Raw genomic sequence first — 144,179 nt, 5'->3', positions numbered from 1 at the left:
GGACATTTTGAATACAACATCATGCCTTTTGGACTTACAAATGCACCAACAACTTTTCAACATCTAATGAATGATGTTTTTCGAGAGTTTTTGGACGATTTTGTGATATGTTATCTAGACGACATCTTGATCTATTCTAAGAATCCAAAAGAACATGAACTTCATGTTCGTCGTGTGTTACAAAAATTAAGAGATGCAGGGACTCTATGCCAAGATAGAAAAGTGTGTATTCCACACTACTCAAGTCGATTTCTTAGGTTATATCATTTCAAATGATGGACTTATGATGGATCCTAAGAAAGTTCAAACTATTATAGACTGGAAGATCCCAAAAAAAATAAGAGATGTCCAATGTTTTTTGGGATTTGCCAACTACTATCGGAACTTCATCAAAGACTTCTCTCGAGTTGCAGCTCTACTTATACATTTGACTTGTAAAGACAAACTCCAATGGAATCAAGAAGCGGAAGTTGCTTTTGAATCTTTGAAGACATCGTTTGTTTCTGCACCAATCTTGTATCGTGTTGATTTTTTCAAAGCATTCTTTATGGAAATAGATGCATCGAACTTTGCTCTAGGTGTGGTTTTATCACAAATGGGAACAGATGATAAACTTCATCCAATAGCCTTTCATTAAAGAAAATTCTCAGCAACAGAAATCAATTATGAGATCCACGACAAAGAACTTCTTGCAATTGTGGATTCTTTTCAAGAATGGCATCATTATCTAGAAGGCACTTCTACTCCAGTCACCGTGTATACGGATCATAAGAACCTCGAATATTTTATATCAGCATGAGTATTAAATCATCGCTAAGCTCGTTGGAGCATGTCTTTATCAAGATTCGAGTTCATCATCACTTATCGGCTAGAAAAATAACAAGGTTTATCTGATGCCTTGTCTAGACGTTCTTATCTTGCACCAAAAGAAGGAGATGCAGCTTTTGAGCAATAAAGAACGGTTCTCTTGAAGCCACAACAATTTCATCTTCGAGCAATAAAATCAACATTGACTGTTGATTTAACTTTTTTTAAGCAAGTCCAGTTAAGTATGTCTTTAGACCCTCTTGTTCATGATATCAAGAATAATTCTTCTAAATCTCATGTTCCATCTAAATTTGAATTCAAGAACAACCTACTCTATTTCAAAGGACGTCTATATATTCCAAAAGGAGAAGCACGTTTACGTGTTCTTCAAGCTCGTCACGACTTCCCAGCAGCAGGACATTTTGGATATAATAAAACTTTGGAGCTGATATCTAGGGATTTTTGGTGGCCTCAAATATGAAAGGCAGTTAAAGATTTTGTACAATCATGTGATGTTTGCTCAAGATCAAAAACTCCTCGTCATCGACCTTTTGGACTTCTTCAGCCATTACCCATTCATGAACAACCATGGTCTTCTGTTTCTATGGACTTCATCACGGATCTTCCAATCTCAAGTTCTTATGACTCTATATTTATGATAGTAGATTGTTTTACCAAGATGGCACATTTTGTACCATGTACAAAATCTATCACAGGTGAAGAAATAGCTAAGCTCTTTCTTGACAATATCTATTGCTATCATGGATTACTTAAGGATATTATATCAGATAGGGGAACTCAATTTGTATCAAGTTTTTGGCGGACTCTTTTCAAAATTCTTAAAGTAGATATAAAACTATCTTCGGCATTCCATCCTCAAACTGATGGACAAACGGAGCATGTTAATCAAGTTTTGGAGCAATATTTAAGATGTACCATTAATTACCAACAAGATGATTGGACAACTCTTTTGCCATTGGCAAAGTTTGCTTACAATAACACGGTACACTCTTCTACAAAATAAACACCTTTCTTTGCTAATTATGGTTATCATCCACGACTTGATATTTTTGATTTTTCAAAAGTTGATAATCCTACTGTGAAAGATTTGGCAATTCATTTATCAAAGCTACATGCAACGATGAAGGCGCAGTTAAAAGAGGCTCAAGAACAACAAAAGGCCAATGCGGATGTCTATCGAAAGGAACAACCATCATTCGTCTTGGGTGATAAGGTATGGCTACTTTGTCGCAATATCAAGATCACTTGTCTATGTGACAAGTTGGACTATCGAAGGCTGGAACCATTTTCTATTTCTGCACAAATCAATCCAGTTGCATATCGTTTACATCTACTCGAGTCAATGAAAATCTATCCAGTATTCCACGTATCTCTTCTTGAACCATACATGATAGTAAACATACCAAGAAGACGACAAGCTCCACCTCTTCCTATAGAAGTAGACAATAATGAAGAGTTTGAAGTAGAAGAAGTCTTAGATTCAAGGCGATGCCAAAATAAATTAGAATATGTTGTCCATTGGCACAGATATGGTATTAGTGAACGCACATGGAAGCCAATAAAGAATCTTGCAAATGCAGCAAAGGCGATGGAGGCTTTTCATCGACGACATCCATCAAAATCAAGATGAAAATCTTCTTTATAAAAGAAACAACATCTAGGCAAGATAACATTCTACTTTCAATTCTTGTTCGTAGCTTCTTTGTAGTAGTGACGCTCAGGAGATGGAGAACCAACAACTAGCAGATTCGATTCAAGAGCCTTCATTTGCGTACATGTTGGACGAGACATTACGATTGTCACAACCTTTAAGACGATGCAATCAAGATGAAGATCTTCAAGAACGACATGTTATTCCTCGAATAGATGGCGAGATACAATGCGTTTGGTATCATGATTTGAGAAGGGACTCCCGATGTTTGGTAATTATACTAGAGGTAGGAACAACTCCCGATGGTGTTCCAAATATTCTATTTGAAGGAAGTTATGAAGGCCTCAAAAATGATCAAATAACTGGGTGGTCTTCCTGCCCTAGTATGGGACACTACCGATGGTTGAGAGGCCCTACCAATCATCTTCGAAGAGAACAAAGATTAGAATATGTGGCGAATATAATTTGTCGTATCATAGATTTCTTCAACATATGATGACCGCTCTTCGTAGAACTCGTCCCTAGAAGGGGGGGTAATATCACGGCCATAATCATGTAAGCTAATAATTACATATAGAAATAGGTAGAAGTAAGTAAAATTAGTTAAAAGTAAGTTAGTTCTATAATATTTAATATGGAAGCTTCTTAGAAACTTCCTGGATGTTGTTTTGACTTCATAGGTATCTTTAATTGAATTTTTGGATTAGAAACGTGGTCAACAAGTTGGCCATGTGCCATACATGTTGTTAGCTTGAAGATCAAGCTAACTATGTGGCCCACACGTAGAAATAATTGCCTTGTAAGTCAAGGCATGTGTCCTATTAAGTCAACACATATTGGAGGTCCTATAGAACGTCGCCACGTAGCTCCTAATTAGAGAGTATATATAGAGACAAGAGTGAAGGCTTCTTCACTCTTGTCAACTCCTTTCTTGCTTCTAGTCTAGTTTCAAGGATCCCTAGTTTTTTTGTCTTTTGGCAATAGCCATTCCAGTTTCTCTTTCAATATATATACTTATTTATATATATTTTGTTACCTCTCTTTGAGTGAAGGCTCACTTGTCTGAATTGTTTTTTCATCGAGTTCTTGTCCTTGACATTCACATCTGTATTGGTTACTTAATACCAATTTCTCTTGTCCCAATAAGTGGGCCTTTTTTCGTTCTATTACCAAATGATCCTACGCTTTTTGCAGTTCCAAAATTGAATTATTGCGAGCCCGAAATAGTTCTTGCCTGTGGGTCTCCTCTATACGTTCTCTTTCTTTGTTCCAAGCTTCCTTTTGTTTCCCAATATTTACTCCATTAACAGCTTGGATTCTGCATTCGCTTGGATGATCTGTTCTTGCTCTTCAATTCTTTGGGTCTGCTCTGATATCACTTTTTTGCTTGCCTCTAATTCCTGTTTACCACTGCCCTCTACATCCAATGCTCATATTATGCAATGTATTTGCGAAATGTACTTCAATAGAGCATTTTTAAGATGTATGCCTTTCGATAGTCGGCCTTGTGGAAACGCTAACTGATTGATATCTTACAACATCGGGACTTCATTCTCCTCCTCCACCACTGAACGAATCGGATCCATTTTTGGTGCCACTAGACGACTAGATTCTCCAATTTTATGTATTACCTCCGTTGTATTGACTTTCAGTGCCAACGAATTCCGTTTTGCTGCAAAGGCACTGGCACTGGCTCAGAACTTTCCTCTACTAGCGATGTTTGCCGCAATGTGTACGCGATCATAGCATACACATAATTGAAACATAGCAACGCTGTAAACTTCCCTATTTTGTGCTTGGCTCCCATTTCCACATGAATACGGGTTGCTACATAAGTTGTTCAATTGAACACCATCCCTTCAAATGTCCCTACCGCTGCAAACATTAATCATCTTGACATATATGTATTGTGTCGATACAACCCTAGACGCCTCAGCACGAAGCGCAACCATTCCATGAGCTCTGGTGTAATTACCTCAGCCGCCTGCCAACCTTGGTTCTTCTCAAACGATGACATGCCACTTTTGAAATAACTTCCTAATTGGAGGTCATTGGACTCCTCAATACCCACCACAATCTCTCCGACTAGAAGAAACAGTACTTTTTTGAGGATCTTCTCATTAATATCGATAACGCGTCCTTATATTACGCTCGATCCATCATGTGGGTCATAATTCGCGATGTATTCTTCCACTAATGCCATATTAGTAGAAGACAAACTATCTAATCTTTGTAAAAATTGAAACATTTGCGTGTTTCAAAAATCTCGTATTCTCCTTGGCGTCCAGCAAATCTCCAACTTCATAGGCTCCATATTCGTAACCATTACTACAGATGGTGGTCCTAAATTGCATTTAGCTTTCACATTTCAGCCACTTTCCTCTCTATCTATAGCTCACTTTGTACTCTCAATTGCCATGACGTACACTCTTTCAAGCTCTAACCATCAATACTACGCTCCAATACTCTGAAACACCCAAAATTGTAACACCAAAAAGAAACAATAATAGAATGCGACACCTGAGAATGATCGTAAATGGGTGCCTCACTCCTATTCTTTTACCTAGTGGTGATAACGACGACATGTTACCCCTACTGTCCGTTTCTCACCTCTGTCCCATCTAACATATTAGTAATTACTAACTATCATTTCAGCCGCCTCTACACCCTAACGCACTTAATTAGGTCTATCTTAAGTACATTTGACGTGATCTCCTCCAAAAATTGAAAACCCGTCTCGGATTTTATGTATGATATAACCGTAATTGATTCTCCTTAATGTGGGTACTAAAACGATGACCCATGAAATCCTCCAATTGAATAGACCCATTGAAAAATCCTTCAATCACACGATATGGCCCATGCCAGCGAACTTGAAATTTGCCCGAAAAATGATTAAACCTGCTATCATACAACAATACCAAATCATTGGGCATGAAACTCTTCGAACGCAGTTTACTATCATAGTAACTCTTCTGCCATTTTTGAGTTGCTTCCATGTTGAAGAGAGATGTAGCCCGTATTTCATCCAATTTATCCAACTCTGCCAACCGATATTGGAGTGATTCCTTATCTCCAAGACATTCATCCAACACAATGCATAAACTCTGAACTTTCAATTCAATTGGTAATATTGCTTCTTGCTTGTATACCAATTGGAATGGTATGGAATTGATAGTCACTTTATATGCAGTACGATATGCCCACAATGCTCCAAATAATTTAGTATCCCAATTTGTTCCTACGCCTGAAATTATTTTGGTTAAAATCTTACATAGAATACCATTGGTCTTTTTTGTCTACCCATTGGCCCGAGGATGATATGGTGTTGTTTTCCTATGCTTGATTTTGTATGTGTTCGTCAAGGCTGCTATGGTAGCATTTATGAAATGGGTACCGCAATTGCTAACCAATTCCTTCAAACACCCAAATCGAGTAATAATATTCTCGTATAGAAAAGTGGCCACCGTACTGGCATTATCATTACGGGTAGCAATAGCCTCCGCCCATTTGGTTACATAGTTTGTGGCGACTATAATATACCACTTTTGTCCATGTCTCGATGCTGGTGCAATGGATCCAACAAAATCAATTCCCTATTTTTTAAATGGTGTCTGTGCCAAGATTGGTACTAACGACATTGCTGAAGTACCTATGGGTCGATGAATTCATTGACAGGGATCACAACGACAAACAAATTGGTGCACATCAGAAAACATTATGGGCCACCGATATCCGGCCATTAAAGCCTTGCGAGCAGTACTATCTCCCGCAAAATATCCACCACAACTATCCAAATGACATCCCTCTAGTATCGATTATACTTCACTGGGAAAGATGCAATGTCGTAGAATTCCATCCCGGCCTTGCTTATATAAGGCATCTCCCATCATCGTATACGGTACACTTTTTAAAATCAATCGTTTCTTGAGTTTCTCACTATATGTAGGTAGAAATGTCTGAAATGTCAGATATTGAATGAATTTACTATAGTCAGTTGTAATCACTTCAACGGCAAATAACTATGCGTCAGGAAGTGCATCACTATTAGGCTCATTACCCAAGATATTGGACAATCAAGATAAGTGATCCGCATTGGCATGTTTCTTTCCTGGTCGTATATTGATAGTAAAATTAAATTCTTGAAGTAATAACACCCATCGAACAATGCATCCACTCAATTGAGGCTTATTAATCATGTATTTGAGGGCATCATGATCCACATAAAAGACAAATGGATATCCAAGCAAATAGTGCCAAAATTTCTGAACCGAGTATATCATACTCAATGCTTCTCGTTCAGTAGTAGTGTAATTACGTTCGGCAGCCACCAATTGTCGACTAGCATAATAGATAGGATGATCTAGACCCTGGTCATCTTTCTGACTTAGCATCGATCCAATAGCCACATTGGATGCATCAACATACACATGAAAGGGCTCGGTCCAACGAGGGGCCACCAATATTGGAGCAGAGACCAATTTTGACTTCAATGCTTCAAAGGCCATGGTACACTCCATGGTCCAGATGGGACTAGTCCCATCTAACGAAGGTTTCTTTAATAAGTTCATTAAAGGTTGATAAATAACTGCAAACGACCGAATAAATTGTCGATAATAACTGACATGACCGACAAACCCTCGAACATCGGAGACCATCTCTAGTCTGGACAAGTTCATTATATGTGTCACTTTGTCCGGATCCATAGCGATACCACGGCTAGAGACGATATGTCTCAATAATTTTCCTAACGGAACACTGAATTGATACTTATCCAAGTTCAATGATATCCCAAACTTAGCGCACTGAGCCAAGCATTTGCCAAGACAATTAAGATGATCTTGTTTTGTACTGAATGCACAGAAGTCATCTAAAAAGATCTCCATAAATAGCCAAAGATAGTCTTGGAAGGCCTGAGTCATCACTCTCTGAAACGTGGTTGGGGTGTTACATAATCCAAAAGGCATCACACGATAAGCAAATGTGCCCCAATCCGTAGTAAAGGTTGTCTTGAGCTGGTCTTCCGTTACAATTTGAACGTGATTATAAGCAGAAAATCCATCTAGGAACGAATAACATTCATGACCTGCTACAGCGTCCAATATACTATCCGTGAAGGGCAATGGGAAGTAATCTTTCTTGGTGGCCGCATTAAGTTTCCAAAAATCCTGAGAAATTTGGATTTTTCTATTTTTTTTCGGCACCATCATGATTGAAAAAATCCACTCACTATTTGGTACTGGATAAATAAAACCAATCGCAAGAAGCTTGTCCAATTCCTCCTTCACCATGAGAGAATATTTAGGATTTAAGCGATGTTGCCTCTGTCGTATCGGTTTAGCGTTCTCCTCTAAAATGATACAATGCTCACAAACTTCAGCGGAAATACCTTTTAAATCATCATAAGTCCAAGCAAAAGTGGATTTATGATGCAAGAAAAATTTGGTCTAGCAAGTCAACTCTTGTTCCTTAATACCTTTGTAGACCTTAATTGTCCGAGGTTCTGCTAAAGTCGCCAAGTTGATAGTTTGACATAAAGGTGCAACGGTGATATTCTATTTCAACCCCCACGCTCATTTAAAGTCAGTCGGTAAGTTCGACATGTACGAAGTACTGAATCCTGTGTCCAGGGCACTAACATGGTGCACATCATACTTGATCATCCAATCAGTACTAATATAATCCGAATTTTCCGAGTCCGTCGGGTATATCAAGTACTCCCCCGGACCTCCACATTGGTACATCACTCTAAGATGTAGTGCTGCCTCCACGGGCACCTCCATAATTGGTGCTACTTTATCGTCATCGGAGCTAAGCTCATCGTCCGACGTTAATTCAGATGCTGATAATTGAGACTCCCCGTGATAGTATACTGGGTACATTTATAACACCATTTTGTCTCCGCCCTTGCCAATTGTCAAAGTACCCCGACCCCAATCATTCTTGGCCTTTGCTTGATAAAGCCAGGGTCGTCCCAATAAAATTGGATATAATAAAGTCAAACATTATAACCGAAAGATGATATAGTCGATTTTATATGTAATATCGATAATCATAGTTTGAACACTCCGTAAGATACCCATTGATTTAATCCGGCTATAATCTGCCATCTGTAATACCAATGTCGTGGGTACTAAGTATTCCAAATCTAAAGCATCCATTGTATCAGCGTTTATTAAATTGATGATGGAACCACCATCTACCTCAGCACCCGAGATCATAACACCGTCAATCAAAACATTGATGGTTGGTGCACCTAGATCAGGGTTCAAACTGACTTCACAAACTTCTTTATTACAGTGCCTATGCCATGTTAATGATGAATTCAATGTAGAACGGTACTCTAGTGCGATCACTAGAAGTTGCTTCATAGAAATAGAAGGCCAAATAGTGTCCAGATCCTTCAAAATATCATAGGATTCCATATTTAGGGTAATTTCCAATACCCTCTTTCTTTTCATTGGTTTGAGTTTAACTCCGTGAGGTAAGATATTCTTCCGCCCTGGACTCGGAATTTGAACAACAGCTAGGGCTTCCTTGGAATTCTTGCCCCCGAGAGGATCTTTCAATAGATAGGATGTTTCTCCAAATTACGTAGAGATCAAAACTGCTTGAAACGCAACCAAAGCCTTCATAATTGGGACCTCATTGGATTGTGCCACTGAGTCAGGTCTCATACTGAGTACGAAGCCCATAACAGGACCTGGATTGGATAGTCCCCTAATTGGATCAAATTGGTCTTTTGCATCGGGATTACCCAAATGTTGAATTGGTCCTTTTTCCTTTTGCTAACTCTGGATAAGAACGGCTTGGACACATTCCACTCGATTTACCAGAGAAACTTGAGGACCTCGATTTATCTCCTCAAATTTTCTTTGGATTTGGATCTACTGATCTCGATTATTAACATTGAATGGAGCATTACATTATTGATACGTATGCCCGGACTGCTTGTAATTCCCACAAACTGATGCATAATCATCACTGGCTCTGGAATTGGGACATTCATTAGCATAATGACTAATCTGTCTGCAATGGAAACAACAAAGTGGTCTTTTTGTATCCCCATCAGGCATATAGGGTGCCTCCACCGGTATATACATACTAGGCTTGTTCCATGTAGGGTTAGAAAATGGTCCTGGTTGTCCCGTTCATACTGAGAGAACTTGATTTGATGACGTCAGTGGAGCATATTACTGATACCTCTGCTGCTCCTTACCGTAGTTCTGGGGGTTCGATGCAGACCCCTGATTAAAATTGGAACTTTGAAAGTTATTGAATGCTCGATTTTGTTGATTAAATTGATTTCTATTCCATCCAAATGTATTTCCCGTTTGTACTTGATTGACGTCCCACTAGGTTGGTGGGATCATGGTCTGATTATTAAATTGTTGTTGTTGTCTTTGCCAATTCCAACAATTTGTTGTTAGGTGCTTTCCTCCGCAAAATGTACATTGACCCATTATTTGTGACGATGAGGGGCATTCTGTTACAAAATGACCATGGCCCTTACAATTACTGTACCATACATTGGTCCTAGTATTGGTAGGCTTTTGTCTCTTCTCCTTATCTTTGACCATATTGACGGCTATTTCTTCCATTTTCTTCATCAAATTCAATAACAAGGTTTCATTGGAATCTTTTAGAGCTGGCATTATTGGTATCTCTACCATAGTTAATACTTGTTGTTGATACAGAAAATATGGAGTATACGTTGTTGTCACGTTCAGTAGTATAGCTTGCAATGAGGTGACATTAACTGGCCCCTGAATATTGGTATTAGAATTGGCCACTATTTTTAACATCCGTGGATAACTACACACTGATTCGTTCTAAGTTGGATTTTGATATCTACCTTGAACTGAAATCATCGTGGCTCCCGCAGTTAAAAACTGATCATAATGGCATTCCTTCCAAACCTTGGCTCTATTAAGGGATGCAGCCACCGTAACAGGTTGAGCTTCCTTTACAAACATTTTTAGCTCTGGTGGATGTAAATCATTGATTAATATGGATAAGATAAATGCCTCCGATATTTGGTGATTCGGCCACTTACTGAGTATATGAGCCACTCGACCATAGTACGATTCCACCACCTCTCCTAGGATCATTTTGTTGTTCATTAACCTTTCTCGAAGGCGGTCCTCAAAACCAATTGGCCAAAAATGAGATAAAAATGTATTCTTCAATGCTTCCCAATTCGGAAATTGATCCACTGGTTGGCGGTTGTACCATTCAAATGCCAAATCTTTTAAGGTTGCTGGCAGCCATCGCAACCAAATATCTTCAGTTCTGCCATTATTAGCTACACATGCTGTAAGAAACTAAGACAAATGTTGATCGAGATCCGCACCCGAAAATCTCCAAAAAGTAGGTATTGGTGCGATACTAGTCATACGATCGCCTACTGCACCCATTTGTACTGCAATCGAAATGGTTGGTCCTCCTGACGCCATTGAATTTCTTGTTCCACTAAACTCTTTTTTAAAATAATCTCTGCTTTCCCTTATTCTAATTTCCGAGTTCTCAGTGCTCCTCGATTTATTGTTATTTTTTGCAATTAGTTTTATTAGTTGAATTGCAAGTGAAAATGTTAAATTTTGAAATACAATATAGTTATCTCTATTGGCGACCAATTTGTACCAATCTGAAGAGCCACTATTGTTCATTTCAGCGGTACCCCTTACTGAAAAAATACCCAATAGAGTACCAAATTCTTCTATACCTCCTTCTCTTTCAATTAACGACCTTAAGATTTCCACTGGAATGTTAACAAAAATTTTCGCAAGTGTTCTTGGCAGTTTTTCTAACGGTACATATGACTGCAAAATTAACAGTTTATCCGGTTCTTGATATGTTCGGATGCGCCGACAAGCTTGCAACCATGGTTTAATCCAATTCTGTCGATGCTTGCTTTTAAGATTACATTCTTGCTCCTCTCTAAGCAAGTTCTTTTCTTGTGCTCTTTCCTGTCTTTCTCTCAATTAATTTATTTTCCTCGATACAATGCTCTCGTTCTTATTAACTATAATCTTGCTTCAAACACTACTGAAATCGTCTTCCATTACCAATTTTTTGACACGTTTGATAATTAATTCCTAACATTCAAAGCTATTATCACTCCCAGGCAGCGGTGCCAAAATGTGATTGCTCGTTTTACTTATTTTGGAAGAAACCTCCCAAAATAAATCCATGTAGGGGGATTCGAACACGGAGAATGATTAGTTGCTTAAGCGTTCACGTTAGGATCACATAATCAATTACCTCCTGAATGTATCGTCTCTATTTCCAATATCTGAACACACAAAGAAACTATAATCTCCTCCTTCACCTTATCGATCTCTTCCTTACAGTAATTCAGTCATACCAATAACTGCTATTTCCACCAATATATTCACCCTCATAATCTCCAATTGTAAAACTGCGCCCTCACAACTTTCAGCACACAATTACCCTCGTTCCAATTATTGGAATTCTTCACACAGAACTGCCATTCACATTACATTGTTTCACACAAACACAGACTTATTCTCTCTGCTGAACTACAATCAGATTTCAACATTCAATCTTTCTTCTTTTCAAATAATACCAATCACATTTCCATTCCATAATTCACTTTACAATATTCAGAAACTCTCAATCCTCTTATTCAAAGAAAATAACAAACAAAAGAAAAGAGGTAGCACTAAGCTTACCCGCGCTCACACTATCACAGCGATGGCACCTTAATTAACTTCTACAACTCCTATATACTTTCCCCTGATTCTCCGGATTTTAACCATAATTCTGTAATCAACGACTTTTAATAACTAAATCACTCATCTGTCTTCTTGAATTTCCTATTATATGGACTATTAATATATTTTACCAATATCTTTCAAAAACGAATTAATATCTATTCTACAAAACTCTTGACATAGATTGATCTTATTTCATTGATATGAGAGCAAGTGTTAGACTATTTTTTGGTAGTATGTTGATAGTTATCATCTAGTTCGAGGATCAATGGCACTAGAAAAATAACAAATATTAGTATAAAAAAGATTATATTTTTATTGTTGGAAGCGAGGCCATTAGACTAGAGGTTGTCTAAAACATCAAAATTCAAGCACCAATAAAAGAAGGAAAATTCATAGTCTCAAGACTTATCAAGTTGATAATGAGACAAAGTAGGAAAATAAGGCTCTTTAGTAAAGGCACCAATGGCGAATACTAGAGATAGCTATTATCTTTCAAAGATAAATGGCATGGCCTCAAACAACTATAAAAAGAGTCAGTTGGTGCATCCTATAGAACTATTAAGAGGATAGCTATGTCAAGTACTTGTGGATTATGGCTCTATAGAAAATTGCATCTTGATTAAAATTGACAATCGACTTAAGATTAAAACTAAAGCAATCAAAAGATGGAGTATATGCCTTATAAATGACTGAGAGAACATATTGAGTGAGACATGTGAAGAAGAAATCTTGAGGTTGACTGACACATATATCATAAGAGAGAAGTTCAAGAAAACAAAGCTAAGATATGATGTTATCTTTGGTATGCTATAGCTAGAGGTGGTAAATAAGCAAGTTGATTACGTAGCAAGGATGATTTCTTTCAAAGAGGATAGATGCAACGCGACTCTTTGTACCTCCACATCAAATAAAGAAAAAAACAATCTGTAATTAAAGACTTACTCGTAGAGATGATCTTTATAAAGAGGCAAATATAACATAAGCAATTGGTATATATAGTGGTTCCAAATCTTGCATCAGTGGTAGCAAAGACAACCAAAGGAGTAGAATTGGCAAAACAATTCATATGAGAATATCAAGATGTCTTCTCAATTGACCTACCTAATGGCATGCCTCTTCATATAGGTGCCTCCTTTTAAATAGAACTATTGCTTAGAGCTTTACTAACAAGTCGGCCAATTTATCACCTAGCATTAAATCAACTTGAAGAACTATGAAAGATATTAGATGAACTCTTGAAAAAGAACCTCATTCAAGAGAGTATATCATTATGGAGAGTACCTATATTCTTTGCATCCAAGAAAGATGGTGGACTTTGGCTTTGCATTGACTATCAAGGCCTCAATGAGTACATAGTTGAGAATGCATATCTATTTCTATGTGTGGATGATCTTCTTCATCAACTTCAAGGATTAATTATAATTAGAAAATTGGATCTTTGGAGTGGCTATTGGTAGAATTTTATTGCAAAAGAAGATATAAAAAAGACTGTATTTTGGATGTACTATGGACATTTGGAATGGCTAGTTTTATCTTTTGGCTTCATCAATGCTCTCCCTCTTTTCATGAGTTACATGAATAGATTGTTTTGGGATCTTTTGAACAAGTATATAGTTGTCTTCATTGATGATATTTTTATATGTAGTATAATTTCCAAGGAGCATAAACAACATCTATGAGAAGTGCTACAACGACTATAAGATAGTCGCTTCTATTGTAAGCAATCAAAATGTGAACTTTGGAAGCTAGAAGTCACTTTTTTGGAGTATGTGGTGTCCTCTGAAGGCATGCACATAGAGCAAGATATGATAAAAGCAGTCAAGGATTAGCCAACCTTTAAAGATGCCTATAAAGTTTGTTCATTTTTAAGCCTTGCTGGATATTAATGCCATTTTATTTAGCAATTTCTATACATTGTTGCCTCATTGACAAACCCATTGGAGAAAAATACTCCATTTGAATGTAAGTTGAAGCAACAAAGTACCTTTCATAGGTAGAAGGAGGCACTCATTACTACTCTAATATTACAACCGTATAATCTCAACCTTCTTTATATGCCTGATATTGACACTTTCAACTTTGTTATTAGAGAGGCTATTCAATATGACTTTGGTAGAGACCTTCAACTTAATACATATGAATCATGCAAGCATAGAAGGATAAAGCACAATTATTCTATATATGATCAAGAGCAATTAGTAATTATACACACCATAAAGATGTGGAGACACTATTTGTTGGAGAAGCCAGTAGTTATTTGGATTGACCATCAATCCTTACTACATGATTTGTATTTAGAAAATATGAAATCACAACATCCTTATTGAGAAGAATAATTGTAGCTTTTTGATATTCAATTTGAGTACAAGAAAAAGCAAAATTATACTATACTAGATAGTTTATTACAAAGACTAGATTTGAAGGCCAAATTAGAAGATAAGGTGAAAGTTGCTACTATTAGTAGTGCCATTGAAGATAGGTGATATATAGTATGAAGATTATAATTTTAGTGATGGCTTGCTTTATTTCAAGAAGTGGATTTATGTACATGATAATGCTATATTCTAGACACCCATACTTCAAGAAAGACATGACATCTCAATATTTGGACATCTAAGGCAAGAAAAGATTCTAAAATAGATCTCAAAGATATGATTTTAGGCAAGTTTGAATTGTAATATTCAAACTTTTGTGTGTTCCTATAAAACATGTCAATGTAATAAAACACATAACACAATGTCTTCTGAATTATTATAGCCAATTCTATTATCTATGACACATTAACAATATGTGACTATAGATCTCATTACATTTTTATCACAAATACCTCATAATTATACCATGGTTGTCGTCTTTGTAGATTGATTCTTGAAGCAACTTCACTTAACCATGGTGCACTTGGATATTGATGCCTTAACACTTGTACGTATCTTCTTTGATGTTATCTTTTATCACCATGGATTACCTTGTGTCATTATTTCAAATTGAGATCTAAGCTTCATAGGAAGATTTTAACAAACCTTGTTCAAGCTACTAAGTACACAACTTGCTATATATATAGCCTTTCATTCCTAAACAGATGGACAAATATAGCAAGCAATTCAGACTTTGGAAGATATGTTGCGGGCATTTATCGTAGTTCATTATAATGACTAAGATGAATATTTGATGCCCTTGGATTTTATTTATAATAATAGTATTCAAGTAAGTATCGATCATTTATCATTTTTCTTTAACACTGATTAACATCTTATTATACTAGTAATTCTCAATTGTTCTATCAATACCAACAATTTGAAAATGGAAGAGTCTATACAATGACTTAGAATAGCCTTATAAGAAGCATGGTACTACCTCCTTATCACACAAAATTGACAAAAGCAGTATGCAGATAACCATCGATAATACAAGACCTTTCAAGAGAGTGATTAGGTATTATTTTCCAATACTAATTTGTAACTTAGAATATCAATCTAAATCTATAAACTAGTACCTCGATAGCTTGGACCTTTTCATATTTGTGCAGTGATTTTTGATGTTGCATACTATCTCAAGCTTTCACCACATATTTGGTTCCATCTAGTCTTCTATATTTTACAACTGAAAAAATTTCATACCGAGCCAAAGTACTTTTTGAATCGACATCAGCCACCACCACCACCACCATTTGTATATAAGGCCTCACTCTTGTCTCTATATATACTACTTAACTAAGAATTATGTGGTGACATGCTATAAGACCTCTAATATGCATCCAACTTCGAAGACACATGTCTAATATGCAAGACAAGTTTTCTAGGTGTACGCCATATGTCCAACTTTTACTACAAGTAGTCAACATGTCGACACATAGCCTCTTTATTGGCCAAGTTTTCAACCTATCAATCACCTATAGACATATATAAAGGCAAAGCAGTATCTATAAAGCTTCTAGGAAGCTTTTTACAAGATATTATCATATTTATCTACTTTGATTTACTTCTATCTATTCTTATTATTTAGATAATTATCAAGGTAAATATATATATCTGTGATATTATTCCTCCTTCTAGGGATGAGTTCCATGAAGAGCAGTAATTACATGTTGATAAAGTCCAAGATGCATCAAACTGTATTTGCCACATACTCTAATCTTTGTTCCCTTCAAAGATAGTTGATAGGTCCCTTCAACCATTAATAATATTCTATACCAGGATAAGAAGACTTCCATGATATTTGATTATTATTGAGGCCTTCATAACTTCCTTCAAACAAAATATTAATAATACCATCAAGAGTGGTTCTTAATTCCAAAAGTATCACTAAACATCGGGAGTCCCTTCCAAGGTCATGGTACCAAATGCATTATATCTTACCATCTATTCAAGGAAAAATATGTCATTCTTGAAGATCTTCATCTTGATTTTATCATCTTAAAGGTTATAATATTCGCAATGACTTGTTTGATAGCTCGGCAAATGATAGCTCTTGAGTTGAATCTGCTGGTTGTTGGTTCTCCATCTCATAAGCACCAAAAAAAATAAAGAAATAATGATACAAGATAGAATGAAATCTCCATTGGACTTGCTTTGCTTTATAGCAAAGAATTTCTTGACTCTTCATCTTAGTTTTGATGGATGTCATTGATGAAAAGCTTTAATTTTAGCTGATGCATTTGTTAGATTCTTGGATGGCTCATATGTACATTCATGAATGTCATATCCAAGCCAATGTATTAGATAATTTAACCTATTTTGGCATTGCCTTGAATCTAAGACTTCTTATACTTCAAATTCTTCATTATTATTTACTTCTATATGAGGTGGTAGCATTTGTCTTTTTTTATATATATCCATTGTCTTGTATGGCTCAAGTAAAGATACATTGAATACATGATGGATTTTCATAGACTTTGGTAGGTGTAATCCATAAGCAAGTAGATTTATCTATTCACAAATGGAAAATAGTCTAAGTATATGATAATCCACCTTGTCACAAGGATGAATAGTTTTGATATTATGATGAAGTAACCACATTTTATCTCTCACATAGAATTGAGGTTGTTTCTTGTGATAGACATCTGCCTTGGCTTTTTGTTGTTCTTAAGTTTTTTTGAATTGTCCTTTCATTGTTACATGTAGCTTTGACAATCAATTTGCCACATCTTTTGTTATAAGATTATCAACTTTTGAAAAGTCAAAAGTGTCAAATCATAGATGATAATCGTAATTGGAAAAGAAAGATGTTTCTTGAGGAGAAGAATGTATCAAATTATTATAAGCAAACTTTATCAATGACAAAATAATTGTCCAATTGTCTTGTTGATACACCTCAAATATTGCTTTAAAACTTGATTTACTCGTTCTATTTATCGATCAGTTTGAGGATGAAAAGCCAAAGATAGTTTTATATCCACCTTCAATATCTTCAAAAGAGTTATCTAAAATCTTGATAAAAATTATTTTCCTCTATCTAATATAATATACCTTGGTAATCCATGACAGCCATAGATGTTGTCAATGAAGAATTTAGCTATTCTTTCATATATGATAGATTTTGTACATGATACAAAATGCACCATCTTAGTGAAACAATCTACAATCACAAATATGGAATCATATGAACTTGAAATTGAAAGATCCATGATAAAATCCATAGAGACAGAAAACCATGATTGTTTTGATATAAGTAATGGTTAGAGGAGTCCATAAGTTCTATAATGAGGATTTTTTGATCTTGAACAAATTTCACATGTTTAAATAAATTTTCTAACAATCTTCTATATTTGAGGCTACTAAAAATATTTGGATATAAGCTCCAGAGTCTTATTATATCCAAAATGCCTTAGTACAGGGAAATTATGACGAGCTTTAAGAGCACATAATTATGTTTCTTTTTTTAGAACATATAAGCATCTTTTGAAATAGAATAGGTTCTCTTTAAATTCAAACTTAGAAGTATTTTGAGACTTAGAATAATTATTTTTAATATCATGAATAAGAAGGTCTGAGGACAATCTTGCTTGGATCTACTTGAAAAAAGTCAAATCAACAATCAATGTTGATTTCATTGCTCGGAGATGAAATTGTTCTAGCTTTAATAAATTTTCTTTTGTTGATCAAAAGCTGCTTCTCCTTCTTTTGGTATAAGATAAGAACATCTAAAAAAGACATCAGACAAACTTTGTTGTTTTCTTAGCCAATAAGTGATATTGAACTCGAATCTTATCAAAGACATGTTCCAACAAGCTTGGCGATAATTTAAAACAGGTATTGACATGAAATATTTGAGGTTCTTATAATCTATATACACAATGATTGGACTTGAAGCACCTTCTAAATAATGATGCCTTTCTTAAAAAGAATTTATGATTGAAAGAAGTTCCTTATCATGGATCTCATAATTAATCTCGGTTGTTGAAATTTTTCTTCAATGAAAAGCTATTGGATGAAGTTTGTCATATACTCCTATTTTTGACAAGACTACACTCAAGGCAAAGTCAAATGCATCTATTTCCATAAAAAGTGTTTTAAAAAAGTCAACGCAATGCAAGATTGGTGTAGATATAAAAACTTTCTTCAAAGCTTCAAATGATGCTTCTACTTCTTTACTCTACTCAAGCTTGTCTTTATAAGTTAAGCATGTAAGTGGCACTACAACTTAAGAAAAGTTTTTGATGAAGATCTGATAGTAATTGGCAAATTTCAAAAAGCATTGTACATCTCTTATTGTTTTTTGAATCTTCTAATCCATGATTGTGTGAATTTTTTTAGGATCCATTATTAGATCATTGTTTGAAATGATGTATCTTACGAAGTCAACTTAAGTAGTGTAGAATATACACTTTTTCATCTTGGCATATAATCTTACATCTCTAAGTTTTTGTAACATACAATGAATATGGACTTCATATTGTAATATTAATTGATAATTTTAAAAAATAAATATAAGTAAATAAACAATTACACAAAATACTAAGTTTTTTACAAAAATTAATAGTCAATAACTTGATTTATTAAAATATTTATTATTTTCTAAAACTTTTCAAATAATAAAGACTTTTTTTAAAATCTAAAAAAATTGTTTGTATTCAAAAACGAATTGGAACTTTAATCATTTTTGAAGAAACACATCTCTTATAAAGAATTTTAAATTCTATAAATATGGAAAGAATTGCAAAGAACTTTGGATGAAGTAATTTTAATACTTATCTAACAATTAGACTACTTTGAAAATGATAAATCAATTTTTTTAACAAATTGAATCAGAACAAAATGACAACTTATTAATTTATAAATACGACTAAAAAAACCTTGCTGTCATAAGAATAGAAACAAAGAAAAGAAAATGATGAATACATATTTTATAATCTTAATATAAAAAAATAAAATACACCTATTATAAGAAACTACAAATTTGAAAACATAACAAATAGAATCTAATACAAAAGAACATGACAGACTTCAAGTACATAATAATGTGAGCATATTTGTTTTGTTTATCTTTTAATACTTCCATAGTTACAGTGCACATTCATTTGTGCTCAAAGAAAATTGAAAATGCACTGTCTGCTCTAATCATTTCAAACATTACTTAAGAGTTATTCTTTTTCACAACATTATGAAACTGGTTGCAAGTTAGTATACCTGTCGTCATTTGTGGAATGAAAAGATGGAAACATACAGTGGAATCATACTGTTCTCTTTTGATGCATTTCTCCGTTTGTTGATCGTAATGTTTCCCCTTCATGTTGGAGATTCAATTCTATACAAAGGGCAATCAATCCGTGCCCCTCGGCTTTTTATACAAGAGTTTCATCAAGTTGACCAGACTCTAAATAGTTTTTCTAAGGTTCCGGTTCATTCTAAGACCTCAGTGTCAACAACTAAAGGCGGTGAAATCGAACTGATCATCTGGAAGTAGATACAGTAAAGTCAATATGGCCAGAGGATCACGCACCTTAACATTCTACACTGAATAGTTTGCCCTACCCATTTTGTTACTTTCGTGTGCGCACTATCATAAAACTAAAAACAATGTAAAAAAAATAGTTCCTTAGTGTTCTTCATGTGATGAGTCTGGACGAAGGGATGAATCGGCCATCGAGGTAATCACTGGAATGTGGTAGAGCAACCCCGCTTTGGTTCACTCCACTGTGTAAGACTAACTCGTCCTCCACTCCCAGCATAGCGAGGGCCAGATGGGTCTGAATATCAGTGGTGCATTCATCGAAAGTGGAAGATTCTACAATGTTGAAATCACCTTCCTCGAGCTCTTCCTCAAGTTCCATGAGCAAGCTGTCCTCCCTCTCATCAGGCCTTAAGTGCATGTTTTGAAGCCTACCATAGCTACTGCAGAGTATTTGCAACACCTGCGAGCAATACATTATGCAGTATCAGACTGAGGAGACGACTCGAAGATTGTGATGTCCATTCACTAGCTAACATTCTGAACAGCATCCTTCATTTCAGTAGTTTATCTGCACCCAATGAAGCAGATGTACGATTATCAATGGGTTTTAGCAGTGGCTTGGTATAGATAGTGAATGAGAGACATACCTGACTCATTTGTGGTCTGCGCTGAGGAGATAGCTGTACACAAAGAGACGCAGCAAGTATCATTCTGTTCATCTGCTCCACGTCATAAACACCCTCCAGCCTCGGATCTACAATTTTGTCATGGTTGTTCTCGTGCAACAAAGGCCTTACCTAAACAAAGAAGTATGGTTACTTTGAGAGTTTTTCAACATGTACGATTCAATCATAAATTCTGACTGAAGAACATATGGAAAAATGGCTCCTCACCCAGTTGACAAGATTTTCTTGGCCTTTAGGGCTGGTATTATCGATTGGCATTCGGCCAGTGATAAGCTCCAGCAGTACAACGCCCAAGGCATAGACATCAGTCTTGTTGTTCACTCTTCCATACATGAAGTACTCAGGTGCAAGATATCTGCAACCAAAAACTCGTTAAGAATCCAGAAAATTGCGCACATCGATGGAGACTGAACTACAAAAGGTTCAAGTGAAATGAAGGTTTGTTGAAAGTACCCAAATGTCCCAAGAACGTCGTCGCACAGAATATGTGAAGCCTTTTTGGGAGCCCACTTGGCGAGCCCGAAATCCGACAACTGTGCAAGATAAAATGTCTTTCAGTGAATGGTGAGGAGAGGGAACAAAAACTTCAGATTCAAGAATATAACAAATTTCCAATGCCAAACTATCCCTGAAGTTGCCCGTTAAAGATACTGTTCTGTAGGACCACGTTTTTAGTGAAGTTGTCGTCTGACAACAGAGCAAGACCACATGCAACCAAACTTGAAACAATTAAGCAGGAAGTTTAGCCTAAGAGAAAACCTGAGGTTCAAAGTCGGCAGTGAGAAGAATGTTAGCAGTCTTCACGTCTCTGTGAATTACAGGACGGGAGGTGCCATTATGAAGGCAATCCAATGCTTTGGCTATGCCTACTGCTACTTTGAACCGCACAAGCCACGGTAAAGTGGGCGCATTCGTTCTAGCTACAGAGCCACAAAGTTTGGTCAATATTGCGAATAGCATCTGTAAGTCCGTCAGCAAGATTGTGGCAGGGAGGTGAAATTCTAAGTGGAATTGACTGCCGACCATCAATTTACGTAAAGAGAGTGTCATGGACTCACCATCTTTGACTGACGACCTTTCACTGGGTTTCAATTACATGCCAGAATTCGCTTAAGTGATGATTACAAAACCACGAAAGAATCGACGAGTAGACCGCTTACCGTGAAGACGACTTTCAACACTTCCTTCTGAAAGATATTCGTATACAAGAATCAAATGTGATGAATCAACGCAATAACCAAGCAGTCGCACAATGTGGGGATGTGCAGAGAGAGACGTATTGATGTCGACATCGTTCAGAAGCTCTTCTTCTGATTTTGGACCACGGTTCAAGCGTTTCACCGCCGCCACTTTTCCATCAGGCATCTTCCATTTGTATACCTCACTTCCGCCCCCACGACCCACCATATTACCTGCAGAGGGTAAACCCTTTCAATTACAGATAGGTACTTTGATAACTAGATTGCATTCTCCACTAGTCCTCATCCATGTAGGTTAAAAGTAAAAGGAGTGTCTGAAGAAAACTTACTTGCAGAAAAATTGCATGTCCCAGCTTCAATCTCCTCACGTGAAAATGATGAACACTTCCTATCTAAGCACAAGACTTTCATCCTCTGAGCTAGAGACGTATTTCTCCCAATTATATCGGGCACACTAAATTCCTTAGCGTTGAGAGAGATTGGTACACAAACAAAAGCATCTCTCGCAATCTCTTGCAATATTTTCGCGTAGATCTCTTCAGTCATTACCAACGTTGGTGACTTTGAGAGCTCCTTATTTCGATTTGGTAAGTGTAAAGTCCAATCCACGCTTGACGCACGACGATCTATTCGATTAAAAACACTTCTTGTCTTGTCTGAGAGTATCCGATGGAGAGGACTTCGAGGTGGCTTCACCTTGCCTGATACACATTTTTGTAGTAAGATTGGAGTAGACTTTTCTGAGGGAAGACTTTGCCGTGGACTTGGAGGAGACTCCTCCTCTGGAGGAATACATTTTGATGAATCCAGACCTGATGGTAGTTTGCCTGGACAAGGGCGGACTGGCGGTGCCATCAAAGAATTTTCTTCACCGAAACCTATTGAGTTGTACATGAGGGGCCATCCTGGTGTAACAACTTCTGAATCTACTGCTGCCTCTAAGATTCTTGGAGTCTCCAAATCACTGAAAGAAAAGCTGAAATCAGAAGTGTGACCAGACTCGGGATTAGATGGTGTACTTGGATGTGTATCATTCTGGTCTTGAAAGGTGAATTCAGAAGAGCATTCTGTTTTGGCTGGAAAATCCATAAGCTTTCTCGGATTACGTCCAAATTCCTGAGACAAAGACGTATCAGAGAGATAGCATGTCTCGAGTTCAGCGCTGTGGTATATTTGTTCATAATCTTGTTCATCACGACGTATCGCCTTGCAGACGAAGCTTAATGCAACATCACTAGGTCTCGGCCGGTCATCAAGATCACCACCACATTCATCAAGGGACGTCTTCTTGGTCCTTCCGAAACTCCTGAAGCTCCTCCGCAACTTCTTTATCATCTTTGTACCTGCAGCACGCAAAGGCCAATATATACGCAACTGCTGAATTTCCACTCGAGCGACCAAAAGAATTGATTGTGTCGAGAAGAAAACGTCACGACTCTTGTATTGGTATATATCTTCTACTCTGAATTGATGAGATGTGAGAAGAGTATTTACTTGTCGGGTCTGCACGGAGACCTCCCTTTTTTCGTGGAGAATAATTCTGACAGTGCTCTAGGACGATAACTGTGCATGTGAAGGGTAGCAGTCTTGAACAGTATCTGACAAGCGAATTGTTTTCCATGCAGAATTGAATGCAAATCCAAGAACAAATCATCACGCAAGTATCCAGTAAACTGGGTTCGGAGCAATTAAACAGGTACATAATAGAACCACCGAGCGATGAAGAGAATTTGAACTGCACGTTACAGGAGCCATTGCCTGCTTTCTGTGACAATCGTGAGCATGTATGAAGCATAGGGACTAGAAGGGATACCAAACAGCCAAGTGATTTATTAAGCTCAAAATGAGGGTGTGAGTCTCTTGGCTCCTTTGCAAGAATCTTTTTCACTTGAGCTCTCCAAAGGGTCCAAACCTCCAAATGTATCTATGGTTCGGAGATAATCATACGCTAAGGAAAATGATGCAGATTCTGCTGTGAAAGAAAGATCAACAGTGCGGGTCCACGATGATGAAACAGGTTCAGAAACAGCTTTTTGTATTGCAACCGAATGAAATAGTAATCAGACAAAGACAAGCTGAACAACTTCGAGTACGAAAAATAAATGAAGTGCGATTAAAATCGGTGTAAGACGCGCCACAGAAGGTAGTAGAGGCCAACCTGTAGAAAATTGCAGAGCTCCTCATAGATCTTAACAACTCCTTCAAGGTTTGCAGCAAGTAGCCGAAATTGTTTCTCGTGCATCGTGAGTGAAGTCACTGTGAGCACACACTATGCCCTATGAGATATCCGATTCGCACGCGCTCGCTTGGTTTTAGTTTGGAGGTCCACCTAGATGACACATTGTAGACTTCAGCTAGTAACAACTGACATTACATTCGAATATCAAGGAACTCTACATGTTCGATATGCTTATTGAGAAATAAGTTGGACGAAAACATGAAGGTCCAGAAGGAAGGCACCCGTACTAGCAAATTACTTAAGTACGATGGCATAAATTCCCTTTCTCAGATGAATATCAAGAGCACCGATAACTGAAGAAGAGTGACACACCTATACAGTCTATTGACGGGCAGAAAAATCGCCGACAGAGTCAGAGATGGTCAGTGCAGACCTTGCAGAGGAATTGCTGGAAAAATAAAAACACAAATACTAATCCTACATGATGTCATATATGACCACTATTGATGAGGAATTGTTCAGCAGACCTTGTAGCAAGTAACATGACATTTGCATGAGGACAAGACTGAGAATGAGAGAAACGCTGAGAAACCTCACGTGAATAACACTTTCCTTGCTCACGAAATAAAACTGAAATGCATTTTCTCCTCCTAGTCCACTACAGATGGGCAGTTCCGGCCAAAGTTCTACTAACGATGGAGCAAGCCTTTCAACGTTGACGTTTCTACGGTGAAAAGAAAACTCCATGAGAAGGTCGTGTCCATCCATGAAAAGGAATTGCTACAGGAAAAGGATGTCGCTTCGTTACCCGACGAGACTTTATGACGCACAACTTCTTGTGTTTGCGAACTCGGCGTGTCTTCTGTCATGCTGGCCAGCTCGTGGCCATTACAGTACTAGAATTCTCAGCTGAAAGAGCGCACTTAATCCTGTGAGCGGACCGAAGAATGGCATCTTCTGCCGAATTAGAATGTCAACCTTGCTGTACGGTTGCCTATATAGAGGTCCGGTGTATTCCAGTGCCGATGTCTGGGAGGAATCCACCTTGCTTATAAATCAACCGAGAGGAATCCCAAAGCACCTTTGTAAATTTAACACGTCAACAAAAGGAACGCAGTGCAAAATAAAGAAAGTCTATTTCAAGTATTAACACCGTAAAAAGCCGAAACAAAATGGCAAAGGACCATTCACCTATGGAAACGAGGGGAGGTTCTGGGCCGATCCTCTTTAACGCGTAACCGGGAATACTGTTGTTAGACTCGTAATGGTATCAGCAGCAGTGCTCGTTTGTCACGTGCATCACTGGGTTGTAAGAAAATCAAGGATTTGGTAAGTGGGCTTCCAGCGACCAAGGCAGAATGCATAGGTCGATCTTGTCGCCATAAGCCCATGTGGCAATGTCAGTTGGACCACACGTTGTCATATTCTGTTGCCCTCCCAACAATCATTGTATTTCAAGATGGGAAAGAAAAACAACTTTAGGGCTGGGTTGGGCAGAGCACATTTCGTGGCTAAACGAACACAGAAGAAAAGTCTTGATCCTAAAACCAACGAGAACTACTCGAGAAGAGTCGTTGTCAGAAACTCTAATAACAGTATTCAGATGGGGAGAATGACTGAGTCTGGAGAATGTAGCATTGTATGGGTGTGATTACCGAGCATTGTCTGTTGAGCAGCAGTTCACGGTGGCATTTCTACCTGGCTAGACGTTGAGCTTCATTTCCGAAAAGAAGCATTAGTCTACCAAATGATTGATTGTTGCTGGCTGAGCGTTGCTTTCTCCTGCCAGCAGTAACTCTTCCCTCCATTTGTTGCAGTACCGGGTTTGGCACCATCCTTGCGCAGTTTGAAACCCTGCTCGATTCACCCCAAGTTGTGCGGTGCAAGGATCGTCGAGCATTCATATTCAAATTCCAGCTTCATCTTCAAGTTGCAGAATGCGCAACATCCAACACCTTCGAAGACTGCGAAGCGTGTTCCTTCGAGTGTTATGCGGAGCATCGACGATTCCATGAGTCCCTTCGTTGTCGTCGTCGTCGAGGAGAAGGGGACTCTCCCAAAATGAGTTTTGATGTTGGTAATGGGAGAGTACGTTGTTGCTATATTTGTAACATTTTCTTTTTTTCTTTTTTTTATATATATGTTTCTCATTGCATAATAGAATGTGTTTGTATAAATCGGTTTGATCTTAGCAATAGTATTATTATTGAAGGATTTGATATAAATGATTAACAAATCATATTGAATTCCATTTCACAACCAACATGTGAATGAGACTTCCTAATTTGTATGGACTTATATTTGAGGTTGAAACAATACTTGCTGAAGAAAATAAATACTTTTGTAAGAAAATATTTGATGCTAAAATAATGAGACATTTAAATATCACATAAATATTATAATTTTTAAATATATATACATATACATATATATATATATTCTTGAAAGAGATATCATTTTTTTCATTTGTCATACAGACTACAAAATTAAAGATTAGAATGAATAGAGGCAACTTTGAATTAAAATGAAAAAGCACTTCTAACTTCTATGGTATGGACTTTTCAATTATAAGAAATTAATAAATAATAATATTACTTTCATTATTGACTTAATAAAAACAAATTGCTATTGTTATTATTGACTTTGTAATGACTCAATTACTTTGTGCTGCTTTACAAAGGTAGTGCATGTATTTGTTGTTGCAATTATTGTATTCCTTTGTGACTCATGTGATAAAAAAGAACAAAAATGATTAAAAAAATTTGGTTGTTTCTATATTTCTTATTTAGATGTATTTATTAGAAACAATTAGGTGTTCAAACATTCTTTAGAGTCATCTCTTTTGATGAAATTCTTTTTTTGTCTTGTCACAAGATGGTCAATGATGGCAGAGGAAGATGGGCAAAAATTGAATGCTTATAGGAAAAAGTTCTTATTACAAGCCACATGAAAGTTGTGAATGACAGCGAATAGACACCGTTTAGCCCAAGCCTTCCTGAAAAGGGTGGGATCCAAAAAAAGACGCCAACCCATGTGTGATATGAGGAACAAATTATATTCTCAGGTCCCAGAATGAGTTTGTCTTTTAAGTATTTGCAGAAAAGTTGCTCCATCTAAAGCCAACATGGTGTCCTAAGGTTGCATGTTAAGATCATGATGCACGAAGCAGAGCAAACAATTTCTCACTGCCTTCTCCATTCCATCATTTACTGACACTTTTCTCTGAATTTCAAACGAAGGTGGAATTGCGGAACCTCCATTTTTGATAACCTTGCCAGGAGGGATCTGTGGAAGAACTTTGTGCAACAGATGGTCTCCCTGGAAGATACGCAAATTGGTTATCATGTAATCTAAACTGAACAACTCAACAGCAACAAGACCTCTCCCAATTTTTATGCTGAAACATAAGGATTTACTGGGACTCTGCCCTTGAAATGAAGCTGGAAGCAAAGATGGTGGACTTCTACTCCTTTGTAATGTGAGTGCTCCAGGTGTTACTTATCCTACGTTCCATGGAAACTATACAGCAGAAAGTGAACAAATCTGAGTGAACAATCAGTAGCTTACTCATCATCCTCATGACTGTATCCCTATCAGGCAGAGCTGGAATTGCTCCTCGCTCAGTTGTGGTAATAGCTCCACACACGTTAGCAAATTTCAGAGCTTCTCTCAACCGCTGTTCATCCTGAAATTACAGATGCCTATTAGAAACTATTAGGGATGATCAGTTACCAAGTGGAATTTCGTCATCATCAGATGAAATGGCATTTCGAGATGAGGTCCGCATCCTGAAGTATCGTTTCAAAAGTTCAAATACCCAAAGAAGCAAGATGATTCCTAGAATGTGGAGTTGATAGTCAGTTTTCTTGTGAGAAAAGAGAACGTTGATAAAACTACAAGAAATTGTTAACGCAGATAAGATTTAAAAAATAACTAAAAAATGGTCGGCTTTATCTGAAAACCATGTACTAACATCAATGAGGCCTGGATCCTTCACAAGATTGCTTAATAGGCCAGCACAAAATGCGTCACCGGCCCCAGTTGTGTCAACAACCTGTACTTTAATACCGCCCACTTTTCCCCGGAATTTCTGCATGCTCAGATTACACTCAAAGGATTAGTGCTGCAACCAATCGATCATCAACATGGTCAGAATGCTTATCACAAAGAAAAGGACCAAATCAGCAAATACGCGACACAATATTGGTACACAGTTGAGCAGTCACAAAAGATAATGTAGAACCCTTTCCTCACTGTACAGCAATTTAGGAGATTATTTGTCAGCAAATCTGAGTGAAGTATACATTGGAGTGTTTAGAAGAAAACGCATTGCGATTTAAGGCAAGACTACATCAGTAGCTCGTACTACAGAACATTCTCCTTGAAAAGAAAACCTGCTTTGAGAAACGCGTTCATACCGGAGTGTAATACCGGCATCCTTCCCCACCCTCGGTAACAAGCATCAATTTGCATTTAGGATGAAACATTCTCATGTTATTCTCGTCCTTCGTGGGATCCCCACCGGTAAGGAATACCACTTCCTCGTCACTAACCTTCAGTCATTTCACATAAACGCACACCTCCCATATCAGACATTTCAATCCATGTAGTGCGTTATGAAGTCTGCTAATATTTGTGACGCACAAGAGTTTTTTTTGGATAGCAAACTACCTTTATAATATCAGCTTCATCCCAAATGCTCTTAATACCCTCTTTAGCAGCCTCTGGTGAAGGCCATAATGGCAGTCGAAGATTTGGGTCATAAGACAACAAGCACCCAGCTTCTCTGGCAACTTTCATGGCTTCCATGTGCGTTGAACGTGAGGGCTCCGTGATCAAGCTGATGGATCCGAAATGCAGTATAGCGGCCTGTAAATGACATTGTATAATATGATCATGATATTTACTCATTGAAATTGACAAACTGTGCGACTTGTCATGAGCATTTTATAGAAAATCTCATTTAACAACAGAACTGGAATTCACACCAACCCACCAACGTCAAGCAATTGTTCAAGTATGAAGGCTCCGTGAAGCAGGAAAATCAGAGAAATGATGCATGAGTACCGCTTTGAGAATATCAGTATCAAGCTCCTTCGTCTCAAATAACATATCTGCACTAGGGTTACGATAGAACATGAATTCACGCTCCCCATCAGCTCGCAATGTTACAAACGCAAGTGCAGTCCTGGCATTTGGATCAAAGCGACAAGCTTTTGTTTCCACTCTGTTCTCTTTCAACACCTCCACCAACATGTACCCAAATTCATCATCTCCAACCTAACGCCATCAAACAAGCTTCAGTGAGTCTTTTGTTTCTTCATGGAAAAATGGGAGGTTAAGGCATAAGGCATGCAATTAGCCTGCAAGGAAGCAACGATGATGTTCTATCAACACAGTTGGATAGCACTCCTAATAAAAACAATTATCAAGATGTTGAAGACGGGCGAATGTGATGGATCCAGTACATCTACTCCGCAACTACTTTGATAATCCATGTAATAGTCATGTCCTAATTTCCACAGCCTCCACAGTTGGTAAGGCAATTTAGTAGTACCTTGCCAACAAAGGCAGCATTTCCCCCAAGCCTTGCAATCCCGACGGCAACGTTCGCGGGTGCACCACCAGGCGCTTTCTTAAACGCTGGGGCGTCAGCCAGCGAAAGTCCTCCCACAGTGGGGACAAAGTCAATGAGCAACTCCCCAAAGCACACCACCAATTCATTATTGCTCTTAGCTGTTCGGACAATACAAATGCCAAACAACCGAACATGCCTCAAACCATCTCCAGAACAACCGTATTAAAATCAACAAGATGAAATTGAACACTACACGCTCATAAAAGAAAAGTATATGCACGCGTAGAAAATCCAGGAGAGGCTAGAACATTAACCTTGATCAGGAGTTTGGGACCTGCTGCCAGGGGAGGAATAGAGATCAAGATTCCTGTCAGGAGAGTCACATCGTGAGTGACTCCCACCACTGCTGCAGTGGTGTAAGTGAATATGGTGCCTTCCTTTGCTACCACGACGAGTAGGGAGAATCGGACTCATAGTATAAACACACGACGATTAGAGGGATGCAGCAGGTCGTCTTACATGTTTACAAAATTGTTGAAACCCAGTCAAGTCAGAGGACGTCGTGACAGAGTGACGTGAAATGCGTTCATGCATGGATTCGAAGAGACGCCCTAACGCACACGCACATCATCGCACCTTCTGTCTTCCTTCGTTCTCGATCCCTATTGTTCCTATTCTTTTACGATACTCTTTCCATGCGTTGATCCAGCCCCTCTCTCGCTCCCTCGCCCTATCTCACTGGCATTTCTTGACCGTCATACTCCCGCTCACCATCGCTCAGTTCAAATAACGTAGTAACAACCGACTCTTGCCGCTTGTCCCAATTTACCATCGACACTTCACTTTGTGACTCACCCCATATCCCGAGATGTGCCGCAATGACATGAAACCACACACATGCAGCATCTCCGGACACCCAAGGTTCATCTCCGTGCTGACACTCCAATGCATTCACCGCGAGGAATAATCCTAACTGAAAGCTCGCGACGTCCAACCCACCAGCAATGATTCTCTGTTTCTCATCCGTAAGTAATTACTTTACTTCCTTCCTAATACTTCACACACTATGTTCGCCCACAAAATTGGCAGAGACGGTTACGGGGGCGCATGAGACAGATTGGCAGGCTCATGCGAATGACGTAAGAACAAAAGAGACTGGAAAACAGCTGCTACGTCAAAGGCTGTAATGTAGGACTGAAACTCCGTTCCAGAGGAGGGAAGGAAGGAAGGAGACGCAGCTGAATGGATTCGTGTAGGAAGTGGACGATTTCGTGAAGAATGGCGTGGTTTCTCGCCACTTCGGTACACGTATCATTGGGATGTTCAACGGTTGACATTCAAGCTAAAATCATGTAGAAATAAAAGCCATAATTCAACTGACTAATATTGTCTGTCTTTCAAGCTTTTGGGTGTTTTAAGATTAGTGGAGGTCGTGGGCGAAATCAACCCATCTATCCATCCGCTGAAAAAAGTCTCTTCTTTAATTTGTGAAGATCTAATATAGTGTTAAGTTGCTAAAGTCACATACGAAAGTCAAGTCTTGAATACCGAGACTTTATTCAGCAGAAGAGTAAGTTGAAAGAATGAAATTTATGTTATCTATCTACGCTAAGGGCTTTTAGTCTACTACCGCAATCTTGCTGCAGACTGTGAGCCTTCTGTATGCACGGGCGCCCATGTAAAGTTGAATCCCGACCTAAACCTGAGACGTCACCCTCCACATTCCTGTAGTGATGGAAAAAAATAAATAAATAAGACAAATGCTTTAAATCATTGCCACGGAGTAGCCATTCGGATGCTGTTTGCGCCATCTCCATGCATCGGATAGACTACTTTCCAAGTCAAGATGTTGAGCAACCCAGTTCAGTTCGCGTCGAATCTTGGATGGGTCGCTGTAAACTTCGGCATAGTCGCCTGGTCGTCGATCGAGGATCGTAACAGTAACGTTCACACCTGTTGCAAATTTGCAAGCCTCCACGAATTCTTTCACAGAACTCCCTGCCATTCATAGGGGTATGCACAAAACGTTTCCTTCTTGATTCAAAAAATACTCTCTGGAATTCTTCACTTGAAGATGATACAAACTAAACACAGTCCAGAACAGAAAATGTGAGCGAGGATTGTACCTTTGCCAGTGCCGACGTTGTAGACAGAAACCTCAGCCCTCTTCGCTTTCTCTAGAGCCTTGACGTGGGCATCCACCAGGTCAGTAACATGAATATAATCACGAATGCAGGTGCCGTCTGTCGTATTGTAGTCACTTCCCCTTACCTAAAGAGCAAGCAGACTTACGGCTCAGAATATTCCTCACACCTCTATCGATTACGCAAAAAAGAAGTTTGAAAAAAATGTTTGTAAATGACATATTTTTGTAAGAAAACAAACGCAATTCATCACTGCAAGCAAATGATTTCACTAAACCGCTTATGAATTCTTTACAAATTCGCAAGGTACAAACCTGTATTCCAGGGATAATCCCCATCGCAGCGTCAAAACATGCTCCCGAAATGCGAGCATGCTTTCGGAGCTCGGGTCGTGGAGCTTCGCCAAGCCTGCCCTTTGGATCTGAACCAATGACATTGAAATATCTCAGGATCATCACAGAAAAGTCAGAATTTTTTGCGAAGTCCTGGATGAGATCTTCCGACATTTTCTTCGCCTTCCCGTAGGGGTTGATCGGCACCTGTTGAAGGAAAACCAGGAGGACAATCACACAATAAGGCTAACTCTGATCTGGACTATAAGTTTCATAGTGAAAAGATGTAGGAGTGGGTGTGTGTGCGTGTGTATATATTTATATACTAGAAACATAGCTAGAAACAAGCAATTACAAACTGCAGTTCAACGTAAATACCTGAGGGGTGGTTTCGGTGATGGGCATCATTTCAGGCTCACCATATGTTGCACAAGTGCTTGAGTAGATGAGCTTCTTCACACCATATGTCTTCATGGCCTCCAAGACTGTCAACGTGTTGAATGTGATGTTGTGGTAATACCGCAAAGGATCGACCATGCTTTCGCTCACATATGCAATGGCCGCAAAATGCATCACAGCATCTATGGCATTCTCCTTAAAAATCTCGTTGACGCGTTTGCTGTCACCGAGATCGCAGTAAATGAACTGCAACCTGCCCGGTTCTGGAAACAAGGCTTGCAATTGCTCCACCGCTCCCATGTTACCACGGGACAGATTATCCTGTATGCCCCGTACACATTAGATCAGTCGTGTGAATGGGGAGCACTCCTGCACCTCAATACCATTATTTAATGCAATATTTCCCGTTCATCTCTTCTACAGCATCTCTGGTTGATAATCGCTGATTGAAGAGAGTTGAGTGGCATACAACAATAGTCACACGGTGTCCATCTTCCAGCAGGCGCAATGCGGCATGCGAACCAATGAATCCGGCCCCTCCTGTCACCAGCACATGAGTCACTCCTCTCTCATGCGTCGCAAACTACAAAAAATTGTCCAGTGCACATGCAAGCCAAAATCTTTAGTCACTGGAAATTCATCAAATACGCCTTCAATGCAAGCAATAGCTTACCAGTAGATGGAAGAAATGAGAAGCGTAACTAAAGAATTCAGTTAAACTAGCACTCCAGGATTGCATACAAAATAGAATCGTTCATGTGAATAGGTTATTGGCATGCAAAAGGTGTAGCAGAACTTGGGATTATCACCTTGCTCAGACCAGTGAAAGAAGGAGACTGGCGTAAGGCACGCATGCAAATGGCAGTCAGCAACACTACCAGAAGCACCTTGCTAACAAAGAACAACCGAGGCTGCATACTTGCCCAATCAACACCTGCCCAAAGACCCCCCACAAAAGTTTAGTATCCACTTGAATATCTCCTCCAAGAGTAGTGGAAATCCCTCGGAGGAAGCTCACGTAAGAAGTGAAGTACTAATTAATAGTTTTTTGTACTGTGATTTTTAGTACTCCTTCATATTGGAGCAATCAAGGGTGTCCAAAAGCCGTGTGCAGCTCGCGGAGACTCGATTTTTGTTTCAGGGGATTAACGTGCCACAAGTTGTCGAAAGGTCTAGACCAGCAAGAATGAGGCTCAGTGTCTAAATTGATGAGTGTAAGAGGGCATGCGCCTTATTGGGTCACTCCAAAGGGAAAATTTGAGATGCAAAATCACGACAAAAGAAACACTTTCGTTACCATGCACGCACGTGACTATTCCTATCACACTGTTTACAGCGTCCGCAAAACTTTCAGTAGAGACGATCGGAAATTCGCTACCACTGACACTGCTTCCAGAAACATAACATTGAAATGGGAAATCCCAAATCACATTGTACTTCTGGCATCACAGAAAAAATGAAACAACTAAACAAGAAAGCTAACAGAATTTGCAAAAGATACTGCAGTCCTCTGCCAACCTGAAGAAAAATTGCTCCGTAAAACAACAGACAAACGAAGAATACTGTTCTTGTGAACCTCGATTCAGTGTATTCGTCCCAGAGACTCAAAGGTGGTGCTTGCCGCGCATGTTGACAACGAACTCGTGCAAGTTCGGAGGAAGAAAATGTAGGACAAGAAAATACCTCCAAAATTATTCATCCGGTATGGTCTTGGGCTTCGGCGTCGGAAAACAGGCGAAGTGGGACCAACAGGCAGAGCCAATCCCAGGCTACCCATTGATGCTCACTCCACAAGCTCAGCTCTCTGAATCCTTTTCTTTTTTCTTTTTTGTGAGCCGTTCAAAACTATGTCAAAGATGCACTAAGACAGCCGAAATCAAACTATTGTAGAATGCATAGAGTCACCAGTCAACATCGGTGGCGACGTTGAAAAGGAAAAGAAATTAAATATGACGCTCGTTTTGAGGGCCAGACGCGACTTTTCCCCTTCAAATATCTTTTCTCCCTTGCTCATCCGGCATCTTCCCCTCAAGTCCCAAGTGAGCCCCACTTTGAAAGTGAAGTATTAATAAAAATAAATAAAAAATAAAAAATAAAAAAATGAAATTTTGAAAAGGGAAAATTACATGTAGACGAAGCTTCGCGCCGCTAAAGCAACGGGGAGCGAAATGTCAACAACAACGTAGAACCGAGAGAACAGCGTCACTCTCAGTCCTTGCCTTGCTCCAACGTCGACCTCCTCTTATCAACCACCTCTCATAGACAAGCTTCTGCATCCGCCTGGAACGAACAACTCCCACACTGCGATCTCTCCAACCCAAATAAAGAAGACACAAAAAAACCGAGCGAACAACGAATGCATCCCAATGCAGCCACAGCTCCAAAAGACCAGCCACAACAACCACTGTCTCCGAGAAACGCGACGTCAAAGCGACGAGAAACTGATACGCGAGCTAAAAATAGCAAGTCGCGGGAGGGCTCTTATTGGGCCAAGGCAAACACAACACTAGTTATTCGTAATAAGGTGCTGTAGCTCTCAAGTGGAGCACGTCGCACTCACGTCGGATAGTTCCGTGGGCTGTCTTGCAGGTGGTACCCGCAACAAAATCCCTGAGGGCACAACAACACTGTCACGAGCAGCGCACAAAGGCCAAGTGGCGCCCCCCCTTCCTCAGGATCCCCTCCTCGTGCACTCCCCGATATCGATTTCTCCCCCACACGAGCGCGTCACCACCGATTCAATACGGAATCAGCAAGCAGTGCATTCGAAATCGCTTCGTTGCAGGGCAAACATGCAAGCAAACGAGTAAGCAAAAGTGGGCAAGTCAGTACGTAAGTCGCGGAGGCTACGTCACGAATTTCGGGGGCTCGTCTTCCAGCGACCTGTCTGTGGACTGGACTGGACGAACGAGCGGACGAACGGGCGGACGGGCGGATGGACAGACACATGGATGAACGAACGGGTGGGGCTGTTTGATGGGTGGATGAGAGTGTGATGGATGAATGTCGTTCGTAGATGAGTGGATGGGTGGAGGAGTGGGAGAGATTATTTTGGTGTACAATTTTTTGTTTTGGGAATGCTTAGAAAGTTCTTTATATATGCAACTGCAACTTTGGGAATTACAGCATCTGATTTGGACCTTGTCGTTTCAATCAAATTGAGATATTAATCTACTTTCATTTCAATTAAATTATAATTGAAATAAGTTTTCATTAATGTATCAAGTGTATGCAATAAATTGCAAGCTTAAATCACTTTTGGAATGTTTATTAATTATAATCGTTAGTCGTTAGAATCTTTTGGAGTCTTCTGTTATCTTTTGAAAATTTTCAAGTACAATTTATAATATTCTTGAAGTTTTTCATAGGTTATCATAGTTTTCTAAAAGTTTTGACAAAAGATTCTTTGAGTTTTTAGAATGTTAAATAATTCTGAGAACATTCTCTTAGAAAAAAGATAAAGAACTTGGATACTATGGTAAAAATAAACATACGAGACAAGGATTCTTATTGATTTATTTTTTTGTAAACTTAGTACCTGTATCAATTTATAAAAATCTAAGACAAGTGATATTTGAAAGAGGGAAAAAAAAAAAAAAAAAAAAAAAAACTACTTTAACACTTGACTGTGTGTTTTTATACTACACCAAGACTACTAACCTCTACTATGCATATAGAACCTAAAAAATAAAAATAAAAAAAGTAAAAAAATAGTATAAAACTCAATAAAACAATTCACAGTTAGAATCTTTTCACAATATTTTCTTAAAGAAGTTTATTATAAACTAATGGTGTGTGTATGTATGTGTGTATATATATATATATATATATATATCCTCACAATTAAAAATATTGTAGAAGTGTTAGAATTTTAAATTAAAAACAAGCCAAATATAGTATTTATTAATCTTAACTTGACCTTGTAAATACACATGTTTTTGGCAAATTCTAAGAAAAATAGATTTTCTTTTTCTTTTTCTTAAATATAGTTTTTAGTATTTAGAATAGAGAATCAGTAATAGACTTAGAACAAGAAATATTTCTAAGTCCAAAATAATATCAATGCCTAACTTCAGAACACAAATATGAAAAACAAAAACATTTGAATGGTCTTAAATTTGTTGAAAAGTCAAAGAAAACAATCTCTTAGCTAACAAATGATGATTATATATGCAAAGAAAAATTGTTATATTTTGGGAATATTTTTGGTCTCTTCAAAACTTTGCATGTCTTTGTACTTATTTTTAAACACATTACAACATATTTATTAAAATTGGTGTAAAGAATTTTAATTTATCTTATGACCTGGAATGCACAAGAGTTAAAGTTTCAATGTATCAATAATAAGGTTTGGTATGATCACTTCCTATTTCTAATAGATTATGGTTATTTTAATTAGCATATTTTATTAAAAAACTTGAAGTTTTTCAAAATATGATTTTAACTTAAGATGTTTAGATTATTTGTCTAAGATAACTATTCAATTTTTTTTTAATAAGTATTTTAAATCTTAAACCTATGATTACTTTTTTCATTACAAACTATCTAAACTAATAATTTAGTATTTTTATTAGGAAATCCTATTTAAAATAATTAAATGATAATACACATCTATTTAGTATTTCTTCTTCTTATTATTATTTCTTAAAAATTATATTAAAACTTTTTTAATTTAATTATAAATAAATAAAATATGTTTTTAAAATACTATATTTAGTTAAAATAAAATTATTTTATACATTTACAAGAGTGAAACATTAAATTCAAAACCATACAAGATATTAACATAGTTATACAATATATTTATAAAGATTTTCTTAGTTTTATACAAGATATTAACATAGTTAAACAATAGTTTGATATACCAAAATCAATTCATACTTAGAAAGTTAAAGATTATATTATATAGATGACATCACTAAAAGAATCTCACAAAATATAAATACCAAGATATGTATGAAAACGTGGGAATAAGTAAATTAGAAGACATTAAGAACTATTTTAATTTTAATTTTTTCCTAGTCAAGGTTATTAAGTCATATCTTCATAAATTCAATATGTTAAATTGAAAGATTATGTTATCATGAAATATCAAGACTTTAAACATGAGTATTTTTTGTCACAATTACTAGATAAATTGCACTACTTTTCATAGCTTTCACAATCTGATAAACAAATAGAAATAAAATAAGACCCTCTAAAATTCATGTATAAACTTGCAATGAGAAATTGTACACTACATTGAAATTTGAGATAAATTTTTTTTAATCAAAACTTAAACCTTAGTTAAACTACTACATGCCATTGAACCTAGTAGCCCATAATTCATCTTCCGAGGATGTTTTTGAAAGCCTAAATTAAAGACCAACCTATTGAAATATGACAAAAAAACATACATACTCTTTGTGGTAAATTACTTTACAATCATACCAACCATAATTTATTGGTTAAAACTTCAATTCCTCTCTGTAACATAATAACTAACAAGTCTGAAAGAAAAGGAGAAAAACAAATAAATAAATAAATAAATCCTGAAAAAACGTAAAGAGTTGTTGGTGTAGCATTGAACTGGAAAACCACCATTCACCTAACTCACGTGCCAGCTTACCTGCATTCAATTAGCTTGAATGCGTCACTGGGATTGGCTCCCATCTCTGAGGCACCTGGCTGACGTGGACATACCGAGGTAAGATCGCGCCACTTGTCATGATTCTGGCCTGGAGATCACGTGGGTCCCTTTTCCAAGACGCTTACAAGTGGCAGCCACTGGGCGGTAGACAGGATGAAGATATTCTGCAATGAGGGATGAATTTTGGACAGGTGGATGAATGCTCTTGGTGAAAATGGATGAGGAATCCTGGTTTCAAGAAGGGCTGACTGGCCAGCTGACTGACTCGGGTCAGCTTTGGCACGTACCCCCAAAAAACAAAAAAAACAAAAAAAATGAAGACAGTCAAATGAACTTAAACAAGGAAACGTAAATGACAGGAAAACGAGTGGAAGTTGTGGAAAGTGTCCAAGAACTCTGTTGAATTGTCTAAAGAAAATAGAAAACTGTCGTCCTGTAAGTAATTAACTTCCAACATAGGATCTCATTACCTTGTTTGGAAATTCAAACATCAAGACTCTGTAGATCAATGCACCTTGACCAAGTGTGAAATCACTGTAATATCAACCTACACCAGAAAAAACCCCAAGTTCGTACATTTTAAAGATTTTCCTTTTATTGCACTTTTTAATCATTTTTTTAATTTAAATATTACCAACCTCGAATTGCGATTCATGTTTGTTCGAGAATAAAACGGAACCCCAGACATTCTTGCATACAGCTTCATTTCATGTTGAGATTGGTTTAAGAGCCAGTCTAAGTGTACACCTGTGAACCTAACAACCTGAGCTCAATCACAAGCATACGAAAGACACTGAAACAAGAATATGGGTCCACTTCATATACAGCAAACATCAAGTACAAGCTGAGAAGGGAAAAGGAGCAAAAACTTTAATACAAGACAGAAGACCAAGCTGGTCCTTTGATGCAGTTCACATGACTCAAAAATGGTCCTCAACGATCAAGCATGATGTACCAGAAGCCATGTCCGAAGCAGCAGTCATAACCGAAAGACAACTGGAAGATCTCTGCAAGAGAGTATCTCTGGTTCTATACACACTTCTATGTGTCTTGAAAACCCTGTGCCGAGCTCCTTCCGAAGATCAAACAAAGACTTTGAGAATGAACTCCAAGCTCCACAACTGAACCTTTGTCTGCCGAGTTAGAATCTCGGTGGAAGAGCTACAAGATGATGAACATTGCCCCCGTCAAACCTTACCCAGCTGTAGAACCCATCCCAACGCATCTCTAAATGTGCTTCATGTGGCGATTTGCTGAGGAAGTCGGAGTTATGGCAAAACCAACACCAGGTTCTTGTGGGATCTACAATAAGAAATAGATAGGCAGTCGTAGGTGAACAAATCATCCTGGAAGTGCGATGAGAATCATTACTAACAAATAAGAGGAGACCTGACTTTAGGAACAACCCATACTAAATGCAAGACTTTTAGCTTACGATCACTCAGTGATGACAATCACTACGACCCAACCAGGATCATCATCATATTTTGCTGGTGGTTGGTCATGGCTGCCTGCAAATCAATCATTTCTCGGAAAGCTACCCAAGCTCCGAGAAATTATCAACGGGCAAAAGAATATACAACTAAGTAGTCGTATAACTGGAAGTATACAAGCTGGCTGTTCAGAAAGAAAGCCCATTAAGAATCACTTGGTCGAGTGATCACATCTTTAAGAGCAGGTTGAGTGGCGTGCTGTTGAACCGTTGTGAAAACCCTCGAATAACTAGCACAATTACGTCCCGGATATGGCGAGATTGCACCATAAGGTCGACTTCATTCTCCGAGTCCATGACGATCTTCAACCGATGCTGGTCATTGCGGAAAACTTCCACATGGAAAGGAGGTGTGTACGTGCCACGCAGCTCATTGGACGCGAAGTGAGTCTTGGATCCTGGCTTCACCACCTTCACTCGTTTTTTATTTACATCTAGCACCCGTCGCTCCAAGCTTCCAAGCCCTTGCTGGTTCTGTGACTTCATAGGCGACCGGTCACGATCACGCAAAGCTTCGAATTTCACCACACCGAGCTCCAGCTTCTGTTTCACCTCTTTTGAGACCTCCGGATCAACAATGATGGGATCAGTTGAGGCGGACACGGGACCACCTGCTACGCCATCGTCTCTCACTGGGGTGTACACAGCAACAAGCCGGTAACCGACATCGTCAACATTCGCTTCATACATGCGTCCCACTTCGCCAGATATTGGGATCAGGTCGGGACTTCCTGCCATTGCTCGGAACCACTGAAGCAAGCTTTTCCCCTCCTTGCCACCGCTGTAAATCCCCCGCACAGCATACAGACTGGTATGGTAACCACGTCCCTCAATCTCCAAATTCTCCACCCTGGGAAACCCCGAGGCAACGGGAGGAGTAATGATGGATGCGGGCTCAGCTGATCTGCCGAAGACGTCAGTGATAATACCTTCGCATCGCAAACAGTGACCGACATCTTCAAGCCTCACTTTGTATGTGCAGGAGCGTTGCGCTGGAAGGGGCTCGAAATGATCGGTGGATTCGGGCTGCCATGAGCGTGACCACTGATACTTAATGTCCCTCTTGAACTTCTCCCATGACTTCTGCTGGATATCTCCCTTGGGAATAACTTCCAAGGCAGTGAGGACCTCCCCTTCAATTGGCTTTCCTGAAATTACCAACTTCTGGATCCTCGGGATCTCAGGGTAGATGAGAGGACTAGGTTCCGATAGCACCAGCTCCCCAGCAACACCGTCATTGCGAACTGGGGTGTAACCAAACACAAGCGAGCATGTGTAGTCGTCGTCTACAACTGTGTAGGACTTGGAGTGTGCATCCGCGATGAGGGTACGAAGGCCACCAGTGGTCTGCCGGTACCAACTCATCACACTGTCACCTTCTCGCCCACCATAGTATTCTCCTTCTCCTTCAAACACACCATATGAGACTTCTTTCACGCTTACGCTGCGCACAACAGGAAGTGCAGGCGCCACAGGTATATTGCTGTGGGCAACAACAGGCGACCCTCGCTTACCGTCGGCTCGCACTGGTATCCAATGCAGACACAAATACGATGCTACGTCATCTAATTTAGGAGTGTACACCTCTTTGTCGCTGAGGAGGCTCGCATCCTCTGGCAGCTGTCCATCTTTCGGCTTTTGGCCGGCTCTATACCATTTGTACTCTCCCGGTCCTTCTTTGCCACCAAAATACGACTTGCGAGGCACGACCTCAACATCTTCAAAACACTGGGGTATCATAAGCTCCATCCCTTCAGGATCCCCATCCACAACTACGTCCGTAAACGAAGACCGAGAGTTTCCCACTACGCCATCTTTCCGGACTGGTGTGAAGACGAGCTCAATTCTGCTGCCGACATCCTCTGACGTGAGGTCCAGAATCTCGTCGGTACTCAACAAGACTTCACTCCCATCAGGGTTATGACGCACCCACTCATACATGCAGGTGCCCTTTTCCCCGCCCTTATAAGCGGCACTGAAGCTAAGGCATCCTCCTTCGACAGGCAACCCGAAAACCTCCAATGAGGTACATGTCGGAGGCGATGGAGCCACAGGACCCACGCTCGACGAGACAGTAATAGGGCCCGTCACACCATCACTCCGGACCGGCTGACACGAAACACATATCAGTCCCTCGATGTCTTCGCTCTGCACCGTGTAGGACTCATGCACAGCGGCTTTGATTTCACGCTGCGTTCCATCGTGTCGAGTTAGGAACCACTGCACCTTGCAAATGCCCTCTTCCCCGCCCCAATACTCCTTCCCCACCTGGAGCTCGTATCCTTCCATGGGCTCTCCGATAATGTGCAAGGACAGCAGCTTCGGAGAACCAGCGCGGATACGCTCTGATCCATAACTTCTCTTCCAGTCACCCATGATACCATCATCGCGCATAGGACGGCACTGGAACGAAACAAGCTTGTTCACAGTCTGCCTTGTCACCCGGTACTGAAGCCGCCCTTCTGCTTCCGGAATCACAGAACCAGGATCATTCTCGGTGTCGTGCCAATACCAGCTATACAGACTAGTCCCTTCATGGCCTCCTACATACCCATATTGAGCTGTCAACGTTTCCCCCTCTACAAACTCCCCGACAATATTCAAAAACGTTAAACTCGGGAACAACATCTCTACAACGGTTTCTGATATGGCATACACAGATTCGCCAGCCTCCCCATCCAACCTCACAGGGGTGTACTTCGCAACCAAATGATGTCCCACAGCGCTCAGAGGGATTCGGAACGCCTTGGCAACTTTGGCACTGCATAGGGGCTCCAGAGAGGAATAATCTGCCGGCAGCGGGAAGGAGATGCTCTTGAACCATTGCACTTTGCTGGCGCCTTCTACGCCACCAGTGAAGACGGCACTCACAGCAACCTTGCTACCTTCCTTGAGATCCCCTACAATACGCAAGTTCTCAACCTTGGGAGGGGCAAGCAAGACAGTGGTACTAATGGCGGTCACAGGATCGCCAATCTTGCCCTCCGCGTTGACAGGTGTGTACATAAACATCATCCGCCGACCCACATCTTCAGCTGTCAGGGTGTAGTCGAGCTCCCCTCGTGAGACGAGCTTGAATTCACCCGATTCCAGATTCTCGCGAAGCCACTCTAACTTGCTCGCTCCCTCCTTACCTCCGAAGTAATGGCCGCGCCCGTGGAGCACATTACCGTCCACTGCTTCCCCTATGATCTGCACTGCATCCACACTAGGCGGCGCAGCTTGGATAATAGAGGTTGCAGCATAATGAGGTTCACCACGCACTCCATCTTCCGTCATTGGGGTGTACATGTATATGAGGCTGTGCCCCACATCATCGAGAGTGAGCCGATGGTCTGGCTCCTCAGCTCCCATGATGGCAACGGGGCTCGTGAGCTCACCACGCCGCAGCCAGCTTGAGACAGACTTACCAGGAGTACCGCCACACCATGCTACAACAGCTGAGCCTTTGAGAATCAGGCCTTCCACAGTGTCGCCATCCACTTCTATCTCCAGCACTCGAGGACACTTGCTGCCGGGAGCAACCGGAGCGGATATTGCGAAGACAGGAGGATACTCTGTTTCTCCTAGCACCATGCTGCACTCCACTTTGAGGCAATTACCAATGTCTTCCTGCTTTGGCCAGTAGCTGTCAGTAACGCATCCCTCTATAGGGGTGAAGTTGGCTGGAGTTTTGTCTCCCACGAACCACTGATACTTCAAGCGAAGCTGAGAGTCCTCAAAGGCACCCTCGAGTTTGTCAAAAGCGAACTCGCAACTGCAGGGATCCTCCTCCGCGGGCTGGTCCACCCAGGCTTTCTTCACAGTGTAGCCTGGAGGGAGGTTTGGACTCCACTGAGAGATGAGGAACTGCAGTGTTGATTCCATAGCCTCCTCGGGGTCGCAAAGCTCCCAGCCTTCACGAATACATAGCGGGGTGCTTGGTGGGTACATTCTTGCAAACTCAAGCTCTTGAATAGAAAGATCGCGGTCATTAAACTTCTTCAGGCTCGGCCCCACAAGCAGGATGGACTGTGCTTCAACATGGAAGCTTTCAAGCATGGGATTCTCTTCAAGTCGCAGATGCTCAAGCGCAGGAAGGTGTGGGAAGTCCTTGAAGGTAGAGATTTTGTTCTTGCTGGCAGCGAGGACTTGCAGCCTTGGCTGGGAAGCCATGCACAGAGACTTGATTTTGTTCTGCGCAACGGACAGAAACTCCAAATTCGGAAGCTGTGGCAAATCGCTCAGAGAAGCGATTTGATTACCCGCAAGATACAATTGCTGCAGAGCCCTGCACGATGCCAGCGGCTCAAGCCCGGCACCCTTGAATTCATTAAAACTTAGGTCCAGCACCTTCACACGGCGAAGTATCTCAATACCGTTCAGTGTAGCCAATTTATTGCCTCGAAGATAAACAAATTCCATTTTGGGCGTCAAGCTCACAAGATTCCCGTCCAAAGTTCGCACTTTTTGCCCTCGAAGGTCAATCCTGACATCCTCCACGGCCTTCACTTCTACAGGCGGGAGCGCACTAATCTTGGCATCTCGAGTATCTGGTGTCAAAGGTTTCTTCCGGGTCAGCATGCTAGGGCCGCGATCAGCAGTCACTGCACTGGGCGATTGTTTCGACGGCATTGGCGAAACAGATTTTTCTTTTGCACTTGCAGCACCGTTGATGGATGCCGAAGGTGACGGCGTTAGTCTTGAGCTGGCGGGTCTTTCCGCGGGAGAAGCAGCAGATCCAGGTGATGGTTTGCCGACTTTGGCAGAAGACACAGCCTTTTTGGAAGGAGAAGATTTGGACACTCCTCTACTTTGACTACTTGGACTTTTTTCAGTCGGGTGCTGCTTTGGGGTGCTGAGGCTCAGACGTCTCTCTGATAGAGAAGACTTCGTGGTATTCGAGCTCGTATTTAAGGAACGGTCTGACGAGGACGAAGGGGAAGGCTTCCCAACTGGCTCTGCAAAGCTCGAAGTCCCTCTGGCGCCAAGAGACGGAGATGGACTGAGCTTTCTCCTTACCGTGGAGCTCGTGGATTCTCTTGTTGCAATTCGGTTGGAAACCCCATTCTCCGTGACTGGTGGTGACCTGTAGCTGGGGGAAGAAGGGACTGAACTGCTGCGGGGCATAGATGAAGTGGAATTTGTCAACGAACTACGAGACTTTGCAGGAGACGGCGAAGTTTTCGACAGAGACTTCCTAGAATCGCTTGGAAATTTTTGGTCAGAGACAGAGGAACTCGTCCTCTTTAGATAACTTGCAGGCACCACTGAAGAAGACGCAGCCGAAGAATTCACTCTGCGTCCAGAAGCTTTCAATGCTGGGGTCGAAGTAGCCCACTGCTTGAGGTCTGATACAGATGGAAGTTCAACAGACCGCGACAGAGCAGTCACTTCGGAGAGTGAGTTTCGGCGAGAAGCACCCGTTGAGCTGGCAGGCAACGTCGTTAGAGAGGATCTACGGGGATCAGCAGTTTGGGAAGGCTTGCGAAGGCCGTTGATGGCACCAGAGCCAGCGGAAGATCGGACTGCAGTTGTCCTTGAGCATGCAGCTGCATTCAAAGAACTCGTGCTCGACCTCAAAGTATTTGTCCTCGAGCTCAAGGAACTGGTGCTAGACCTCACAGGATTTGTGCTACCCCTCAAGGTGTTTGTGCTGGACCTCACACTGCTCATACTGCTGGGCACCTCGCGGGGCATTCCCCGACTCCTTATGACTGGGGGAGCTGAGATGATTGGCGGTCCGAGCTTTCGAACACCGTTGCTGCTCACAGTGCCAGCATTGCTGTTGTCAGCATTGCTTTGAGCTCGACGAGCAGCTGCCAGGGATGAGGAAGACCTGAGAAACGGTTTTGGTGAAGGTGGAGCTTGAGTTCGGGCTGCAACAGACGCGCTCCGCCGCAAAGAATTCAGAGTAGCCTCTGTGAGTTTGCTCGCACTGTTACCCTTCTTCGGAGCTGCAGCAATGGACGTTCTCCTCGACGCAATGCTCGCATTTTCATGGTCAGGCTCGTGAAGAGGCCCGTTATCATTCAGGGCAAAATCAGCCTCGTCTGAAAGTTCTGGGGCAGCTGAGAGGATGGACTCCACTTCGGCGTCCACCACAAGGTCCACATCATTACCTTGCTCGTCCAAATTCTGACTACACTCGTTCCCATCCGCCACTTCAGAGGAACCCTCGTGCCCATTCTCCGATGTCATATTTGACACAGGATCATCATCTTCGAACTTCGAGAGGTACACGACATCGCGCCAGGGATCAGCAGCTTCCACCTTCTCCATCGCCAGGACTTTCTGGTTCATAAACTGTGATTACTCCTTCAAGTTTTCACTCATAATCTTTCTCGACACAAAGATAGCCGTGGACATAAAAAAATGCCGCGCAAAGGGCAGCATCTCGAAACACAGAAGAAAACAGAAGCAAGAGAAGCACTAGATGTACAGGAACAACAATGTACCAGAATTGAAGAGCCAGAGGATCAACGTGACAATCCGAACGCGTTCAAAGCGACATCCTGCAAGATGACTGCAAGCTAGGTCGCGGGATCACACGTTGGGATACCCATTCCCTGCAAGAGGAAGGAACAAGGCATTTAGGGATTCTTCGAGCATGAATCAGAAAATTGATGGGTTTGAAGGACAAACCGAGGCGTCGAGTCAATGCAGAGGCTACCATGTGAAAAAAATAAGAGGAAAAAAGCGCTCACGAAAGCCTCCACACACGATTCGATAAGCTGGCATGACGACAGGCATCGGAGTGAAATCTCACAAAGGCGACAAACACAATCACGGCAATATGGGATGTGACGCAGTCAGAACTAGATTTACAGCCGCCAGCAGCTTTGGCTCATTTAATTGAGGGGAAGGTGGGAATGCAACGATTTATAACGATCTAGGCACCGCTGAAGAAGCTTCTACTCTACAAATACACGACACAAACATATACATGTCAGGTGGCTCTGACAGAACGATTTGCAGCGTCCTAATTGTATCTGACGCACTTCATACTTGAAACTAATGTCTTGTGAAGGAGACAAGGCACACTCGTACAATGTCTTCGGTAAGGAGGCGTAGAATGTGAGTCAAAAGAAGATGAACAAAAATGAACTCATTTCTATACTAAGGTGGAGCAAGATCGCTGCTCCTGACCGGATTCTGCGCAGGCTTGCAATAATGTAGTAAAAAGAGCTGCTACGAAGATCGGGCGGGAGACATTCTGTCCACACCTCATCGCTTCGAGGGTTACAAAACTCGAATACACGAAAAGATCGTAACTGTTTGGTGTGCAATCTAGGAGGTAATCCAACTGAGACAAGAAAAGATCCACATCTGCTGCTTCCAATCTAACACACTTGCAGAGACAAAGCTACAAGGAAGAAGAACATGCGCGTGCCGCAAATGGAGGTAGAGGCAGTCCTTGGGCTAGCTAATGCTACCAAAACCCACACAAAGAGAGAGCGTCTGTCAAAGCTTCTCTGCGACAGAATAGTGCATACACACAGATCAAACTAAAAACAAACACACGCGCGCGATCGGTGGTACCATTACATTTCTGAGCAAGCTACAAGCCAGCCATCACCCGACACGACGCAAAGAAACAAAAATCGAACATCGCCCACCCAGCTCCCTCCTAGGTGACGCAGCTGGCAAGCCTCCAAAACGCGCAACTCGCGCTCTCCACCAAAACCTCACCATCAGCTCCAGTCCCTTGAAAGAGACTAAAATTCTGAGTTCAAGGGAGGAGGCAGAGCTCACCACCCTTGCGACGGGCAAAATCCAACTCACTGGTGCGACATTGAAGAGCACCATCACCTCAGCTGCGACGCCAAGGTAGATGAAGGCAGAAGAAAGAGGATTTCCCGCTGTAGAACTGAGTAATAAGTAAAATTAGCACACGAGGTGGCGTAATTCAGTATTTTTGGCGCGACAAGGTGGGCTTCAACCTCATGATGAAAGCTTCACCCCCGCCAGAGCTTGACGGTGATCCGTCGACAGAGGCTCGTCCATTCTCCCCACAACGCTCTTCCAAGGTTTGAAAACTACAACGCTCTTTTCTCCCTTTCAAGCTTGTCACCACACGCCACAACCTCCATTCAAACAGAATTATTTAAAAAACAAGCCTCATTGCTTTCGCGTAAGAAATGGATCCAGGAAAATGAGCAGCAGTGAACATGAAAAAAAAAACATACTTTGACCATATCAGGTGATGGAAGAAACAGTAACGAATCGCAGTAATATGTGTTTTTTCCGTCGCTGTTATTTTCCTCATCACTGTGCCCTACTGATGGGACAACAGTGAGAAGGCTGCCTTCAAATCAGAGCAACTCATCAGTGAGCATGGATGTGAGCGTTTAACTGACACCCACCTGCTGCTACTTCTTCCTCTTCTTCTTCAACGAGGAGTTACTCGACGTAGTTATTATACACAAGTGGCATGAAGTGGAGGGAGTATACAACACACCCGAAGCTTTTACTGCTCCTCTCTCCTATTTCTATCATTTCCTTTATTGCACTATTATTGTTATTTCTTTTAAGTATAATTATTCTGATGTCACCACCTCAAAGGCATATGTTTTTTCCGAGGGGGGTCCGAGCAGCCAGCTGAGCCTGGCATTGCCAATCTCTTCTTGTTCAGCGTGATCCACATTCCTGCCCCCTAGCACTGAGAAAGGGCTGAGAATGTTCCCAATTCTGCTGGGCAGGCAATGGCGGTGTAAATCCATGCATCTTGGCCCTGTAAAAGCACATTGGAGCTGCATCCAATGCAAATGCTCCATACTGCCCGGGGCAGAGGGAAAACACAATGAGGGTAAATACAAAGAGTACTCTGTCCCTTTGCTGTATTTGTCCCACGCTGGAAACAGAACCCTACACGGCTCGTAAGTTACGCTTCACATTTATTTATTTATTTATTTATTTATTTTTCTAGTCTGGAAATTGGGCCATAGCTTTAAAAACCTCCCTCCAGTTGTATCCCACCCCGCTCCAAAGTCCAATCTCCGAGCTCTGAAAATATCTCGGGGACTACGCCCAAACTAAATGAGGGTTCATGATTCCCAAGCATGGGGTCAAAACTAGCCTTAATGAACATCACCCCCCCCCCCAACCCACAAACTTAGAATCCACACTTCGAGGCTTCTCCCAACAAGCTACTTCAGAGAAAGCCAGTTTTATAGGGGGGAGAAACAAGGGACCCATGGTTATAGGTGCGCTTGGGACGCCATCTGTCCCATGTTCAATAGAAGAATAGGGTTTTGGACGAGCCAAATAAGAAGGGGCTGTTCTGATTTAGCTGGAACTACTCCAATCCTGGGAGAAGAAACGAATTCCAAGTGATGTGGGTCATTTCAACTATTCTCTTTCCTTTGTGTCTTCGTTCTGTTGAAGAAGTTGCTGAATAAGCGGTAAATGGATGTTAGACATTTTTCTCTGTGGCGTTGTTTCAGTTGGTACAGTTGAAATGCTGTTGTTGTTCAGCCACATTGTCCACAGTTCCGGCTCTTCTACATCAAGGCAGCTGTGGGCCTGTGATGATATAGAGGGCACATTGCCAGACCTCATTAGAATGAAAGTAATAGACATTCTCTTTTTCCAGAATTGCTTGTTGGATGATTTGTTACGAGTTGAGAACCATTTTGTTGGGTGATTTCTAACCAGTTGAACACACAAACTAAACAATAAAACATCTAGTATGCATTCTAGTTAATGTAATCTTTCAGTTGAGCACGATTTTTCCATTCTTCTGTGTATTATTATCTTTGTGTTTATTGTTATTAGTTTGAAATTGTTGAGTTTTTCTTTTTTCTTTTTTCTAGTCGTTACACAGCCATTATCAATATTGTTTGATTTTTATTTTTATTTTTATTTTTTGCATGCTATTTCATTTGAATAATCACATGTTTTTAGCCTTGCTTGGAGTTTTCTATCAATAAATATGGTTCTTTGTTAATTTTGTACTCACAATAAAATAAATGTTTGTAAAATTTGTTTCATTGCAACTATTTTTTTTTCCCTTACAATTACCTGCGTCAATTTAGACATGCAATCCACATATTGTATTAATATCAAACCAGTTTATACATTCTTTTTTATAATTTTTAGGAACTGTTTATAATGTAATCAACTCTCTTAACTCTAGAAGTAAACTATCACATTGTCATTGAAACTAATTTATCTTCAGCTTACCCATCTTTCACAAAGTCTTCATCAAAAACCATGAAAGTAATCTCTACTGAATTATTTTCTTTCTTTTCTTTCTTCTTAGAATACACTTCAAGAATAGTTGGGATTTTCAAGTGCATATACCCAAAAAAGATAAAAAGAAAAGAATCTCACAAAATTAAATGTAGGTTGTTACAAAGTTATCTAGAACTCTAGAATAAAATCTTATGCAGAGTTACAGAAGATTTATTTATTTTATTTATTTTCCTGTAAAATTTTAAACGCTTAAGTATTTGTCAAGTTCCCAATTAATTAATCAACAAGCACTCTCTTTTAGACGTGATTGTATCACTTCAGGAATGCAAAAACTCCCAAGCTGTGTGCCATGGTATAAAGCTATATTATAGATCTCTTAGGATGATTTTGTGGTACTAATCCATGCAATATCATTTCGATATATAATAAATATTGGAAACTAGATCTAAATACATTTTTTAATTCCAATAAATTGCAATTAATAAAAGACATCATAATATTCATATAGCAAAACAATAATGAAATTTCCAAGTATTTTAGTATCATATGAATATGAATACAAAAAAAATCTTAGTAGAATTTGGGTTCCATGGAATCTCCTTTCCCTACTTTTATTTTTATTTTATTCTTCGGTTTCTTTAAAAGAGTTTTTAATACCCAAATCATCAACTAGAAATTTCAACCACAATTCAAATTAAATACTAAATATCAAATAATTGGCCTGTGATAATTCCTTAAAAATCTTATTTGCAAGTTAAAAATACTTGGACCATGTTAGAAGTATCCAATAACGAATAAATAATAAGGCAAAATAAAACAAAACCTATGCTGTGAAACAACAAAAATCCTTGATAGCATGTCATGAAAACAAGACAACATTTATGTAGCTCACTCAGTTTGCAAAACTCTTCTATATCAGTTAAGAAATATTTTAAGCATATTATTTTTTGGCTAGCAGATCTTTATTTATTTTTACACAGCTCCATTAAATCATACATTCCCACACACAGATACAGACCCTTTAGAAACCCCACCCACAAGACTCAACCCAGGGAGTGGGATGCAGGCCGAGCCTGCAACCCCATAACCGTGGACGCGGGCAAGGGTGGCGTGGAGATGGGGAAGGCCATGGAGGTGAGAGCCAGGAGACCGCGAGCGAGGCCCATCACCGCCAAAGCTTGTCCTGCTTGCAAGTCTCGGAGGGCTGCGTTGTGTTGCTCACACACTGTGAGAGCCAGCCCTCTGAGTTCTCCACCTCGTCCTGCAAAGCTTCTCCACTGGCCGCCGACTTCTCCCTTCTCACATCACCTCGCCCTCTGCAATCTCGACGTTGTCTCATTCATGCATTCCTTTATGTGTGTATGTACTTGTCTGTGTCAATCTGTCTGTCTATCTGTCTCTCTGTGTGTGTGTGTGTTTGTGTGTGGGTATGTACGAGGAAGAGGAGGTGGATTTGAGGAGCTTGAGTGGTTTCTGTCGTACTGAGGAAAAGTGTCGTTCAGAGGAGAAGGCATGAAGTATCGAGTCATGTCAAGGATGCTGTCACTGCCAGCTCCAGTGCTTCTGCTGCTGCACTGCTGAAGAGGCCCCAAAAGGAGGAGGAGGAGGAGGAGGAGGATAACCATGGATGGGTGCCTAACTGGCTGGCTGACAAACACGCTGGCACAGACATCCTCATTCCCTCGCAGGCCCTCTGTCAGGCGCATCTGCGTAGTTGCGCATCATATACTCCGTCGCCCTCTGCGCACCCGGGACCAGGATTTGGAGTGGAAGACGCGACAGCAGGAAACTGCGGACCTGCAGCTTCTCATGTTCCGGTGCCTGCACTGCGTCGTTCACAAGTTACTCGCCGTGGCCATTTCCGCTCAGGTGTGAGGGGATGCAGGGCTGGGTTTCTTATCCTCGCTTCTCCCATGGTCTCTTCATTCCTTAGTTTGTGCGTCAGTGATCCAGCACTAAAATCACCTTGAACTGCTTGAGGCCGTAGATTTCCATATTTTTCTACTTTTTTCTTTGAGAACAAGAGTTTTTTGATCGCACAATCACATTTGAAACTTGATCTTTTTCAATATAAAATGCAGAATGATGGGCAGCAAGGACCACAAATCGAAACATTGGAAGTTAGTGTACAACGATGTATTTTTGAAGTGGTGATAAAAGCTCGTATTGTGAAATGTTGTTATCTGTGATGTATTTGAGCTTTGAATATATCTCCCCCCCTCCCCCCCTCTGCTGCTTTTTCATCACCAGAGGATCACTGCACTTAAAAAAATCGTCGACACACATAACGCATTTTGGGACAAGTAAAAATCTCCATGTTTAGTTTAGTTTTTTTTTTTTAACGAAATTCTGGGTGTGAAAGACTAGATAGATGTGTGCTTATTACAAAACACCTCTTCCAGGGAAATTACAGAAGCCTGAGTCTAGAGTCTGAGCTGCACCATCGCATTGAACACTTGAAATCTGTGCTACCACGTCGGTAGATTAACTGAAATGAGTGGATTTACTGCCTTAAAGATGCCGTTTTCTCAGATCTCCACTGTTCAGTGTTGAAGAGAAAGCCGACTCTGACATAAAGCAGTTGTTGCTTCACTCTCGAGGTTAAAAACCGGGTGAGCATCTCCACCGGGAATTCTCAAAAGACTCGAACCAAAATTGGCGTGGCAAGTTGTCCCACTCGTTGCCCGCCACATTCAGGACTGGACACAGCAGATTTAGCGGGAAGGGTGAAGCCACGCCAAATTACATCCTCCTATCATCATTCCTGTCCCACCGTTATTAATCACTAAACAGATAGGCCAGCGATTTCAGTTTGTCAGTAGGCAGAATCCCACGCCTTCGGGTCTGTGTACCGTGTGCTCCACCACGCTCCACCACTCCAAGCCCAATGGCGCGTTCATTTTAAAGGTTATGGGTGGAGATGCCTTAAGTCTCTCATTTGGGACTCAAGAGTAGTCACAGATTTAAGGGAAGTTTTCTGGGAGGGCTCTGTGTGGGGGTCCATCACAATCTGGAAGGCACGGTCATTCATTCGTGTAGCATGCAGTTGATCAAGCAAGGATTGTCGTTCGGGCTAGGTTTACGATCGATGCAATTTTTTGGTGCCCGACGGTTGAAGAAGTATATTTTCAGACAGGGCTTCTATCACTCGTCATACCTAACCAACAATGGTTAGAAACTGCGAGCTCGTCTAATGTGTGACCAGTTGACATTAACCGAGGAAATTCTGCACATGCTCAGGATAGATTGGACTATACACAAGGAGAAGGCTTCGAGGATATTTCAGCAGGACAGGAGGGGAGCTCAGAGGGTAGGAGATATGCGGGTGCACATGGTCATGGCAGTGGGGCTTGCCTGCTCGGGAATTGCCGTGTCAGCCTGCCACTGCAGTCGTCTGTATGGTTGATCGCAGGAATGGCACAGACCGCATGCTTGATCATACACCTCGTGCCCATACGCCTTTGAGTAATCATCCGATCTCTGCGATTTGCGATTAATTCATGCCTTCCCGTCACGAAAGCCCGAAAATAAAGACAGTCATCGTCGACGTGACCTCACAAAAGTGAAGCAAGCTCAACAACCTCGACTACAAATATTCAGGGACAAAAACAATTCTACCAATACGTCTCATACATGCCTAAAATTTTCGATACGCGTGCAGCTAATGTGACGAACTACGAAGCTAAAGAAGCCAGGCATGCGGCCTTCTAAGCTCCATACAATCGATCGATCTCGAGAATCGTGCACTTGGATGACTTCACGTGAGAAGAAAAAACACCACAAACGAATTGTCAGCGTTTAATCTCAATATCGAACAGTTTTACTACGCGAAAGTGGGAGAATCAATACTCTGAAATGCTAATTCATTGCTATCATAATTGGAAATCTAGTTGTCAGTTCTTCAATCACCAAGATTCATTGTGCTGATCTCTGTTTCGATGCGTTGCGCTTCCTAACAAGCGCAGTTACTCTCAAGTCCATGAAACCACGAAGAATCAACAGTCAAGAGGGTGTGAATCACAGTCTTGGAATGCACTCGCTAAGCTCACCAGCAACCCTAAAAAACAAACCATGTAGAAATTGCCAGACTGCGATGGTGGAACAAACCACCAATTAGATTCGAAGTTTGAGGGGAGCTACATTCATCCAGTAGATGAATGAATAAACTCCTAAAACCCTGTCGACTATGTCTCAAGTGTGCAGTTTATTCATTTAACCAACATTCCCCTTCTTCATGATTGCTTTGAATTGCAATACCAAAGGTGAATGTCTATTAAGTTGGCATTCTCTTTCTTCACTTTGCAAATGATTTGTAGTAAACTTCACTTGCCTTATTATTACCAATGTCAATGTTCATTTTATCTTTTTATTTTTATTTTTATTATTGTTGCATCACTTTGTTTTGGTAGTTACACTTGGTTTTTAATGATGATATGTTTTATAAAATAGTTGGTTTTTAGACTCTACTATTTTGAGTTTTGATTGTGAGGTTTTTTTATATTTATTTTAATCTTTTCTATAATTAAAATTTATTAAGTTTTAAGAAAATAATTAATATAGTGTTTAAATTATACTTTTTCTTATAAATATATTGGATTTTTTAAAAATATCGAATAATATTTTAATTACTTTATTTATAATATTAGCATTAAAATCCAATGGTTTGCTTCAAGGCTAATATGTTAACAAATTATCATATTTGGTATTAACATCGTTTATTTTATTTATAAAATAATAAGCATAAATTTAGAGTCAAAAGTGGAACCTTAAATTTGGTAGTAGAATGTATTGAATATTTTGTATATTAATAATATTAACACATTTCTTCAAATAAAGATAAGAGCATTAAGTCTAGTTATTTTTAAGAAAAGAAGATACAAATACAATGATAGGATGCTTTATAATATAGCTTAATAGAGAAAATTACAATATCATTATAAAGATGATTACATTGAATTTTAAGAAGTCAAATTGATAACTAAGGTGGAGTCACAAACATACATATTAATACTAGTATTCATTTAGATAAGAAGAATTAGGTAGAAGTTGGTAAATTTAATAATATCTTGTAGATAAGCTTCATAAGTATATTAGAAGCTGTAGATTATGGACTTCTAAATTGATATTATTCTTAGATTTATTTATTTTTTCGTGAGTCTTTTCTTCAACTTGTTCTAAGTGATATTAGATATATTTTTTAAATTTTTTATAAGGGTGCAATAGCACAAATGTAATAGCAAATGAGAGAATTAATACTTGCAATGCTTCTTTTTAATTTACCACTATAATAAATAAGAATATTAGTTGGAAGTGAAGATATAAAGATGATTTGAATTGCTTCATCATCTATAATAAATCATATTATTTTTCTTATAGCAGAACATTATTCAAGCATTAGTGAATCAATAATTGCCTTGCCTACAAAGTTTATCGATATAAGATCAAAATTTTGAAGAATCATCAATTAAGTAAAATCATAAAAAATAAAAAATTTAATTTGAAAGTTATTCAACTTTAAGTGCACAAGTTAGGTTTATTAAAATACTGCTTTCAAGTTCAGCTCTATTATAGCTTTTATCTTTTTTTAAATGACATGATCTAATATTGGATAATTAGGAGGCTGAAATTTGATCTATGGATTGAAAATATGATGCAACTTATGTTACAATCAAGAAGATTTGTATTTTGAATTAAGACAACTGTTTAGTATTACTATATGCTTTATAATTTTGACAACTTGTTACTAATATAAGTGCATGATGATGCACTTATTAACCAATTTTTCTATAAATTTTAATATAATGTAAAAAATTGATATCGAAATTTCATGATCTTCAAATATTAAGTTAGATTATTGACTTTGGAAGAAAGTGCAACAATTGAAATTTTAAATTTTGATTTGAGAGCCATATAAGTGAGCCTTAATATTTGTACAATTTAATATCAATATTATTATCTTTTCAATATAAATATTTAAAAGTAGAAGACATGTAAATTAACTTAATACATTTTTTAATCTCTTATTGAGTATAAAAAGACTTAACATTGTTAAAAAAATAATATTTTTATATTACAAGAAATCTAAGCATATTATCCAATGTTGTCTAAAAAAACAACATAAATATAAAATAAAGATTATGTCTATTAAAGAAGATAATATTTTGGAAAAACAAGTTTGTCTAATAATAATAGAAATTATAAAGTGCTGAGAAGTTTGTTATTGGTCCTAAAAAGCACAAAGCTTCTTGTTGTAGAGATCTCTATTACTTGTGTATGTCTTAGTTAGTTTCTATCTTCTCCTTTGCACTTGTTTGTACTAAATTATCACTCAAATCCTTCACTTTCACCTAATCTAATCTACCTCAATTTGTACTTGTATAATTCAATGTTAAATCAATGAAATTATTTGAAATCTTTTGCAATCAATCACATATTTTATTTCTTCATATAATAATTTTAAAAATAATTTATAATTTAAATCATTTATAGAAAACAAATCTCCTAAGGTAATTTTTTGGTCATTACTTTTTCTTCACAATCCTATACCTAATTATCTTTTTGTAGGCATATTTTAAATTAAATGTCATAATATCTTAAAACTTTGTGACTATATTTTTTACTTAATAAAACAACTACACCTCATGTCTTATAACCATAATTCTTATAGATACCAAGTTCTAATTCTTCAAAGTTGTTGCTTATAACTTGCAAACTTATTAGATCCCCTTCAATTTAGCACTTTGTTTCTTTTTAACTTGATTAGTTTTGCATTTAAAATTTATACACAAGCTGATACATTGTTGAAATTTGGTGCAACATCTTGTAAAGATCATATTTTTTTTCCAAAATCCTTTCATTATTTTATAATAGATGTTTATTTTTAATTTTAGAATTAAAAAGCCTCTACTTTGTTAGATTTAAGAGCCTCAATATGTTCTTTAGATGAAGAATTTACTAAAAGACATAGATTATCTTTATTAAAGAAAACTAAGCCTATACATGTAAGTTTTATAGATGGTTGTTTTTTGTCTTCTTGAGATATTATTCATAGAACTATTACTATAGATATATAAAAAAATAATTATAACATCTTAGTGTTATTTAATATTATTAGGACTTTCTTTAAATAAATTATTTTAGATTTATTGTAGTTAAAAAAATATAATTTTTAAATAATTAAGTTTTATAATTTTTATAATTTTTTATAATATAAATTTTATTAATCAATTAAGAGTTATAAATCTAGTGCAACTAAACTCTTATTTTTAGATACAAGAGTTTTTAAGCATGTAACAAAAAAAAGAATCATCTTTTGTTAATTATGTTACATCCATTTTTAATGATGAAAAGATTTCAAGTGATATTTTAATCCAATATAAATATTATTAAGATATATTTGAGAAAAAAGATGCAAATATTATTTTAAATTATTATCTTTATGATTTCTCAACCACCATTTGGATCAATCTATAGATTATTACAAAATGAATTGACAAAAATCAAAGAACACATAGATAAAAACTTGGCCAAAAACTTCATGAATAATTAAAAAATTTTAGCAAGAAGACTTATCTTTTTTGTAAAGAAAAAAAATAAATTACTACAGATATATGTAGAATAGAAAAGATAAATAAAAAAAATATTTTAAATTAAGTATAGATATTATAAATATAAATTCATATCTTTTAAAATTTAAAATATGAAATCAAATATATAAGTAAAGCTAAATTTTGAAAAAATTTCTTGATAAAAAACTTATAATTATTAAAAAATCTTTAAAAAAAATAATTTTCTATTATTTTTTTAAAAATATTTTAATTTTAGATAGTTTGAAATTTCTTAGAATCTATTATAAAGCCATTATTTGAGATGTTATTTTCTAAGAAACAACTTAAGTTATATAAATCATATACTTTTTTATTTTGGCATAAATTCTCAAATAACATCATTTATGAGATATTAAAAATTAATTAGTGATCAAGTTTTTAAGTAATAAAAATATTTTAATCAAATTTTTCTTTATATATATATTTATAATTAATTGATTGGTTAAAAACTTGACAATGAAGTTGGTCATGTATTGTATATGTAGGCAACTTGTGGCATGAATTGGCTATTTGGCACATACATAGGAAACTTATTTTGAAAGTTTGACATATGTCTTGTGAATTGGACATATGTCAGAGGTCTTATAGAACATTGCTACATAGCTCCAAGTAAGATAATATATATAGAAGCAAGTACGAAGCCTTCTTAACTCTTATCAATGCCTTTTTTGTTTTTAGTCTTATTTCAAGAGATTCTAGTTTTCTTATCTTTAGCAATAATCATTCTAATTTTAATACAATACTATTTTTGAGTAAATATCTATTTTTTTTGATAACACAAGAGTATATTAAAACTTTTATTATTTATATTTTATATCCTTGATATTAAGATTAACTATAGCTATTATATATTTTTTACTCACTCCAATTTAAACCATGACAATCATGCCATCTTTTAATATATTTGGTAAGAAAATCAAATCTATGCTTAAAGTTCTTTAAGTATATAAGATATATCTATTGATAGAAAATAATATAGATTTTAATCAATATTCTTTGTATTTATCTAAAAACACCTCAAGCAATCAATTTTAAGCTTAATTATGTGAATTCAATCACAACAACATCTAGAATTATAAGTAGACCTCTCTAATCTTTAATTTAATAAATTTTCATCCCAATTTGTAGATAATATAAACTCAGCTATATTAATATTTGTATTCTCTCTAGTATTCTATTATAAGATTTAAAAATCTAGTATCATGAATATATACATTTACTTCAATAATTACTTAAATGAATATGTAAAAGTAAGTAAATATAAATTAATTTTTTAAAGTCTTTTAGTATAGCTTCTTAAAAGCTTTATAGACGCAATTTTGACTTTAGATGTACTTGTAGGTTAGAAACTTGGTCAACAAGTTAATCACGTGTTGGTAGCTTGTAGAACAAATTAACTCCGCATAGTAGCTTGTGAAACAACTAACCATGTGGTGCATACATAGATAACTTGCCTTGTAAGTTAAGACAAGTGGCTAGTAATATCAACATTCTTTAGAAGTCCTATAGGACATTGCCACATAGCTCCTAAATAAGAGTATATATGGAGGCAAGAGTGAAGCCTTCTTCACTCTTGTCAACGTGTCAAGGACAAGAACTCGATGAAGAAACAATTCAGACAAGTGAGCCTTCATTCAAAGAGAGGTAATAAAATATATATAAACAAGTATGTATATTGAAAGAGAACTAGAATGGCTATTGCCAAAAGACAAGAAAACTAGAGACCCTTGCAACTAGACTAGAAGCACGAGAGGAGTTGACAAGAGTGAAGAAGCCTTCACTCTTGTCTCTATATAAACTATCTAACTAAGGGCTATGTGGCGACGTTCTATAGGACCTCCAATATGTGTTGACTTTGTAGGACACATGCCTTGACTTACAAGGCAAGTATTTCTATGTGTGGGCCACATAGTTAGCTTGATCTTCAAGCTAACAACATGTGTGGCACATGGCCAACTTCTTGACTACGCTTCTAATCCAAAAAGTCAATTAAAGACACCTATGAAGTCAAAGCAGCATCTATAAAGCTTCTAAGAAGCTTTCATATTAAATACTATAGAATTAATTTACTTTTACCTATTTTTACTTACTTCTACCTATTTGTATATGTAATTACTAGCTTATATCACTATGTCCGTGACATTACCCTCCTTTCTAGGGACGAGTTCCACGAGGAGCGATCATCATATGTTGACAAAATCTATGATGCGACGAATTGTATTCGCTACATACTCTGATCTTTGTTCTCTTCGAAGATGATTGATAGGGCCTCTCAACCATCGGTAGTGTCCTATACCAGGGCGGGACGACCATCCAGTTATTTGATCATTGTTAAGGCCTTCATAACTTCCTTCGAATAGAATATTTGGAACACCATCAGGAGTTGATCCTACCTCTAGCATAATCACCAAACATTGGGAGTCCCTTCCCAAATCGTGATACCAAACGCGTTGTATCTCGCCATCTATTCGAGGAAGAACATGTCGTTCTTGAAGATCTTCATCTCGATTGCATCGTCTTGAAGGTTGTGACAATCGTAATATCTCGTCCGACAGGTCAGCAAATGAAGGCTCTTGAGTCAAATCCACTGGTTGTTGGTTCTCCATCTCCTGAGCATCACTACTACAAAGAAACTACGAACAAGAATTAAAAGTAGAATATTATCTTGCCTCGATGTTGTATCTTTTATAAATAAGGTTTTTGTCTTGATTTTGATGGATGTCGTCAATGAAAAGCCTCCACCGCCTTTGCTGCATTTGCAAGATTTTTTATTCGCTCCCATGTGCGTTCACTAATACCATATCCGTGCCAATGGACAAGATATTCTAATTTATTTTGGCGCCGCCTTGAATCTAAGACTTCTTCTACTTCAAACTCTTCATTATTGTCCACTTCTAGAGAAGGAAGTAGAGCTTGTCATCTTCTTGATATATCGACTGTCTTGTATGGTTCAAGAAGAGACACGTGGAATATTGGATGGATTTTCATTGACTTCGGTAGATGTAAACGATATGCAACTGGATTGATTTGTGCAGAAATAGAAAATGGTCCTAGTCTTCGATAGTCCAACTTGTCACAAGGACAAGTGGTCTTGATATTATGATGAAGTAGCCATACCTTATCACCCAAGATGAATGATGGTTGTTCCTTTTGATAGACATCCGCATTGACCTTTTCTTGTTCTTGAGCCTCTTTTAAATCCGCCTTCATCGTTGTATGTAGCTCTGATAAATGAATTGCTAAATCTTTTGCAACAGGAGTATCAACTTTTGAAAAGTCAAAAGTATCAAGTCTTGGATGATTACCATAATTAGCAAAGAAAGGTGTTTGTTTTGTAGAAGAATGTATCGTGTTATTGTAAGCAAACTGTGCCAATGGCAAAAGAGTTGTCCAATCATCTTGTTGGTAATTAATGGTACATCTTAAATATTGCTCCAAAACTTGATTAGCAAGCTCCGTTTGTCCATCAATTTGAGGATGGAATGTCGAAGATAGTTTTATATCTACTTTAAGAATCTTAAAAAGAGTCCGCCAAAATCTTGATACAAATTGAGTTCTCCTATCTGATATAATATCCTTGGATAAGCCATGATAGCGATAGATATTGTCAAGAAAGAGCTTAACTGTTTCTTCACCTGTGATAGATTTTGTACATGGTACAAAATGTGCCATCTTGATAAAACAATCTACTATCATGAATATATAGTCATAAGAACCTGAGATTGGAAGATCCATGATGAAGTCCATAGAAATAGAAGACCATGGTTGTTCATGAATGGGTAATGGCTGAAGAAGTCCAAAAGGTCGATGACGAGGAGTTTTTGATCTTGAGCAAACATCACATGATTGTACAAATTCTTTAACTTCTTTCTACATTTGAAGCCACCAAAAATCCCTAGATATCAGCTCTAAAGTCTTATTATATCCAAAATGTCCTGCTACTGGGAAGTTGTGACGACGTAAACACGTAAACGTGCTTCTCCTTCTAGAACATATTGGCATCCTTCGAAATAGAGTAGATTGTTTTTGAATTCAAATTTAGAGGGATCATGAGATTTAGAAGAATTATTCTTGATATCATGAACAAGAGGGTCTAAAGACATACTTAACTGGACTTGCTTAAAAAAAGTTAAATCAACAGTCAATGTTGATTTTATTGCTCGAAGATGAAATTGCTGTGGCTTCAAGAGAACCGTTCTTTGTTGCTCAAAAGCTGCATCTCCTTCTTTTGGTACAAAATAATCACGTCTAAACAAGGCATCGGACAAATCTTGTTGTTTTCTTGGCCAACAAGTGATGATGAATTCGAATCTTGATAAAGACATGTTCCAACGAGCTTGGCGACGATTTAATACGCGTGCTGACATAAAATATTCGAGGTTATTGTGATCCGTATACACGATGACAAGACTAGAAGCGCCTTCTAGATAATGACACCATTCTTGAAAAGAATCCACAATTGCAAGAAATTCTTTGTCGTGGATCTCTTATTTGATTTCTACTGGTGAGAATTTTCTTGTATAAAAGGCTATTGGATGAAGTTTATCATCTATTCCCATTTGTAAATATAATCACACCCAAAGCAAAGTCCGATGCATCTGTTTCCATAAAGAATGCTTTGAAAAAATCAACACGATACAAGATTGGTACAGAAACAAACGCTGTCTTCAAAGATTCAAAAGCAACTTCTGCTTCTTGATTCTATTGGAGTTTGTCTTTACAAGTCAAACATATAAGTGGAGCTGCAACTTGAGAGAAGTCTTTGATGAAGATCTGATAGTAGTTGGCAAATCCCAAAAAACATTGGACATCTCTTACCATTTTTAGGATCTTCCAGTCTATAATAGTTTGAACTTTCTTAGGATCCATCATAAGTCCATCATTTGAAATAATATAACCTAAGAAATCGACTTGAGTAGTTTGGAATACACACTTTTCTATCTTGGCATAGAGTCCTGCATCTCTTAATTTTTATAACACATGACGAACATAAAGTTCATGTTCTTCTGGATTCTTAGAATAAATCAAGATGTCGTCTAGATAACAGACTACAAAATCGTCCAAAAACTCTCGAAAAACATCATTCATTAGATGTTGAAAAGCTGCTGGTGCATTTATAAGTCCAAAAGGCATGATGTTGTATTCAAAATGTCCATACCTAGTTCGAAACATAGTCTTCCATTCATCTCCTTCTTTGATGCATACTAGATTGTATGCTCCGCAAAGATCTATTTTTTTATAGATCTTAGCTTGATTCAGTTGATCAAGAAGTCCAAATATTAAAGGTAGTGGATACATGTCCTTGATGATAATCTTGTTGAGTCCTCGATAATCAACACACATCCGCAATGATCCATCTTTTTTTTTTACAAATAGAATTGGAGCTCTTGCCAGAGATTTAGAGTGGCGTATGAAATTCTTGGCTAGATTTTCTTCAATATACTCCTTGAATTCAGCCAACTCATTTTGTGAGAAACTGTAGATTGGTCCGAATGGCGGTTGTGCTCCTTCTTGAAGGTCAATTGAGCAATCATAGAGACGATGTTCCGTGAGTGTATCCGCATTCTTTTTTTCAATTACATCTTGAAATTCTTGATATTGGCTTGGAATGCCACTTGAAGTCTTTTCACTAGTAGAAACGGGTGTGGCATAAATAATATATGGTGATTCTTTCATAGCAGCATGCAAGAAAGCTTTTGTACCTATAAATACGGATTTAATTGAACTGGACTTATGACTCTCTATTTGATTAACTACACTGTTAGTTATACTTTTAGAGAAAGTATGTATTCAAGAAATCCAATCTATTTGAGGGTTATATTTTTCTAACCACGATAAATCTAAAATGATTGGATTAGAGGGAGATCTAATGATATTAAATACTACAAAACTATTATGACCTTTGATTATTACTTCTATAAGAAGGGTTTCGTGAGTAATATCTCGAGAAGACAATGGACGACCATCAATGACTTCTACATGAACAGGTTTAGTTTTCTTTTCTAAAGATATGCTATGTCTTTTAGTAAATTCTTCATCTAAAAAACACGCTGAGGCTCCTGAATCTAACAAGGTAGAGACTTTGTAATATTTAGGTCCTAAAATAACATTTAATGTAAAAGAAGGAGAGGGCTCTGAGGAGAGAATAGGACCTTTACTAGATGTTGTGCAAGGTTCCACCCGCACGGTCCCTATTGTACATGGACAAACTCATTTTTTGACATATTATCTTCCTCATAGCCATACTCCTGATTTTGTGATTGCGTCATTTCTTTAGACACTGTTGAGCAGTGTGCTTTGGTTCTCCACAATGTAAATATAATTCTTCTTGATGACGACGAGTCTTTTCTTGCTCAATAAGAGGTTTCAAACGTACTGCATTAATTTGCATATCTTCTACTTCCGAATGTATGTGTTGAAGAGGTGTTGGTGTTGCCATTGAATTATAGTAACGTTGAGGTCCACTTGTACAGTTCTCAGATCGAAATTCAAAAAGGCGATTGTCGCACTTCATAACAAAGTCAATTGCTTGACTCAATGTTTGAAGATCAGGTAAGTTGAGGATTAATTTTTTTACTTCATATTGTAATCCGTAGAGAAATTGGCTAATAAGTGCAGCATCATCCCACTTGATATCAGTTGCAAGTTATCAAAATTGTGAAGCATATAACGTTACTAATCAATTGCCTTGTCATAAAATACGGATCTTATTGGTTGCAACACAAATTGCATCATGTTCTCCATACATGGATCGAAACTCCGCCAAAAATACCTCTAGATTATCCAATATTGGATCTCGTCATTCAAGAAAAGATGAAAACTACGATAGTGCTAAACCTAAAAGAAGCGTACCAATGAATCTAACTTGCGATCCTGAAGTTGGATAGCTTTGGGATTGAAGTTCAATCACAAGTTGCACTTGATTAATAAATCCTCGAAACTTGAATATAGTGCCATCAAACTTCTCGAGTAGGGTAATTTTTGGTTCTCTAACATTTGAAGGATGTTCCACCATAGGAGAAAGGACATGGTTTCGTGCAGATGTTGAAGCAGATCCAACCATTTCTATATCTTCACTTCCTGCCAATCTTGTTGCTCCATGTGGTGGTAAATTGAGTTCATGCATCGCAAGCATTAACTCCCTCAATTACTCTTGCATTTGTGCGATTGCACTCTTTATTTCAACAAGTTCTACCATAATAACACTTAGAAGAGAGAAGATGTCTTATATCGCTTAAGACAAATAGAAGAGAGGAATTGAGAACAAAGAAAATACTAAGGACAATATCAGTTTAGAAGAGGGTAATCCACAACTTCTAATATGCTTATGTCTTCTTAAGAAAAAGGAGTAATCCACTTTTAATCAAGATTAGACAAAGCTCTGATATTGTAGGTGTATTCTTGTCAATCTGTCAAGGACTAGAACTCGAAGAAGAAACAATTCAGACAGGTGAGCCTTTACTTAAAGAGAGGTAACAAAATATATATAAATAAATATGTATATTGAAAGAGAAACTGGAATGGCTATTGCCAAAAGACAAGAAAACTAGAGACCCTTGGAACTAGACTAGAAGCAAGAAAGGAGTTGACAAGAGTGAAGAAGCCTTCACTCTTGTTTCTATATATACTATCTAACTAAGGGTTACATGGCGACGTTCTATAGGACCTCCAATATGTGTTGACTTTGTAGGACACATGTCTTGACTTATAAGGCAAGTTTTTCTACATTTGGGCCACATAGTTAGCTTGATCTTCAAGCTATTAACATGTGTGGTACATGGCCAACTTCTTGACCACGCTTCTAATCCGAAAAGTCAATTAAAGACACCTATGAAGTCAAAGCAACATCTATAAAGCTTCTAGGAAGCTTTCATATTAAATACTATAGAATTAACTTACTTTTATCTACTTTTATTTACTTCTACCTATTTGTATATGTAATTACTAGCTTACATGATTATGTCCGTGACACAACACCATTCTAGTCCTTAGTCTTGTTTGAAGTCTTTCTAGTCTTTTTTTTTTTGCAATAGCTATTGTAGTTAATATTACATTACCTTTTGAGTGACTTTCTAGTTCTCTTCAGTGATACAAGAGTGTATTGAGGATTCTCTTTCTTTGGAATTCATGTCCGTAATAGGTTGACAAGAGTGCTAACATATTATTTTTGTCTTTTTAAAAAGTGGATGGATTATCTCACTTCTATTGTTATATTTTGAAGGATGCATACTACCTACATTTTTTTTTTTTTTTTTTAAAAAAGGTCTTGTTTTCTAAAATTGATCTTTTTTTAAAGAGAGTGGATTATCCTTCTTTGTGGAAAATTTTATTAGAGGTTGCGGATTATCCTCCTCTAATGTAACTTTTTGAATTTGTTTGAGTTGCTTATGGAAGGAAAGATTATGGATGCTACACCTAGCCAAAATGAGAATAGATTTGTAACTATTATAGATCTTCATGAGCTTGTCAATACTCTTGTAATAAAAATCTCATGTATTTCTAATGTGAATCATAGAGGTACTATGCCTATAGTTATAAAAGAAGTTTAGAGTCTGCAACATGAAGTTTTGCAATTGAAGGAAGCAAGTAGATCGACCTCACAACTAAATCCAAGGAGTTTAGCTTCTATAAGTATGACAGAGACAAGGATTAATATGCTTGAGAAGTTTGATAGAACAAGATCAAAATTTTGAAGATTTTTGCAATAAGTCAAGCTCTATCTAAGGTTGCATCCTTTCTAATATCTCGATGGATTTACTCAAGTTAGATTCATAGGCACATTCTATCAAGAAGTGCTCTTTCTAAGTTTGTACTTTTAATAAAAAAAGATTTGGGACTCTTTTATGATTTGAATTCATTCCTAGAAATATTTATGGCCACATTTGGAGAAAGTGATTGAGAACAAGTAGTAGAGACCAAATTCTTATCTTTATGACAAGAATCACAATCAGCTACCACATATATTGCTGAATTCCAAAACCTTGCTTAAGATGTGGAGTAGAATGATAAAGCACTCATCAATCAATTTTGATATGGATTAAAGAACAATGTCAAAGATTTTTTAATAGTAATGCCAAAAGTAGAATCTTTGGAACGATTTATTATTCAAGCCATTACATGCGACAATCGATTATTTGAAAGGCGTCAAGAACAAAGACTTAGTTGGAGAAGAACAAGTGAAGTATTGGTGGCAACTTCCAAGTTTTTTGAAACATATTCTTCAAGGCCGGAACCAATGCAAATTAATATGATATATTTTAAAACTCTCATAGAGTAGAAATAGACTCGATGTTGCCAAGAGGATTTGTATTTATATTAAGGAAAATCTAAGTACATTGCTCAATATTATTCAAAGAAGCAACACAATTACAAAATGAGGAGCATAATTCCAAAGAAGATAATATGTCAGAAAATAATTTTCTCTAGCTATAATAGGAACCATGCGGTCGGAATTGTGTGCAATACCTAGTAAAGGTTCTATTCTCTCCTCACATCCCTCACCTTGTTTTATAATAGATGTGTATTTAGGATCTAAAAATCACAAAGTCTTTGCTTTATTAGATTGAAGAGGCTCAACCTATTCTATAGATGAAGATTTTGTCAAAAATCAAAAAATATCTTTAGTCAAGAAAACTAAATCCGTACATGTAGAAGTCATAGATGGTTGTTTGTTGTCTTTTGAAAATATTACCCATGAGACTATTTGTTTAGATGTAAAAATTAAGGATCATAATAACATAGTAGTATTTAATGTAATAAAATCTTCCTCCAATCCGGTAATTTTAGGATTATTGTCGCTAGAAAAATATAACCTTCAAATAGATTAGATTTCTCGTAACCTTAACTTTTCTTGTAGTATAATCCAAGTTCGAGTTATCGAAGTAGAAATACAAAATTCTAGTACTTCCAAACTTTTACTAATAGGTGAAAGAGCTTTCATACATACTGCAAAAGAATGATCTTTTGTTATATATGCTATGCCTATTTCTAATGGTGAAAAAATGTCAAGTGGTATTCTTAGCCAATATGAAGAATTCTAAGATGTTTTTGAAAAAAAGAATATAAATATTCTTCTAGAGCATCGACCTTATGATTTTTCAATTGATTTGTAAGAAGGATCTCAACCACCATTTAGACCAATCTATAACTTATCAAAGAATGAGTTGGTTACATTAAATGAATACATTCATGAAAATTTGACAAAGAACTTCATATGTCATTCTAAATCTCCAGTCGGAGCTCCTATCTTATTTGTGAAGAAGAAAGATGGATCTTTGTAGATGTGTATGGATTATCGAGGACTTAATAAGATCACCATCAATAATAGGTATTATTTTTCTTTGATTTTAGAACTTCTTGACCAACTCAATCAAACAAAGATCTATACCAAAAAAGATCTACGAGGAACATACAACTTAATTCGTATCAAAAAAAGAGATGAATGGAAGACTGCTTTTCACACTAGGTATGGACATTTTGAATATAATGTCATGACTTTTGGACTTACAAATGCACTAGCTACTTTTCAACATCTTGTAAATGATGTTTTTTGTGAGTTTCTAGATGATTTTGTCATTTTTTTTATTTAGATGACATTTTAATCTATTCTAAAAACTCAAAATATGAACTTCATATTCATTGTGTGTTATAGAAACTAAGAGATGTAGGATTATATGCCAAGTTAGAAAAGTGTGTATTCCACACTACTCAAGTTGACTTTTTAGAATATATCATTTCCAACAAAGGTCTTATGATGGATTATTTCCAAGAAGGTCCAAACTATTATAGATTGGAAGATTTCAAAAATAATATGAGATGTGCAATATTTTTTAGACTTTGCTAATTACTATTGAATCTTCATTAAGAATTTTTATCAAGTTATAGCTCCACTTACATGTTTGACTTGTAAAGACAAACTTGAGTAGAATAAAGAAAAAAAAGCATCATTTGATGCTTTAAAGAAGGAATTTACTTCTCGACCAATCTTACACTACGTCAACTTTTTCAAGGCATTTTTTGTAGAAATAAATGTATCAGACTTTGCTATGGGTGCTGTATTGTTATAAATCCAATCACTATGTATACAGATCATAAGAACCTCAAGTGCTTCATGTCAAAACATATTTTGAATTGTCGTCAAGCTCGTTGGAACATGTTTTTATCTAGATTCAATTTCAAGATCACTCATCGACTTGGAAAATAATAAGATCTATCAAATGTCCTTTCTAGACATTCTTATCTTGCACTAAAAAAAAGAGATGCATCTTTTGATCAATAATGAACAATCTTCTTGAAGCTCGAGAATTTTTATTTTTGAACAATAAAATCAACATTGACTATTGATTCAAGCTTTGTCAAGTAAATTCAATCAAATATGTTCTCTAATGCTCTTGTTCATGATATCAAGAATACTTCTACTAAGTCCTATGATACTTCAAAGTTTGAGTTCAAGAACAATCTACTATACTTCAAAAATCGTCTATATATTCTAGAAGGCAAGGCACGATTACATGTCCTTTAAGTTTGTTATGATTTTTTAATAGCCAAACATTTTAGATGCAATAAAACTTTGGAGCTTATATCAAGAGATTTTTGGTGGCTTCAAATGTAGAAGGAAGTCAAAGACTTTGTACAATCATGCGATACTTGTTCAAGATTTAAAATTCTTCGCCATTGATCTTATGGACTACTTCAATCATTGCCTATTCCAAAACAACCATGGTGTTCTGTTTTTATGAATTTTATCATGGAACTTCTCATCTCAAGTTTATATGATTCTACATTTGTAATCGTAGATCGCTTTACCAAAATGATACATTTTATACTATTTACAAAATCTATTTCAAGTGAAAAAACAACTAAGCTTTTTATTGACAATATCTATTGCTATCATGGATTGCCAAAGGATATTATATCAAATAAAGGGACTCAATTTGTATCAAGATTTTGAAAAACCTTATTCAAGATTTTAAAGGTGGATATAAAGCTTTCTTTGACTTTTCATCCTCAAACTGATGGTCAAATGGAACAAGTAAATCAAATTTTGGAACAATATTTGAGGTATATTATCAACTATCATCAAAATGATTAGACAACTCTTTTGCCATTAGCAGAGTTTGCATACAATAATTCAATACATTCTAGTCAATAAACATCTTTCTTTGCTAATTATGGTTATCATCCACGACTTGATACTGTTGACTTTTCAAAAGTTGATAATCCTATAGTGGAAGATTTAGCAAATCATTTGTCAAAGCTACATGCAACAATGAAGATACAATTAAAAGAAGCTCAAGGAAGGTAGAAGACCAAAATGGATGCTTATTGCAAGGAGTAATATTTAGAACTTTCAACTAATATATATTGATTTTAGTTATTTGAGAGATATGTATAAGATACATTAAATAAGATGATTAATGGCTAGTATATCCAAAGACATATTCATCTTTACTCATAATGCTACCAACCAAATCCTAGAGAATATACTAAACATCTACTAGACATAAAATATAAGACTATAAGACTCTAAAACAAGCTCTAATAAATATCTTTTTCAATATCCATGATCTCATAATAAAAAACCAAATTACTATCTCATCCCATGGCCAAATAAATCTTACTTCAATTGTTTCAATGTATACTCACAAATTTTATATATGCAACATACACCTTCTTTGATTTACTACTTATTAAACAATATGCATCCAAATTGAGCCCAACAAATGGATAAAGAAAAGACATAAGAGCATCGAATAGACAGTTTGTGAAAGCATATCCAATTCTAAAAAACAAGATTGATACCAATTTATTAAGCACAACATGTTATAAAGGCATGTAAGAAGATAGAGAGTTAATATAACTCTTCAAATGCCATTATCTTATAATAACGTAGAGAGACAACTTATAGAAGAAAAAACAATAGAGAATCATTAGGAAGAGACAAAAAATGGTCTTCATCTTTCAAAAGAACCATACATCAATTCAACAACTTAATCAAGGCAAGAAAATCGTCTTATTAGATTAGGAATCTTAAACAATATCATTTATATGATGAAAGAGTTTGTTTCAAGAAAGTACAAGGTTTTTGGTTGCAATTAGATATGATCAAACTCTACCTTTCACTCAAACAAATTCCACCACTTCATATATACATGGTAGCTCTTGATCGTATATAGTAGTTGATACCCCTTTTTCACTTAAATAGATACCATAGCTCTTTACTTCATTAGATTTGAGCACATAATGGCTCTTTGGAGAGCTATTTAGTCCTAATATATACACACAAAATCCCACCTCCTAAAATTCTTTATAATATACTTTTTGATCAAACAAATCTATAGATCATATTAACACAAAGTAACTAGTTCATCTTTATTATAAAAAGAAAGCACCACAACTTCATACTATCTCTTCTCTAAGCAAATGAGAGTTTTTTGGAAATCTTATAAAGAAAGGAACAATTCCTCAAAATCTCAAATCCAAATTCAAACTATATTTTGAAAAAACCTCCAAAAAAAGCTCTAAAGAGTGAATGGTTTTTTTTTTTTATCCAAAAAAACACTATTGGTTCATACTAACTCTTTTTGGAGTAAGTGGTAGCTTTCTAGAAAGCTTGCAGAAAGAGAAAAAACTCTTCAGAATCACAAATCCAAATTCGAAATTTACTTTGAGAAAATCTCCAAAGAAAAACCTTGAAGAGTGACTAGCTCTCTCTTTATGCAAAAAGGCACTACTGATTCATACGAACTCTTCTTAGAGCAAGTGAGAGCTTTCTGGAAAGCTTATAAAGAGAGGAATAACTCTTCAAAATCTCAAACCTAAAGGCATGCACCCTTCTAGTTGAGGGAGAGAAGTACCGAACTGGCAGGCATCCACACATCAGAGTGCCCGTCTTGTAAAGTCCGCCATGTTTCCTGCGACGTGAGGATTTGCAGACGAATCGATTCCTCGACAGTGCTGTTGTCTGCAAGCTACCTCGCGCATGCAGGTTGGCCTGTTTCTGCATCTGGGTTTGGCGCCGTTTGTGCAGCGGTGGTTTGAAATCTGCGGGGGTTTGGACAAATGAGCTTGCTCGGCAGGCTGCCCAGCAACTGCGACCAAGTTTTAGGGTATGCAATGGTGATGAGAATTCGAGCTTTAGCGATCGGCGGCTTGGTCGAGAGTGGTCGTAGAGTGAAGGGTTGAAGCCGTGGTTTTGTGTTTCGTGTTGGGTACAGGTTTTGGAGAGGTTGTCACGATGAGCATGCTGAGTATGGGAAGCGCGGGGCATGGGGAGCTCCAGTCAATGTGGGGTCCTGCAAGGTCGCAGCAGCAACAGCATGACCAAGCTGTTCCTATGGATACTGCTGCTACGGCGCGCCCTGCTGTTGTGCGAAGTGCTCTTATGAACCAGCCTCCGCAGCGGCGAGCGCACATGCTTCTCCAGGAAATGGCGGGCTTAGCCAACCGACTCGTCGAGCTTGCCGGTAAGGTTAGCCCTCGGTTAGCTATTGTTTTATTATTTTGTAATTTGAATTTTTACCTTTTTTCTTGAATTGAATTTTTTTCTTGAAATGACGGGACGTAGTGTACACATGGGTGTGTTTCCTGGGGTTGAGCGATAATAAGAAAAATTCTCCGTGAAGCAATGAAACAACGAAGTCGTCAAGAAATACCGACAATTGGGCGGAGGTTGAATGATTCGTGACAGCGAACTTGACGATATGTTGCATGTACAATTTTTTTGGTTCTTTTTGTTCTACTGTCACCAAGTTGGGCTCTTGGATTGATTTTTATAAGTGGTTTCAGCAACGAAAAGTTGGCAACCTGGACATATGAAGGTGTCGATTCCACCTTTTTTGGCTGGTGCAATTCTTCCTCCTGAAGGTCAAGCTGCAGTCACATCTAAAGAGGTTCAGGCACTGTTGGAAAACCACCAGAACCTCCTGTACGAAGCTGTTTCAGAGCTGCAAGAGCTCCAGGACATAGAACAAGAGAAGCAGCAAATCGCCGAGGAAATCAACACCAAGGATGTTGTGGTCAGAGCTTTTGCCAAGCGAGTCCGGGATGCGCATCAGGTGTTAGAGGACGCATTGGAGGAGTACGCCGACTTGAAGAAAGGAAAACACAGAAAATCTGTTCCAGTTGCAGAGTTGGTCTCATACGCACATCGCATCAGCTACACCACATTTGCTCCACCTGATTATGGAGCCGGAGAGACTATACTGCGTGGAGCCTTACCCCCAGCCCCACAAGAGGAGAATATGAGAGCATCACAACTTTATCATGTGCAAGTGTCCGATCTAGGGTTCACAAGTGCTTTTGCACCACCCCCTGCGCCTGAAGCTCTGGAGGAAGCTGAACCACCCAAGGCGGAGCCAATAATGCCTGCAGGTTGGCGGCCAGGGATGCCTGTACAGCTCCCTCCGATGGCAGAGCTACCACCAATGCCAGCAGGTTGGAAGATTGGAGATCCCATTCCTCTGCCACCGTTGCCTGGTATGCCCATGGAGGGTCTACCTCCCAGGGTGCCAGTTCCAGTTACTATGGTTGTTCCACATGTTAATCTCGATCTTAATCCAGAACTTGAAGACGATCTTAGTAGTGATTACGGCTCCGCCAGCGAATCTGATGAAGACGAAGATTGAAGGATCGGGTCTGGTTGAGAATATTCATACAGTATGGTCGCTTATGTATTATGGCTTTTGCACAGAAGACCCAGTCTGCAGTCGGGTAATTAACATAGTTTTTGTACAAACAGCATACTATATTTTGGACATTTTTTCAGTCATAACTTGTATTGGCTTCACATTTTGATTTTGTCTTTGTGCCCTTCCTCACTTGAACTGTTTCCTGAAGAAAGCAAGAGAGAGATGAGAATGAGCAGAGTAAGATAAAACAGATTATTCTTAAGTATTCAATTCAAATTGTTTGCTTTTTAGTATGCAGTGCTTCTTTACTTTGTTCAAGAACAGATTTTTTTTTGTCGTGAAATAAAAGTTCACGGATCCAAACCACCTATCGGCTGCTTTCTGTTTGTGCCCTGCCTGATATATATGAAAGTGATTGGTGTCAAAGCGTGAAGCTTGAAGTGGAAGCGAGAGTGTGAAGTGCCTTCTCAGCTCAATTGGTTAGGATGATGATTTAGGTAGGAATGCAATGAGGATTAGAAGTAGAGATTGGTAGAGTTTAAACAAGTTAGAGATTGTTTCGTTTGGGAATTGGAATCAAGGTTGACTTGATTGGGTGCCATATTGTGGAGATGGATGTAAGGAATGTTTATCATGAATCTTTTAGAGCATGACCACAATAAATTATTAATATATATATATATATATATATATATATATGTGTGTTATTTATTTAATATTTATTATTAATATTTACATGTCTTGTTTTTATCAATTATTTATTTATTTATTTATTTATTTATTTATTTATTTATTTATTTTATAATGCACAAGTCGGCATTTTGTTTCTAATTGCTAAAGAGTGAAGAGGACACAATTTTTAAATTCTTTGATTGGCTGAAATTGAGAAGCTTTACTTGCTTGAATTACTTACTAGGAAAAATTATTCTAAAAACTCTTAGAGGAAATAATGAGAAAAAATGTACATTTGTTTTTAGAATTTGTTGTTGTCCTACTTTAAGAACTGATTTTTACAAACATTCAAGGAACTTTGGAAAATAGTATAAAATTTAATCATTAAAATAAAAAAATAAAATTCTTTAAATTTGTTTTGATTGTTAGAAACAAGATATGTGTTGGCATAACTAGACTTATTATTAAAAGAATAATAATAATAATAATAATAATAACAATAAAACGTTGATGCATATAATGACATACTTGACTTCATATTATTTCTAGAGGCAATGGTTTCTAAAAGAAAGTTTTGCTTTACTAAGCAAAAGATCTTTTTAAAGCTTTAGTAGTATAGTCCTTTAAAATGAGTGTATTTATATGGAAACTTTCTCAATCACAATTGTATACAACAATCAGTCAATAAAAATTATAACTTAAACTTCATCTATTCAGATTTAATCTATTAGAATCACAAAATTAATCTTACTTGCATTACTTTTTATCAATTGCACCAAGTCTATTGGTGGTATATATTGCAACTAAGATAGCACTTAATATGCCAATTTCTAATACAAAACTAAATAATTAAATTAATACTATATATATTAATAAAATAAAAAATAGTAAGATAAATAGATATTATCATTATAATAGGAATAATAATTTTTTATTTTATTTTTGGATCAAATACATTTATGATAGATTTATTACTAGCATTTATCTATCATAAAAGTATTTAGGTGAAATTAGAAAATAATTCTCTAGAAGTAATATAAAGTGTTAAATATTATAAATATCACCAAATAATTACACACTTATAAAAACATCTTATCCAGTTACAAATCAAGATTTTTTTTGGTTTGTAACATATTATTCTTTTATATGTTTTTAAATAAAAATGTTAAAATAATATTAAATGTGATTTAAAAGAGTGGAATAAAACTATAAACTCTTTTTACAAATGTCCAAATGAAGTTTTAATATTTATTTATTACACTTAACAATCTTCTATCTTACTCAAATTTCTACAATGCATTTTGTTTTTATGAATCTAATGTGTATAAATATAAATACATTTCCATTGGTTGTAAAAATTACATGTATTTGTAAATTGATTGTTATGTTCTTAAATAATAACACCATAAAATATAGTTAATTTAGAGTTTTTATCAACTAACTATTTTTATAGTAATTTATTATATTTAAAAGATCATATTATATTAAAAAGTAAATAAAAAGTAAGTAAATAAATTCACTAAAGCATTGAAAGCATTTGTATTAGTCAATTTATTTATTTTTAATGATTTTTATACTTCAATTTTTAAAATATTATTTTTTTAGAAAAAATTATAGTATATTCTTTGAGTTGGATAAATTTTGAGTTTTTTGATAAATATATAAAAATTTACCAAAAAAAAAAAAAAAAAAAAAAAAAAAAAAAAAAAAACAATAACATTGATAAATTCTAATTTTATCTTTTTTTAAAAAAATCTTCATTACTATGAAAGTATATTAAGTTTATTAATTAGATAAATATATATCATGTTCCTAGTGAATTCAAATTTGAAAACATACAACCAACTTTATGATAGATAAATGTTAGTAATAAATCAACCTCTTGCAAATTATTAACACATTTCTAACACAAATTTCTTATTATATAAATTATTAGAAGTATAATAAAATTCAATGAATATAAAAATTATTTCAAATTTGCACTATATTTTATGAATGTAGAAAAAATAGACCAAAATACCTTTAAATAGGTTTGCAATGGTCTTAAATTATCTAAGAATAATGAGTTGATACCAATAAGTTGGTATTTCAAATTCCAATTGCAAAATATCCATCTCTTCACAAAAAAATCTAGCAATGAGATGATGACTTTTTGATGTTCTAAAATAAAAATAAAAATAAAAAAATAAATAAAACAATTTTAAATAATAATGTCATTTAAACTACTAGTTTTATAAAATACCTATAAAAGAACTGTAAATCTAAAATTTACATATATTGAGACCTATTCTATTGTGTCACAATATATCATGTAAGTCTTTGTCTACTACAAATTCTAAAAAATAATAAAGTTCCCTTGTCATGCCTTGCAGCAACTTGTGTTTTGCTTTATCAAAGAGAAGCCATGTCTCAACCACAACACCTTAAGATATCTTTTCTTTATCAAACTAAAAACAGGAAAACTTAAATCAAGCCATTCTTGCTTTTGACTGCTATACATGTCATGCACAGTTATGTCAAATCGTACACAACACTATTTTAGCATTTTCTTAAAACACCAAATCTAGATGTCATCTTTACAGCACATCCATCAATATCATCACCATGGTAACCATATTGAGGAGAACTAAGAAAGCTATTCACACTTCCACGTCACAGTGTTGATATCAATGGCTTTGGAATTGCAAGCAAGATACCGATTGAGGGCACGCTCCCAGTTACCTTTTACTTCACAAAAGAATTTATATCCTTGTCAGAGCGAGAACTACACTGCAGAAAAGTAATTTGGGTAATAACACTTATACTGCTTTGCTCATCTATCTCTTGGTTTGTGGCAGTTCTTGAACGTGTAGAAACAGAATGACAAAATCATAGTATAAAGCCAAACCAAGGTCTTAATGAAAAAGTGGCTTAAAAAGGATGATTTTGATAACACAACATCCGCAGTTTCAAATGTAGCACTATTGACCTCCGCACAGATGAAATAATACACATCTTGCTGGTATGATATTCACATTCATACAAACCATTGCAAAGAATGAAAGAAAGAATACTAGCTAGTTTTACGAAACAACTCAATTCATTGCAGAGACTTCATCTGAAATAAGTGCAAGGTGCGATGTGTGCATAGTTCAAAGCGTCATCAAGCTTACTTACAGAGACGATCACTGCATTCTAAAATAAAATGATTTCGACCGTCTGTGATCTAATCAATTCAACAAGTGATTTTACAACTGGAATGTGAACTGAAATTAAATGACATATACTATTATACGCAAGGCATATATATTCAAGAACACGAAAAACTTATCCCAACATACTAACAATAAGTCTGGCATCAGCAATGACCATTACGTTTACAACACCTGATGAATGCCTCCGAAACGCATCGATGTGCAGTGGTAGGCTTCCAAGAACAATCGTAACCAGGGTTTCCCACAACAAGCTTATCTTAGCACAACAGTTGAAGGCTGCGCAGCGGAGAATATTCCTTCCAGCAATCAAGTCCCAAGGATGGCGAACATAAGAAAGGGGAGAAAACGAAAAAAAAAAAGGTAAAAAAAGAAGATGAAAGCATGAAATGTGTATCAAGATTGCTGTACAGTCACTATCAAGTCAGGCTATCTTGCATACTCAAGCCACAATAAGTGGACACAAGAATAGACCTTGTTCTCTATCTACATGGATCCTCATAGTTTCAATCAAAACATCGATACACTCTCGCCTGCTCCTCCATGGTTCCCTAGCCCCTTCCTCAGTTAACGACCCCTTCGCAACAGCGTCCCCTAAGGCGTGCTCATTCTACTCTCCAGCTCAAACAGCTCTTCATCCTCGTGATCGCTCTCATATTCACCATCTGCAATATCATATTGAATAAAGAAGGGATGAAAGGTGGTATCGATTATTGACAAAAGCTTAGAGTCGAACATTCAAAGGTAAACATCACTACAGTAATCAATTGATGCTATACTGAAGATGATTCCATAAGTTACAGAGTTTGTGTTTTAAAAGCGTACACATACCACTTTCAGGTGGACGTGCCATGTAGTCTATGCCAGGCTGGAATTGGAGAGACACAAGCTCCATGGAAAAGTTCTCTAGTTTGACCATTAGCCAGTCTCGTTCCATGGCTATCTTCTTAGCCTGTCGTCACCACGACCTCACTTGTAAATACCAGGAGATAATGTAGTAAAACATCAGCGTTCGATTCAAGAGATAGGTGATGAGCTCGAAGGAAATATGCAATTCATAGGGGAGTATCGATGCAAATTTCTTCTTTGAAAAAGGCTGTTGTACAAGTAGGAAACAGCCATACGAATTGATCATTAAATATTATGATCGTTATTGATCAATTCTGCCGTTGAAAGAAAACCGAAATTCCAGATAACGTCATAGGCTTGAAACAGTCTGGTCAGTTTCAGCAGCTAGAAAATTTCAGAAGGTATTCCGATTAACTGTGACCACGAGTCAAGAACAGAAAACATTCCTTCTCCTTATCTTAAATCCCTTCCTCAAATCATAAAAAAATCACAGGGACTTGGAAGAGCATGTACAGATAACCACTTGTGTTGACGGACGATCTGCTATCTAACGATTAAGGAGATTTATCGGCCAGGAGTTTGGATTCATGGATGAATCAAGTAAAACGCCCTAACTCAAGAAATCTTTTGAGTGCAACGTATAAATGTTTTTCATCAATGAGGATGTTATCACTCCTTTTCGCACTAGTCGCGGATTACAATAGGTTTGGTCAGTATTCAAAGGCTCCAATCATTTTCATGACCACCTTCAAAATTTTCCAGTTCAATACTGTGGGAGAGAAAGTGAGGAAATATTCAAAGACTTCAGTGAACCTACTTCAGCATGATGATATTGATGATAATCTAATTCTAGTTATTTTGTTAGCCAGCGCAGCGACGACGGGGAAAATCCCAAGACGGATTATCACGAAGCATAATTTTCAAAAAATGTCTGCAAAGGAGGAGGGGACGAAGCGTAAGAAATCACCTCCAATTCGACACCACTCGAGGGAGCCGGGATCATTTCGTTTTCCAGTATCGCAGACCCGAAGGCGTAATGCAAGAATCTGCTGGCCTGCCTGAGTGCACTATCATTTGTCTCTCCCTGGCCCAGGAACTGAGGGCAATCCAGCACAATCGCAAAAAAACTCTTGTATTCGTTCACATTGTCTTCTTCAGACGCCACCAGCACTGCATACTCGCGATGCTCTGCGTTCATGGCCGCCAATGACGCAGCCAAATCCCTGTTTACAGTACCCGCTCCGGACCCCTCCGCATGCACGAACACCAACCCCACATCCCCACCACGGCCAGCCTCCACCTCGCTACTCCCATGACTCGCCACAACTTGGCCACTCAAACTATTGAAAACGTTGCTCTGCGCGCTGTCCGCTGGCGTAGATGTTGTCGTGGTCGCCGAGGTCGTCTGCTTCTCATCGCCGCACTTGCTCACATGGTGATCGTGCTCCTCGTCCTCCCACGTCCAATAGGGCTTGAATTCCAAACCCATACTGCCAATCGCTCTCCTCACCTCAACCCCACCACTTCCTTCCCCTCTCCAAACCAGCACACTTCTAAAACCTTGCAAATCTTCACACGCTAAAAGAGCATCAACTCCCACCTTCACAACTCTCCCAATACGACCATTTCAATCTTAGTCCACAACCCAACACCTCCCCGAACCTCCACTTGCCCTCTCCCTCACAAACCACAAACACCCTCAAAAACCTTCTTACCCTTACCTTGTCCCCGAACAAACTCTCTCTCCCTCATACCACCACCACCACCATCACCACAACAATAACATCATCATCATCACCCACCCCGCCTTCTCAACAAGTGCTACTGCCCAACTCTAACCCAGGAAGCATGGCATACGCAGACTGGGGGGGGGAGGGAGGGGGGGGGGCAACAAGCTTCTTCAGTTCCAGCGACGACCGCACCCACAGTAACGGACTTCACCGCAGCTTCTTCTCTCCTCGTCCCTGGTCCTTGGTCCCTCGTCGCTCTCACTCTCTCTGTCGCTCCCCGTGATGGCGCTGTTGGTGACGACGAGGCTGAGCCATGAATGCACTGAACCCAACTGGTAATCAGCCTCCTCGTTACTGATGGCTACCACCCCGAGCTCTTTTGTCTCCCTCCTTCCCTCCCTCCTCCACCTTTCTACTACTTTATATTCATAAATGAATGTGTGTATATACACACACACTCTCACACACACACACTCACAAAGTGGCATGATAAAGTGAGAGGCTGTGGGGCTGGCTTAAGATGTGCGTCGAGATTCAATGCAGGCTGCTTGTGGCTTAAGTCACTCCTTCCACCACCACATTGGTGAAGATGCGAGCACGCGGGGGGGGGGGGGGCATAAAGAATATATTGCAAAATTCTGAATGGCGACGTTGGTCAGCGATTTCGTTAGTTGCAGTTTCCATTCGGTGCAGACACGAGAGAGAGTCATCGTCTGTTTCCCCCTTGCCGTGCCTTTCTGCACTAACTTTAGCACCCTTCTTCAAACCACTACACTAGATATATATATATAAATATATATATATATATATATAGTGTGTGTGTGTGTGTGTGTGTGTGCGTGTGTGGTATACTGTTTTACAAATTCAACGAGTTCTGAATTTCTACTCTGTGACCTAATCCACTCTGTGGCTGATGGGGCGATCTCTCCTGAAATGGCACGCCAGCTACCGGATTTGAACCCGAGACCGGTTGGGATGAAGATCGTTTTCTCAATTGTGTTTAATTCACTCGTTAAATTGTTGTAGATATGATTGAATCCTACTTTCAGAGACTTTGTATATGGTATCACCCTATTAAACACATGAGCGTCTGCAAGTAGATGCTGATATTCAATGTGTAATATGTGTTCAATTTGTTTTCAATATTTTTTTAATATTAGGCACTACAGGATTTATGTGAATCAAATTGAAGTTGAAGGTAAAAATAGTCTGCCATTGGCCAGAGTTTTTTGGGGGGTTACCATGTGGAGTTTATATTATGGGTGTGTTTTTATTTTTGGAGGTCTTCTGTATTCGTTTTTTTTTTTCAAGGTAATGCATCATAATATTTGTGCTATTATAGTGTATTTAATTTCATAAGTACTTAAATAAAATTGGCTATGTTTTGATGTTCTTACTGAAGCAAATGATCAATTCTGAAGATGTCATGGTATAAAAATGTAGCCCAGATCTTTTATAACTCGTGATTTTATTTATTTATTTATTTTTAATCCTTAACAAAATTAAAATCAACCGTGAACATGTTCGGTTTTGACAACATTCGTGGTTAGAAAATACTTATGCCACTGAGATGAATTTTATTGAATAACAAGTTACAAGCTATTGTGTTGTGAAACATAAGTCTTGAACACAACACTGTTTTATTTCTTGTAGTACTGATTTCCTTATTCTGTTTTATTTTTTTTATGATTCAGAAAAAATGTCTTTCATGTTAACATGATTTATATATTTCATTTTTCTTGAGCATTGTATCATACAATTTAAAATAATTAAAATATTTTTTATGTGAATAAATAAATAGGCTATTACTTTCATATGAGATAAAATGCTCTTATATGTTTTATAGATTATAAAAATAAAACAAAATGACTACATTACCTTTTTCAATTTTTGTGTTTTCTATCTTTCTTCCCTTCTCTATATACAGATGTATGTGCATGTATGTGTGGATATCATTCTTATTATTAATACTTACAAGCATTTCACCAATTTGTACATATTTCTATGGTTTATCTAGTTGTGGGTGTGGGTGTGTGTGTGTATATTTATGCACACTTATTAATCAAACATTGTGTTTCTGAAAGTAATTTTTTGTTGAAGTTTTCAACAAATTGTCATATGTTCTAATCACCAAATCAAACAATTCAATGAACTATTACCAAATCCTTGAAGAAATAAACAAAAAAAAAAACCAACATACACATTTTTGGAGTTTTTGTCATTAGATTATAATCATGGCATTGAAGACGTTACCAAAAAATACAGGTGTTAAAAAAATACATTTTGTGATTTATAATGTTTTAAATGTTATTTTTTAAACATATATTAGAGTCTTTCTAATACTTTTCCTTTTCTTTCTTTTCCTTTTTATTTATTATTATTATTTTTTCATAATCGAGAAAATCAATTATGATTCAAACTTTCAAATATCATACAAGTTAGGATAATTGGGGCTTCTCAGAACAATAGAAAAAACAACCTTTAGTAATTAAAAAAATAAAAACAAAAACAATGTGGATTTGCATTTAGATGACTTAAAAATGTTGCATCATGTAAAAAATAATTAAAAATAAATAAGAACTTGAAAACTTAATGCATTAGCAAATATGTCAAAAGGTATCAATTTAAAATTTTCACACTTAAAGTATATATATATATATATATATATATATTTGAATACATATTCTTATGCCTTATGCCATAAGTTTTTGCTAGTTATTACTTATTTATGTATTCACATAAAACTTTGGAAACTTAATAGTTAATTGAGTGGATTGAGAACACACATGCTATGCAATCAAAACTAATTTTGAATCTTTTCATTATTTAAACCTCAAAAATTTATTGAAAATTATTTTGTTACCGCCACTAAATAGGTTCTTTAAAAAATCAAAAATTTGTATAAAATCTCCGGTAGTGTATAGGCTAGAAAAAGAGTCCCCATATCATATGCACCCTCATACCACATTGTCATCATTTTCCACATTTTTTCCCCCATGTAATAATTCCAAAAAATCAAATAAACAAATGCATCAAGGTTTTGATTAATTTTCTTTCTCTAACTCAAACACTTTCCATCGTCACATCATAGCTCCCCAACTAAGTAATTAGCAAAAAATACCATTATTCAAGTATGGGCTAATCTTAAAATGGAGATGAAGGAATCTAAAATAAGGCAATCCACGCATCCTTCAAAAAAAATCAAAAGCGCCTGAAAAATCTTCGAGTTGTCAGTAAATCTTCTGACGAGCTGTGAAATCTACATTCATGGGCATGAAATCTACGAGTTGGGCCACGGGAGGCATCCCCTACTTCTCCGCCTGCCTCGATGCGGCAGACGCATCTCTCTCACGCCCCACTCGCCTCATCGGACACTGCGTTGTATTTTGTTTTGCTTCGTCGATCTGGGTCCCCGTGTTGCGGTTGTTGGTGTGACTTTTTCCCCGTTTTTCTGTGTCTGGTTAGGATCACAACGATGGGTTTGGATGAGGACTTCGAGCAGGCTGCCAAGGACGCCAAGGCGCTGACAGCGATGCCCTCCAACGACGACCTGCTCATTCTTTACGGCTTGTTCAAAGTGGCTACTGTAGGGAAGAACAACACCGTCCGCCCGGGCATGCTGGACCTCAAGGGCAAGGCCAAGTGGGATGCGTGGAAGAAGGTGGAGGACAAGTCGCCAGAAGACGCCAAGCGGGACTATATCCTCAAGGTGCAGCAGCTCCAGGAAGCTTGAAGCGCCTCTTGGGAAGTCCACACCCGCCTTGAGGGTTTGTGCGACGCATGTCCATGTGCTGTCCGTAATGCGATGATCGCCGTCGTCGCATGGATTATGATCATGTCGGCGACAGAATGTGTGAGGTTTGGTGTAGGACTGTAGTTGCAGGATTATTGGCATGGGCAGTTCAATGGTGTAACCCATTGTGTTGGATCTTGGAGAATTGTTCATGCTCCCAGCCATCTTGTGACTGGAGTTGGTGTTTTAATTCTACACGACTTGTGAGGGAACCCCCCATTCCAAGAGATGTGTGTTTGTTGGCGTGGTGGGTGCTAAGGGTGTGCTCTGTTCTCTGTTGTTTTTTGAGCTTTGGTGGCATGGATCCATGTAAATGTATGTGTTTATAACGCTGGTGATGCTTGCGTTTTGTTCACTTGATCTGGGTGTTGCATACTTTAGATTTTTCTCGTGAATGAGCAACTAAGTTTTGGAAGTAGGAACGGAAGTGCTTGTGAAAAGAGCTTCTCCTCACTTTCGTTTGAAAGGTAGACTTCGAAATATCCGGTGTCTGTGAGGTTTTTCTCAGAATGTGTGAGACAGATCTGCCACGGCCAATGTAGCTTACACAAGACACTGGCATGCCACACAGTCTACAACGATCAATCGAGATCTTCCAGATATTTGTGGATGACAACATTGCAGCTTCCCACATCTTAATAGCAGAGTATCCTTTGCGGTAGGATATTCTGTCTGTGTTGACTGGTGTATCCGTTCTGTTTTAATTCAATCACCAGAGTCTCTGTTGAAGCCGTAAGTTCCAAGTTGGGGTTGCAGAAATCGATACTTCCCAGCGTTGCAGTTGTTGGCAAAAGTCGTGACGGTGACTTTTGTTCTCATGGAAGTATTACCCAAGAACGGAATGTTCATGTTTTGGGGATGCAACTCGCGGATGATTAGACTGTTTGTCGCTGTACATCTGTGTGCTTACAAGAGAAGAGACTATATCCTCCAGAAAAACACACATCGTCTGAAAATCGGGTGTTAGTCGAGGCTTAATAGGCCGAAGTTTAGTGTTGTTGATGAGGTTGGTGAATTTAACTGGTGTCTGGGAAGTGGATTTCTTCTGTCCTCAATAACTCGAAGCCCACAATCCACCTCGAAGCATTGCTTCGATCAGATTGGTTCAGGAGCCTACTGGACATGCACGTTGTCACCGTACCCGGCACCATTCAGAAGCCATCCACCCGAATCCCTTTCTCACCTTAGTATTTATTCCTGTCACTCTTTTGAGCTGCACCCCATGAAATTTGTTGACAGTCGACATCCGATCAGTATCCACTGTTCAAGTACAACTAAAATACGGCGAGGCGGTATTATGACCACTCAAGCAAACTTCATCTTTGAACGTGAACCTAGTAAACCCCAAACTTGTCACTAGTATCTGGAGCATGGTGACGGATGGTTTTGTGCGGTTGAAATTCCACAGCTGAAATCTATTCAACTACTGTGGAAGCTTCACTAGCACGGAATAGACTGCTTGTACAGAGTACTTGTGAATATTGCCCTTACAAATAAAATACTATTTTTACTTTTTTGTCTCGGAATATGCGCCACTTGGCGCTGTTTTTTTGGTGCCGAATTGTGTTATGCGTTTTCGTGAAAATCAAGGATTCACATGTGACTCGTCAGAATAATTGTAATTCATCCAACAACTTCGCAGACACATCGCTTCAGTTGTCGGTTGGAGAACTGTCTGCCGAATTCAGAGACAGGTCACCAGCTGAAAGAGCATGTACTTTCGACAAAGTTCGGTGAATTGAAGCGGCTACCTAGTCACAATTTTTCATCCTTATCCCATAACTGGGAACTTCAGCAGCTTGCAAATGTCCAATTCAATTGGTCAAACGCTGTGCCAATCAATTTCTGTGCGGAAATTCACTTTCCTCCCATTCTCTCCCGGACGTGACACCAGCTCTGTCTCCGAGATGCACCGTGATTGGAATAGAGATTGTGTGATCGGAGAAATTGCACAAGTCGCATACGAAATATGTGGGTAAAACTGCGGACATGACGAGAGGTTCATGAACTCCATGCTTCCCAGTCGTGAGTGTCCAGAACGTTCCCAACCATATGAACCGGGTTCAAGCCACCGAGGGTACCTTGCGAGCTGCAATTACTGGCCTGTTGTGGAGCCACGTTAGTATGCATCGACCGCGTCCAGCCGGTCTCGGTCGATGAGCTTTTTGTTCATCCGATTGGAAGCTCGCGGACGCCAACGATTCGTACACGTCTGTATTTCGTGGTGCAACCGTCGATGCGCTGAAGCGGATGGCCATGGTGTTACTTGGTGTTGAGAACGGTTTTCGCCAACACACCTTAGAGCTGGGATTTTGGGTCGAAAATTTGGAAATTGTTGCCAAAGAGGGACCGAATTGACATCTTGAAGCACATTGCGACGTTGAATTCTCACATTGTTTAATCCACTTAGACGGCAGTCTCAAATTTTCTGAACTGCGAATTTGTACATGTCTAGTTTGTTTGAGTTGTCTTTGTAGAAGCTGACGGAGTTTTAGGGGAATTACTTCGCGCGTTTTGAAGTCTCTTGCTCCTGGTCCTTGGAGCTATTTGTGGCGGCGTTTTCGCGTGTCCAGCCCGCTTCGTCATCACTCAGGGGCCTCTCATAAATTTTTTGAGGACTCTTGTTAGCTGAGGTGAGGTCTCGAGAATGAAATTTTGGATGCTGCTTACAGTTGTGTCTTGCTCCTTTTGTCGATCCCAATCGAACGAAGCAGACGATGTACAAGTCGATTCTCATTCTGCGTACTCGTCGTCTACTCGGTTGAGTTGAACTTCGTAAGAATTTTTTGAGGGACGATAGCATCTCCTGTTTTTGGTCGCAAAGAGTGGCAAAGAAATTTCTCGAATAGTCGACTTCAGATATCCTTGTTTAGAGCTTGCCCTGCGAAATTGATTTCGACACCGTCTTGATGGATCCAACCTCTGCGCAGATTGTAAAATGTCACCAGGAGTTATTACCCAGGTTGCGCAAGGCATCAGCTGTCTGGCGGGCGCGTGGATAATAAAATCTATTATAGATGCAGAGCAAGAGAAGCCCATGAGCGGATTCAGCCAATGTCCGACGTGTAACGGGTCTCGACGAGTGCCCTGCATGTGCACGAGATGGTCCGACGACGACGTGGGGTGTAACACATGTGAAGGATCTGGTATGATGCGGTGCAACTCATGTGGCGGCAGTGGGACAGGACGGCCGATTCCGGTGCAAATCCGTGCTTCCAATCCGCCGAGAAACAGCTGATAGACTGCCTTGGATATGCTCCCTCTGTGAAAATCAAGTAAGCGACGCATTTTATTCCACCTTGAGAAATTCTGAAAGCTTTTTAGGGGTGCGCTCTGGAATGAGCATTGAATTAGTTTATACAAAACCTTGTAGGGGTTTATGATTTCTTAAGTGCTAGCCTGCGGACCAGTCAATGCTCGTTAGGCTTACACCTAAGCCTTGAATTCTGCTAAGTCTGAGGATGGGAAGCCTGGCGCCGGACACTTGGAGTGCAGTTATTGTAGAACAAGCTTTGTTCTTGTACATTATTACTTTCCACTGGATTCTGTTGTATCCCTTTCTAAGTTGCAACAGGGTTTATCGAGCATTGTGTATTGGGGGTAGCGTTAAGTATAGTATGTAGTTCTTTTTATAGAGGACCAACTAAGCTGAAGCATTGCAGAACTGAAAGTGTAGTAATGAGTCATGTAATCGTAATTGGGAGTATCCACTTTGATTTTGTGCTTGTAAGTTAATAGTCGATGTGTAACCAGCACTTATGATTACGGTTTGGAGATCTTAAACTGTCATTTAGCTAACAAGGTGCAGTGTGATAAATGTTTTTAGTCCATTCCATATCGGGCAAAGCTTCTCCTGCATGACATGAAAATCTCAAGCATTTCCACCACATAGTAGCCGATATCGGGCAAGTAACCTACACTATAGTTCACAACTGCTCATTCTTTAATTAATACTCTCCTACACCTAATTACTACCCCACAGGCTTGTACACAATACTGAAAAAACAACCTTCTTCCTCACGTACATGAAAGATTTATTAGCGACACGAAATATCCACTACACTGCGCAGCACAGTATAATCATATTACAAAATGAAGCTTAGCATCGCACAACATGGGCGTCTACTAGAAAACTTCTATTCCCACCACCTCATTGTAGTTTTCATGTGGGAAGAACCCTCGATGTAATTATGTACACTCAAGATGTCACTATCAATATCAGATTCCATAGTTAGACCATAGAACTATTGAAAGAGGCTTTCACCTACCGTTTATTTCAATGATCACACAGCAACAAGAAAGGAACTCGGTAAATTCTTTCCCTAGAATCAGCTGCTTCCATTATCTTCGATGTCTTTCATCGCATCCTACCATCACATGTAAACAGATGACAGAAGAGTAATGTGAGAAAACCGTACGTACTAACAAACTTGGTTCAGGCTTCCATTTAAAGACTTTCCCCATGTACAATAGCACATTAGTGATAAGCAGGGATCAACAAACCTTCGCCAATCTACCAACGTAAGATGCTGCAAAAACAGTCGCCACCAGCCCAATTCCTAATGTCCAGTAACTCTCCGGACCGGCAGGGAAGACGGCTTCTGTCTCCTGTTTCTGCAAAAACAGAATCCAACATTTCAGCCCTTTAATCCAGAGGATGGTTTCCACATGTGAAACATATAATCAAAGACGGCAGAGCTGATTCACATGCACTTCATGGAATGTTCAAATATATAGAATCGCTACTACATGTCCCTACAACTAAAGATCCACTCCTTCTCATGGGCCTCATGCACTACCAGGAATCTCGCAGCTGTGCTAGCAGTACAAATGCAAGAACTTATGAGAGTTGTCAACTCTAACTACATGTAACCCCATGTGGACTGAGCCACCACCCTGCAGTTCATAACAAGGTATGCATGTACACAACAAACATTAAGGCAGGTACTGCAGATGTAAGTAAACTTACAATAAAAGCCCTTCCAATGGCACCTGCGCTTACATATGCCCATGTCCCAGGTAGCATACCTAACCAGCTGTAAATTATATCCAGATATTTAATAAGTCATATGTTGATATAATGGTAAACAATATCAACATGTTGCTCTGAACATGAAGGATAACAGATAGTGCTGATAAAGGACAAACAGAGGGTTTGTTGGATTTCAATATAATATACCTTCCAAGTATGTAAGGAACTAATTCGACAGAAGTGAGACCATAGAGATAGTTTCCAAGTGAAAAAGGGAGTAGGGGACTAAGTCGCAGCAAAGTGACCACCCGAAAACCGTCCGCTCCAATAGCCTTGTCAATTGCCAGAAATTTTGGATTATCTTGTGCTAGTTTAAGAATACGATCTCTCGCGAAGTACCGCGCTATCAGGAAAGAAACTGTTGCGGCAATCTGCAAGAGGTTCCATAAAGGACAAGTCAGACATTTCTGCAAGAAATGACGTGTGTAAAGAACGAGGTCATACTAGCTGTGGCATTGAATATGTAAAGCTAGAGTTTGCCTTCTTTGAATCTTGCTTACCGTGCCCGCTATTGAAACCAGAATTGTCCCGTACAAAGTACCAAACAGTAAACCTGCTGACATAGTTAAAGGAACAGCTGGAATGGCAAGCACCTGAAAACTATCCACACATTCATCAGATGATTAAACACCAAGCCACAAAGCTAGCGAATTAACTTGAGCACGTGATTGCTAGTTCAGAAACCTACTGTGGAGCTAAAATCTTGAAACCTCTTCAAGCTAAATAAGCTTGAAAATAAGCAGTTACATACAATTAGCACCCTAAAAGCTCAGCCTCAATTTTGAACAGGTTTCAGAAAATTGCTATAAATGATTGGGAGCTGTTGGACACAAAAACAAATTACAGTGGTAGCCGTTGCTGATGTTTCTCAATGGTTTAAAAGATTTAGCAATTAGAACCTATAAAAAATTCGTGTGATCTTAAATTTATTTTTATGCACTAACTTGTGCAATTAGCAACAGCCATAGACTTACAATTGTATGTGAAATGGCGAAAGGAAGACATACCTCTAAGCCAGCATAAGCAATAACAAACAGAGCGTATCCAGCAGGGCCGTAACCTGATTTCCAATGCGCACGAGCTCAATCACCACAATTACAGAAGCAGGCCTCAAGAACTAGCAAGCACGCAAGCGAGCTGCAGGACTAAAGAAGCCATCTGAAGCAGAAATGAACAATGTTAACCCTTGGTGGGCAATCTCACAATCCCCTTGACCAAAAGGATCCGTGAAGTCAAATGGCTCGTCATTCTCATTCGTCTGATTCGGTTGTGCCTAAACCTTCAGTTTCAAAGCCCTAGCATAGCAATACAAGTCAGAAGATGAAGATTGAGTTATCATCGAGGAATTTGACTGACCTTCAAGGAAATCTGAGAATTGAGTGAGGATATCATTTATTTGTTCCTTGTAGACAGCACCCAGAACTCCAAAAGCTCCCACAAAGGCAAGCAGCAAAGTTGTGGCTATGATGGTGCCTTTGACAGTTCCTGAAACATCCTCCTCCTCGGCCTTGGCCTCTTCCTTCAAATTAACGCCCTCTTCGTCGGCTTGTGTCGCGAGTAAATCTGCTGTCTCCGTTGGAGATTTTGAAGAATGCGCTTCTTTCCCTTTACTACGGATATCTTCGTTAGCAGAAGTTGGAGAAAACAATTCTATGGGTTTTGATTGATCATCCACTTCATGTAATACCTCCCGCTGGCTATCGTTTAAGGAGGCAACTCGAACACTGCGCACTCTGTTCCTACTTTGCTGAAATAGATTCGTTCTAGTCTGTTGTCTAAGAAGGTTCCCTGCGGATAGAAATAATGGCAAGCAGCAGGAGAGTCGTGAAGAGGCGATGAGACCACCAGCACTCGTTTTTTCTCTTCTCAACTTGGCTGCTACACCTGACTTCAGCTGCATCGAAAGCGCAGCATCCGCCATACAGGGAGACGATGAAGACGAGGAGCTAGCCCGGCATGACCCACTTGCGGACACAACAACCGAATCCCCCTGCAATTCCTGATAAGAAGGCTGTCGCTGCACTCCAACATGGAACGACAGCGCTCCTAAGAGGAGGGTCGCTGCCATTCCTCAACCCTCAAAATCCTCCACAAATCCCTTTCTCTTTCTCAAACTTGTAAATTCTCGAAGAAAACTGCTAGAACCTACTGCTGAATGCTTGAGCTTCCGTTCGAGCTCCACCAACAACTATGGCTCCACAAAATCTCTCCAAGCACACGAAAGAGACGAAACTCTGCTATTCTACAGCTTCGATGAAGATGGATAGACACAGTTGCATAGCTTGTCACCACGACACTGACCATAATCCAATTCAGCTGCCAATCAGGAGCATGCCTCTCTTCTCCTCTCTTCTTCTCGCCTTCAGCTTCAAAAGCCCATAAGATCTCCAATCCAAAAAAACCACAACCCAGAAAATAATAGTCCCAAAATTCGGCGGAAAAGACAAAATAAAATAACTATTCACAAGGGCAGTAATTATAGGTATATTTCTTTCAGTTGAGTTTCTTATATCACAACTGCAACGATCACGGCTGAATCTTAGAGTCCTTTATAATTATTTGTGGTTCAAACAAAAAGGACACGGAGCGTACGCAAATTCCAAACTTGCAAATTACAGTCTTCAACGGTGTACTTGATATCTTCTTGATAGTAATTCGTAAAAAAATCATAATAATTTCTTTTCTAGCCTCGCAGACATATTAACAAGCGAGAGTCTTTAATTTGTTGAAACTGCAGCAAATGTAAGAAAGAAAAAGTATTATTATTTGAAATTTATATTGCAGCCTGTGAATATACTGTATTGCTATCTTTCGACATTTCATGCCTACCATGTGGCACAGCACGCGTGGATGAATTTGACGTGATAATTGCGAAGTTGCGACAGAGACCTCCAGCTTTACAGAAACCCATTTCCATTCGATTTCGGATGACAATCGAATACACACTCCTCTCAAAGAAAAATGAGGGACCCATGCTCGGCTTCTAGGGTCATCTTCGCATCGAGTTGAACTGGGTTCCCAATCTCTTACGTCTCACAGCCTCGAACCGGAAACAATCCTGCAATCGATCCTACTTTACGGTCATTGAGTACGCCAAAAAGACAAACATCACACAGTACTCGTCATGAGGCGATTCTCATAACAACGCGAAAATCAAAGCACAGAGAGTGAATCTCTTCATTGACATTGGGAACCTCATTCAAAGCAGTTTCGTTAGTGCAAACCACATGTAACAGTGAGGGTATGTTACATCGAAGCATATTACTTCTGAGGGACACAATGGAAAGTGACCACTAATGGAGTTTCGGTAACGGATATCCTGCCCTCTATCTCACTCATCCTCTATGTCTTATGTCGGTGTGTATATATAACGCAGTAAGTACCGAAGGGCACCACTTCATGCACAAGCATAGATTACAAGGTACCTGGAACTCGATATAATTTTCTCGTGATTGAGTTAAATGCTAAACCAGAAGGAAGATCACCACACGATGCAATACTTGCTGTTGAATTTTGGATTATTTGATCTTGAAAACCTGCACCAAACATGACTTGTCAGAAGCAACATTACTTTTACACTGAAAACTTTGAGCTATGTAGCCGCTGCTGAAACTCTAAGTATGTCCCTACAAGTCATTCGAGCGGCGAAAACTGCTATCTCTTTGAGGTTTCAGCAGCGAAGCTGCTTCGGAGTTGCATAAGCAATTACCTTGGTGAAACGATCCATAGTTCCAGCCATCAAAGATATCGACACATCCGTCGCATTTCTCTGCATCGCCTTAAGTGTGTGTCGTCTTCACTCTACCCTCAATTATATGGAAACGCCAAGACTAAAACTCTATACCTTTCAATACATAAGGTCACCCGGCAAAAGTGATTTCATGAACTTCAGTATAAGAAACCGCTGACTGAAAGAGATTACCATCGCCTGCAGCAGCTTGTTATGGCCCTCCACGTCTTCATGTACATCCCCTTCAACTGGACGTAATATCATCTTGAACGGATCAAATTACTTTAGCTAATTACAGTTCCATGCATAACAATGAAAATACACGAAATAGTCCCCCTAACCACATTCCGAATGCTACCAACCGGCCACTGAAACCCTAAATTTCATCTTGTGTATCTCAGGGAGCATCCTTTATATTTCTTACATATGATCGGAGATTCACCCTATCTACTTTCTCTTCTCAAGGATAAACGATGTTCGAATCCTGCGTTGTAAAACAAGTGACAGTTGAGTTCAGGTACTTACAGAATCAGGTCAAACTCTTTTAGACGCCCCGATGCCAACTCATTAAATCAATCTTCTTCTAGCGAATTCCCGTTTCATTCTCAAGAATTCAATCTCAAAGTCATTGATTAGACCACCTCGTTAAGTACGCGGACAATTCTTCAAAAAACACAACTCGGGCATTACGCAGTGATTCTGCTGTCAACTGTTCGTTAGTTTCTTTTGAGTTTGAATACGGTATATTATGCATTTCTTTTTAGAATTTCATAACCATCATCCGACTAAATAGATAAAATATAAAGTAAAAGATATTTTGTTTATTTATTTATTTTGATTAATAGTTTTTTTGATAAGAATAGCAAGCATTGAAGATATTACCCAAAAAGAAATTTATTGTTGTTAGTTTCTTATAACTTTGGTTTCAGTAGATAATTATACAAAAATTTGAAATTTTGCAGTTTGTTTTTTTAAAAAGAAAAAAAAATTGTGGCTGTATCTTTGTTCACATCAAAGTTGAACATTTGGCATCTTCAGATGGATGAAATTGGATGGTCTTTGTGCAATTCATGATATATATATATTTATTTTTCAAATTTGAAAATTTGCAAATTAAAACTCAACAACACAAAAATAACCTTATTATTTCTTATTATTTTTTATTTGTAAAATATAGATTTCTCTAGAAAGTATTATAATCATTTCTTTTTTATTTCCTCTAAAAATATTATGCCACCATTTGAGTTGAAGATTCTCTTGAAGCAATACATGTCATTATTTACTCTTCAAAACTATAATATTTAGTACCAATTCTTAAAATCTATTTTTTACTCTATTTACTATGTCCATAAATCTTCCTAAAAGTTTTGGAATGTCTTTAATGCAATTAAGGTTCACTAATAACTAATGTCAATTTTTTTTTAATGTATCCGAAAAATCTGTAAAAAATAAATACTTTAAAAAATGACCCCACTTTGATTTCAATGCAAAATGCACATCACCAAAATCTTTAAATGAAACCATCAAGTCATACTCACCCCCCACATCAACACAAAAATGTTAATATGTATATTAAACAAAAATGGAATTGAAACACATATGGATTGTATTTCACAAAAATCAAATTGAACTAGTGGTAATGATTCAACCACTAAACAAACACCTTCATTTGATGTATGTAGCAATCTTTGAATATAATACTCAAATATATTTCACTTCTTAAAATAAGTAGAAATTTGTTGAGAAACTATTTTCCTTCAAGTCAACATCTAATCAATTGATCGTTTTTGGAAATTCTTAAAATTCATCAACCTCGGCAATAACCCATATGTCACTACTCAAATATATATATAAAATTTGCAAAAAGTTGTAGTGCAATGTTCTTTTTGTTTTGTCTTCAAATATAAATACAGCAATGAAAAGTTGCATTGGAACTTTCAAGAATAAATATGAGATGTAACCATTTCAATTTACATATAATTGAGGTGAAAACTCTTGTTATTATGTATTGCAATAGAAATTTCAGAACTAAATAAATGGAGATGTATCAATTGTGTATCAATGTTGTGCAACTTGTCATAAGTCATTATCTAAGTGGGGATAACAAAGGATGGGTTTCAAGGGCAAGCATATATACAAAGTTGTCTTTTGAAGAAGAATTGAATCAAACTTAACAATGTGTGTCATGTCTCCACAATTTTAAAATGACCCCATTGTTATAATATTTATCACAAAAAATTTCAACATCACAAAAAATACGTCACAAAATATTGTACTATTTGGAAATTTTGGAAAATAATATATATATATATATGATAATTATAAAAAATATTATTTATTAATTAAATAAAATCGCACAAGGATTTTTTTCAGATTTTTTCTTTTTTTAATTTAGAATTACAATTACTTACTAATTTTTTTCATGCCCATAGATGTACATCCACAAAATTTATATTCAAACTTGTGTTACTTTGCAGAGAAGATGTGTTTTGTATGTTTCAATTCAAAATTGTAAAATGCAGAAACCACAAATTCATAAATCTAATTGGACCACAGAATGAAAATGCCGTTGATTCTTAATGAAGTTGTACTTGGGTTCATGTGAGAGTGCCATTATATTGAGTGCTTCAACTTATTGAAATTGGACATATCCCTGCATTCTTATTGCACAATGAAATGATTATCAACATCTTTTTCTTTTAAGTTTAATTTTTTTTTATGTTTGTACAAAACATGTTAAAACACCAACACTGGAAAAAAATCACATATGCTTTTAAATATACATGCATATGTGTGTTTATATATTTCACATTTTTTGAGATCACTTCTATGTATATGATCCTCATTTAACTTCAATTAACAAAAAGTTTATGTGCAATAAATATAATTGCTAAAAATGAATTCCTCTTATTTCTATTTCAGGAAAAAGTAGATTGTAAAAACTATACAAGAATATATGAATATAATTTGATACTAAAATCTAATTCATTTGGTTTGATGCAAACAATACATGTTTATAGCATTTGTATATGTAAAATTTTGAATGCATTACAGTTGACTCGTTTTAGTATTTTGTGTCCAAATGTATACAAAATTTAACATTCTAAAAAAGGAAGAAAGAAAGAAAGAAAGAAAGAAAGAAAGAAATTTTTAATGAATGCTCAATAAACAAAACCAACCCCTTTATGTGAGAATATTGATTTACTAGAGAAAGATGTCTTTTTTACTACATGTTTTGTTACACAACCACTATTGTTACATTTCCATGTAACAAATTTCTCCACACAAACTCCCCACTCAAAAGCAGATGTAGCCATAGAGAACAGAATCCTACGTGGCAGTGAGAATCTACCTGGCAGGGCAGGTGGACATTTTGGCAATGGCGGAAACCAACAATTCCGTGGCCACCTAAGCAGGCGGGAAAGAACACACACACCACATCGTGAATGGAATGGGCTTACGTGGCAGATGACGTGGACCAGGTGCAAGCTCCAGTGATGCGCTTATATGTTCCCCGCGGCCCTGCGTCCGTGCTCACACCGCCTACTCGTCGTTGGGAATGAGCAGGGCAGAACGATCCGATGCGGGCCATGTCGAGATGATGATCCCAGTGGGTTTGTGACAATTCCAGCCCTGCGGACTTTCGGTGGGATTGTGTGTGTGCTTTAGAGGATTGATTGATGCAGGAAGGGCACTTGGTGTTGCAGTCGTTGGCCAGGGTGTATGAGGCCACATTCGGGGAGATGCCGTCCTCGGCTTTGCAGAGCCATGGGGGGGTCGGTCTGGGGGTGGCAGTCACGGCCGTGGCTGGAGTGGTCGTCGTCGCGGCCGTGGGCGGGTTGATCTACTACAACGAAGGGAAGTTGCCGTTCGAACTGTCGTTTTCCTCTCGACGGTCCCATTCGCCTCTGAATGAGCAGAAGTGGGTCGCTTTCTTCGACCACGACCAAGGGAGGCTGTTGGACGGCGGAGATCAGGTTATATATAAGGTGCGAGGTGGGGGTATCGATCCCAACATTCGGGCGCAGGTATGGCCGTTTCTGCTTGGCGTGTATGAATTAGGCAGTAGTTTGGACGAGCGGGATGCCGAAAAAGCAACGAAATTGGAGGAGTACGAGGAGCTCCGAGCTCAGTGTGTCAACGTTGTTAAATCCCTAAATCGGGAGAGTGAGGGTGGTGATGAGGCGAAGGATGAAGGTGCAGAAGAGAGTGTCGTGGATGGGGGTGGTGGTGAGCAGGCGGATGATAAAAAGAAGGGTAGTTCTGAGGGCGCTGGGAAATCTGTGGGGAAGAGGCCGAGGGAGGAAGAGGATTTTCAGACTTGGCAACGAATCATTAGGTTGGATGCAGTCCGAATGAACGCAGAGTGGATTCCATATGCAGAGACTCAGGCTCATGTCACGTTTGAAGAAGCAGCCCGGCTGTCTAAAGTAGCTGGGTTACAGGATGACGAGCATTTGGAGCCACCTAGGAGACACCATGCCGCACGGTTGGTCCTTATACTTGAGGCTTACACTATCTACGATCCTAAAACAGGATATTGCCAGGGAATGAGTGATCTTCTTTCACCTTTTGTAGCCCTAATTGATGACGATTACGAAGCATTTTGGTGTTTCGTTAGGTTCATGAAAGTTGCGCGTCATAACTTTCGCTTAGACGAAGTCGGCATCCGTCGGCAACTGAACTTGGTCAGTGCCATCATCAAGGCTGCTGATCCTCTGCTTTTCCAACATCTGACGAGCTTGGGGTGTGAGGACTGTACTTTCATCTACCGAATGGTGGTAGTGCTCATGCGCAGAGAGCTGAGCTTCGAACATACCCTTTGTTTGTGGGAAGTCATGTGGGCTGATTGGGCTGCCATTGGTACTATGAAAGGGGGCCCCGACGGGAGGAAAAGGGACAGGTTAGGTCCACCTTCTCGAGATTTATTGCTTTATGTTATTGCGGCTGCTGTGCGAAACAAGAGGACAAAAATTCTCCAAAGCAGCGGTATGGATGAGCTAGTAAGGGAGTGCAATGACATGGCGGGTAAATTGGAGATATGGAAGCTGCTTGCGGACGCTAGGGAGCTTGTACGCTTGGTGCAGCATAAGGTCACTGAGAGTGTTCAGTGAGATCCCTGTCATGTCATGATTGATTCCTTGTCGGCCTAAAGTTTAGTTATAACAGATCTGTTCATAATTCTTTTTGTTAAGATAATGAGTTTATGCTTTTCTTTTCTTTTCTTTTTCATCGCATTCTTTGTCATCAGTGCTCATAACTGAGCAGGCGTGTACATCTTGAAAGTCATTAACAGCTCGTTAGATGTCAATGAGAACGTGTTTCTTTCTGTGGTTCAATGTGTCGAACTACTTTTAACTCCGAGCTTGCGGCAGACGAGAGCTGATGATGTCTTTGCTGTGACGTGAAAATTGCAATGATGTGATTTTCTTTCGAAATTAACTCAAGCAATTGTTTTTCAATTATATATCAGTCATCGTTGGAATTAGTGTTAGCATTAAAGGGCAATGTAGAAGTTCGACTTGTGAGTCCCTGGCTGGATTTGCAGTGAGCAATATATGTTACCAAATGTTTGTTTATGTTTGGAGTTGGGTTTTCCTGTAAACTGCAGCTCTTTGGTAGGGCTCACCAGGGTTGAGCAGATTGGATCAGTTAACAAACGTATCTGCAGAGATTGTGTGTCTATCCAATTGAGAATTGAATATGTATATTGATTACTTAGCTTCCTTCTTCCAGGACTGGAAGCCTCCTGTACTTTGCCGCTTAAGCTTTATGCTACAAACATTTAATTTTGGATTACAGTTTACTCTGAAATGATATTGTTGGATACAGACTTATATGAAGAGTATTACTCGGATCAATGTAATTATATTGTTTCTCACTAGATCATTGTTGAGTAGGTATTGCATGAACATTTCTGTAGATATTCTTGGAATTATCTGTAAAAGTTTAGGACTATTTCTTCGTCAAAAAACAGTTTTAGACTCTCACATATGTGTTTCTTGTAATTCCGCTTAGTGTTGATTCCAACAGCCTAGGATTACTGTAAGTGTAATTTTATACTGGATAAGAGTTTTACGTTGATAAATTGAAGTCATGCCCGTCGATCAAAATGATTTTAGTGAGTAAAACATAATCGTGAATAATTCAGTTTAGGTTAGTTTTTCTTACTCTATACATTGGTGTTTTAAAATTATTCCTACAACCAATGTGTCATTGTCAAGTTGGATATGTCAAAAATATAAAACTTTCATATGATTAGTACAATGTTGCACAAGGGTATTTAAAATATTAGCACCGTAAATATGGATTTGATTTTACATATTTCTACAGCATTCAAGAATGAATATATCTAAAGTCTACAATCACAACATTTGACTACACTTACCATGTTTGAACAATACCAAATTCAAGACATACTCAATTATTACATATTTAATTAAAATGTAATTGAGTCTATGATACTAAAATATCCCTGCTTTCTACTCTCTCGTTGAAATAAATCCTCATTTTAAAGTAACTTTCAGAAAGATAGAAATAATGTCCGTTATGTTTGTTTTACATGTTCTCATTTCATATTCTACAATGCAAATAATGGATACAGTATTACAAACTCCTTTGCATCTCCACTTTTGTTGTAAAAAAAGTCATCCATAAATTAAGTTTCTATTTGTTTTAGTTTATTCTATTCTATTATAATGACATAACCTCCAAATTGCCTATAAAAAAACTAACCCCTCATGCCAACTCAAACCGAGGGACACAAACCCTGTCTCACGTCATTTGAATCACGGTGATGGGCGCCCAAGGTGCCCATGGCCGCGTTTGGATAGGGTCGTCTGCGCAGTTGAGCAGCTCTGCGAGGTTTCTCTTGAACCCCTCGAATCAAATTTGTGTCTTCGTGTGCTCTTGCAGTGAATTCTCGCATCCACCGAGGTTTCTCTTATCTCGCTGCGCACCTCAATTTCTGTGGGCACTCATCAAATTCTTCTTTTTATTTAAGACGTGTAGTTTCCATTGAAGCGCGATGTCGGTGCTTCTCCAGGCGTCCATTGTCGGTAGCAGTTTGTTTTCAGAGCAGGGCAGTGGTCTCTCAGCTGGTTGCTCCAGTGCTGCTGATTCTAGCTCTGGTGGGGTTTGCCAAGGTGTGGACTCGACTCATTAGAAATGACGCAATGGATTTAAGCCTCGAAACGTCTTGTGTCTATGAGGGACGTATGTTGCTTTGGTGAGCCTTTGCATTCGCTGAAGTGTTCCTTGCTGAGGTTTGTGGTCTCGTAAGTTTCGGCTGAATGTGCGCTCGAAATTTGTGGCAGTGTCTGCACGAGGGTCATCATGGCGGGCTCTTGCTGGAGAGCATCGTCTGCTGTGCGTTTCTCAGGCCGGAAGAACTTGGCAGGTAGAAACCTGTGGTTGATCATGCAAGGGGTATTCTTTTAATTTATTCATTCGAAAGAATAGAATGATATGTAACAGTAATAAAAACATTATCATGATTATGTTTATTATTTTCCTGATGTTTGAATTTTGATTTAGGTGCGTGCGAAGCCTCAGCGTCAGAAAGAAGATGAGGACGATGACATTTTCTTCCCAGAAGCTGAAGAGATTGACAGAGGTAACTGAGTTTTCTGAAGCTGAGGCGGAGGATTGATCTTGGCAGTATACTGTCTTTGTTTGCAAGAACAAATATATTGGGCAAGATTATGGAGGTTGCGCTGTCTAGCTGTTCCCAAGAATCTCATTGGAATTGTTGGTGGCAGTTCTTGGTTATTAATCGCAAACAAAAAGCTTTCAGAAATTAGGGTTACTTTCTTGACTTGACCTGATACTTTGCTGGAGATAACCACTTTCAGTAGCTCATTTTGCTGCGCCACTTGCTTGCAGAGGCGCTTCAAGCTTTTCTGGATCTCGAACTTCAAACCGATTATGAGTTAGACGACGGTACGCTTCTGACTGGCCTTGTAATGTTCGTTGTATTCAATTCATGGCCGTAAGATGCATGTCTGACATTTGTGCTTAGATGATACGTTTGTTTATTGTCTGTTTCGCGGTTCAGGGTTCAAACATGTAAGGCTCGTCTGTTTAGGGCACAATGGACTCCGACTATATGTGCGCTATTTACAGATTTTGCGTGCATTTTAGCGTGTATTGCTATTGCTGATGGATTTTGCTTGGGGTACAGCACGGCATTATGAGATCATGTTCTTGGTTCCCGAGAGTAACCTTGAGAAGGTCCCAGATGTGATCAAGAAGGTTGAAGGTACGCTCGGCGCTTCTTTGTTCTTTTGCAACAGTTTGTATATCTTTCAACTGGAGATCATTGCAGTATATAGTTGATTGAAGTAGAGTTTTCGCATTTTATGAACATCTTCTTGCCTGACTTGAGAAAACCTTTGTCTGCGTGCAGCTTTTGTTGCAGAACAGAAAGGAAAGATTTGGAGAGTAAACGACTGGGGTGTGAGGCGCCTAGCTTACAAGATTAAGAAAAATGAACGGGCTAATTATGTGCTTATGAACATAGAAATGAAGGCCGAAGCTATCAATGAGTTGAATTCCCTGTTCGAAAAGGATGAGCGTGTGATTCGGCACATGTGCATTTCTCAAAAGCAAGCATTTACGGAAGACACAGTACCCCCTCCGAACTATTACTCCGAATCAGCTGAAGGTGATGAGGCTCAAGCAAATGACGAATATGATGACGATTCTGACGAAGAAGAGGAGGAAGATGAGGAAGTAGCTAGTGATTCAGATGGGAAACGAGGATGGGATAAGTTAGTCCAAGGGCAGGAGAGATCTGTGGGACGTTAGGTTTTGCGCTTTCAAATTGAAGAAATTTTTACTCGATCCACTAAATGTCAGGGGTGTACTTCCGTGTCTCTCATGGCTGAAGTCCCTGTTTTGGGATACGTTGGTATAGTTCACAACTTTGTCTACGCAATTCTCGTCCCCCATTTTTCCAGGCATGAACAAGTTCCATTCGCATTCACCGTTGTTCATTCTAAGTTTTGGTGAGGCTGGTTCACTGCAATACAGTTGGCGGAAGTGATGTAGCAGCGTCACTTAGAATTCAGTTTCATCCGCTGTAGAGTAGGTTTGGTCATCTTCTTTGTCATCTTTGAATTATTTTGGGATGTGAGAGGAGGGGGTGGGGGAGAAAGGGAGATCGTTTTGGGTTGTGTGGATATCCTGCGGGATCGAAGATTGGACTGTTCTTCCTTATTTATCCTCTAGTCCTGTTGTGGTGCTGATCGAAGTTTGCGGACCTTGGTGATTCCTTGCCTGGCTCACTTGGAGTATATTCCATTTCCACCTCCATCGTTATGTGAAGAAGTGATCAGGCGACTGCTAACGAGTTGTTTCATGTGAATTAATTATCAGATTAGCAATAAGTATTTGTTCTAAATCTGCTAGAAATACCTCCTAGGTCTCTCGTCTGGATTTTCTCGTCACATCTACCTTCCACGAGCAGACTCTAACGCAGTCACTTTTTCAGTGCGTCGCTGGACACAACCGGAGTGTTGGTGACATATCGGATGCATTCTATTATGATCAAAGTCACCATCGATGCACGGCTATCAATACCTGCTCCGTGGCCAGATTTAATTTCGTAAATTGGTTGATCAGGCAGGATAACATCACAGATGAAGTTTCTAGAAATAAATACACCCATACACGTAGTTATCAGTAAGCAGATCACCAGGAAAATCCATGTAATGAAATAGCTCGTTTCAATGCACTTACAGTTAGTGGATCCTTGAGCAACTTGCTTTCTGGCTCGAGAATGTAATCAACATGACCGCAAAGTTCATCTGTCTCTCTTTCTCTCTCATACTATATCCACACAGTCTCATTCTTCTTCTTCTTCTACTTCTTCTAGCGTCTTCTGGCGTCTTGTTGGAGCAGGTGGTCGGGAAAACCAGGTAACGTCGGTAGCGGGGCCATGGAGGTCGCGCGAACAGTGGTACCAAGGCAGCTCTCGGAGGTCGCGGGGCGAGCGGAGGAAACGGTGGGAAGGCGGGTCGAGGGGGCCGCTGGCTCTCAACTTCGACAACAAACAACGCAAACAACACTCCGAGGACCAACTTCACCGCATCCATGATCGTATCCACAAACTCGTCGCCGAGTTCCACAGATTCTGCAACACACGAGGCGAGGAAAACAAAACCCAACTTGCAGTCACTTAAGTTCTTTGTTTTTTTACATCTCTCGAACATACACCCACCCACGCTCACACACACACCCACACCCACCCACATTGCTTGACTTGGTTCTCTGATTTTACTCTTCAGAATCGATGCGGCCATGGGTCACTACGAGTGGTGTTCTAAGCATATGCTTCAACAATTTGTGCCCTTTTACCCTCTGAATCTAACTGGATCAATTTAGTATTTATGTGCTCATGTCTGATGTATCCAACTTAATGTTTGTTGCTGAGAAAATTACAGGTTGAACGGTGGTACAATCAAATCGAATCAAACCATATTTTTACTTTTCTTTTTCTTTTCTGAGGTGGCAACATGAAGTATGAGTAACCCCATGTGATCGAAGAAATTGTAAGAAAACTTGAGCGAACAAATTTGTGTGTATGGTGATATCAAGATATATCTTGAGCGATCCTTTTCAGAATCCAAAGTTAGAGCTTCGAGAATAAGAAATATACATGCACAATTCAACTGTTGTTAGACAAGGCAAAAGATTATGAACAATCTCAACGTCTTTGAATATAGATGCTAAAGTAATTCTGACAATATTGGTAAAAAAATAGTTAAATAAAGTGTAGCTATGTTGACTTGTGTACAAGATAAAATAAATTGTATCATAATTAGAACATAGATCCAATGATTTAATGATGTTCTATTAGGACTTTTGGAGTGACAAATGTGTGCAAATAAAAAAGGAAACTGTTAGGTAGGCATCCTTTTTTTAATTGCAGAGACATCACTTATGCCACGCACCTCAGCATACACACAATAAAACAACTATTAACACTAAAACTAATAGGGATAGATTTTTAATAAAAGTTTTTGTTTTATTTTGATTTTTTGAATTCATTTTCTTAATTATAATCCATACAATTTTAACAACTATTTATGTTATATAATTTAGGTGATACGCTTATATATTTAAAAAAGACTATTATCTTTATTTAGAGTATCTTTTATAATAAGTTTACTTTAAATGTTTTAGTGTATATAAGAACTTCATTGTGTTTATGAAAGGTGTGTGGCATAGGTTGTGTCCACACAATAAAATAAGGGAATCCACTAGATGATCAAATGAATAGAAGAAATTGTAAGCAATAATCTATGATTTGGTTCTTAGTATCATTTTAAATATAATTTCTTTAATTTTTAATAAGTTTATTGTTTCAAAAATACTATAAAAATCATCTTTTCAATAATTAATCAACCTTTTTTTTTTTATAATCTTGAGATGAATATTTTTTGTAGCACCTACAAATATATATATTGTTTCTATATAATAAATGTAAGAATTACTTTTTAAGGCGATTTAACTCAAAATCTGGCCTATTTTTTTTTGAAGTGATTGGCTAAGAATAATTTCCGTTCTTTCTACTTGGAATTATCCAAAATAATAAGATTTGTGTTTATCATTCTATGTTACAAGCTAGAAATTTTAAACAACATATGTTATATCTTAGAATAGACTTTCTAAAGGCTTATTGTATTTTACCTTATAACTTTGTATTCAAAAGTTATAGAATTATTAAGCATTAGTTCAAACCTTGCAAAATAAAAAACAGATTTCTATTTACAAGAGTTGAGGTTAATAACAACATCAATGGTTTTTTTTTTTTTTTTTTTTTTTTTTTTTTTCCCTTAGATTTATTTTTATGCAAAGATGTGTATTTTTTTTCTTTTCTTTCTCGGGATCCAATTTTTTTTACAATGTAAAAGAACTCTTCAACTTTGATGTCAAATATTGTAGATAAGAAATCAATTTAAAATATTTAATTGTCTATGATAAAAAAAATAAAAAAAAACTAAATAACATTCACTTAACATAAAATAATTAGGTAATTTTTGTAAACAGTTAAGAATCCAATCTTGATTAAAAAATTAAACAAATTATAATTTTAATACATCTCGAAGCTTTAGGATTAATTAGTCAAAATTAACAAGACATTAGTGATTTGAATTATAGTAATTTCAATAGAAATATAAATTTCTTAAAACTATGATGAAATAAAGAATTATAACTTTCCAACTTAGAATATTATTTAGTCTATAAATAGATGTATAAAGAGAGTAAAAATAATTTTACTAAAGAAACTATAAAATAAATTAAAACATCAATGCTTCTTAATGCTACATTGACTACAAAAAATTCTTATTGTTGATTAAAGATTATTTTTATGATTTTATTAACATTTTTACTTATAGACATTTCATTTTTATGTTATGAAACTTTTTCTTACAAAAACAAAAATTACTAGAAATTAAGTGATGAGTTCTTTTTTAGGATAAAATTAAATATAATATTAGATAATACTTATTTTATTCTATTTTTATTTTATATACTTATGATAAAATCTTATTAGAAATTTCTCTCTCTCTCTCTCTCTATATATATATATATATATATATATATATACATATTCTTAAGAATTACTAAGAATATGTATATATATATATATTGCTATAAGAATAAGTATATATAAGTATATATAAATATATATACATATTCTTAGCAAAATCTCAATATCAAGTATAATAAGAAGCATCTTATAAGTCAAAAATATTAGAATAGTTAAATTAATTTCTATAAAATAAAAAAAATAGCCATGATCATCTTTCTAAAAGAAAAAAATAAAATATAACTATTAGAATCATAATAATTATTTTATCTTTGTTATTGTAGAAGGTCTAACAACAATTGGATTATCTACACTTAATAAGAATTGGTTTTGATCTAATACACACACATACATTTTTGTCTAATTTTTTTAATATAATAAATAATTATGCATTGTTAGAGGAATAAATATTGATATTATTCTTTGATTGTGTTCTATACTATGTGTTATGTTTTAAATATTTAAAATTTTCTTTTTTATATGATTAACTCATGATAATCAAATCTATCTTATATTATATGGAAACAAAAATGTATAGACACAAAATACTACAAGTTAAAATATGTGACTTAGAGATTTCTTATATTAATTTCTATATAAAGATCTTAAATTTTGAATAGTGTTATTATTTTTACTATTAAATATATTTATTTAGTCATAGTTTAATTATTTAATAAAAAATATATCTCAAAATTTCATGTTTAATTTAATTTTTTAATTTTTTTGATTTTTATATTAAAATTTAGCTATTAAATATAATTTCACAATAAATAAAAATAGAATTAAGTTTATAAAGTGTATTTATTTTTAATAAAGGTGTATCAAATATATAATATAATTAATTTTTCTACATAAAGCCTCATTTAAGGAAAATTTCAATGCAATAGATAGAAGGTGCAAAAAAATATATATTTTTTAATCTTTAAAATTTATTTTTTTTATTTTATCATTATTTATCTTTATAGATTAATAATGTAACTGATTTGGCTTTTTAGATCTTTTTAATTATTTTGTAATTCATATTTTATTAAAATTTAATAGAAGTAAAGCGAATTGAAAAATGTTATACATCTTGTATAGTTTTAAAGCTTTGTCTACTCATAATTGTATCTTTCTTTTAAAAACTAAAAAAAATATTTTAAAATAAAAAATTAAAAAAAATAAAATAAGAAATATAATCCATAAGTAATGGTTTAAATTCTTATAAGATAAATGTTAATTTTATGATTTTCTTTTGGTAAAGATGTAATATAAGATTAAGCAAAGGATTTTATTTTCAACTAGTATAACAATATATGGTACTAAGTTGTACAATATGTTTTGTTTTATTAGCTATATATCTATATAAACCATCTAAAGTAAAAAAAAAATGTATGTTTCTTCTTCTTCTTTGATGAAAAAAAAGATAAATAAAAGTATTATACTGAAAAGTAAGAGTAGATACTTTAAGAAGTTTAAAATATTTAAGGCACTTGAGCAAAAGTAAATTTAATAAAAAATTTAAGCTATTTAGAGCTTACACTGGTGGTCAATTAAAAACATGATTTTTTCTAAGAAAAAAGAAGTATTAAAAGACAAACATCAATACTACATAATCTAAATAGAATGAAGTTTTCAAGAGGAAAAACCAAACTATTCTAAGGAATAGCAATTAATATGTTTATATACTACAAAGTTATTATAAGTTTAAGAAAAAAGTGTTAGTAATTATAGTATATATAAAAAATATTTACTTTATAAGTATCCTTGTATTAATGACATTTAAAGAAGTTTAGTGCAAAAATAATCTTAAAGTTTTTGATTTAAACTTATTGTATATATTATATTTCCACAAATACCATTTTAGTCTATTAATTCCATACATAGATAATTTTTATAGAGATGTCAAGTCACCAATTAATAGTAGAAGTATTTGTAAAGAACTACATTCTTTTAAATCTAATACTTGGAGACTTTTGAGGTTGTCAATTGTATCTAAGAAGATTTTTTAATTTTGCACACTTACTCAACTTAAGCTTCTTCAAGTTAGATAAATTGTATATAGATGTTGGAAGATATTCTATTTGAGTGCATGTAGTTATAATCATTCTTTATAGAAATGTCAAATCACCAATTGATAGTGGAAGTATTTGCAAAGAATAACATCCTTCTAAGTCTAATACTTGGAGACTTTTGAGGTTGCCAATTGTATTTGGCAAGCTTTTTAATTTTTCACACGTGCTCAAATAAAACTCCTTTAAGCCCAATAAATTGCATGTAGATTTTGGAAGTTATTTTATTTGAGTGCATCTATCTATAATCATTTTTTGTAGAGATGTTAAGTCACCAATTGATGGAAGAAGTGTTTGCAAAGAATAATATCCTTCTAAGTCTAATACTTGGAGACTTTTGAGGTTGCTAATTGTATTTGACAAAATCTTCAACCTTCTACATCCGCTCAAATCAAGCTCCTTCAATCTTACTAAGTTGCATATATATGTTGGAAGATTTTCTATCTTCTTACAATTTCTCATTTATAATACTTGTAGATTGCTACAAGATTTTAACTCTTTTAAAGTTGAATTTGTAATTTTTGTTTCATTCAAACAAAGCCATACCAACTTATTGGAATTGAAATGCATATAATGGTTAATAACTTGTAAATCACTCTTTGTCAAATCCAACAACTTTAATTTTGTGAAGTAGTTTACTTGCTTTGTTTCATAATATCTTTTTGCATGCTTTTGATATTGACAAAACTCTAATTTTCTAATTTTAAATAATAATAAGCCTTCTATAATTGTATTACTCTACAAAACCACACATTTTGGTCAAACAATCCTCATTTATATAACTATTGTCACATTAATAATCAAATTAGTTAATAAAAGTATATTCTTTATCATATCAAATCTAATCACTTTTAATAGTATTCTTATAAATGCATCTGTTTTAAACATTAAAACAAATTGCTTACAATGTCTTATTCTAAAACTTCTAGACAATCTTCTTTCTTCCATATTCAACTTAGATTTGGCTTTTCTCTTTCAATTGCTCGATCCATGTCCCGTAATTGATCATGCATCATGTAACCATTTACTTTATCATTCCATTTGATAAGAGACATATTTTCAAGATTTTCAATCCTAATAGTTGAATTCCAAATTCGTGCTAGCCAATCCTTAGAGATCCTTAATCCCTTACTTTTATATAATTCGCATATGATATAAGCAAAATCTAAAAATATACTTTTTTCATCCATAGCTAGATTATCATAGCTAATTCTTAACCTTTTCCATAACATCTCATCATCATTATATCCGTCAAAAGGCTTTGCTTCTTCCAATCTTTTCAATGCCTCTTTCCATATCTCCTTTCGTTCATCAATATCTTTCAAATTATATTTCTTCAAGTATTGTCCAATTACTTCAAGACTCAAAGGCAATGCACCACATGCCTTGATAATAGCCTTTACTTGATCATTAAGTTGTTTGCACTTGTTGTCATTAGCTCCTTGGAAAGTATAAAATAAAAATAATCTTAAAGCTTCAACTTCATTCAATAGTTCCATCTTATAAATACCTTGAGTAAACTTTTCAAATTGATGTCTTATATGATTGTTTCTTTTCTCATAATTATATAGGTACTTACATAATGTTGTCTTTCCAATGCCTCCCATTCCAACCAATCCAACAATAGAGTGTGCTTCCATCATCTTCCATACTTCTTGTAATTTGTCTTCAACTTGTACTAATATACTTGGAAGTTTTAAAACATTGGCACAACTTTCAATAAAATCATTTGTAACTTCTTTAATGAGATTAGTCAAACAAAGGTAACTAATACAAGTCTTATTTCTTGGCTTGCATATCTCAAAGTGATCAGTTGGAGCAAGAATAAACTTATATCCATGTCGTGCAGAAGCTTCTTCAACAATCTTCTTTTAAAACTTTGTCTACAATAATAACAAAAAAAAAAGAAAATCCAACAAAAAAGTAAGACTAATTGTTAAAAGTTACTTCAAGCACAAATAATTTTTTTACAAAATTGGAAGCTAATGTTTTTTTTATTTCACAATGGTTAAGCATTACTTTAACCACAAATTCCAATACTTAGATGTAAAAGCACCAAAAGTGCTTTCACTATATACTTACATGTGGTATTGCAGTCTCATGTGCTTCTCCAATACAAAAATGATTCCATTTGTTGGGATAATTCTCTCTTTCAATGTATTCAAAAGATGCATTTAAACGACCAATATCATCATTAATAACCTCCAAAGATGCAACCACCTTTTCCATCTTTTCCATATTTGGAATATACTTCATATGATTAACTAGAAATGAGCCATCATGAGGTGTAGAGTAATATAAGAATCCTTTTATGCTTTCAAGAAAATTAACATACTTTGGATTCTTCCCAAGTTGGTTATGAGCAAATAAAACTATTTGTTTTGCCATCAAACCTCCAAGACAATGACAAACAAATATAATAGGATGTCTTTGTTGATCTATGTGAACATGTTCAACCATCTCTTGTACTAGAGTCTCTACTACTACATAGCCATCTATATTTCCTCTATCACTTTTCTTCCACGCTGAGGAATCATAAGAAAGGGACCATATCCAAGCCTTAGGAAAGTCTTCTGCTAACTATTTCATTGGCCAACATAATTCATTACAATCTTTTCCAGCCATCCAAGTTTTTCAATATGTATTTTTATAATCAAATATTTGTAATCCATGAATGAACACAATTTCAACTGTCATTGCAACTTCTTTAGAAGATTCACTAAATTTGTAGACTCCATCAATGATCTGCACAAACAAAACTTGAAAAAAAGCTTACATAATAGAAACTTGGTGTAACAACTATATTTACAATGGATCAATGTTGTTCATAGTTAATGTAGTATTTCAAGAATTACTTCAAGTATCTATCAAATATTTATTTGTAATTTCTTTTAACATTGAAGATTTGTACATTTGATATTATTGTACATGTTCAATGCCCTTTGGCTTTATTCCACCATCCAAAAGAAAAGACTTGGGTACTTCTGCACTCTCCTTTGACCAAACCATTGACATTGATGCCATCTTTTTAAAGACTTAGCATCAAAAAATTAAATCCGCGCTTGAGAATCTGAAGATATATTTCAAAGACATATTAATAAAGCATAATGTGAAGTTTAATGAATATTGTATCATTATTAATCATTCATTTTAAATTAATCATATAGTTATTCAATTAATTAATTTATTTACTTAAAAGATATATCTAACTATATAAATTATTTTTCCATTGCTATAGGTTACATAAATTGATTTTAGTCATTTTCAAGTTGACTTAGTTATTTTGATTTATCTTAATTAGTAATAATTCACATTATCATTATAATTAGGTGAATTTCCTACTTTTTCTAATGCTTTATATTTTACTAATTAGTCTTGGATATTAACATTACTAAATATTTTGGCTATTTATGTTGATTTCATATATGATGTCATTTTTTATTTTTTCTCTTTTCATTAATTAGAATCTTTGTATATTAAATATTTTTATTTTTTATTATTTTATCTTTATCTAAATTTATCTATGTATAATTTGTTTGTAAAATTTTTGCTTTTTAATGTCATGCACTTAATTGCCTACTTATTATTTTGTTTTGTTGTTTATTATTTTATTTATTCACAAGTGTTAATTTATTTATTTGTTATCTAATCTTTATTTGTGCGTAGTTTGTATTCAAAACATTCTTTTCATTTATATTCTTTCATATTATGCATTTAATTATCTATTTTATTTATTTAGTCATCTTATAACCTACATCACAATGAACTCATAAACTTGCAGAGATTCAGAATGGACTTCAAAAGCTAAACGCTCGAATCACTTGCCTTCTGAGAATTGATAAAATCACAGCAACACCTTCATGATGCTGATCCTCAAATTTTCGTTGAGCACAACCGGTTCTGAGTCTAATTCAAGCTCCGACTCGGTAGGCTCCGCCTGATTCAGCCAAATTCTAACTGGTCAGTTGCCCCAGTTGATTCGTTGTCTGAGCTCTCATTGCGCCACAGATCACACACACTGCAACCTGCACCTCCCTACGCTTGCACGATTCTGCCAACACCTCAATGAAAAAGAGCAACACCTTCCATGATGAAAGGTCGCCCAGACATGGCAGCACTCGCGTCAGTTCAGCTATGATAACTCTAAAATCATCTCAAGGCGACCACCATGTTGTGAATATAGTGTCAACAGTGAAGATGTGAGCGAAGACACTGCACGCTTTCGTCGTTCCACTTGACAACTGAACGGATCGCTTAGGCCTCCAGCAATGAGTACCAAGACGGCGAGAATAAGAGACTCCACAATCTTGATCCACCGATCTTCTGCGCACATCCCGTTACACTCGCGATGATTGCAGTCAAGGCAAGACTGAGATCTCCAATCGATATGTTCAAATTCACGAGTTAGAGATCCACTGCTCCTCTGTTAGCTGTCCCACCACGTTGCGTCTCTGCCCGAATACAAGGTGAAGCGATGCGAGTTGGGACGGTCCGGAGCGATAGGAGCTGAGCGCAGAGCGTGAGCAAAACGGTTTGCTATGTAGGGGAGACCAGGAAGTGAGGGTGACAGTGCAGCTCAGAAGACGAGGAAAAAACAAGCACCAGCAGCTCGGAGCAGAGTCAAAGACTAACAGGACCAGGAGAACAAGCAGCGGCAACTCGGAACAAGCTCCGCAACTTGAATAAGAACGACGACAACGAGGAATCCACGGTGACGCTGGATATCAGAATACACGGGTAAAAAGCAGAGAGCCGACGCGAGGATCAGCGAGAGAGCAAGAAGAACACGATCAGCAAGGGAGGAACACCACACGAAACATGGTCAGCACCTTGAAGCAGAACCGACGGCGAAGAGAATCAACCATCAGATCGGCATCGAGAGACAAAGAACCGACGAGCTCGACAACCACAAGATGCCCACGACGAAGCAACACCAACAACGAGGAGGAACAGCACAAGATCACCACTTCCGGAACCGAAGAGGTCACGCAAAAGCCAACACCCCGTCTCACCCTTACCGCGGCACCGCGTTGAAGAAACGCCAAGGGGTATCCTGAGAGAGCGCCGGAAAAGATTTCTGATTTGGACTGACGCCCATAAATAAACCGCGGCTAAGCGCAGAGAAGTGCATGCATGCTTATAAGTGCATATTACGGTTCAATAACTCAAATATCCCATTAACATCCCGAGTTACAATATACCAGGACAAACTTGTTTCTTACACAAAAAACTCAAAATCTGAATTCAAATTGTACAGAATGAAGATAGCAACAATATATGTTGTTATGTATGTAATAAGATCTGAAATTAAATCAAAGTAAACATCCAGCATGGATCGTAATTAGGATCCAGACTCAGACACTGTTTGGTTTACCGAAGCTGCAAGACTTCGTTGGCCTTCAGCACGCAGAGGGTCAGGGGAACCTAATTGGAGTATTCTAGTCTCCGCACTCTGCTTTATCAGCCCATTTCTGCTTCGTTTCTTCAATTACATCAAGGCTCTGTCGCCGTCTCATTCACATTTGAATATCGGCAACGACGTTGTTGCCATTTCACAATGTACACCTTGGAATAGAGGTTCAATTCTAATTTTTTCTTCAGCAATTTACGGAAACCCTAACCCTATTTTTCCTACCGCAATGGAACTCCACCTTGGGCTTCAACAAATGTGATTCAATTTCCACAATTCAATGAGTTCTGCATGTAATTGTGATTTCCTACTTGTCAACAGTGATTAACTAGATGCTCACTTTTCATCATACGTTCTATTACATCGTATTGAAACAGAATGAAGACAAATCACTGAATATATTTGTGACCGCCATAAAACCAGAATACTGAACAATGTGTGGTGAGAAGTTAAAGTAATGAAAGTTCTGTTAAGTGTAAAAAAACAGTTGACGAAATATTCAATGAAATGTTGGATTCGTGGAATATTCGTAAGGCGCTATTAATGATTCACGTGCAAAGTGTTGCAATAGAAAACAAAACAAATCAAATCAAAAAAATAAGACGACCCTGAAATGTTTGTTTATTTGCCATTTTTTTTTAACTTCACGACGATGCTGCAGTAGGTGATTAAGATTGTAAATAACTATTCCATGGTCGCACGGTGTATAAATACTGTGTAAAGTCATGCAGACATAGCGAAGTCTGTCAAGATTCTATGATTTATTTAAGGTTTTATTTTTACCGACAAAGTACTGTCAAAAAGTAAAAGCTTCCAGGAAGGAGCTGCTTTTTATGTCACATTACAATTTTTATGTAGCCAATTGCAATAAGGATGATTTATGTTTTCTAAATGTTGGAGTTTTAGAAAAAGCTTAGAAGCAATCTTACCAACATTTCACAGTACTGTCAGAAAAACTGATTTTAAACTAAATACCCTGTTACCAAAATATTACAACAGAAGAAAAGAAAAGAAAAGAAAATATATATATATATATATATATATATATATCAACCAAGGGTTTCAATACTATTCTACACATTTGCAACATTCATCATAGTTGATGAATTATAGTGCCTGCCCACTCACACATCTCGAGCTTGCCAAATTAGATTGGATCTGCACAAGATAGCATAAAATATCCATCTACATAATACCAACTCTTGTCATATTTTATCTTCTTCTTCTTTGAGAGAAAATCCTCTAATTCATAAAAACCAACCAATTTTTTACTTCAATTTTTTTTTTTTTAAGAGTTGAGATTATCATTCCGGCTTAACTTTAGTAAAAATAATAATAGAAAATTTTATAATGTTTATTTTATATGTTATTAATAAAATCCCTTATTGTAAAATTAAAATTATATAATTTTTTTCATATTATAGCCAAAAATCCATCTTAAATTTTATAATTTCAAAATAATCTTTAATTTTAAAATAATCTTCATAAGAATTTCTTTTTAAGGTCTTAGTAAAATTTCAAAATAGACATTTCATAAAATAAAGTTACAATCCTAACAAATAAATTAATCTATGAGTAGACAAACTATATTCTTCTTGTCAACATAGACATGATTTGAATAGATTACCTTGTCATTGCTTTCTATAATCTTTTGGTATTACATAAGATGCATTTATAAACTATCAAAGAAAGAAAAACCTTTAGTTATGGTATTGGTGTCAACTTAAAAGCTTAATAGTCAAGCAAACAAGCAAAGGTATAATCCATAGGATTACCACGATGAGTCAAGTCTACTTATAGGTGATGATGCAATGTCTCAATAGGAGCATTGTATTAAGCAGGGTGTAGAATTGATCACTGACATCCAAAGACTACTCATCTATATTCCTTATTTTGTAAAATGTGCATATCTTAGCACTTGATAAGGTGAGTTGTTTGTTGAGAAGCAATTTTTTAGAGTAGGTATTGTAATTAGTCCAAACTATATTGATGCCATAAACTCTAATATATTCAGCAATAATCATATACTCTTTATAAAATTATCTTTGTTGTTAAAAATATTTTGTAATAATATTAGTAGGGACTCTAAGACTAATGAACCAATTTGAGAAGAATATAGTATTATGGAAGGAAACCAAGAAGAAGAATGAGAATCCATTTGAGATTTTGAATGTTTGAATGTATGATGAACCTATAGTAGTGGTCTTTATAAGCCTAAGAGTGAGATCCATATGGACCATGACTGATAAATAAGCCAAATCATCACATAAAAAGTAATGTATTAAGATCTATTGTCATAGACATATATTTACTGTAATTGTTACCTAGGTGATATGAATAGGTAGAAGTAGGTAAAAATAGATTAATTTCATAATATCTTCTAGAAAAGCTTCCTAGAAGCTCCATAGATGATACTTTGACTTTACATGCATTTATACTTGATTGGTAGATTAGAAACTTGGTCAACAAATTAACCATGTGCCACACATGTTGATAGCTTACGGAACAAGCTAACTATGTTGCGTCCACATAGAAAACTTGCCTTGCAAGTTAAGATACGTGTTGTGTAAAATCAACACATTTTTGGAGGTCCTATAGAACGTCGCCACATAGCTCATAGGTAGATAGTATATATAGAGGCAAGAGTGAATCCTTCTTCATTCTTTTCAACTCCTTTCTTACTTATAGTCTAGTTTCAAGGGTCTCTAGTTTTCTTATCTTTTGGCAATAGCCATTCCAGTTTCTTTCTTAATATACATACTTAGTTATTTCTATTTTTTTTATTTTTCTTTGAAAAAAGTTTCACTTGTTTATTTATTTTTATCAAGCTCTTATCCTTGATAGATTGACAAGAGTACACTTACAATATCAGAGCTTTTTTTAATCTTATTTAAGAGTAGATTACCCCTTTCTCTTGATAAGACATAAACATATTAGAAGTTGTTGATTACTCTCTTCTAAACTGATACTGTTCTTAGTATTTTTTTTGTTCTCAAGTCTTCTCTTCTATTTGTCATGAGCAATATTAGAAATCTTCTTTTTTCTAACTGTTATTATGACAGAACTTACTGAAATGAAGAGTGCAATGGCACAAATGCAAGAGCAATTGAAGGAATTAATGCTTGCGATGCATCAAGTCAATTTACCACGACAAGGATCATCAAGATTGGGAGGAAGTGAAGATATAGAAATAATGGATAAACAAAGTGTATTTATCAAGTTTTGGAGCAATATTTAAGATGTACCATCAACTACCAATAAGATGATTGGACAACTCTTTTACCATTGGCAAATTTTACTTATAATAACATGGTACATTCTTCTACAAAACAAACACCTTTCTTTGCCAATTATGATTATCATCCATGACTTGATACTTTTGACTTTTCAAAAGCTGATAATCCTGCAGCAGAAGATTTGGCAAATTATTTGTCAGAACTACATGCAACAATGAAGGCGCAATTAAAAAAAAGTTTAAGAACAATAAAAGATCAATGCAGTTGTCTATCGAAAGGAACAACCACTATTCCATGCGGGTGACAAGGTATGGTTACTTTGTCGTAATATCAAGACCATTAGTCCTTGTGACAAGTTGGACTATCGTAGACTTAGACCATTTCCTATTTCTACACAAATCAATCCAGTTGCATATCGTTTACACCTACCGGAGTTAATGAAAATCTATCTAGTATTCCACATGTCTCTTCTTAAACCATACAAGACAGTGGACATACTAAGAAGAAGACAAGCTCCACCTCTTCCTATAGAAATGGACAATAATGAAGAATTCAAAGCGGAAGAAGTTTTAAATTCAAGGCGGTGCCAAAATAAATTGGAATATTTTGTCCATTGGCACGGATATGATATTAGTGAATATACATGAGAGCCAGCAAAAAATCTTATAAATACAACAAAGGCGGTGGAGGCTTTGTATTGACAACATCCATCAAAATCAAGATGAAAACCTTCTTTATAAATGAAACAAGACCTAGGCAAGATAACATTCTACTTTCAATCCTTGTTTGTAGCTTCTTTGTACTTGTGATGCTAAGGAGATGGAGAACCAACAACTAGTGGGTTCGACTAAAGATCCTTTGTTTGGTGACCTGTTAGATAAGACATTACGATTGTCACAACCTTCAAGAAGATATAATTGAGATGAAGATTCTCAAGAACGACATGTTCTTCCTCGAATAGATGGAGAGATACAACACATTTGGTATCATGACCTTGGAAGAGACTCCCAATGTTTGGTGTTTTTACTAGACGTAGAAACAACTCTTGACAGTGTTCCAAATGCTTAATTTGAAGAAAGTTATGAAGGCCTTAACAACGATCAAATAACTGGGTGATCTTCTTGCCTTGGTATGGGACACTATCGATGGTTGAGAGGCCCTATCAATCATCTTAGAAGAGAACAAAGATCAAAGTATGTGGCAAATATAATTCGCCACATCTTAGACTTCTTCAACATGTGATTACTGCTCCTCGTGGAACTCGTCTCCTACAAGGGGGACTAATGTCTTGGACATATGCATGTAAGCCAACAATAACATGTATAAATAGGTAGAAGTAAGTAAAAATAGGTAAAAGTAAGTTACTTCTATAATATCTTTTAGAAAAGCTTCCTAGAAGCTTCATAGATGCTACTTTGACTTTACATGTATTTATACTTGATTGGTAGGTTAGAAACTTGGTCAAATTAACCATGTGCCACACATATTGGTAGCTTGCGGAACAAGCTAACTATGTTGCGTCCACATAGAAAACTTGCCTTGCAAGTTAAAATATGTGTTGTATAAAATCAACACGTTTTTGGAGGTCCTATAGAATGTTGCCATGTAGCTCATAGATAGATAGTATATACAGAGGCAAGAGTGAATCCTTCTTCATTCTTTTCAACTCCTTTCTTACTTATAGTCTAGTTTCAAGGATCTCTAGTTTTCTTGTCTTTTGGCAATAGCTATTCCAGTTTCTTTCTTAATATACATACTTAGTTATTTCTATTTTTTTTATCTTTCTTTGAGAAAAGTTTCACTTGTTTATTTATTTTTATCAAGTTCTTGTCTTTGACATGTATTGGTAGACATTAAAGAACATTTTTATTGGTAAAATACCAATGATTGTGGATACATGTGTATTAAAACAAAGAAAATATCTTATTGGTTTTAATTGAAAAAATGGTACTTGCTAATGAAGGAGTGAATAGGAGCTTAAGAATTTTTGAGATCTTATCAAGAACATTATTGGTGGTTCTTTTGTTGTTTGAAATCTCTAACATATTTGATTCTAGTAGTATTATGGATGTACTCATTGGATCAAAATTGAATCCATACATTGCACATGTTGTATATTGTAATTTGAATATTATAAATTATTGAGTGAATTTACTACCTTCTAAGCTGTTAATGTAAACGTCATTAGTTATTCTTCACAATCTCAATAGGATTTATATACAAGTATCTTATATAATTAGAGTATGCCATTGGCTACGAGTTGATTTATTTATAGTAAGCCTTAAGTTTTTACTTAATCAATCACTTGGATTAGTGAAATTTGAGATGAAATATCTTTTGTTTGTGCCAATTGATGTTAGCTTTCTAATAAACTTAGAATCATCAAAATCAAAGGTGAAACAAATTTTTGGCAATGATTCAAGAAATGTTGAATTTGGGTGCTTTGAATCATCTATATTTGGCATAGTAGTTCTCATAGCTTACTTGTTGGATTGCCATAAAATTTTAGATTGTTAAATTTGCTTAAACTTTGGATTTAACAAGCTAAAGATATTTGAGACTCGAAGAACTGTTGGAGTGAAGGAAGATTCTAAAGTTAAAGCTCTTTGGTACTAAATTAATAATACTAAATAAGTTGATGAATCCAACAAAGAGGAGAGAAACAACAAATTTTTCATATATTGTGTGAGAGTTGGTAAGTTGATATAATTTTTTAAATTTTGTTGTTCTTTTTTTATTTACTTATTATTATGATTTTTTTAGATTAGTCATTATGTTTAGCTCTAGAATTTATTGGAGCATTTTTGATATTAGATTTTATAATTTTTTATTATAATAATTATTAGAATTTAAGATTGTTATAGATTTAATTAAAGTATTAAAATTTATTATGATTTTATAGTTATTTAGTATTATCAATTTAGTATTATCAATTTAGTAGACTATTCTATAAATATACTATTATTTTATGTAAAATATTCATGCTTAAAAATACAAATGCCACATAAAATAATAGTATACTTGTAGATTTAATTAAATTTTTTATGATATATTTATGATATAAGATTTTCTAGAATTTTCTTGGAATTTTTTTAGATTTAGAAATTTTAATTTTATATTTGTTGAAATTTGCTAAAATTTTCAAAGTTTGGAGTTGTTTTGTCTTGAAGTTGGAAAGGTTGGATAAACTAGATCTAAGATAAGATAATTCATTAATGGATAATTAGAAGAATATAAAAAATTTTAAATCAAAAAATATGTTTAATCTTAATTTTATATAGTATTATAATAAAGAAGCATTAAAAGGTGTTGAATATAAATCAATTTTATAAAAATTAAGCTATCAAAGCACATTTATAAGTTAATATTATATAACAACTATTTGTAAAATATATTTTTTCTAGCACAAGTTGATTTAAATATTTTCCATATTTATTTTGTAATTATATTTCATAGAATATTATATTTACTTTTAAAACATCCATTTAGTAATATCTAGTAATCATTCACTTAATAACATCTTTGCTGAAATAAAATATTTTTTTAAGATAATTTTATTAGTTTTAAGTAATATAATCACATTTCAATTATAAAGTTTAGCAGATCTTTAAAGAAAATCATCTTGAAGGTTTATTAACTTAAATGGTTAAATTACAAGTTTGATGTTAAAATTTTAATTAAAGGTTTTATTTCAATAGTAGAATAGCAATCAAATTTGTATTTAATGCAAACAATAAAATTAATATTAATGTTCCAGAATAAAAGAATCTTTCTTATATTATATGCAAAATGCCTCGAATAACAAGTAAATATGTATTTAAAAAATTAATTATATTCAAAATAATATATTTGAAATATATTATTTGATGATTTTATAATTTTATGTAATAATTATTCAATTTTGAAGTACTATATTAGTAATATATATATATATATATATATATATATATATATCAGCATAAAATATAGGATATTACTAATTCTATTATAGTTTTTGCAATTGCCACCATAACTTGCAATTTATCCCATACCACCTAAATGTTTTGCAAATGTTATTAAAAAAAAGTAAGTCTTAGTTGGACTAAATTTAAGAAATAATATTAGACATATGAATAGAATAAATAATTGTAATAAAAAAATAACTAAGTATATTAAGTGGTTGAAAGATTGTGGTAGAAATAGGAAAAAAAAATTAGTGATCAACTTTAATTAATTAATTAATATTTTTAATAATTATTTGTGTAGAACACTTACTTCTGGATCTTATCTAAATGTTATTATGCATAAAATAATATGTATTTAAAAAACTAGGGTCATTTTCTCTAATAGCCAAGTTACAAAAAACAGATGTTTTTGCAAGGTGTAGGTGACTAATAAAATTTTTACTTTTATTTTTATCATAAATAATAATAAAATATATACCAATGTAATGATATTAAATAAATAAAACATAATCTGATATCTTAAAGTGTTTTTGACAAAAAAATTATATAAATAGATCTTAAATTGATTCTTTTAGTCTTTTGTAATCATTATTTGTAATATTTCAATAGAATATCATATACATTGGTTTTCTCTATCTATTATTTTAATAGTAAGAAAAAAATTAAAAAATTAAAAAATTAGTTGAATAAATTTATTTAAGAATTTCTTGATATCTCTTAGGTAAAGAATAGATACATTAGTTTTTAATAACTTAAAGTAAACAAAAAAAATTGGTTAAATTGTAGTTATAAAAGTAATTTTATTTTTTGTATACTATTTCTAAAAAATCTTTACTTTAACCTATTTGATGGCATTTTTTTTTGTTACTTAAATGTGTTTTTATCTTGTACTATAAAATTTTAGAAGATATTTAACAAAGTTTTATCATTGATTTTAAAGAAAGTTATACTACTAATGATGTATAGATTTTAATTATTGCTATCTTTAAAATAAATTTTTTGTATTATTAAAACTTACATAATTAAAAAATGATATATACAAAATTATAGATTTATTCAACTATCTTATGTCATGAGAGAAATGTTATTCTTTTTATTTTTTCAATCTTGAACATAAATGTTTTTTGCAAATGTGAAACACAAATTTAAAAGAAATTAACCAAAAGACCAAAAGTATTTCTTTAGATCCAAAAATAGAAAAATAATTTTTGTTTGAAGTTACTCTAGTAATTTGGAGCAAAGACTTTTTAGTAAAAGAACATAAGTAGAAATAGTTTTAAATTTTAAAGATCAGATGATGTTTAATTAATAATAAATTTTCATAATTCTTTAAAAATTATAAAAATATTAATATTAAAAACTATCAACAATGAAATAATATAAAAATCAAAAAATCTTTAACACCATATAAAAACATTGAATAGAAAAAAATAGATTTAATTCATTTTAAAAAAATTAAAAGATGTTTTAAAAAAATTTAAATTTTATAAACTCACCATATAATTTTTTAGATTAAGTTGTCAAACACGTTGCAATTTGTTTTTATTGGAAAAGCTATTTTCCTACAACTTGTTAATGAAGATATTGTTGTAATTAAATAATTTTTATTGTTAGAATTTTTCAAAAGAATAATTATGAAATATAGATTTTTTCATGAATTATAATGGTGAAAAAAAAAATGAAAACATCTAAATTATTTCATTTTTTAAATTTTTATTTTCTTTTTAAAAAATCATATTGTAAAGTTTATATTGTAAGAAAACATGTAATGCTGTGAGCATGTCGATTTTAAAATTTTCCTCTCTTGCATGACATAGCAAAAATAGAGACTAAGGGTTGTTGACTTATGGATTGTTATTGCATATAGTATTACATATTCTATTAGGCACAATAAGTATAAGTCTAGTAAAAGTTTTTTGATGGTTGTGTGGTATAACTGGATTTTCTTAAGATATAAGGTAAAAGTGTCTTGTATAAATATATTAGCCCAATATTACGAAGAAGAATTTTTTATCCTTTATTTCAATATAATAGCTACATATTACAAAAAAATTAGAGTGGTGTTTAGTATTGATGCATCATTCTAAAGATTAGTTTTTTTGATATATTTTTCGAATTAAAAGACATCCTGAGATATTGATTTAAAATTGTCAAGAAATAAAATGAAATAATTATATTGTAAGTTCTAATAAAAATATGAATTTTCGACCTTCAAATCTCTTAAAAATAAATTTATTTAATAGAAAATTTATATTTTTCTTATCAAAAAATAATTTAATAATAAGTCCTTTGTATTTTATTATATTTTAGTCTGGATTCAATTTTATTTTTTTAATTTTTCAACATTTAATCAAAAAATCAAGTATAGTGCTACTTATTTATTTATTTATATATATATATATATATATATATATATATATTTCTACAATGGTTATATAAAAAATTAAATCAGTAGATAAATTAGACAGAAATAAAAGTTACATACCATATAAAATTTCAAAAAATTATACCTTTAAAACATGAATAATTTAAAATACACGCTTTACAGAAAAAAATAAGAAAATTCTAATTATTTATCTCTTTTGATATTTCCCTGAAAAAATATAATAAATAAAATGTCTTGTTGATCATAGTAAAAAGATTTATTGATATCTTTTATATGTTAAGATAATAGTAATATTATTAATTCTATAATCAAATATTAATACTATCTCAATTAAATATAATATCACCTCAATAAAACTAAACGTACAAATTTTAGATTAAAAAAAATTAAGAGATATAAAAATTAATATATTAAAAGTAAAATGTTCTTAGATAATACCAACTATATGTATTTTGTTAAAAACAGGATTTAAATTAAAAATTCTTATTTAATAAATTATATAATTCTATATATTTTTTGAACTTGAATCAATATTAAAACATCAATTGTAAGTATAAAAAAACGAGCGCTAAAATTATCTTTTTGACACTCTATTATAGATTAGAATACTTTGTTTAATATCTTTCTTTTATTTTCTAAAAAACATTTGAAGTGCCAAATTTAATATTTTTGGTGATAATAAATAAGAAATTAAGTAGTAATATTTTATGTTTCTTTTGTATAAAATTCATTTCATAATATCAAATAATATGTATAAGTAATTAGAAAATATTCTCTAAAAAGTTTAAGTCAAAGTTTTCAACAGTTTTTCAGACTTCCATATTTGTTTAAATACAGTGGCCTTTTAGCAGATTACTTTTTGAATTGGTGAACTTTTGCTTAAACTATCTAAAAGATGACGAAAGATTTAAAAAAAATGAAGAGTTCAAGTGCATGTTGATCTTGTGAGAAGTTTTTTGTATAAAACATTCAACTAAAATTTTATAGAATATGTATTCTTTAATCTTTAAATATTATATATTCAGATAATTGTAATATCATTTTTTCTTTCTTTTATACTATATGACCTGGTTGGTATTACATGTCAAATCTTTTGTGAGCATATCACATGATAAAATCTTTTTTTATCTTACAATATATATATATATATATATATATATATATATTTACTTAATACATATTTTTAACCTAAGAACTAACAATTAAACCCCAACTATTATGTTGACATTATTTTTCTACTATGAAAGTCCAAAAATTGCTTTGTTTTTTTTCTCTTCTACTTCTTATGTCACTGTAGTAGACTAGTGTACTTTCCAAAATATCTTAGAATATTCAATATTAATTTGGTGATATGTTAATAAAAATATAACACATGGTACAGTTTACATATTAAAATAAATTATGAGAAAATTTATAATTTATATATAGTCAACAAACAACAACAAAAACACATTGATGATTATATCAAATCAATTAGATAGTGAGAAACCAAAAGTATAAATTTAACAACCAAAGAGAAAGAAATTAAGAAGAAGAGGGGTATGAGTAAAATCACGTATTAGCCTTTGTTACATTCTTATTTGTCCCAACTAACAAAGAGGGCATGAAAAAAAAGTTAAATGATTAATTAATTATTTAAAAAAAAGGGTTTGAGATAACAATCTTCTTTAAGCTGAGCTTCCGAATTCCTCATGTAACTAGGCATTTTTATAATAAACATAATTCTTACAAAAACATTCCTTTGTATATGACCTGTAAAATATTTGTAAATGTACGTTTAAAATATACATGTTTCAAACTGCCATATTATTTTAATTGTACCACAATACATTATTCAGAATTATAAACATTATATATATATATATATATATATACATACACATATACATATGATAACTAATCAAATACAAATGATTAGTCCAAAGACACAATCACAGATTTTGGTAACTTGTACAGAGTGCCAAAACTGTACAAGTAATTAATTATTGTCACATCAATATGACACACAGCAATTATGTCGTACAAAAATGTTAGAATCATTACATGTATGTTTGTATTTAATGTTTCTGTCCTGGAAAGAAAACTTCTATTTATTTATTTATTTATTATTCATTTATTTTTATTTCATACAAAGCTATCATGAAGATGGATTTACTGGTGTACTATTACAATCAAATAATAGAATGCAATTATTGATGAATGTATTTAAATTGAGAAATGTAGAATTTTTTTGTACTGTCTGAAAATATTTAAAGTTCCATGATTTTATGATTGATTGTCAAAATAAGAACACTTCCATTTTTATCATTCTAATTACTACTATTTGTAAGAGAGGCTCACAATTATAGAGAGGCAATAATAACCTCAGAACAACAATGTTTGAGTTTCTTCATTGCATTACTATATTTATATGGGTCCCGCAAGCACAATTTCGAATTCTGTAATATATTGTTGTAGATTTCATTGCATGAAGAAATATTCCAAACTCACAAAAAGAAAGAAAGACAGAGTTTTGGTGCCTTCAAGCCTGTTTAAAGTGACACAGCATTCATGAGTTGACTTTGCCTGTGTCCAAATTGCTGTTACTCAGCTACAGTACTTTTCATGTCGCAGTGCTTTTCAACTCAAAATCGGTAAGCAAGAGTGATGGCCAGCATGTTATTTTGAGATTCAAATCATTTTGAAACCGATTGTATTGAATAAGATATTAAACAGTGGCTTGCATTCAACTGCACCCAACAATTTATTAAAACTCTATAGTGTCGCGAGGCATTCACACAGTTTAAGTTTTTATAAGATTGAGGTATGATGTTGGCTCGCTCTGTCTTCGTCGATTCGGTGACCGGGACATCGATCGATGACAAGCTACTAATTGAAGGCGGGATTCCTGGATGAGTGTCAGCAGATTCAAGCACAATCAGAGCGCTGTTCGATGTGCCTATTTTTGGTCGAAAATCAGTGTCTGATACTTTACAACCTTGTGCCGGAACAGACGGCGTTGGCAATTGTGTACTTGTTCATTCACAGGCACCACTAGGTCACTCATTTGCCTCAGGCTGCTTGCACGTTTTGAGAAATGGTGCGTCAGAAGAGCCACTTTGCACTTGCCTGTTCTAGTCTGTGTCTTTCGGTTCTGCAGATTGCGGCATTCATCTTCTAGTTTTACAGGTGTGGCTTGCTCTTCGAAAATGTGGGGTACCATGAATGCATTGATTTCCTGTCAATGTGTGAAAAGCTTCTCTAGATTATGATAGCTGTCTTCTCTTTCCATCCACCCGTTCCAACGACACATCCTCGATCCAGTGTCAATTACCGACACGTTACCAAGTACCAGCGAGCTGAGCAGTGCATGCTCTTTTTCCTGCAGCGACCATGTGAAAATCTATATCATCGATCCGGTGAGCGTGTGGCTTTTTTGGCTCCAAGTGGCGTTGATGACGTTGCCTTGATGCTCATTCCTCCGGATCCTCTGTTGAAATCCAGAACACGAGTAGTGTCCTGACCTATGGCGCTCTTTCCTCTCTCCTTACATTCTTTTGACATGGAATTGATCTCGTAAATTGTCTGGTTCAGCATCCAGAGGATTTGGTCCCATGGAAGTCTGTGAAAGCAAGTCCACCTCCATCGAACTCAATGAAGCCACCAGCTCGAATAGCGAGGTTTAGGTGGTGGACGGTTCCACGTCATCGTGCGTGGAAAAACAGTGCGACTCCGAGATGGACGAAAGTTTCGACCGAGCGGAGTGTGCAGACAGGATTGAAGCCATGCTGAGCACAGCCATAATGCAGCATGAAGACATCTGGAATTTGCTCATGCTCAGCGTCTCTGAGGGCTTGTCATACGATGCTCCCAACACAAGCGACAATTGGGTAGATGTAAGAATCACCCCAGAGCACTTCCTCATCATAAACGGAAGTTGGAAAACTCCATCAACTGGTGCACTTTGGCTCAAAAAAGGCTCAACGACATTCGTCCCCCTGTTGCAGACTCCGACAGTTCGGAAGTCTCATGCCGTTAACTCAACCTTACAGACGAGAATTCCACAAGATGACAGGCGAAACCATTGGCTTTCAAGGCATTTTCAAGGCATGTGCTTAATGAGAAGCGGCAGCCAACATGAAAACGAGAGAATGCGACCAATGCGCCGTGAATCATCCTGGTGCAGCAATCAGTCTCAGCAGCAAATCTAGCAGCCCCTGTCTGTGATGGAGCCCTGCACAAGCTTGAGGACCTGCGCAAGCACCAATCCGGATTAAGAAAGGCCCATAATCTGCTTCACTTCACGAGGTTTCAAGCCACTGCAATCTTCCAGGTTTGCAGCTTTTTCTCTTGTTAGTGTTGCTAGTCGAAAAACAAAACAGTACACAAACCAAAACACAAAACACAAAATGTCAAAAACACTGTGGGTAGTAGATAACTCTTGCATCTGAAGAGTATCCTTTCGTGCATGCTACACACATGGCTATTAATACTCTTATTGTAGTGCTATGGCTCGTAAATTGGTCGAAGAATCTGACTGACGCACACCTCAAAGCCCTGCATCACCCATTGTAGAAGGCTGTTTCGATGGAGCTCCACTACCAGCAACTCTTGTAGAAAGGATTAAATGAACCTAAACGAAACCAGAGTACATGTGTGTGTGTGTGTGTGTGCGCGTGTATGTGTATATGTACACGCATACTTTTATTATTGAAACTGCAATCGTTATATTGTTCTTTCCAGTACACATTCAAGTTTGATAAAAGAGCATTATATAAGTCTGTAGCAATGGGTCGTATTTTGTTACATTTTTGCATATTGGTAGTCTATTCAAACTCTAGAGTGAGATTAGATTTGAGGTGTATTAGAATATGAGTATCAAAATATTGCATCAAGCCATGGTTTATTGATCATACTAGCTGAATTGAATCAACATTTGATAGCTGTTCAAAATTTACAACAGAATAAAGAATACACGAAAGTTTATAATGTTTGTTTCATCCCAAAATAGATTTTACTTTTTTATACTTAAAAAGCATATATGGTCAAAGCTTAATATATTGCATTTATTATATATAGTTTTTGGCTTAAACATCCATTCTTAAATTTTGATTTTTTTAAAATTCTTTAAAACAAAAAATCACAATTTTTGGATTTATAAAGTTACACCTTTGACATGTCTGTAATTTATTTTATATTTCATTAAATATATATATATATATATATATATATATATATAAGTACATATATTATTAATAAGAATAGATATTATAAACTAAAAAAGATGTAGAATTTATTATTTGATATATAAATATAATAATTATCTATCTAGTCTCCAAATGATGTTGGGTTTGAAGTAAATTCTTAGATTTAAAAGTATGGTATTATCTGAAAGCAACAAATATGTTAAGTATAAGGTCGAAACACATTTTTTTTTTTTTTTTTTTTTTTTTTACATTGTCACTAATTGTTATTTTCTGTGTTGATTTGTTATTAGATGAGATTTTAAATTTGTTAAAAATAAAATTCATAAAATAGTATGTAATTTATTTATTTCTGTCAAAATATTCTACCACACTTTAAATAAAATATTATGAAAAAATAACTATGATTGAAATTTAATTAACCATACCAAAAATAATACACCAATGTATAAGAAAAGAAGACTTTGAAGAGAGAGTGACAATTTAGAAGATATTTTAAAATTTTCTCTTATAAACACTTTGACTTTAAAGGTTACAACATTCTATTTTATGCTTCTATCAAGAATTTCTAAGCCATATAGAAAATTTTAAGAAGATTTCAAAGTTATTTAATGAACTTCATAAAACAGCCTCAAAATTCCTCACTGGTATTAGGAAATGAACATGAGAGGATATGTATATATATATATATATATATATATATAAACATAAAGTTTTAAAATCATTTATCTATATCACTTACATCTAAATGCTATTGCTCTTTTGTTATACCTCTATTGTTTGATTGCATGGTTGATCAAACATGTTTTGCTTAATTTAAATCACTTATTGCATTATTTATTATTTTTGAATTTTAGCTTCTATGATTGATTAGAAAAATTTTGTACAATCTAAATCACTTGTTTTCATATAATTTTTTTTTTTGAATATTAGCTTTATAAATTATATAAATGTTGAAATCTAATTTTAAATAAAATAAAATAAAATTCTTATAAAGTATTAAAAAGTATTTTTAAAATACCTATAGATTTATATTGATGTAGTGGCTATATTACCATGTCTATATATATCTATCTATCTATATATATATATATATATATACTAGTAAAAATCTATGCCATTAGCCAAAAAAAAGTTTAAAAAGTTTAATTTGTAGTTGTTGAGTCAAAAATTGACCAATCCTAAATAAATATTGACTAAGAAAAAAGAAAAAAGAAAAAAAAGAGTATATATATAACAATGGAATTATTTATGATTCTTCAATGTAATTAAAAAATATAATTTTTATTTACTACAATTTAAATAACTAAATTAAAAGAACTTCAAGATTAATTACATTTATATTTCCTTGTGTTTCTTTTTTTTACAATATATGAGAAGACTTCTTAATCTCTTTATGTTTATATCCAAGTTGCCTTACATAATTTTATAATTTAAATATTCTATACAAATATTTTGTAAATTTTATTTATTTTTAAGCTAAATGGTTTCAATATAACATACTGTCATGGACATACATTGGAAGATTCTTCGAATATTCGTCTAGAATATTCTCTAAAGATTCCTTTAGAAGGTTCTAGAAGATTCTTAGAATATTCTCTAAAGATTCTTTTAGAAGGTTCTAGAATATTCTGATAGATTCTAGGAAGTTGCTCGAGAAGTTTCCTAATTAGTAGAAGTTGTTGGAAAAGCGTCCTAGTTAGCGGAAGTAGCTCGAGAAGCTTCCTATTCAGTAGTATATATAGGAGTCGAGGCTGAAGGGTTCTTCAGTCTCGACAACACATCTCTTGGAGTTCTAGCTCACCTTTCTGGTGTTGTTCTTGTACTCATCTGTTTAATCTAGTTCTGCCACTTCTTCTTGAACTTCTTGTTAGATTTCAAGTCTGTATTTTGTGTCCGTGACAGTTTGTCGAGACTGCATTTTCACTGGTATCAGAGCTAGTTCCTTCTTGTTAGAGAGTGGATTACCCCTCTTCTTGAAGGTGTGCTAGTGTTTTAGAGGTTGCGGATTACCCTCCTCTAAACTGATATCTCTTCTTTCTCAATATTGGAGCCTTATTCTTCTTGGAGAGAGTGGATTACCCCTCATCTTGGAGTCTTGAGGCGTTTTAGAGGTTGCGGAGTACTCTCCTCTGAACCAATATTGTCCTCTTGTCAAAACTCTTTTTTCTTTTTTCTGAAGGTTAGCCGAAGGTTAAGACGTTAAAATGGCTGAAAGTTTGGAATCCAAACTAGACGCCATCATAAATGCTCTTGCCTCGTTGTCACATAGGACAACAGAGATCGAAGGAGTCATGGTAGGACTCCATAACAATGGAGCATCTGGGATAGCGCCATCTAAAGCATATTAGCCTCAAACTTCTGCGCCAGAAGAAGCAGTCCTACCTCCATTTCAACAAGATCGAGTAGTCCTACAACGAAAGGAGCCTCGAGTTAGTCTTCCGGATAAGTTTGATGGAACTCGTTCCAAGTTTCGAGGTTTTGTCAACCAAATCAGGTTGATAACAATTTTACAGCCCGAACGTTATCCGACGGAGGAAGCGCGTGTTGGGCTTGTTGGAACCTTGCTTACAGCACAAGCTCTGTCTTGGTTTACTCCCTTGTTTGAGAAGCGATCGCCAATCCTGAGCAACTTTGAAACGTTCTTGGAGGCGTTTGCAGAAGCATTTGGCGAGCATGATAAAGTTCGATGGACTACAACAAAGATCCGATCGCTACGACAAGGAACACGCTCTACATCAGTCTATGCCTCGGATTTCAGACAATTGGCAAGTGACATTAATTGGGGTAAAGAGGCGTTGGTGAATCAGTTTTATTGGGGCTTGAAGGATGATGTGAAGGACTTGCTGTTATCTCTTCCTGATCCTCAAACGCTCAACGAAGCTATTAGCCAAGCTGTAAAGTGTAACAACCGCCTATTCCAGCGTCGCCAAGACCAACGTCCAAGACACCAAATGACTCATTACGACGTGACTATGTCTACAAATAGCTTAAACTCACATTCGGAGGCAACAGACATGCAAATCGACACGGCGCGTGTCCAATCTCTTACTCCAACAGAGAAGAAACGACGTATGGAGGAAGGGTTATGTTTGTACTATGGAGAAGAAGGTCACAAGGTTGGAAATTGCCCAAAGAAGCAAAATTGGCACCCTATCAAGACTAGAAGTGCGATGATTCCGGAAAACGACGACGCCCAGCCACAGTAGGAACCGTGCGGCTGGACAATCTAATATCACGACAACAATCAGGTTCCTCCTTCTCTGTCCAACCTGCCCATTGTTTTACAATTCCTTTGTTTTTAGGCCCTCAAAAACAAAAAACTTTAGCTTTATTGGATTCGGAGGCATCTACTTGTTTTTTAGATGAAGAGTTTGCTAAACGCCACAAGATCCGTTTAGTACAGAAGTCCAAACCTGTTCACGTAGAGGTGATAGATGGACGACCCTTATTGTCAGGCAACGTTACCCACGAATCAAAACCTATAGAAGTGGTGTTTAAGGACCATAGTAGTCACGTTATTTTTAATATTATTAGAACCCCATCAAGCCCTGTTATCCTTGGTCTTTCTTGGTTAGAAGATCATAATCCTTCCATTGATTGGAGGCTACGAAGGATAACATTTCCTGAAAAAAATAATAATAAACCTGTTGGTAGAACCTACATGAAGAAATCCATGTTTATTGGAGCGAGAGCGTTCCTAAGATCGTCCAAGGAAGGCGCACCATTTGTCATTTATGCAGCTCCAACTAGCGGCGAGAATATCTCAACATCGAATATACCAGAGCAATATAGGGATTTTGAAGACGTGTTTCAGAAGAAGAACGCCGATATACTGCCGGAACATCGACCATATGATTGCGCCATAGACTTAGAGGAAGGAGCGCAACCACCTTTTGGTCCAATATACAACCTATCGCAGACGGAGTTGGCAGAATTGCGGAAGTACATCGATGAGAATCTAGCCAAGAATTTTATTCGACATTCAAAGTCGCCAGCTGGAGCACCAATCCTATTCGTGAAGAAAAAGGATGGCTCACTGCGGATGTGCGTGGACTACCGAGGACTCAACAAGGTGACCAAGAAAAATCGCTATCCCTTACCTTTGATCTCCGGCCTCTTAGATCAACTTGGATGCGCAAGAATTTTTACAAAGATTGATTTAAGAGGAGCCTACAACCTTGTGCGAATCAAAGAAGGAGATGAATGGAAGACAGCCTTTCGTACAAGGTATGGCCATTTTGAGTACAATGTCATGCCTTTTGGTCTTACCAATGCTCCAGCTGTCTTTCAGCATATGATGAACGACATCTTTCGGGAGTACCTCGATGACTTTGTTGTCATCTATCTAGATGATGTTTTGATATTTTCCAAGAATGAAGAAGAACATGAGAAGCACGTTTGTTTGGTTCTTGAAAAACTACGCGAACGAGGACTCTACGCCAAGTTGGAGAAGTGTCAATTTCACCAAAATGAGATGGAATTTTTGGGCTTCATTGCGACTATAGAGGGCTTGAAGATGGATCCAAAAAAGGTAGAAGCAATTATATCTTGAGAAGTTCCGAAGACGATTAGAGATGTTCAGTGTTTTCTTGGATTTGCTAACTTCTATCGGATCTTTATCAAGAATTATTCTCAAGTTGCTGCACCACTCACGCGTCTAACAAGCAAAGACAAGCTCGAATGGGGATCACAAGCAGCAAAAGCATTTCAAGATCTCAAGACGGCATTCACTACGGCTCCAATCTTGGTACACCCTGACTTTGCAAAGGCTTTCTATTTAGAGACCGATGCTTCAGATTTTGCTTTGGGAGCTGTACTTTCACAGATGGGCATAGACAAGAAGCTTCACCCAGTTGCGTTCTATTCACGAAAGTTCTCTGCTGCTGAGATCAACTAAGAGATCCACGACAAAGAGCTGCTTGCTATAGTGGATGCCTTCCAAGAGTGGCGTCACTTCCTCGAAGGAGCTGCACATCCAGTGACTGTTTATACGGACCACAAGAATTTGGAGTACTTCATGACAGCTCGAATTTTGAATCGTCGTCAAGCTCGATGGAATATGTCTCTATCACGATTTGACTTTATTATCACCTACCGCCCTGGAAAACAGCAAGGATTATCTGACGCATTATTGAGGAGATCGTATCTTGCGCCAAAGGCTGGAGAAGCAGCATTTGATCATCAATGTACAACATTGTTGAAACCAGAAAAATTCAGGATTTTTGCTACTGTTGCAACTATCAACGACGGCTTCCTCAACGAGGTACGTACTGCGACCATTGAGGATTCTATAGCTCTAGACATCAAACAACGTGTCGATAATGACAAGTTTAAGGTGGAGGGAGATCTTCTGTATTTTGAGGAGCGGTTGTATATCCCAAAAGGACCAACTCGACTCCGAGTACTTCAATCTCGCCACGACTTTCCAGCTGCGGGACATTTTGGATTCAACAAGACTTTGGAGCTCATTTCACGAGATTTTTGGTGGCCCCAAATGTGGAAGGATGTGAAGGAATTTGTCCTTTCTTGTGATGTTTGTTCAAGATCCAAGATCCCTCGACATCGTCCATATGGACTTCTCCAGCCATTGCCTATTCCGCACCGACCATGGTCTTCAGTTTCTATGGACTTCATTACGGACCTACCGCCATCGAATTCATTTGACAGCATCTTTGTTGTGGTGGATCGATTTACAAAGATGGCGCATTTCGTGCCTTGCAAGAAAACATCGTCAAGTGAAGACACCGCAAGACTCTTTCTTGATAACATATATCGTTATCATGGCCTACCAGATGATATCGTGTCGGATCGAGGTACTCAGTTTGTATCCAAGTTTTGGAGGTCCCTCTTTGAGATATTGAAGGTGGATATTAAACTCTCTTCGGCTTTTCATCCTCAAAGTGACGGTCAAACGGAGCGGGTGAATCAAGTTTTGGAGCAATATTTACGATGCACCATCAACTATCAACAAGATGATTGGACTGCATATCTACCGCTTGCTGAGTTCGCATACAACAACACTCTTCATGCGTCAACTCAATAAACACCATTCTTCTCTAACTACGGATATCACCCCAAGCTCGATTTATTGAGTTCTTCAGCAAATAACAACCTAGCAGCTGAAGGATTTGTGAAGCAACTATCGGAGCTTCAAGCGACGTTGAAGCTTCAATTGCAATCTGCCCAAGAGAGTTACAAGGCATCTGCAGATAAATATCGAAATGAGGCGCCTACTTTTAAAGTTGGAAGTAAAGTATGGCTTCTTCGAAGGAATATCAAGACCAAGCGACCATGTGACAAATTGGACTATCGGAGATTAGGGCCATTTGTTATCGGGAAGCAGATCAATCCTGTGGCATATCGTCTGGAGTTACCAGCTACTATGGAGGTACATCCAGTCTTTCACGTGTCTTTGTTGGAACCTTATCGAGAGTCAGCTTTTCCCCAAAGAGTACAAAGTCCGCCACCAAGTATCGAAATTGAAAACCATGAGGAATACGAGGTGGAAAAGATACTAGATTCACAGCGTAATAGAAGAAAATTGGAGTATTTAGTGCATTGGAGTGGATACGACATCAATGAACGAACGTGGGAGCGTGCCGAAAATCTTGCCAATGCGCCAAAAAAGGTACAAGAATTTCATCAACGATATCCTCATAAACCTAAGCCGATTCAACGATAGCTTCTTGCTGAAGCTTGCTCATCAAGTAGCATAAAAAGGGAGGAGGGCACCTCCAAAACCCATAGTTCGATAGTGTAGAACTTTGTTAGCAACTATAGTTTGCTCTCATCATTTTAGCCTTTAGACATGGATAGTCAAGATACTACACTTGTTATGTCATCTCAAGCGACTAGCTCACGAAGACGACCGCGAGATGAAGAACCGCCTGCACCACGACGACGTCGGAGGATACCGAGCAACAGATCGCTAGTAATTGTATTTGAGGTCGAGCCTGCCTACGACGGTCAGCCAGAAGGTGTGTTTGGAGGACAGTTTCACAATGAAGACACAGAAGTCCACGCTTGGTCAGAGGTTGAAGGTGTTGGTCACTACCGTTGGCTCCAAGGGCCGATGAATCATTTGCCTCGCGAACAACAATTGGAATTCATAGCGGATGTGATGCGACAGATTTTCATTTTCTTGCGTTGGTATTGACTGATAACAACATTGCTTCTCGGAGACCTCGAAGCTAGAAGAGGAGGTGATGTCATGGACATACATTGGAAGATTCTTCGAATATTCTTCTAGAATATTCTCTAAAGATTCTCTTAGAAGATTCTAGAATATTCTGATAGATTCTAAGAAGTTGCTCGAGAAGTTTCCTAATTAGTAGAAGTTGTTGGAGAAGCGTCCTAGTTAGCGGAAGTAGCTCGAGAAGCTTCCTATTCAGTAGTATATATAGGAGTCGAGGCTGAAGGGTTCTTCAGTCTCGACAACACATCTCTTGGAGTTCTAGCTCACCTTTCTAGTGTTGTTCTTGTACTCATCTGTTTAATCTAGTTCTGCCACTTCTTCTTGAACTTCTTGTTAGATTTCAAGTCTGTATTTTGTGTCCGTGACACATACACTTATTGTTATTGTTATTGGTGGTAGTATTTATTTATTTATATTTTTTGGTTTTATAAAAATGTTGGTCAAAGGTTGCCAATAAGAAATAAGTTGAACTTGTGAGTGTATTTAGAACTAAACATGAAATCTTATGCTTGAATGGAATTGAAGTTCCTCATTCGAAGCTTTAGAAAGTATATAAATGTCAAAATCTAATTTAGAACGAAATGAAATAAAAGTCTTGTATTAAAGTATTAAAAAAAACTTTTTAAATTCTTGTAGATTTATATTGATGTGGTGGTTATATTACCATGTATATATATATATATATATATATATATATATCTAATTTCTCTCTTGTATATTCATATTTCTACCATATGTATAAAATAAAACAAAGCCTACATTCATCGTGGATAATTTCATCGATGTTTGACCTACATTCGTTGGGGTGAGAGCCCGCCAAAACTTGTCGTGATCCCGCCCAGAGTGATTTGAATTGAAGCTGCGGAGGAGTTCCGTGTACGTCCTCTTGGGTTTTCCGCAAGGTCGGTGAAGCGGAGGTTTCGGATTCTTCCTTGGAATTGCAGCAATTGTCCTGTCCTCTTGTCAGTGCTCTGCGTTCCTGGTTTCCTGTCGTCCTTCACATTCATTAGTTAAGTCACCTTTGTTTCATTAACAGAAGATGATCGAGCGTATTGCTTGTCGTTAGTTGGTTACGTTTCCATTCAGACTGGAAGTGGCTGTGGCGAGCCTCGAGCAGCTGGCTTTGCATGGGATCTGCTACGATGCGATCATGGATGCAATGAACATGCCACGATAACTTCCCTCAACCTCTCAAATAACTCTGTTTGTGCTTTGTTCTTTAGAATCAAGATATTTTTCTTGGATGCGTGGTTACACACGTTTACAGATGATGCACTCTTTGAAAGCATATATTTTCATTGAACAGAATTGTCCAACTCAACGATATAATGATTTAGATTGTTTAATGCATGTGACCATCTTCTTGCACATGACCGTATCTTGGGTTGTGTTGATCATTTTAGTCCTTTGTACACCTGGAACAAGACTGCGATTACCTTGTGTTGTGATGTGTTGTGCGAGGATAGGGGGCAAAGCGCAAGTCTGAGATGGGGCAAAATCTGTGAAGAAGAAGGTGCAGGTGGTCAACCCTTAAGACTCCGTCGCTCCGATGGGACCATTGTCGGGTTCTTGGTTTCCATGTATGACACCTCTATTAACCTTTCCCAGATAACCCCTCCTTCAAAACCGACAAATTATATTATATAGTAATGGTGCTACAATCTCCCTCCTGGACTTGATAACATTGTAATCCAATCGCAGTACCACCTGAAAGCCACCTGAATGCCCCCAAATCACTGAACGGAACCCTTCTCGAGGTAGTGCAAAGATATCAATCCCGAATCGAAAGAAATTGTAGCGGTGATTTCTGATATTTCACCTTCTGGAAACTGTTGTTTTCACTAAATGGAAATTCTATTGCTGTGTGAGTAACTATTAGTTAATTCTGCAATTCGTGACCTTTGAAATCGTATAGTAATTTGTATCTCTGTTTATGCATCAAGATCTATATGGTTAGTGCAAGTACATTCCAATTTCAGATTTGACTTAAAATTCTCAAAAGTAAATCATACAGCTCTGCTTGGACATGGCAAGTGCTTGTTAAGTGCATGCTTACTGAGAGCTGTCATCATCTACAACTAAATCTACTTGATCTGCTCTCTGATTTCAAGTGGTTTGTAACGTACTCACTGGGTGCGAATCTCTCTTTTGCACCACACATGTTATCCTCATGCTAGAGGTGTCCTATGGCTGAACATCCAGATGGCCAGTCATCCAGGGAGACACATAGGCACATAGTCCAATTTGTTTTAGATGGCTCTGTTACAATTTCTTAATTTATTCAAAAAATGAAATGAAAGAAGACGTGTTAAAAATAGTTCAAACTTTGACCTTTCTGATCTCAACTCTCCTATTCACTTTAGTAGTTAATGGCTTGCACTCGTGCACAACTTCAAAAGTTATAAACTTCAATGAAGTCATTTCTTAAAGTCAAAACTTGCTCACAAACTTGTCATTTCTTAAAGTCAAAACTTGCTCACAAACTTGTCATGTGTCAATAAAGTGGATGAGCAGACATGGCATTGGGTTTTGGGCTTTGTCTAATCCTTATATAGAATTGAGGTCTCCTAGCAACATACATCTATAAAATACCTTCTCTTGGTGTTTTAGGTTAAAAAATAATATTTTTTTGTAAAGAAACTTATCATTCTTGCTTGGATATTACATAATCATTTGTATAAATTTAGACTATATAAGTTAGAAAAGGTCAAACAAATCTCTCACTTATCAACTTCCATTACAAACAAATTCACTTTATATCTAAATAGTTCATATTTTATCTTATCAATTATATTGAAATGCATCAACTATGTGTTAAAGAGATGAATTATAAAAAACCAAAGAGTTAATATATTGCTAAGTTATTAGAAAAGAATAGATAATTACTCAAAGATAGTATAATATTAGAACTAGAATAACTATTGTTAAAAATAAGAAGACTAGAAAATTTTAACACAAGACTAAGAATAAGAAAAACATTCACAAAAGTGAAGACTTCACTCTTGTCTCTATGTGAGTCACAAATATCCATATTTATTCTAATAATTATATAAATAATATGAATAGGTAGAAATAAGTAAAAGTAGATTAATTTGATAGTATCTTGGAGAGAAGCTTCATAGATGTGATTTCACCTTAATTTTACATATCAATAGATGATTGCTAGGTTGAAAATTTATTCAATAAATTGGCCACATATTGTACATATTGGTGACTTATGATACAAGTTGGAAATGTGGCATACATATTAGAAACTTGTTTTTTAAGTTATATATGTGTTAGAAGTCTTATAAAACATTGTCACATAGCTCCTATTTAGATAGTATATATAGAGGCAAAAAAATAAGGTCTTTTTCACTCTTAACAATTCTTTTGTTATTTCTAGTCTAATTTCAAGGATCTCAATTTTTCTTTTCTTTTAACAATAGCTATTTCATTTTTTTTAATTTAATATATATATATATATATATTCATCTTTCTTTGAAAAATATTTCACTTATTTATTTGCATTCATTGAGTGCTTGACTTTGATAGATTGACAAGAATATACTTACAATATTAGAGCTTTGTCTTTTCTTGATTAAGAGTAATTTACTTCTTTTTCTTGATAAGACATAAATATATTAGAAGTTGCAAATTACATACTTCTAAATTTATATTATTTTTAATATTTTATTTATTTTGAAGTCTTTTATTTATTTATCTTAAGTAATAGTAGACACCCTCTTTTCTATTGTGTTATTATAGCAAAGCTTGTTGAAATGAAGAGTACAATGACACAAATGCAAGAGAAATTAAAAAAATTAATACATGTAATGCATCAATTTAATTTAATACTACAAGAAGCAATAAGATTGACAAGAAGTGAACATATAAAGATGATTAGAGTTGCTTCAATATCTACACCAAATCATATTGCTTCTCATGTGATGGAATACCTTTCAAGTATTAGAGAATTAAGAGTTGTCTTACTCAAGACATTTGATGGCATAAAATTAAGATGGTATAGTTTGAATCTTTTATCAATCAAAAAAAGATTTATTATTATTAAAAAAGATTATTTTTATATTGTGGTAAATCTAAGTCTATTACACAACATTGTTTAAAGAAAAAATATAACTAAAAAATGAAAAGTATGGATGTCAAATAAGATAATATGTTGGAAAAAAGTTTGTCTAGCTATAATAGGAGCTAAGTAGCTAGAATCTTATATAATACCTAGTGAAGACCATATCTCCTTTTCAAAATCCTTTCTTTATTTTATAATAGTTATTTTTTTAAGACCCAAATATTATAAAGCTTTCATCTTGTTAGATTTAAGAGCATCAACTTATTTTTTAAATAAAGTTTTTGTTAAAAGATATAATACACTTTTAGTGAAAAAAACCAAATTAATACATATAAAAGTTATAAATGGGCATCTATTATCTTTTGGAGAAATTATCTATAAATGTTTTTCTAAACAAGTAGTAATTAATGGTCATAATAGCTTTTTGATATTTAATTTCATTAGGTCTTGTCTTAATCTAATTATTTTTGGTTTATTATAGTTAAAAAAGTATAACCCTCAAATAAACCAAAAGATCTATATCAAAATAGATCTTCAAGAAGCATACCACCTAGTATACAACAAAAAAAGAGATGAATAGAAGATTACATTTTAAATTAGGTATTAGCATTTTGAACATATTTTCATATCTTTGGGACCTAAAAATACATCTACTCCTTTCAACACCTTAAAAATGATATTTAATTTTTTTTTTTTTAGATATTTTTGTTATTTGATATTTGAATGACATCTTAATCTTTTCTAAGAATACAAAAGAGCGTGAACTTCATATTTTTTATATATTATAAAAACTTAGAAAAACAAGACTATACACTAAGATAGAAAAATATATATTTTACACTACTCAAGTTAACTTCTTAAGATATATAATTTCAAATTATGAACCTATGATGAATTTCAAAAACATTCAAACTATAATGGATTTTAAGATTCCAAAAATAAGAAGATATATCTAATGTTTTTTGAAACTTGTTAAATATTAGCAGATCTTCATCAAGAATTTTTTTTAAGTTACAACTTTATTTATACATTTGACTTATAAAGATAAATTAAAGTAGTGTAAAGAAGCAAAAGCATCCTTTGAAGCTTTGAAGTTAGTTTTTGTTTTTATACCAATCTTATATCATGTAAATTTCTTGAATACAAATATATATAATATATAAATATATATATATATATATAATATAACAATATTATATATATTTCTTTATTATCAAGGCTTTTATAACTCTTTTCAAATAAAACTTTTGAAATATCATTAGGAGTTGATCATACTTTTAATAAAATCACCAAATATCAAAATTCTCTTCTAAGGTCATGATATTAAATGTATTATATCTCACTATCTATTTAAGAAAGAATATATTATTTTTTAAGATATTCATTTCTATTACATTATCTTAAAGGATGTGACAATGACAATGTCTCATTTGGTAAGTCAACAAAAGATATCTCTTAAGTTGAATTTATTAATTGTTGATTTTTCATCTTTTTAGTACCACATATATATATAAATAAGAATAAAAGGTAGAATATTATCTTTTTTGAATCTTTTTTCTTTTATAGCAAAGATTTGCTATTCTTCATCTTGATCTTAGTGGATGTCGTTAATGAAAAATATTTATCTTCTTTGCTACATTTATAAGATTTTTTGCTAGCTCCCATGTACATTCATTAATATCATATTTGAGCTAATGAATAAGATATTTCAACCTATTTTAGAGTTGCCTTGAGTCAAAGACTTCTCCTATCTCAAAATTTTGATAATTATTCACTTCTACAAAAAAAAGTGACACTTATTTTCTTCCTAAGATATTCATTGTCTTATACGGTTCAAGAAAAGAGACATGAAATATAAGATAGATTTTTATAGACTTGGATACATATTATCAATAAAGAATTAGATTAATTTACTTACAAATAGGAAATGATTCAACTATATAGTAATCCAACTTATCATAAAGATAGTTAATCTTAATATTGCAACAAAATAACTATATCTTATAGTCAATATGGAATTGAGGTTGTTTCTTGCAATATGCATATGCATTGCTCTTTTAATATTTTTATCTTTTTTTATTTACGCCTTTATTATTATATATAGCTTAAATAAAGATTTGCAAAATCATTTACTGTAGAATTATTAACTTTTATGAAGTCAAAAATATTAAGTCTTGGATGATAATTATAATTAATAAAAAAATTATTTATTATATATATAAAAATTCTATATTATTATAAGCAAACTTTGCCAATAACAAAAGAGTTGTTCAATCATCTTATTGGCAATTGATTGTACTTCTCAAATACTACTTTAAAACTTGATTTACTTATTCTATTTGTACATTGGTTTGAGGATGAAAAGCCAAAAATAACTTTATATTTACTTTTGGAATCTTAAAAATAATTCTTCAAAATCTTGATATAAATTTAATCTTCCCTAAACTCCTAAACCCTCTAGGCAATCCATAATAGCAATAGATATTGACAAGGAAAAACTTAGTTTTTTTTCACATATGATAGATTTTATACATGGTACAAAATATATCATTTTGATAAAATGATCTAGTATCACAAATATAGATTCATAAGAATTCAAGACTAAAAGATCTAAGATGAAATCCATAGAAATAAAAAGCCATAATTGTTCTTGAATAGATAACGGCTAAAGTAGTCTATGATGTTAATAATAAGAAATTTTTGAACTTGATCAAATATTACATGATTGTACAAAGTCTTTGATTATCTTTCACATTTAAGGCCACCAAAAATCTCTCAATATTAGTTCCAAAGTCTTATTGTATCCAAAATGTCCGACTATTAAAAAATTATAATAATTTTGAAGAATACGTAATTATACTTTTTTTTCTAAAATATATAATTATTCCTTAAAATAGTATAGATTATTCTTGAATTAAAATTTAGAAGTATCATAAGACTTAGAAGATTTATTCTTAATATCATGAAGAGAAAATTAAAGAATATACTCAAGTGAACTTGCTTAAGAAATATTGAATCAACAAGTAATATTGATTTCATTGCTTAAAGATGAAATATATAAAGTTGCATCTCTTTCTTTGGATATAAGATAAGAATGTCTAGAAAAGACATTTGATAAATCTTATTGTTTTTGATGTTGTATTATATAAAGTCTTGCTTAAAAATATGTCGAGTACTTGGTGGTAGAAGATAAAAGAAAATTAAAACAAGTCCTAATAATTCTAATATAATTATATATAAATTGAAATAAAAGCTTAATAAACATAATCAAACATTGATAAAGTTTAATTAAAATTTTAAATAAATTATAAAATAAATACAAAAAATATCCTAAATAAATTTTAATTGAATTCTAATAAAATCTTAGATAAATATTAGACAAAATTTAATAAAATCTTAGACAAATCCTAATCAAATCCTAATCAAATCCTAATCAAATCATAAATAAATTTTAAAAAAATCCAAAAGAAATCCTAAAGAATTCTTAAATCCTAAATCTTAAATAAATTCTTAATATATCCTATAGTAAATTAAAATCTCTATAATTAACAATCAAATTATTAATTTTGACTCAAATTTTTTATACCTCTTAATAATTAAGCTAGAAAGAAGCACAAATATTTTTAAGAAGATCATATTTATCAAATAGAAGATAAAATTTAAAATCCGCTTGGATATTAGTTGGCTTCCTTCTTCAATCTTAATTCCAATATTTTAAAGTTAAAATCTTTTAATTTCATAATCAAATATCTTTCAAAATTTAAAAATATGTTTGAAGTTAAGTTTATTATTTATATTTACAAATTTCATTTCAATTCAATTAGTATATTCCTAAAGATCTTATAAATCCTTACTAATCTTTAAAATCATATTTTTGGAACCTCAACTTACTTAAACTTTAATAACCTACAACCTGATTATTTGATCATGCTCAAATTTACAATTTAAGTTAAAAAAACTATAATCAAAAATTAATTTTTTTTACTTATAGATCTACTATCAAACTCATAAAATTCTTCCAAATATATATATATATATATATATATATATATATATTTTTTTTTCAAACCAAATTCAATGAAAGAACATTGATTTTACAAAGCTCTTTCAATGTCAATACAAACTCAAATTTATCAAAACCAATGTTTAAAAAAACCTTATAAATTCTTCTTTCAAATTCTCTTATTTGATTTGTAAAAATCATCGTGAAATCACTATAAATATGCAATTTTGTGATTTAAAGTCTGATTTTGATCTAGGTTAGCAACTAGTTCTTTTTGGAAATTAAATCTTATTTTTTTGAAGTAATTTTTGCTAAAATCAACTCCTAATTTTCTTGTATACATTCTTATATTCTTTATTTTTCTAATCTATCTTGTTTTGCCTTATTTACAAAAAGATAGTATTAACACTTTGCATATACCTTAAATTTTTAATAAAAACATGATTTAATTAGTTTAACAAATATTTTAAAATATGTATTGACATGAAATATTCGAGGTTCTTATGATATATATATATATATATATATATATATATATATATATATATAATATTTAGATTAGAAGTCCCTTTTAGATAATGATGTCATTCTTGAAATAAATCCACTATTACAAAAAGTTCTTTGCCATGAATCACATAGTTAATTTTAGCTGCTAAATTTTTTCTAAAATAGAAAGATATAAGGTAGAACTTATCATCTATTTTCATTTGTAACAACATTGCATCCATAGCAAAGTCTAATGCATCTATTTTCATAAAAATTACCTTAAAAAAGTCTACAAAATACAAGATTGGTGCAAAATTAAATATTTTCTTCTAGGCTTCAAAATATGTTTTAACTTCTTTGTTCTACTCAAGTTTGTCTTTACAAGTCAAACATTCAAGAAGAGCTACAATTTGATTTATTTTTTTAATAAAGATTCAATAATAAATTATAAAATTTAAAAAATATTACACATCTCTAATTCTTTTTAGAATCTTCTAATCTATAATAATTTCGACCTTCTTAGGATCTATTATAAGGATGTTTTAAAAATAGCCTTGATAATAGATCCTAAGAAATCAACTTGAATAGTGTGAAATATATACTTTTTTAACTTGGCATATAATCTTATATCTCTTAGTTTTTATAATATACAACAAATATGAAGTTTATTTTTTTTATTTTTAATATAGATTAAAATATTATTTAGATAAAAAATAAAAAATTCATTAAGAAATTCAGAAAAGATATTTTTTATTAAAATTTAAAAAGAAGTTTATAAATTTGTGAATCTAAAAAGCATGATATTTTTTTCAAAATATCCATATTTAGTTCAAAATATAATTTTATTTATTTATTTCCTTTTTTAATGCATATTAAATTATATATTCTTTGTAGATCTATTTTTATATAAATCTTTGTTTGATTCAATCAATCAAAAAGTCTAAAAATTAAAGATGGAAGGTATTTATTTTTGAGGGTGATCTTATTGAATCTTTAATAGTTTACTTACATTCATATAAATTTTTCTTTTTTCTTCACAAATAAGATAGGAGCCTATATTAGAGACTTAAAATTACATATGAAGTTTTTAGCTAAGTTCTTATTAGTATATTCTTTAAGTGTAATTAATTCATTTTGTGATAAGCTATAGATTGGTCTGAATGGTGGTTGAACTTTTTCTTGAAGATTTTTGGAATAGTCATAGAGACAATGTTCACGAAGAATATTTGCATTTTTTTCTCAAAAATATTTTGATAATCTTAGTATTGGCTTAGAATATTATTTATTTATTTATTTATTTTTTAATTAAAAATAGGTGTAGTATATATAAGATAAGCTGATCCTTCTTTTGCAACATACATAAAAGTTCTTACACCTACCAATAAAAATTTCAGTATATTAAATTTTTGGATTTTTATTTGACTAGCAAAATTCTAGACTAAACTACAAAAAAAATCAA

The 144,179-nt window shown here is 35.8% G+C and overlaps 12 protein-coding genes and 2 long non-coding RNA genes across 32 annotated transcripts; 6 read left to right on the top strand and 8 right to left on the bottom strand.

The window, feature by feature from the left end:
• Positions 1 to 19,919: 19,919 nt before the first annotated feature.
• On the bottom strand, positions 19,920 to 25,218 carry LOC112291194 (uncharacterized). The gene is made up of 9 exons (XM_024538301.3): positions 24,153 to 25,218; positions 23,489 to 23,963; positions 22,324 to 23,337; positions 21,956 to 22,207; positions 21,555 to 21,715; positions 21,249 to 21,328; positions 21,003 to 21,150; positions 20,757 to 20,906; positions 19,920 to 20,569 (listed from the first exon to the last, which is right to left on the bottom strand). Exons 2-9 carry the CDS (start codon positions 23,787 to 23,789, stop codon positions 20,264 to 20,266), a joined length of 2,412 nt encoding a protein of 803 aa, XP_024394069.1. The 5' UTR covers positions 23,790 to 23,963; positions 24,153 to 25,218; the 3' UTR covers positions 19,920 to 20,263.
• Positions 25,219 to 27,071: 1,853 nt separating this feature from the next.
• LOC112291600 (putative fructokinase-4) lies at positions 27,072 to 31,146 on the bottom strand. Of its 2 annotated transcripts, XM_024539245.3 has the most exons (9): positions 30,271 to 31,146; positions 30,066 to 30,118; positions 29,731 to 29,909; positions 29,241 to 29,453; positions 28,845 to 29,042; positions 28,592 to 28,726; positions 28,147 to 28,263; positions 27,741 to 27,858; positions 27,072 to 27,491 (listed from the first exon to the last, which is right to left on the bottom strand). In XM_024539245.3, coding segments are annotated over exons 1-9 (1,104 nt in total). In that variant the 5' UTR covers positions 30,273 to 31,146; the 3' UTR covers positions 27,072 to 27,402. The 2 variants fall into 2 exon arrangements, with proteins under 2 accessions (XP_024395013.1, XP_024395012.1); XM_024539244.3 differs by lacking the exon at positions 30,271 to 31,146 and having other exon boundaries at positions 30,066 to 30,264.
• Positions 31,147 to 31,287: 141 nt separating this feature from the next.
• Positions 31,288 to 35,438, bottom strand: LOC112291599 (putative UDP-arabinose 4-epimerase 2). Of its 6 annotated transcripts, XM_090255776.1 has the most exons (8): positions 34,753 to 35,176; positions 34,310 to 34,487; positions 33,436 to 33,560; positions 33,096 to 33,209; positions 32,606 to 32,947; positions 32,210 to 32,434; positions 31,878 to 32,022; positions 31,288 to 31,749 (listed from the first exon to the last, which is right to left on the bottom strand). In XM_090255776.1, exons 2-8 carry the CDS (start codon positions 34,401 to 34,403, stop codon positions 31,517 to 31,519), a joined length of 1,278 nt encoding a protein of 425 aa, XP_090111902.1. In that variant the 5' UTR covers positions 34,404 to 34,487; positions 34,753 to 35,176; the 3' UTR covers positions 31,288 to 31,516. The 6 variants fall into 6 exon arrangements, with proteins under 6 accessions (XP_090111902.1, XP_073395015.1, XP_024395009.1 ...); XM_073538914.2 differs by lacking the exons at positions 34,310 to 34,487; positions 34,753 to 35,176 and adding an exon at positions 35,187 to 35,438; XM_024539241.3 differs by lacking the exon at positions 34,310 to 34,487 and having other exon boundaries at positions 34,753 to 35,175.
• Positions 35,439 to 39,104: 3,666 nt separating this feature from the next.
• On the bottom strand, positions 39,105 to 47,939 carry LOC112291598 (187-kDa microtubule-associated protein AIR9). 9 transcript variants are annotated; one of them, XM_024539232.3, is made up of 3 exons: positions 47,670 to 47,939; positions 46,185 to 46,295; positions 39,105 to 46,020 (listed from the first exon to the last, which is right to left on the bottom strand). In XM_024539232.3, the coding sequence occupies exon 3, from the start codon at positions 46,006 to 46,008 to the stop codon at positions 39,916 to 39,918; it is 6,093 nt and encodes a 2,030-aa protein (XP_024395000.1). In that variant the 5' UTR covers positions 46,009 to 46,020; positions 46,185 to 46,295; positions 47,670 to 47,939; the 3' UTR covers positions 39,105 to 39,915. The 9 variants fall into 9 exon arrangements, with proteins under 9 accessions (XP_024395000.1, XP_024394996.1, XP_024395001.1 ...); XM_024539228.3 differs by lacking the exon at positions 47,670 to 47,939 and adding an exon at positions 47,269 to 47,644; XM_024539233.3 differs by lacking the exon at positions 47,670 to 47,939 and adding an exon at positions 47,269 to 47,644 and having other exon boundaries at positions 39,105 to 46,016.
• Positions 47,940 to 71,271: 23,332 nt separating this feature from the next.
• On the top strand, positions 71,272 to 73,525 carry LOC112291808 (mediator of RNA polymerase II transcription subunit 4). Of its 2 annotated transcripts, none has more exons than XM_090255775.1 (3): positions 71,272 to 71,638; positions 71,747 to 71,995; positions 72,318 to 73,525. In XM_090255775.1, the coding sequence occupies exons 2-3, from the start codon at positions 71,767 to 71,769 to the stop codon at positions 73,154 to 73,156; spliced, it is 1,068 nt and encodes a 355-aa protein (XP_090111901.1). In that variant the 5' UTR covers positions 71,272 to 71,638; positions 71,747 to 71,766; the 3' UTR covers positions 73,157 to 73,525. The 2 variants fall into 2 exon arrangements, with proteins under 2 accessions (XP_090111901.1, XP_024395482.3); XM_024539714.3 differs by having other exon boundaries at positions 71,356 to 71,517.
• A 3,737-nt stretch (positions 73,526 to 77,262) lies between these two features.
• LOC112290983 (uncharacterized) lies at positions 77,263 to 80,188 on the bottom strand. The gene is made up of 3 exons (XM_024537884.3): positions 78,839 to 80,188; positions 77,854 to 77,974; positions 77,263 to 77,687 (listed from the first exon to the last, which is right to left on the bottom strand). Exons 1-3 carry the CDS (start codon positions 79,358 to 79,360, stop codon positions 77,617 to 77,619), a joined length of 714 nt encoding a protein of 237 aa, XP_024393652.1. The 5' UTR covers positions 79,361 to 80,188; the 3' UTR covers positions 77,263 to 77,616.
• A 2,731-nt stretch (positions 80,189 to 82,919) lies between these two features.
• LOC112290990 (acyl-CoA-binding protein) lies at positions 82,920 to 83,621 on the top strand. The gene has a single exon (XM_024537895.3). The coding sequence runs from the start codon at positions 82,930 to 82,932 to the stop codon at positions 83,332 to 83,334; it is 405 nt and encodes a 134-aa protein (XP_024393663.2). The 5' UTR covers positions 82,920 to 82,929; the 3' UTR covers positions 83,335 to 83,621.
• A 2,078-nt stretch (positions 83,622 to 85,699) lies between these two features.
• Positions 85,700 to 87,129, top strand: LOC112291516 (uncharacterized). Its single transcript, XM_024539047.3, has 2 exons — positions 85,700 to 86,027; positions 86,325 to 87,129. Exon 2 carries the CDS (start codon positions 86,333 to 86,335, stop codon positions 86,630 to 86,632), a length of 300 nt encoding a protein of 99 aa, XP_024394815.1. The 5' UTR covers positions 85,700 to 86,027; positions 86,325 to 86,332; the 3' UTR covers positions 86,633 to 87,129.
• Positions 87,130 to 87,391: 262 nt separating this feature from the next.
• Positions 87,392 to 90,662, bottom strand: LOC112291514 (uncharacterized). The gene is made up of 7 exons (XM_024539046.3): positions 89,783 to 90,662; positions 89,434 to 89,486; positions 88,927 to 89,019; positions 88,574 to 88,797; positions 88,364 to 88,430; positions 87,898 to 88,008; positions 87,392 to 87,761 (listed from the first exon to the last, which is right to left on the bottom strand). The coding sequence occupies exons 1-7, from the start codon at positions 90,492 to 90,494 to the stop codon at positions 87,723 to 87,725; spliced, it is 1,299 nt and encodes a 432-aa protein (XP_024394814.1). The 5' UTR covers positions 90,495 to 90,662; the 3' UTR covers positions 87,392 to 87,722.
• Positions 90,663 to 91,521: 859 nt separating this feature from the next.
• LOC141046189 (uncharacterized) lies at positions 91,522 to 95,487 on the bottom strand. The gene is made up of 3 exons (XR_012218941.2): positions 92,682 to 95,487; positions 92,136 to 92,404; positions 91,522 to 91,962 (listed from the first exon to the last, which is right to left on the bottom strand). It is a non-coding gene; the product is annotated as an uncharacterized LOC141046189 (long non-coding RNA).
• Positions 95,488 to 95,680: 193 nt separating this feature from the next.
• LOC112291492 (rab GTPase-activating protein 22) lies at positions 95,681 to 97,955 on the top strand. The gene has a single exon (XM_024538982.3). The coding sequence runs from the start codon at positions 95,837 to 95,839 to the stop codon at positions 97,268 to 97,270; it is 1,434 nt and encodes a 477-aa protein (XP_024394750.1). The 5' UTR covers positions 95,681 to 95,836; the 3' UTR covers positions 97,271 to 97,955.
• Positions 97,956 to 99,042: 1,087 nt separating this feature from the next.
• LOC112291493 (protein REGULATOR OF FATTY ACID COMPOSITION 3, chloroplastic) lies at positions 99,043 to 101,089 on the top strand. 2 transcript variants are annotated; one of them, XM_024538983.3, is made up of 6 exons: positions 99,043 to 99,301; positions 99,473 to 99,555; positions 99,693 to 99,771; positions 100,041 to 100,097; positions 100,339 to 100,416; positions 100,564 to 101,089. In XM_024538983.3, exons 1-6 carry the CDS (start codon positions 99,184 to 99,186, stop codon positions 100,962 to 100,964), a joined length of 816 nt encoding a protein of 271 aa, XP_024394751.1. In that variant the 5' UTR covers positions 99,043 to 99,183; the 3' UTR covers positions 100,965 to 101,089. The 2 variants fall into 2 exon arrangements, with proteins under 2 accessions (XP_024394751.1, XP_024394752.1); XM_024538984.3 differs by having other exon boundaries at positions 99,043 to 99,384.
• Positions 101,090 to 107,522: 6,433 nt separating this feature from the next.
• LOC112291942 (uncharacterized) lies at positions 107,523 to 111,817 on the bottom strand. The gene is made up of 3 exons (XR_012218843.2): positions 110,631 to 111,817; positions 108,888 to 109,875; positions 107,523 to 108,688 (listed from the first exon to the last, which is right to left on the bottom strand). It is a non-coding gene; the product is annotated as an uncharacterized LOC112291942 (long non-coding RNA).
• A 12,594-nt stretch (positions 111,818 to 124,411) lies between these two features.
• LOC141046150 (uncharacterized) lies at positions 124,412 to 126,768 on the top strand. Of its 3 annotated transcripts, none has more exons than XM_073538564.2 (2): positions 124,412 to 124,860; positions 125,149 to 126,768. In XM_073538564.2, the coding sequence occupies exon 2, from the start codon at positions 125,498 to 125,500 to the stop codon at positions 125,969 to 125,971; it is 474 nt and encodes a 157-aa protein (XP_073394665.1). In that variant the 5' UTR covers positions 124,412 to 124,860; positions 125,149 to 125,497; the 3' UTR covers positions 125,972 to 126,768. The 3 variants fall into 3 exon arrangements, with proteins under 3 accessions (XP_073394665.1, XP_073394664.1, XP_073394663.1); XM_073538563.2 differs by having other exon boundaries at positions 124,412 to 124,949; XM_073538562.2 differs by having other exon boundaries at positions 124,412 to 125,179; positions 125,355 to 126,768.
• The last annotated feature ends 17,411 nt before the right edge of the window (positions 126,769 to 144,179 follow it).

Source organism: Physcomitrium patens, chromosome 14 (assembly GCF_059467195.1).
Source record: "Physcomitrium patens ecotype Gransden chromosome 14, ASM5946719v1, whole genome shotgun sequence".
NCBI classification, from domain to species: domain Eukaryota; kingdom Viridiplantae; phylum Streptophyta; class Bryopsida; order Funariales; family Funariaceae; genus Physcomitrium; species Physcomitrium patens.
This window is presented reverse-complemented; position numbering and strand designations above follow the sequence as displayed.

Coding starts and splice junctions, on each gene's coding strand:
- LOC112291194 (XM_024538301.3), bottom strand. CDS start 23,789: ATGCTTCATACATGCTCACGATTGTCACAGAAAGCAGGCAATGGCTCC. Junction 21,716..21,955: donor TGTTGAAAGTCGTCTTCACG/GTAAGCGGTCTA, acceptor GTGGCTCTGTAG/CTAGAACGAATGCGCCCACT. Junction 21,329..21,554: donor CTGCCGACTTTGAACCTCAG/GTTTTCTCTTAG, acceptor TATCTTGCACAG/TTGTCGGATTTCGGGCTCGC.
- LOC112291600 (XM_024539244.3), bottom strand. CDS start 30,225: ATGAGTCCGATTCTCCCTACTCGTCGTGGTAGCAAAGGAAGGCACCAT. Junction 29,910..30,065: donor GTCCCAAACTCCTGATCAAG/GTTAATGTTCTA, acceptor TTGTCCGAACAG/CTAAGAGCAATAATGAATTG. Junction 28,727..28,844: donor ATGAAGCTGATATTATAAAG/GTAGTTTGCTAT, acceptor AAATGACTGAAG/GTTAGTGACGAGGAAGTGGT.
- LOC112291599 (XM_090255776.1), bottom strand. CDS start 34,403: ATGGGTAGCCTGGGATTGGCTCTGCCTGTTGGTCCCACTTCGCCTGTT. Junction 33,561..34,309: donor CCGGATGAATAATTTTGGAG/GTATTTTCTTGT, acceptor GTCTTTGGGCAG/GTGTTGATTGGGCAAGTATG. Junction 32,435..32,605: donor TCACCGAAACCACCCCTCAG/GTATTTACGTTG, acceptor TTCCTTCAACAG/GTGCCGATCAACCCCTACGG.
- LOC112291598 (XM_024539232.3), bottom strand. CDS start 46,008: ATGGAGAAGGTGGAAGCTGCTGATCCCTGGCGCGATGTCGTGTACCTC.
- LOC112291808 (XM_090255775.1), top strand. CDS start 71,767: ATGAGCATGCTGAGTATGGGAAGCGCGGGGCATGGGGAGCTCCAGTCA. Junction 71,996..72,317: donor CCGACTCGTCGAGCTTGCCG/GTAAGGTTAGCC, acceptor AAGTGGTTTCAG/CAACGAAAAGTTGGCAACCT.
- LOC112290983 (XM_024537884.3), bottom strand. CDS start 79,360: ATGGGTTTGGAATTCAAGCCCTATTGGACGTGGGAGGACGAGGAGCAC. Junction 77,975..78,838: donor CGAGTGGTGTCGAATTGGAG/GTGATTTCTTAC, acceptor TGGTGACGACAG/GCTAAGAAGATAGCCATGGA. Junction 77,688..77,853: donor GGCACGTCCACCTGAAAGTG/GTATGTGTACGC, acceptor ATGATATTGCAG/ATGGTGAATATGAGAGCGAT.
- LOC112290990 (XM_024537895.3), top strand. CDS start 82,930: ATGCGGCAGACGCATCTCTCTCACGCCCCACTCGCCTCATCGGACACT.
- LOC112291516 (XM_024539047.3), top strand. CDS start 86,333: ATGTCACCAGGAGTTATTACCCAGGTTGCGCAAGGCATCAGCTGTCTG.
- LOC112291514 (XM_024539046.3), bottom strand. CDS start 90,494: ATGGCAGCGACCCTCCTCTTAGGAGCGCTGTCGTTCCATGTTGGAGTG. Junction 88,798..88,926: donor TGGTTTCAATAGCGGGCACG/GTAAGCAAGATT, acceptor AACCTCTTGCAG/ATTGCCGCAACAGTTTCTTT. Junction 88,009..88,363: donor CCATTGGAAGGGCTTTTATT/GTAAGTTTACTT, acceptor CTGTTTTTGCAG/AAACAGGAGACAGAAGCCGT.
- LOC112291492 (XM_024538982.3), top strand. CDS start 95,837: ATGCAGGAAGGGCACTTGGTGTTGCAGTCGTTGGCCAGGGTGTATGAG.
- LOC112291493 (XM_024538983.3), top strand. CDS start 99,184: ATGTCGGTGCTTCTCCAGGCGTCCATTGTCGGTAGCAGTTTGTTTTCA. Junction 99,302..99,472: donor CTCTGGTGGGGTTTGCCAAG/GTGTGGACTCGA, acceptor AATTTGTGGCAG/TGTCTGCACGAGGGTCATCA. Junction 99,556..99,692: donor AGGCCGGAAGAACTTGGCAG/GTAGAAACCTGT, acceptor ATTTTGATTTAG/GTGCGTGCGAAGCCTCAGCG.
- LOC141046150 (XM_073538564.2), top strand. CDS start 125,498: ATGGACGAAAGTTTCGACCGAGCGGAGTGTGCAGACAGGATTGAAGCC.